At 47.7% G+C, this 143566-nt stretch overlaps 1 protein-coding gene and 1 long non-coding RNA gene across 3 annotated transcripts; both read left to right on the top strand.

Moving 5' to 3' along the window:
• Positions 1-50917: 50917 nt before the first annotated feature.
• Positions 50918-108222, top strand: LOC147663015 (uncharacterized). Its single transcript, XR_015305445.1, has 4 exons — positions 50918-51021; positions 53583-53701; positions 87585-87654; positions 107836-108222. It is a non-coding gene; the product is annotated as an uncharacterized LOC147663015 (long non-coding RNA).
• A 979-nt stretch (positions 108223-109201) lies between these two features.
• On the top strand, positions 109202-111955 carry LOC147663014 (uncharacterized). Of its 2 annotated transcripts, XM_086950732.1 has the most exons (4): positions 109202-109374; positions 109663-109830; positions 109999-110245; positions 110330-111955. In XM_086950732.1, the coding sequence occupies exons 1-4, from the start codon at positions 109244-109246 to the stop codon at positions 111329-111331; spliced, it is 1548 nt and encodes a 515-aa protein (XP_086806858.1). In that variant the 5' UTR covers positions 109202-109243; the 3' UTR covers positions 111332-111955. The 2 variants fall into 2 exon arrangements, with proteins under 2 accessions (XP_086806858.1, XP_086806857.1); XM_086950731.1 differs by lacking the exon at positions 109202-109374 and adding an exon at positions 109511-109578 and having other exon boundaries at positions 109663-111955.
• The last annotated feature ends 31611 nt before the right edge of the window (positions 111956-143566 follow it).

Genomic DNA, 143566 nt, shown 5'->3' with positions numbered 1-143566 from the left:
GAGTCTAGTATAGGTTGGGTTTGTGAGAGAGTGCTTAGTGTTCACTCGCCAGCCGTCTACAGGTCCTGCTGGAGAGAGTTAAGAATAGGTTGGGTTTGTGAGAGAGTGCTTAGTGTTCACTCGCCAGCCGTCTGCAGGTCCTGCTGGAGAGAGTCTAGAATAGGGTGAGTTTGTGAGAGAGTGCTTAGTGTTCACTCACCAGCCGTCTGCAGGTCCTGCTGGAGAGAGTCTAGTATAGGTTGGGTTTGTGAGAGAGTGCTTAGTGTTCACTCGTCAGCCGTCTGCAGGTCCTGCTGGAGAGAGTTAAGAATAGGTTGGGTTTGTGAGAGAGTGCTTAGTGTTCACTCACCAGCCGTCTGCAGGTCCTGCTGGAGAGAGTCTAGTATAGGTTGGGTTTGTGAGAGAGTGCTTAGTGTTCACTCGCCAGCCGTCTACAGGTCCTGCTGGAGAGAGTCTAGAATAGGTTGGATTTGTGAGAGAGTGCTTAGTGTTCACTCGCCAGCCGTCTGCAGGTCCTGCTGGAGAGTCTAGAATAGGTTGGGTTTGTGAGAGAGTGCATAGTGTTCACTCGCCAGCCGTCCGCAGGTCCTGCTGGAGAGAGTCTAGAATAGATTGGGTTTGTGAGAGAGTGCTTAGTGTTCCCTCGCCAGCCGTCTGCAGGTCCTGCTGGAGAGTCTAGAATAGATTGGGTTTGTGAGAGTGTGCTTAGTGTTCCCTCGCCAGCCGTCTGCAGGTCCTGCTGGAGAGAGTGTAGAATAGGTTGGGTTTGTGAGAGAGTGCTTAGTGTTCACTCGTCAGCCGTCTGCAGGTCCTGCTGGAGAGAGTTAAGAATAGGTTGGGTTTGTGAGAGAGTGCTTAGTGTTCCCTCGCCAGCCGTCTGCAGGTCCTGCTGGAGAGAGTTAAGAATAGGTTGGGTTTGTGAGAGAGTGCTTAGTGTTCACTCACCAGCCGTCTGCAGCTCCTGCTGGAGAGAGTCTAGAATTTGTTGGGTTTGTGAGAGAGTGCTTAGGGTTCACTCGCCAGCCGTCTGCAGGTCCTGATGGAGAGAGTCTAGAATAGGTTGGGTTTGTAAGAGAGTGCTTAGTGTACACTCACCAGCCGTCTGCAGGTCCTGCTGGAGAGAGTCTAGAATAGGTTGGGTTTGTGAGAGAGTGCTTAGTGTTCACTCGCCAGCCGTCTGCAGGTCCTGCTGGAGAGAGTTCAGAATAGGTTGGGTTTGTGAGAGTGCTTAGTGTTCACTCGCCATCTGTCTGCAGGTCCTGCTGGAGAGAGTCTAGAATAGGTTGGGTTTGTGAGAGAGTGCTTAGTGTTCACTCGTCAGCCGTCTGCAGGTCCTGCTGGAGAGAGTTAAGAATAGGTTGGGTTTGTGAGAGAGTGCTTAGTGGTCACTCACCAGCCGTCTGCAGGTCCTGCTGGAGAGAGTCTAGAATTTGTTGGGTTTGTGAGAGAGTGCTTAGGGTTCACTCGCCAGCCGTCTGCAGGTCCTGATGGAGAGAGTCTAGAATAGGTTGGGTTTGTGAGAGAGTGCTTAGTGTTCACTCGCCAGCCGTCTGCAGGTCCTGCTGGAGAGAGTTCAGAATAGGTTGGGTTTGTGAGAGTGCTTAGTGTTCACTCGCCATCTGTCTGCAGGTCCTGCTGAAGAGAGTCTAGAATAGGTTGGGTTTGTGAGAGAGTGCGTAGTGTTCACTCGCCAGCCGTCTGCAGGTCCTGCTGGAGAGAGTCTAGAATAGGTTGGGTTTGTGAGAGAGTGCTTAGTGTTCACTCGTGAGCCGTCTGCAGGTCCTGCTGGAGAGAGTTAAGAATAGGTTGGGTTTGTGAGAGAGTGCTTAGTGTTCACTCACCAGCCGTCTGCAGGTCCTGCTGGAGAGAGTCTAGAATAGGTTGGGTTTGTGAAAGAGTGCTTAGTGTTCACTCGTCAGCCTTCTGCAGGTCCTGCTGGAGAGAGTTAAGAATAGGTTGGGTTTGTGAGAGAGTGCTTAGTGTTCACTCGCCAGCCGTCTGCAGGTCCTGCTGGAGAGAGTCTAGAATAGGTTGGGTTTGTGAGAGAGTGGTTAGTGTTCAGTCGCCAGCGGTCTGCAAGTCCAGCTGGAGAAAGTCTAGAATAGGTTGGGTTTGTGAGAGAGTGCTTAGTGTTCACTCGCCAGTCGTCTGCAAGTCCTGCTGGAGAGAGTCTAGGATAGGTTGGGTTTGTGATAGAGTGCTTACTGTTCACTCGCCAGCCGTCTGCAAGTCCTGCTGGAGAGTCTAGAATAGGTTGGGTTTGTGAGAGAGTGCTTAGTGTTCACTCGCCAGCCGTCCGCAGGTCCTGCCGGAGAGAGTCTAGAATAGATTGGGTTTGTGAGAGAGTGCTTAGTGTTCACTCGCCAGCCGTCCGCAGGTCCTGCTGGAGAGAGTCTAAAATAGATTGGGTTTGTGATAGAGTGCTTACTGTTTACTCGCCAGCCGTCTGCAGGTCCTCCTGGAGAATCTAGAATAGGTTGGGTTTGTGAGAGAGTGCTTAGTGTTCACTCGCCAGCCGTCCGCAGGTCCTGCTGGAGAGAGTCTAGAATAGGTTGGGTTTGTGAGAGAGTGCTTAGTGTTCCCTCGCCAGCCGTCTGCAGGTCCTGCTGGAGAGTCTAGAATAGGTTGGGTTTGCGAGAGAGTGCTTAGTGTTCACTCGCCAGCCGTCTGCAGGTCCTGCTGGAGAGAGTCTAGTATAGGTTGGGTTTGTGAGAGAGTGCTTAGTGTTCACTCGCCAGCCGTCTACAGGTCCTGCTGGAGAGAGTTAAGAATAGGTTGGGTTTGTGAGAGAGTGCTTAGTGTTCACTCACCAGCCGTCCGCAGGTCCTGCTGGAGAGAGTCTAGAATAGGCTGGGTTTGTGATAGATTGCTCAGTGTTCACTCGCCAGCCGTCTGCAGGTCCTGCTGGAGAGAGTCTAGAATAGATTGGGTTTGTGAGAGAGTGCTTAGTGTTCAGTCGCCAGCGGTCTGCAAGTCCAGCTGGAGAAAGTCTAGAATAGGTTGGGTTTGTGAGAGAGTGCTTAGTGTTCACTCACCAGCCGTCTGCAGGTCTGGCTGGAGAGAGTCTAAAATAGGTTGGGTTTGTGAGAGAGTGCTTAGTGTTCACTCGCCAGCCGTCCGCAGGTCCTGCTGGAGAGAGTCTAGAATAGATTGGGTTTGTGAGAGAGTGCTTAGTGTTCCCTCGCCAGCCGTCTGCAGGTCCTGCTGGAGAGTCTAGAATAGATTGGGTTTGTGAGAGAGTGCTTAGTGTTCCCTCGCCAGCCGTCTGCAGGTCCTGCTGGAGAGAGTGTAGAATAGGTTGGGTTTGTGAGAGAGTGCTTAGTGTTCACTCGTCAGCCGTCTGCAGGTCCTGCTGGAGAGAGTTAAGAATAGGTTGGGTTTGTGAGAGAGTGCTTAGTGTTCCCTCGCCAGCCGTCTGCAGGTCCTGCTGGAGAGAGTTAAGAATAGGTTGGGTTTGTGAGAGAGTGCTTAGTGTTCACTCACCAGCCGTCTGCAGGTCCTGCTGGAGAGAGTCTAGAATTTGTTGGGTTTGTGAGAGAGTGCTTAGGGTTCACTCCTCAGCCGTCTGCAGGTCCTGCTGGAGAGAGTCTAGAATAGGTTAGGTTTGTGAGAGAGTGCTTAGGGTTCACTCGCCAGCCGTCTGCAGGTCCTGATGGAGAGAGTCTAGAATAGGTTGGGTTTGTGAGAGAGTGCTTAGTGTACACTCACCAGCCGTCTGCAGGTCCTGCTGGAGAGAGTCTAGAATAGGTTGGGTTTGTGAGAGAGTGCTTAGTGTTCACTCGCCAGCCGTCTGCAGGTCCTGCTGGAGAGAGTTCAGAATAGGTTGGGTTTGTGAGAGTGCTTAGTGTTCACTCGCCATCTGTCTGCAGGTCCTGCTGGAGAGAGTCTAGAATAGGTTGGGTTTGTGAGAGAGTGCTTAGTGTTCACTCGTCAGCCGTCTGCAGGTCCTGCTGGAGAGAGTTAAGAATAGGTTGGGTTTGTGAGAGAGTGCTTAGTGTTCACTCACCAGCCGTCTGCAGGTCCTGCTGGAGAGAGTCTAGAATTTGTTGGGTTTGTGAGAGAGTGCTTAGGGTTCACTCGCCAGCCGTCTGCAGGTCCTGATGGAGAGAGTCTAGAATAGGTTGGGTTTGTGAGAGAGTGCTTAGTGTTCACTCGCCAGCCGTCTGCAGGTCCTGCTGGAGAGAGTTCAGAATAGGTTGGGTTTGTGAGAGTGCTTAGTGTTCACTCGCCATCTGTCTGCAGGTCCTGCTGAAGAGAGTCTAGAATAGGTTGGGTTTGTGAGAGAGTGCTTAGTGTTCACTCGCCAGCCGTCTGCAGGTCCTGCTGGAGAGAGTCTAGAATAGGTTTGGTTTGTGAGAGAGTGCTTAGTGTTCACTCGTCAGCCGTCTGCAGGTCCTGCTGGAGAGAGTTAAGAATAGGTTGGGTTTGTGAGAGAGTGCTTAGTGTTCACTCACCAGCCGTCTGCAGGTCCTGCTGGAGAGAGTCTAGAATAGGTTGGGTTTGTGAAAGAGTGCTTAGTGTTCACTCGTCAGCCTTCTGCAGGTCCTGCTGGAGAGAGTTAAGAATAGGTTGGGTTTGTGAGAGAGTGCTTAGTGTTCACTCGCCAGCCGTCTGCAGGTCCTGCTGGAGAGAGTCTAGAATAGGTTGGGTTTGTGAGAGAGTGGTTAGTGTTCAGTCGCCAGCGGTCTGCAAGTCCAGCTGGAGAAAGTCTAGAATAGGTTGGGTTTGTGAGAGAGTGCTTAGTAGTGTTCACTCGCCAGTCGTCTGCAAGTCCTGCTGGAGAGAGTCTAGGATAGGTTGGGTTTGTGATAGAGTGCTTACTGTTCACTCGCCAGCCGTCTGCAAATCCTGCTGGAGAGTCTAGAATAGGTTGGGTTTGTGAGAGAGTGCTTAGTGTTCACTCGCCAGCCGTCCGCAGGTCCTGCCGGAGAGAGTCTAGAATAGATTGGGTTTGTGAGAGAGTGCTTAGTGTTCACTCGCCAGCCGTCCGCAGGTCCTGCTGGAGAGAGTCTAAAATAGATTGGGTTTGTGATAGAGTGCTTACTGTTTACTCGCCAGCCGTCTGCAGGTCCTCCTGGAAAATCTAGAATAGGTTGGGTTTGTGAGAGAGTGCTTAGTGTTCACTCGCCAGCCGTCCGCAGGTCCTGCTGGAGAGAGTCTAGAATAGGTTGGGTTTGTGAGAGAGTGCTTAGTGTTCCCTCGCCAGCCGTCTGCAGGTCCTGCTGGAGAGTCTAGAATAGGTTGGGTTTGCGAGAGAGTGCTTAGTGTTCACTCGCCAGCCGTCTGCAGGTCCTGCTGGAGAGAGTCTAGTATAGGTTGGGTTTGTGAGAGAGTGCTTAGTGTTCACTCGCCAGCCGTCTACAGGTCCTGCTGGAGAGAGTTAAGAATAGGTTGGGTTTGTGAGAGAGTGCTTAGTGTTCACTCACCAGCCGTCCGCAGGTCCTGCTGGAGAGAGTCTAAAATAGGCTGGGTTTGTGATAGATTGCTCAGTGTTCACTCGCCAGCCGTCTGCAGGTCCTGCTGGAGAGAGTCTAGAATAGATTGGGTTTGTGAGAGAGTGCTTAGTGTTCAGTCGCCAGCGGTCTGCAAGTCCAGCTGGAGAAAGTCTAGAATAGGTTGGGTTTGTGAGAGAGTGCTTAGTGTTCACTCACCAGCCGTCTGTAGGTCTGGCTGGAGAGAGTCTAAAATAGGTTGGGTTTGTGAGAGAGTGCTTAGTGTTCACTCGCCAGCCGTCCGCAGGTCCTGCTGGAGAGAGTCTAGAATAGATTGGGTTTGTGAGAGAGTGCTTAGTGTTCCCTCGACAGCTGTCTGCAGGTCCTGCTGGAGAGTCTAGAATAGGTTGGATTTGTGAGAGAGTGCTTAGTGTTCCCTCGACAGCGGTCTGCAGGTCCTGCTGGAGAGTCTAGAATAGGTTGGGTTTGTGAGAGAGTGCTTAGTGTTCCCTCGCCAGCCGTCTGCAGGTCCTGCTGGAGAGTCTAGAATAGGTTGGGTTTGCGAGAGAGTGCTTAGTGTTCACTCGCCAGCCGTCTGCAGGTCCTGCTGGAGAGAGTCTAGTATAGGTTGGGTTTGTGAGTGAGTGCTTAGTGTTCACTCGCCAGCCGTCTACAGGTCCTGCTGGAGAGAGTTAAGAATAGGTTGGGTTTGTGAGAGAGTGCTTAGTGTTCACTCACCAGCCGTCCGCAGGTCCTGCTGGAGAGAGTCTAGAATAGGCTGGGTTTGTGATAGATTGCTCAGTGTTCACTCGCCAGCCGTCTGCAGGTCCTGCTGGAGAGAGTCTAGAATAGATTGGGTTTGTGAGAGAGTGCTTAGTGTTCAGTCGCCAGCGGTCTGCAAGTCCAGCTGGAGAAAGTCTAGAATAGGTTGGGTTTGTGAGAGAGTGCTTAGTGTTCACTCACCAGCCGTCTGTAGGTCTGGCTGGAGAGAGTCTAAAATAGGTTGGGTTTGTGAGAGAGTGCTTAGTGTTCACTCGCCAGCCGTCCGCAGGTCCTGCTGGAGAGAGTCTAGAATAGATTGGGTTTGTGAGAGAGTGCTTAGTGTTCCCTCGCCAGCCGTCTGCAGGTCCTGCTGGAGAGTCTAGAATAGATTGGGTTTGTGAGAGAGTGCTTAGTGTTCCCTCGCCAGCCGTCTGCAGGTCCTGCTGGAGAGAGTGTAGAATAGGTTGGGTTTGTGAGAGAGTGCTTAGTGTTCACTCGTCAGCCGTCTGCAGGTCCTGCTGGAGAGAGTTAAGAATAGGTTGGGTTTGTGAGAGAGTGCTTAGTGTTCCCTCGCCAGCCGTCTGCAGGTCCTGCTGGAGAGAGTTAAGAATAGGTTGGGTTTGTGAGAGAGTGCTTAGTGTTCACTCACCAGTCGTCTGCAGGTCCTGCTGGAGAGAGTCTAGAATTTGTTGGGTTTGTGAGAGAGTGCTTAGGGTTCACTCCTCAGCCGTCTGCAGGTCCTGCTGGAGAGAGTCTAGAATAGGTTAGGTTTGTGAGAGAGTGCTTAGGGTTCACTCGCCAGCCGTCTGCAGGTCCTGATGGAGAGAGTCTAGAATAGGTTGGGTTTGTGAGAGAGTGCTTAGTGTACACTCACCAGCCGTCTGCAGGTCCTGCTGGAGAGAGTCTAGAATAGGTTGGGTTTGTGAGAGAGTGCTTAGTGTTCACTCGCCAGCCGTCTGCAGGTCCTGCTGGAGAGAGTTCAGAATAGGTTGGGTTTGTGAGAGTGCTTAGTGTTCACTCGCCATCTGTCTGCAGGTCCTGCTGGAGAGAGTCTAGAATAGGTTGGGTTTGTGAGAGAGTGCTTAGTGTTCACTCGTCAGCCGTCTGCAGGTCCTGCTGGAGAGAGTTAAGAATAGGTTGGGTTTGTGAGAGAGTGCTTAGTGTTCACTCACCAGCCGTCTGCAGGTCCTGCTGGAGAGAGTCTAGAATTTGTTGGGTTTGTGAGAGAGTGCTTAGGGTTCACTCGCCAGCCGTCTGCAGGTCCTGATGGAGAGAGTCTAGAATAGGTTGGGTTTGTGAGAGAGTGCTTAGTGTTCACTCGCCAGCCGTCTGCAGGTCCTGCTGGAGAGAGTTCAGAATAGGTTGGGTTTGTGAGAGTGCTTAGTGTTCACTCGCCATCTGTCTGCAGGTCCTGCTGAAGAGAGTCTAGAATAGGTTGGGTTTGTGAGAGAGTGCTTAGTGTTCACTCGCCAGCCGTCTGCAGGTCCTGCTGGAGAGAGTCTAGAATAGGTTGGGTTTGTGAGAGAGTGCTTAGTGTTCACTCGTCAGCCGTCTGCAGGTCCTGCTGGAGAGAGTTAAGAATAGGTTGGGTTTGTGAGAGAGTGCTTAGTGTTCACTCACCAGCCGTCTGCAGGTCCTGCTGGAGAGAGTCTAGAATAGGTTGGGTTTGTGAAAGAGTGCTTAGTGTTCACTCGTCAGCCTTCTGCAGGTCCTGCTGGAGAGAGTTAAGAATAGGTTGGGTTTGTGAGAGAGTGCTTAGTGTTCACTCGCCAGCCGTCTGCAGGTCCTGCTGGAGAGAGTCTAGAATAGGTTGGGTTTGTGAGAGAGTGGTTAGTGTTCAGTCGCCAGCGGTCTGCAAGTCCAGCTGGAGAAAGTCTAGAATAGGTTGGGTTTGTGAGAGAGTGCTTAGTGTTCATTCGCCAGTCGTCTGCAAGTCCTGCTGGAGAGAGTCTAGGATAGGTTGGGTTTGTGATAGAGTGCTTACTGTTCACTCGCCAGCCGTCTGCAAGTCCTGCTGGAGAGTCTAGAATAGGTTGGGTTTGTGAGAGAGTGCTTAGTGTTCACTCGCCAGCCGTCCGCAGGTCCTGCCAGAGAGAGTCTAGAATAGATTGGGTTTGTGAGAGAGTGCTTAGTGTTCACTCGCCAGCCGTCCGCAGGTCCTGCTGGAGAGAGTCTAAAATAGATTGGGTTTGTGATAGAGTGCTTACTGTTTACTCGCCAGCCGTCTGCAGGTCCTCCTGGAAAATCTAGAATAGGTTGGGTTTGTGAGAGAGTGCTTAGTGTTCACTCGCCAGCCGTCCGCAGGTCCTGCTGGAGAGAGTCTAGAATAGGTTGGGTTTGTGAGAGAGTGCTTAGTGTTCCCTCGCCAGCCGTCTGCAGGTCCTGCTGGAGAGTCTAGAATAGGTTGGGTTTGCAAGAGAGTGCTTAGTGTTCACTCGCCAGCCGTCTGCAGGTCCTGCTGGAGAGAGTCTAGTATAGGTTGGGTTTGTGAGAGAGTGCTTAGTGTTCACTCGCCAGCCGTCTACAGGTCCTGCTGGAGAGAGTTAAGAATAGGTTGGGTTTGTGAGAGAGTGCTTAGTGTTCACTCACCAGCCGTCCGCAGGTCCTGCTGGAGAGAGTCTAAAATAGGCTGGGTTTGTGATAGATTGCTCAGTGTTCACTCGCCAGCCGTCTGCAGGTCCTGCTGGAGAGAGTCTAGAATAGATTGGGTTTGTGAGAGAGTGCTTAGTGTTCAGTCGCCAGCGGTCTGCAAGTCCAGCTGGAGAAAGTCTAGAATAGGTTGGGTTTGTGAGAGAGTGCTTAGTGTTCACTCACCAGCCGTCTGTAGGTCTGGCTGGAGAGAGTCTAAAATAGGTTGGGTTTGTGAGAGAGTGCTTAGTGTTCACTCGCCAGCCGTCCGCAGGTCCTGCTGGAGAGAGTCTAGAATAGATTGGGTTTGTGAGAGAGTGCTTAGTGTTCCCTCGACAGCGGTCTGCAGGTCCTGCTGGAGAGTCTAGAATAGGTTGGATTTGTGAGAGAGTGCTTAGTGTTCCCTCGACAGCGGTCTGCAGGTCCTGCTGGAGAGTCTAGAATAGGTTGGGTTTGTGAGAGAGTGCTTAGTGTTCCCTCGCCAGCCGTCTGCAGGTCCTGCTGGAGAGTCTAGAATAGGTTGGGTTTGCGAGAGAGTGCTTAGTGTTCACTCGCCAGCCGTCTGCAGGTCCTGCTGGAGAGAGTCTAGTATAGGTTGGGTTTGTGAGTGAGTGCTTAGTGTTCACTCGCCAGCCGTCTACAGGTCCTGCTGGAGAGAGTTAAGAATAGGTTGGGTTTGTGAGAGAGTGCTTAGTGTTCACTCACCAGCCGTCCGCAGGTCCTGCTGGAGAGAGTCTAGAATAGGCTGGGTTTGTGATAGATTGCTCAGTGTTCACTCGCCAGCCGTCTGCAGGTCCTGCTGGAGAGAGTCTAGAATAGATTGGGTTTGTGAGAGAGTGCTTAGTGTTCAGTCGCCAGCGGTCTGCAAGTCCAGCTGGAGAAAGTCTAGAATAGGTTGGGTTTGTGAGAGAGTGCTTAGTGTTCACTCACCAGCCGTCTGTAGGTCTGGCTGGAGAGAGTCTAAAATAGGTTGGGTTTGTGAGAGAGTGCTTAGTGTTCACTCGCCAGCCGTCCGCAGGTCCTGCTGGAGAGAGTCTAGAATAGATTGGGTTTGTGAGAGAGTGCTTAGTGTTCCCTCGCCAGCCGTCTGCAGGTCCTGCTGGAGAGTCTAGAATAGATTGGGTTTGTGAGAGAGTGCTTAGTGTTCCCTCGCCAGCCGTCTGCAGGTCCTGCTGGAGAGAGTGTAGAATAGGTTGGGTTTGTGAGAGAGTGCTTAGTGTTCACTCGTCAGCCGTCTGCAGGTCCTGCTGGAGAGAGTTAAGAATAGGTTGGGTTTGTGAGAGAGTGCTTAGTGTTCCCTCGCCAGCCGTCTGCAGGTCCTGCTGGAGAGAGTTAAGAATAGGTTGGGTTTGTGAGAGAGTGCTTAGTGTTCACTCACCAGCCGTCTGCAGGTCCTGCTGGAGAGAGTCTAGAATTTGTTGGGTTTGTGAGAGAGTGCTTAGGGTTCACTCCTCAGCCGTCTGCAGGTCCTGCTGGAGAGAGTCTAGAATAGGTTAGGTTTGTGAGAGAGTGCTTAGGGTTCACTCGCCAGCCGTCTGCAGGTCCTGATGGAGAGAGTCTAGAATAGGTTGGGTTTGTGAGAGAGTGCTTAGTGTACACTCACCAGCCGTCTGCAGGTCCTGCTGGAGAGAGTCTAGAATAGGTTGGGTTTGTGAGAGAGTGCTTAGTGTTCACTCGCCAGCCGTCTGCAGGTCCTGCTGGAGAGAGTTCAGAATAGGTTGGGTTTGTGAGAGTGCTTAGTGTTCACTCGCCATCTGTCTGCAGGTCCTGCTGGAGAGAGTCTAGAATAGGTTGGGTTTGTGAGAGAGTGCTTAGTGTTCACTCGTCAGCCGTCTGCAGGTCCTGCTGGAGAGAGTTAAGAATAGGTTGGGTTTGTGAGAGAGTGCTTAGTGTTCACTCACCAGCCGTCTGCAGGTCCTGCTGGAGAGAGTCTAGAATTTGTTGGGTTTGTGAGAGAGTGCTTAGGGTTCACTCGCCAGCCGTCTGCAGGTCCTGATGGAGAGAGTCTAGAATAGGTTGGGTTTGTGAGAGAGTGCTTAGTGTTCACTCGCCAGCCGTCTGCAGGTCCTGCTGGAGAGAGTTCAGAATAGGTTGGGTTTGTGAGAGTGCTTAGTGTTCACTCGCCATCTGTCTGCAGGTCCTGCTGAAGAGAGTCTAGAATAGGTTGGGTTTGTGAGAGAGTGCTTAGTGTTCACTCGCCAGCCGTCTGCAGGTCCTGCTGGAGAGAGTCTAGAATAGGTTGGGTTTGTGAGAGAGTGCTTAGTGTTCACTCGTCAGCCGTCTGCAGGTCCTGCTGGAGAGAGTTAAGAATAGGTTGGGTTTGTGAGAGAGTGCTTAGTGTTCACTCACCAGCCGTCTGCAGGTCCTGCTGGAGAGAGTCTAGAATAGGTTGGGTTTGTGAAAGAGTGCTTAGTGTTCACTCGTCAGCCTTCTGCAGGTCCTGCTGGAGAGAGTTAAGAATAGGTTGGGTTTGTGAGAGAGTGCTTAGTGTTCACTCGCCAGCCGTCTGCAGGTCCTGCTGGAGAGAGTCTAGAATAGGTTGGGTTTGTGAGAGAGTGGTTAGTGTTCAGTCGCCAGCGGTCTGCAAGTCCAGCTGGAGAAAGTCTAGAATAGGTTGGGTTTGTGAGAGAGTGCTTAGTGTTCACTCGCCAGTCGTCTGCAAGTCCTGCTGGAGAGAGTCTAGGATAGGTTGGGTTTGTGATAGAGTGCTTACTGTTCACTCGCCAGCCGTCTGCAAGTCCTGCTGGAGAGTCTAGAATAGGTTGGGTTTGTGAGAGAGTGCTTAGTGTTCACTCGCCAGCCGTCCGCAGGTCCTGCCGGAGAGAGTCTAGAATAGATTGGGTTTGTGAGAGAGTGCTTAGTGTTCACTCGCCAGCCGTCCGCAGGTCCTGCTGGAGAGAGTCTAAAATAGATTGGGTTTGTGATAGAGTGCTTACTGTTTACTCGCCAGCCGTCTGCAGGTCCTCCTGGAAAATCTAGAATAGGTTGGGTTTGTGAGAGAGTGCTTAGTGTTCACCCGCCAGCCGTCCGCAGGTCCTGCTGGAGAGAGTCTAGAATAGGTTGGGTTTGTGAGAGAGTGCTTAGTGTTCTCTCGCCAGCCGTCTGCAGGTCCTGCTGGAGAGTCTAGAATAGGTTGGGTTTGCGAGAGAGTGCTTAGTGTTCACTCGCCAGCCGTCTGCAGGTCCTGCTGGAGAGAGTCTAGTATAGGTTGGGTTTGTGAGAGAGTGCTTAGTGTTCACTCGCCAGCCGTCTACAGGTCCTGCTGGAGAGAGTTAAGAATAGGTTGGGTTTGTGAGAGAGTGCTTAGTGTTCACTCACCAGCCGTCCGCAGGTCCTGCTGGAGAGAGTCTAAAATAGGCTGGGTTTGTGATAGATTGCTCAGTGTTCACTCGCCAGCCGTCTGCAGGTCCTGCTGGAGAGAGTCTAGAATAGATTGGGTTTGTGAGAGAGTGCTTAGTGTTCAGTCGCCAGCGGTCTGCAAGTCCAGCTGGAGAAAGTCTAGAATAGGTTGGGTTTGTGAGAGAGTGCTTAGTGTTCACTCACCAGCCGTCTGTAGGTCTGGCTGGAGAGAGTCTAAAATAGGTTGGGTTTGTGAGAGAGTGCTTAGTGTTCACTCGCCAGCCGTCCGCAGGTCCTGCTGGAGAGAGTCTAGAATAGATTGGGTTTGTGAGAGAGTGCTTAGTGTTCCCTCGACAGCGGTCTGCAGGTCCTGCTGGAGAGTCTAGAATAGGTTGGATTTGTGAGAGAGTGCTTAGTGTTCCCTCGACAGCGGTCTGCAGGTCCTGCTGGAGAGTCTAGAATAGGTTGGGTTTGTGAGAGAGTGCTTAGTGTTCCCTCGCCAGCCGTCTGCAGGTCCTGCTGGAGAGTCTAGAATAGGTTGGGTTTGCGAGAGAGTGCTTAGTGTTCACTCGCCAGCCGTCTGCAGGTCCTGCTGGAGAGAGTCTAGTATAGGTTGGGTTTGTGAGTGAGTGCTTAGTGTTCACTCGCCAGCCGTCTACAGGTCCTGCTGGAGAGAGTTAAGAATAGGTTGGGTTTGTGAGAGAGTGCTTAGTGTTCACTCACCAGCCGTCCGCAGGTCCTGCTGGAGAGAGTCTAGAATAGGCTGGGTTTGTGATAGATTGCTCAGTGTTCACTCGCCAGCCGTCTGCAGGTCCTGCTGGAGAGAGTCTAGAATAGATTGGGTTTGTGAGAGAGTGCTTAGTGTTCAGTCGCCAGCGGTCTGCAAGTCCAGCTGGAGAAAGTCTAGAATAGGTTGGGTTTGTGAGAGAGTGCTTAGTGTTCACTCACCAGCCGTCTGTAGGTCTGGCTGGAGAGAGTCTAAAATAGGTTGGGTTTGTGAGAGAGTGCTTAGTGTTCACTCGCCAGCCGTCCGCAGGTCCTGCTGGAGAGAGTCTAGAATAGATTGGGTTTGTGAGAGAGTGCTTAGTGTTCCCTCGCCAGCCGTCTGCAGGTCCTGCTGGAGAGTCTAGAATAGATTGGGTTTGTGAGAGAGTGCTTAGTGTTCCCTCGCCAGCCGTCTGCAGGTCCTGCTGGAGAGAGTGTAGAATAGGTTGGGTTTGTGAGAGAGTGCTTAGTGTTCACTCGTCAGCCGTCTGCAGGTCCTGCTGGAGAGAGTTAAGAATAGGTTGGGTTTGTGAGAGAGTGCTTAGTGTTCCCTCGCCAGCCGTCTGCAGGTCCTGCTGGAGAGAGTTAAGAATAGGTTGGGTTTGTGAGAGAGTGCTTAGTGTTCACTCACCAGCCGTCTGCAGGTCCTGCTGGAGAGAGTCTAGAATTTGTTGGGTTTGTGAGAGAGTGCTTAGGGTTCACTCCTCAGCCGTCTGCAGGTCCTGCTGGAGAGAGTCTAGAATAGGTTAGGTTTGTGAGAGAGTGCTTAGGGTTCACTCGCCAGCCGTCTGCAGGTCCTGATGGAGAGAGTCTAGAATAGGTTGGGTTTGTGAGAGAGTGCTTAGTGTACACTCACCAGCCGTCTGCAGGTCCTGCTGGAGAGAGTCTAGAATAGGTTGGGTTTGTGAGAGAGTGCTTAGTGTTCACTCGCCAGCCGTCTGCAGGTCCTGCTGGAGAGAGTTCAGAATAGGTTGGGTTTGTGAGAGTGCTTAGTGTTCACTCGCCATCTGTCTGCAGGTCCTGCTGGAGAGAGTCTAGAATAGGTTGGGTTTGTGAGAGAGTGCTTAGTGTTCACTCGTCAGCCGTCTGCAGGTCCTGCTGGAGAGAGTTAAGAATAGGTTGGGTTTGTGAGAGAGTGCTTAGTGTTCACTCACCAGCCGTCTGCAGGTCCTGCTGGAGAGAGTCTAGAATTTGTTGGGTTTGTGAGAGAGTGCTTAGGGTTCACTCGCCAGCCGTCTGCAGGTCCTGATGGAGAGAGTCTAGAATAGGTTGGGTTTGTGAGAGAGTGCTTAGTGTTCACTCGCCAGCCGTCTGCAGGTCCTGCTGGAGAGAGTTCAGAATAGGTTGGGTTTGTGAGAGTGCTTAGTGTTCACTCGCCATCTGTCTGCAGGTCCTGCTGAAGAGAGTCTAGAATAGGTTGGGTTTGTGAGAGAGTGCTTAGTGTTCACTCGCCAGCCGTCTGCAGGTCCTGCTGGAGAGAGTCTAGAATAGGTTGGGTTTGTGAGAGAGTGCTTAGTGTTCACTCGTCAGCCGTCTGCAGGTCCTGCTGGAGAGAGTTAAGAATAGGTTGGGTTTGTGAGAGAGTGCTTAGTGTTCACTCACCAGCCGTCTGCAGGTCCTGCTGGAGAGAGTCTAGAATAGGTTGGGTTTGTGAAAGAGTGCTTAGTGTTCACTCGTCAGCCTTCTGCAGGTCCTGCTGGAGAGAGTTAAGAATAGGTTGGGTTTGTGAGAGAGTGCTTAGTGTTCACTCGCCAGCCGTCTGCAGGTCCTGCTGGAGAGAGTCTAGAATAGGTTGGGTTTGTGAGAGAGTGGTTAGTGTTCAGTCGCCAGCGGTCTGCAAGTCCAGCTGGAGAAAGTCTAGAATAGGTTGGGTTTGTGAGAGAGTGCTTAGTGTTCACTCGCCAGTCGTCTGCAAGTCCTGCTGGAGAGAGTCTAGGATAGGTTGGGTTTGTGATAGAGTGCTTACTGTTCACTCGCCAGCCGTCTGCAAGTCCTGCTGGAGAGTCTAGAATAGGTTGGGTTTGTGAGAGAGTGCTTAGTGTTCACTCGCCAGCCGTCCGCAGGTCCTGCCGGAGAGAGTCTAGAATAGATTGGGTTTGTGAGAGAGTGCTTAGTGTTCACTCGCCAGCCGTCCGCAGGTCCTGCTGGAGAGAGTCTAAAATAGATTGGGTTTGTGATAGAGTGCTTACTGTTTACTCGCCAGCCGTCTGCAGGTCCTCCTGGAAAATCTAGAATAGGTTGGGTTTGTGAGAGAGTGCTTAGTGTTCACTCGCCAGCCGTCCGCAGGTCCTGCTGGAGAGAGTCTAGAATAGGTTGGGTTTGTGAGAGAGTGCTTAGTGTTCCCTCGCCAGCCGTCTGCAGGTCCTGCTGGAGAGTCTAGAATAGGTTGGGTTTGCGAGAGAGTGCTTAGTGTTCACTCGCCAGCCGTCTGCAGGTCCTGCTGGAGAGAGTCTAGTATAGGTTGGGTTTGTGAGAGAGTGCTTAGTGTTCACTCGCCAGCCGTCTACAGGTCCTGCTGGAGAGAGTTAAGAATAGGTTGGGTTTGTGAGAGAGTGCTTAGTGTTCACTCACCAGCCGTCCGCAGGTCCTGCTGGAGAGAGTCTAAAATAGGCTGGGTTTGTGATAGATTGCTCAGTGTTCACTCGCCAGCCGTCTGCAGGTCCTGCTGGAGAGAGTCTAGAATAGATTGGGTTTGTGAGAGAGTGCTTAGTGTTCAGTCGCCAGTGGTCTGCAAGTCCAGCTGGAGAAAGTCTAGAATAGGTTGGGTTTGTGAGAGAGTGCTTAGTGTTCACTCACCAGCCGTCTGTAGGTCTGGCTGGAGAGAGTCTAAAATAGGTTGGGTTTGTGAGAGAGTGCTTAGTGTTCACTCGCCAGCCGTCCGCAGGTCCTGCTGGAGAGAGTCTAGAATAGATTGGGTTTGTGAGAGAGTGCTTAGTGTTCCCTCGACAGCGGTCTGCAGGTCCTGCTGGAGAGTCTAGAATAGGTTGGATTTGTGAGAGAGTGCTTAGTGTTCCCTCGACAGCGGTCTGCAGGTCCTGCTGGAGAGAGCTTAGAATAGGTTGGGTTTGTGAGAGAGTGCTTAGTGTTCACTCTCCAGCCGTCTGCAGGTCCTGCTGGAGAGAGTCTAGAATAGGTTGGGTTTGTAAGAGAGTGCTTAGTGTTCACTCGCCAGCCGTCTGCAGGTCCTGCTGGAGAGAGTCTAGAATAGGGTGAGTTTGTCAGAGAGTGCTTAGTGTTCACTCGCCAGCCGTCTGCAAGTCCTGCTGGAGAGAGTCTAGAATAGGTTGGGTTTGTGAGAGAGTGCTTAGTGTTCACTCGTCAGCCGTCTGCAGGTCCTGCTGGAGAGAGTTAAGAATAGGTTGGGTTTGTGAGAGAGTGCTTAGTGTTCACTCACCAGCCGTCCGCAGGTCCTGCTGGAGAGAGTCTAGAATAGGCTGGGTTTGTGAGAGATTAATTAGTGTTCACTCGCCAGCCGTCTGCAGGTCCTGCTGGAGAGAATCTAGAATAGATTGGGTTTGTGAGAGAGTGCTTAGTGTTCAGTCGCCAGCGGTCTGCAAGTCCAGCTGGAGAAAATCTAGAATAGGTTGGGTTTGTGAGATAGTGCTTAGTGTTCACTCACCAGCCGTCTGCAGGTCCTGCTGGAGAGAGTTTAGAATAAGTTGGGTTTGTGAGAGAGTGATTAGTGTTCACTTGCCAGTCGTCTGCAGGTCCTGATGGAGAGAGTTAAGAATAGGTTGGGTTTGTGAGAGAGTGCTCAGTGTTCACTCGCCAGCCGTCTGCAAGTCCTGATGGAGAGAGTTAAGAATAGGTTGGGTTTGTGAGAGAGTGCTTAGTGTTCACTCGCCAGCCGTCTGCAGGTCCTGCTGGAGAGAGTCTAGAATAGGTTGGGTTTGTGAGAGAGTGCTTAGTGTTCACTCGCCAGCCGTCTACAGGTCCTGCTGAGGAAATATAAATTTTATGGTCAAGTTGTGTTCCCTAGCGCGTACCCCACCGTCTCCATGTACCAGCTTAAAGTGCATGTAACTTCCCTCCTGTGCCAGCTATGAAGACGCAATTACATTTGCGTCCAACGTTAACATGTCTTTTTTCAGACCCACCCTGAATGGGTTAAATAGTCCGTTCCTAAGTATGCTATGCCAACGTCTTTTTGTAGTGTACCTTACACGTTTTTCAGCTCTGACAAAGTAGGCCCTGAATTTCTGCCATCGAGCCTTTTTTTCTGGCTTCTGACTCTGAAAGCCTCAGCCCAGGCTGCCTCTGTACCCGTGAACTCTGACTTACTCCCAGCGTGGCCCACCGCGCTTAGCTCAGCCTGCTGCCTGCCAAGACTGACTACAACCTTCGAATTATCTGTTCCGCTCCTCGAAAATACATTCCTGCCTACTAGTTCAAGTAAACACTCCCCAGCTGCAGAGCCAAAGGGCCGGCCTGTCTCCATGCAAGTAATTCATAGCCTCTGTTACCATGCTCCCCTGGAAGGCCCATGCCCCCACGCATCTCATGCAGACACTGAGGCGCTTATACACGCATTCATAGTCAGTATAGAATAGCTTCTGCCCCAGAGACCTTTTCCGTTCAGATAATATGGTTCCCAAACATCAGATATCAGATATGATAGAAGTACGAGTTGATCTGACATGCCAGACTTCTGTCTCTTTCCATCAGTGTAAATGTCAAGCCCCCTGCACCCTCCGGTTTCACGTCAATCACACGTCATGCAGCTGCGCGCGCATCCAAGCTTCCGATTTCTGCTGACATTGCAACATTTCTGTTTAGTACCACCCCTTTGTGACACCTGCCTGTGACGTTTCTAGCACACACCTCTAGTTCACGCCTAGTCCACGCCTTCTGATTACGTACTAGTAACACGTGGATACTGTTATCTTGTCTTCTCTCAGCTGTTACGCCTACTATATTGCTTTCTATGATGTAAATTAAGTATATAAGCTATGTACTGTTAATAAAATATAGCGCTCTATCCCTTCTTCCACCCCTGTGGTGGGAAGAACATGATATCCAGGTCTTGACCATTCCTTTTTAAGGAATAAAACCCCTAAGAACTCTAACACCACGGACTCTGTTTTTTTCTTTCCGATTTGAGTTATTATTGATTAAGTACTTACCTGCATAGAAATTAAGACGGTAAATTATATATTTATAACATTTTGGCGCCCGAATAGGGACCCCTCCCCCACCTCACGCGCCGGTTGGTGCGTTGCAAGCTCTGTCCCCTGCCATCAGTTAGAAGGAAACTACGCGTACCGGCAGGATTTCCTGCATCTCCCTCTGGCCCACGGAGGTGACGAAGACTGCGATCAGTACCCAGACGAGGCGGTGAGGAGTGCGGAGGATCCCGACCAGAGCCTAGCCGAAAGAAGCAAGGTCCGAGGTGTCAAGAGGCCCACCAGTTTTCCGAAGTTTTCCGAAGTTTTCCGAAGTATCCACGTGTCGAGTCCAGTCCAGTCGAGTTTTCCGAGGCCTTCTGTTTCCGTGCTTCCCGGTGAGTACCATTGCTGGGACGTATCTAGACGGGTTTGGGTACACAAGTCCGGTCTGCACTGTTTTTAGACAGTGTATCTGTGCTGTTTAGCAGTACATCAGTGATTTCAAGTTTCTGCACTGTTTTAGCAGTGTATCTGTGCTGTTTAGCAGTACATCCGGTATAGGGGGTAGTCATATATGTCTCAAATGTCTTCTTCATGTGATTAATGTCGTGGTACGAGTGTGACTGTTTTTAATGTGCATTAGTGTGTTCTTGTATAAACTAACTGTATCCAGTATTAAATAGCAAGGATTGAGCATTCAGTACTAAGTAAACAAGATGCCGTTTTTTAACAAGTTAAAGCAGATAGGAACTAGGAAAGGGATGTTAGAGGAAGAAATTCCTATCCCCCCTAGGGACACTCCAGGAAATTTTATGTACCACAAGCATGGCATAGATGCCATATTATATCTAGACTTATGGGCCGAGTATACTAAACATCTAGACGAAAGACACAGATGGCCTGTTACCGGAACATGGGATGCCGAGTGCATCATGAAGGTAGAGGAAGCACTATGGAAAAAGAAAGCCAGACAATCTCAGAAAGACGCCATAGAGTTTTGGCGTAAGGAATCACATAAGCGTGCTGAAAAAGAATTACGTAGAGAAGATAGACTTAGAGAATCAGACAAGGCCCAAGAAAACGAGTTAGTTACCGAGGGGATCCGAGTAAAATCAGAGCAAGTAGACCGCGCCCGAAACAACCTCGTGAACGGTATGTATCTCGCGGCTGAGGGTTCGCCTGAGGCCATTTCAGAAATACCGAAAAATCTGCCGCCGCCATTGGTTCCAACTAAAGTAACTCATAGGACCACTAAAGACATATTCCTGAATTCCTATCTAGAGGATGTAGCACCCGCTTACACCAATCTGCCTGTCCGCGCCCTGCCTAACGACAGGGACGGGGGTGGTAACCCGCCCCAAGATCATATTCCACCAGTACCACAACAGAATCCTCCTGTTCCAACACCTCCACCACTTCCCGTACCTAAAGTTGATCTACCGAAACCACTTCTACCTGATCCTACTAAAAGACAAATTCAAGTTCAGGTACAGACTCCACAGAGAGATAATGTTCAAGCTTCCGCCTCAGGGGGTGCGACCGGGGGTCTTCACACCCCGCCATTAGCACGCAGGTTACAGCTCGGGGACTTGCGGAATCCTTTTACGTTCAAGTCACCCCGCCTTGACATATTCAAAGAAAACCTTTCAGTTTGCAGATATGATCCAGTACCCGGCAAAGACGATATAATGTTGCTGGCATCACTACGGTTAAGATCTGCTACTGATTTCCTGCTGTGCTATGCAGGAATGAAGGAGCGCCTAGATAGAATATATGAGTTTGTTCAGACTGGGAAAGACCCTGACAGTATTAAGGATGCCATGGAGCGTCAGAAAGTTCACGTTCAAGCACAGATACTACGTTTTTTCATAAATTGCCTAATAAGAGAACGAGACAGGCCTGGGACAGATCAGAGTGAATTAGATGCACTAAACAAGTGGGGTCAAAATATATCTGAAGGAAAACACGACAAGGGGACTTGCATAGCCAGTATGTACAAGAAAATTAGAAAAGCAGTGATAGAAATGCACAAAAAAGAGAAAGAAAAGGCTTCCTCCGAGGAGGAAGAAGAACTCGAAGAACCAGAAAAGACTACAGATACTATAGTGTATGTAGGTAAGGGAACTTACCTTAGGAAAGGTATCCGTCCGGAAAGCAAGAGAGTTTTCCTCTCTGCCTTAACAAACCCGAATTCTTCTGAACATCAGTTCCAGGAAACTGATAAAAGACTCCGAGAGAGAATGGGGTACCATGTACTAAATTCTATGGATGAACAAGAACTAGCCCGGTCAGCCATATTATGGACTGAAAATCCGGATATATATAATGATGACATCGTAGCGCAGACATTTCTGAACCTCTCCCCAGACGAGCAGAAATTAGCAGGTGTATACATGATTCAGCACCTCCTCACGAAGTACAGAAACCAACATTCTGATCCAGGTCCCTTACCCGAAACATTAGAAGCACTACTCATGGATAGATGGAGAGGTCTCAGTACCAAGTTAATACAAATAATTCTAGAACAACGACATAGATATAACACTTTTATAAACTCTGAATATGTTCCCGCTCCACACCCAGAAAGAAAAATGTATCATATGGAACGCCTGAGTGGCATTGAAAGTCAGAACCCCTTACGAGAAGTACACCCAGTTATGGGTGAGGATCATACCTTGAAACGTGTGTATGTTCACACGCCACTGACTAAGTTAGAACTGTTAGAAATGAAGAAACTAGTCCCGTGTCATGATAAAGACCCTGCAGGTTTTCATAGAGAACTTAAAGACATGTTACTGATGGGGGATTACACATATGAAGATATCATGAAAATGTTAAAGGTACTGCTGCCCACGGGCATCTACGAGAAATTAAAGGAAAAAGAATGGGAGGTTGGAGAGAAAAAGATTGCATGGGCAGAAATAGAAGATGAAGAGAACAAACGTGTCCCAGGGCTAGGCCTTGGGGAGAAAACTAAAGCATTGCCAGGTTTGATAGTACAGGTTCTGCCTAGATTACTGACAACTAGAAAGGAAGACTGGGATGCAATCTCAGCATGTAAACAGAAACCCGACGAAGATACTAGTGACTTTTATTCAAGATTCGAGAAATGTTTTATTATAAATAGTGGTCTTAAACCAAGTAGTGAGTCGTACCCGCATCTTTTTGTATCCAAGTTAGTTGAGAATTCCCTGTTAGCAGTTAAAAACCGTGTTTACAAGGTCGAGAGTACATGGCAAGCAAATACACCATCACAGATGTTACAAATGTTACAATACCATCAGAACAGAATTAGAGAAGAACAGGATCAGGAACAAAAACGTATGAAAGACACGAAAATGAAAATGTTAGTAGCCCAGTCGGTCCATACCGACGGAAACAGAAAGGGTACGACCCAGACAGGTCACGCCGCAGCTCCCGTTAAAGGGACATGCAACTATTGCAAGCAGCCGGGTCACTACGTACATGAATGTCCAGTCCTGAAACATAACATATCAACAGGAAAAACTAAAGAGAGACCGCATCCACCAAGACAAGATCAGGTCCAGCAACAGACCTCACAGAATGTACAGCCCATGCAGAACACACAGCATACACATGCTCCATCCCATACAGCACAGACAGTAGCGGTACCGCAGCCACAGCCCATTGCCGCGACCCAACAAGTTTCTCAGCAGATGTACCAGTATGCCCAAGGTACTTACCCCGATTACCAGCGATACGCATGAAACAGCCTAGAGAGGGAGATGGGTTTGCCTCTTATTGAAATTCCTGTAGATCAAGAAGGTCCTTATGTACACAGTCAAGTATTGGGAAAAGACAGAAAGTTTTTAATTGACACAGGGGCAAGCCACACCACTATAAGCCATGACGAAGTCCCAGGGGCACCCCTCTCAGGCTCACAGAATGTTTCCCTTGGTTTTTCAGGACAGCCCATTGTAAATGAAGTATCAGAACCAGTCCCCCTGGCTGTGGGTCCATTATCACGAGTTACAGACTTGTTACTTACGAAATCATGCCCAGAAAATCTGTTAGGAATTAAAACGTTGAAGGCTCTAGGAGCCATAATTTGCTGTTCCCCGGAGGGAGTTAGACTCTTTCTGCGGGATTTCAAGGGTCATTATGTGTTGCGAGAATTCGATGTCAGATTGAAAAAGGTACCAGATCACTTGTGGGCAAAAGGCCCAACTGATGTAGGTTGTATGCATATCACACCATACCGTGTTACACTCAAGACAGGAGTTGTTCTACCACGAATCAGACAATACAAGTTACCACCCGATGCTGTAGTGGCTTTACTGGAAATCATTGAAGAGCTCATTGTCCAAGGAGTGGTCGTAGAGACCGACTCCAATATCTGTAATTCACCCATCATTCCAATTCTTAAACGTACTGATCCCAATGCACCGCCAGTATATCGGTTGGTGATTGATCTGCGAGAGCTGAATAAATGCATTGTTCCACAGTACCCTGTGGTCCCCGATATCTCTTCCCTATTGACTGCTATTGATTCAGAAGCAACGTTCTTTACTGTAATTGACCTCAAGAACGCTTTCTTCAGTGTACCTATTGATCCAGAGAGCCAATATCTCTTCGGATTCAGTTTAAATGGACGAAGTTTCAAATTTTCCCGCGCACCTCAAGGATTCACAGAAAGCCCCAGCATCTATAGTCAAGCACTGAAAAGACAACTAGATTGTATTCAAATGCCAGTTAACACCGCTTTACTGCAATACGTCGATGATCTGCTGATCACCGCACGAAGTGAGCCCGAATGTGAACAAGCATCACTGACAGTTTTACATTTCCTGGCAGACAAGGGACACAAGGTGTCTCCTTCGAAGCTACAATTATGTGTTCAGCAAGTTGTGTACTTGGGTCACTTGCTGTCCAAAGTGGGGAGACAGCTCACTCCCGATCGTATTCAGTTAATTGTAAATATGCCACAACCCCAGACACAAAAGGAAGTGCGGGCCTTTATAGGCCTCACCTCGTACTGCAGACAATGGATTCCTCAATATGCATTTCTAGCTAAACCACTCATCCAGCTAACGACACAGGAGGCAGCGACTTCGACTGTCCTCCCTTGGACTCAGGAACACACACAAGCCTTTGAGGAATTAAAGAAAGCATTATGTCAAGCACCAGTTTTAGCGACACCATGTTACAGCAAACCGTTTACACTTTTTGTTACAGAACGTGATGGCACAGCATTGTCTGTCCTCACTCAAGACCAAGCCGGTTCACATAAGCCTTGCGCTTATTTTTCAAGTACATTGGATTCAGTAGCCCAGGCACTCCCTGCGTGCTTAAAGTCAGTAGCAGCAACAGCACTAGCGATCAGACAGAGCGATTCAATTGTTTTAGGCCATCAGTTGACAGTACAAGTTCCACATTCTGTAGAGGTTCTTTTACACAGAACCCAGACTCAGCACTTGACCATAGCACGACTGACAGGTTACGAATTAACGCTATTCCAGCCACACATAGAAATCAGGCGCTGCAGCATTCTGAACCCAGCAACACTGTTACCTTCAATTAGGACAGATCCAGCCCCGCATGATTGTATAGAAATCATTAATGCAGTAACAAAGCCCCGACGAGACTTAACAGATGTTCCACTGACAAATCCAGACCTGACACTTTATGTGGATGGTTCATGTATGCGAACAAATACAGGAGAATTAGTGGCCGCATATGCAGTGACCACTGAAACCGAAGTAAAAGAAACACATCGTATTGACACACTGTCCGCTCAAGCGGCAGAGCTTATTGCTCTGACCCGAGCCTGTATTCTAGCCAAGAACAGAAATGTCAACATATACACTGATTCCCGTTATGCGTTCGGAGTTGTACACGACTTCGGCATGTTATGGCAAGAACGAGGTTTTCTGACCTCTCATGGTGCCAAGATCCAACACGGTCCCCTCATTCAAGCACTGTTAGAAGCAATACATCTGCCTTCAGGAATATCCGTCATGAAGTGTAAAGCACATACTAAAGTTACAGATTCTGTTTCCCAGGGTAACGACCTGGCAGACCAGACAGCAAAACATACAGCACTGACTCACACTCAGACAACCGATGTGACAAAGACAATAGGACCGACAAATTGTATGACAGTCAGGGATCCCACACTAGATGTAATCGATATTCAGACACATGCTACCCCAGATGAAATAAAGAAATGGATTGAACTAGGAGGGATCCAGACAGATCAAGGTTGGATGACGAAGGGAAAATCTACATGGTTTCTCCCTGATTCTATGGTTCAAGTCATGATCAATACAGCACATAGTCCAGCACATCTAGGAGAGAAAGCGATGTTAGACAGTTTACAAAATCTTTGGAGCAATAAACACTTACGAGCAGCAGCAAAACAGAAAGTGCGTACTTGCATGATCTGTTGTCAGTTCAATCCAGGTAAAAGCGTCCCTGTAGAGCAAGGTGGATTTCATCCTCCCGATCACCCTTTTGAAGTCCTCCAGATGGATTATATCCAGATGGACCGTTGTCGAGGATTCAAATATGTCCTTGTAATTGTTTGTGCACTGTCCCGTTGGACCGAAGCATACCCAGTCCCAGATTACACTGCTCCGACCACTGCCAGGCAGTTGGTTCGTGAATTCTTCCCACGGTACGGCATGCCTCGTATCGTGTACTCAGATAACGGTCAGCCATTCTCATCCGAATTAATGAAGCAGGTTTCCTTGCTGCTAGGATATCAATGGAAATTCCATTGTGTCCGACATCCCGAAGCCGCAGGCCTTGTAGAGAGGCATAATCAGACACTAAAGACACGCCTTGCTAAAATATGTCAAGAGAAAGGGGTCGACTGGATAGTCGCCCTGCCAGTGGCACTGTTCTATATGAGAATGGTCGCCCATTCGAGATCAGGACTATCCCCGTACGAAGTGGTCTTTGGTAGACCACCGAATATGTGGGGGACGCCCATTCCTAAGAAAATTACTGATGTTGATTGAAATATGTTGACAGATTACCTTGCCTCCTTGATGTCTGCACTCCAATCATGTCGTTCACAGGTTGCCGCAGCATTCCCTGACAACACTGATGTAAAGCCGCATGATGTCCGTCCAGGCGACCTGATTCTAATAAGGAACTTTGACAGGAAAAGTCCGCTGGAGCCCCGCTGGAAAGAGCCGAAGACCGTTCTACTTACTACGAGGACAGCGGTGAAAGTGGAGGGCCGAAAGGGGTGGATCCACACGAGCCATGTTAAACTATGTAATGAACTGAAATCCGACCCAGGCTCGTCCACCCCTTCCAAAGACTGTATCGAGCCCAGTGACTTTAAAGTTTCCAAACGAGAGAAAACTACACAAGAAGAATACAGATCAAAGCTCCGATCTAGCAAGTCAGACAGTTTAATTGTTTAAGTCCTCCCCTAGGTGAATCGGTTAAATAGTTTCTGACATGTATCCCCTAGATCGAGATAGAGAGAGAGAGAGACAATTCAAGAAACGTACATACTGCAAATCACTGCGTAGTCACTGTATAATGACATTGTTAATAATGTTTTTTCTAAGTCTTCTGATCATTGTTGCCAGTATACTCCTTCCTATCTATTGGCCTATTTTCAAGCGTGAACAATCTGCTTACAATGTTTCTGCCGAACATACTTTCAGCGAGTTACCTCCACATGAACTCTCTTACAGACTTGCGCTGCGCAACAACACTTTCATTAGTATGTTACATCATTCCCATCAGACTAATAATGCTACAAATTGCTGGATATGTGGCCGACTCCCTCCCTACCAGAATTACAAGGGAGCTCTGCCCCTCTTTCCGTATCCGTTCACTCACAACGGCTCCTGTGGGGCATGGTTTAAAATAATTAATTCCTTGGATCCTGATATTGCTGTCTTCGATGGGGGCTGGGTTTGGGGAAACTTGAACTTGGTCCTGCTCGACGTCTGTTCCCCTGATAAGGAGGGACTCCCCATTAGAATAGGAACTGATCTAGAAAATGAAGTATATGGATTAAGCAATTACACAATTAACCTTATGATTCTTACTGTTGAATCCGAAGCTGCACCAGTTCTGCCCGCTATGTCAGTATTACCCGTCACTGGTGAATTATGTGTCAGGAAGAAAGGTTCAGTACACTTAGGTCATAGTAAATGTACTACTGTGGTCGAATTCAGTGATCATGGTAAATCGTCCTTTAAAGCTGTCCGTCATTCCTATTTTGTTTGTGGTCATACCGCATACATACGTTTACCTCTAGATTGGGATGGTACCTGTTATATTGCATTCCTTCTGCCACCTGTTTTTCTAGCTCCTCCTGATTATCACAGAAATACAAATCTAGTAAAGAATAGACTCAGAAGAGATATCCCACTTGTCGACTACACAGAAACGGCATGGGAACAGTACACCGATTTTAATAAAGGATTCTTTTTCTTTTTAGGCCCTGTCCAAAATAGTAAACTGATACGCAGATTAACTAGAACACTTGAAGCAGTAGTGAATGAAACTGCCTCCGCCCTAGGTAACTTAACAGAAGAGCAGTCCGCCATGCGGGTTGTTGTTCTTCAGAATCGTCTTGTTATTGACGTCATCTTGGCAGATAGAGGTGGAGCCTGTAAGGTCATCGGGTCAAGTTGCTGTGTTTTCATTCCAGAAAACGCGCCATCTGTATACAAAGCTATTACACGTCTTCATAAAATTGCTAATCTGATACATCAGAATCCAGGCACCTGGACTTGGTCCGGTTGGTTCTGGACAACGTTAACCGCTTGGGGATGGAAGATCCTATCCTTCCTAGGCATTGGCCTAGTCCTAGTATTCAGTTGCTGCCTGTGCTTGCAGTGTGGGCCAGCGATTTGTGGACTGTGTGCCACTTCATGCATTGAACATTCCAGTTTCCTTTCAAGACGTGAAAGAAAGAAAGAAGAGCAAATGATGTTACAAGAACAGACTGATCGATTCATGAGGATCGATATATCATGAAGGGTCCGTAGGGAACAAGGAGGGAATGAGGAAATATAAATTTTATGGTCAAGTTGTGTTCCCTAGCGCGTACCCCACCGTCTCCATGTACCAGCTTAAAGTGCATGTAACTTCCCTCCTGTGCCAGCTATGAAGACGCAATTACATTTGCGTCCAACGTTAACATGTCTTTTTTCAGACCCACCCTGAATGGGTTAAATAGTCCGTTCCTAAGTATGCTATGCCAACGTCTTTTTGTAGTGTACCTTACACGTTTTTCAGCTCTGACAAAGTAGGCCCTGAATTTCTGCCATCGAGCCTTTTTTTCTGGCTTCTGACTCTGAAAGCCTCAGCCCAGGCTGCCTCTGTACCCGTGAACTCTGACTTACTCCCAGCGTGGCCCACCGCGCTTAGCTCAGCCTGCTGCCTGCCAAGACTGACTACAACCTTCGAATTATCTGTTCCGCTCCTCGAAAATACATTCCTGCCTACTAGTTCAAGTAAACACTCCCCAGCTGCAGAGCCAAAGGGCCGGCCTGTCTCCATGCAAGTAATTCATAGCCTCTGTTACCATGCTCCCCTGGAAGGCCCATGCCCCCACGCATCTCATGCAGACACTGAGGCGCTTATACACGCATTCATAGTCAGTATAGAATAGCTTCTGCCCCAGAGACCTTTTCCGTTCAGATAATATGGTTCCCAAACATCAGATATCAGATATGATAGAAGTACGAGTTGATCTGACATGCCAGACTTCTGTCTCTTTCCATCAGTGTAAATGTCAAGCCCCCTGCACCCTCCGGTTTCACGTCAATCACACGTCATGCAGCTGCGCGCGCATCCAAGCTTCCGATTTCTGCTGACATTGCAACATTTCTGTTTAGTACCACCCCTTTGTGACACCTGCCTGTGACGTTTCTAGCACACACCTCTAGTTCACGCCAAGTCCACGCCTTCTGATTACGTACTAGTAACACGTGGATACTGTTATCTTGTCTTCTCTCAGCTGTTACGCCTACTATATTGCTTTCTATGATGTAAATTAAGTATATAAGCTATGTACTGTTAATAAAATATAGCGCTCTATCCCTTCTTCCACCCCTGTGGTGGGAAGAACATGATATCCAGGTCTTGACCATTCCTTTTTAAGGAATAAAACCCCTAAGAACTCTAACACCACGGACTCTGTTTTTTTCTTTCCGATTTGAGTTATTATTGATTAAGTACTTACCTGCATAGAAATTAAGACGGTAAATTATATATTTACAACACTGCTGGAGAGAGTTAAGAATAGGTTGGGTTTGTGAGAGAGTGCTTAGTGTTCACTCACCAGCCGTCCGCAGGTCCTGCTGGAGAGAGTCTAGAATAGGCTGGGTTTGTGAGAGATTGCTCAGTGTTCACTCGCCAGCCGTCTGCAGGTCCTGCTGGAGAGAGTCTAGAATAGATTGGGTTTGTGAGAGAGTGCTTAGTGTTCAGTCGCCAGCGGTCTGCAAGTCCAGCTGGAGAAAGTCTAGAATAGGTTGGGTTTGTGAGAGAGTGCTTAGTGTTCACTCACCAGCCGTCTGTAGGTCCGGCTGGAGAGAGTCTAGAATAGGTTGGGTTTGTGAGAGAGTGCTTAGTGTTCACTCGTCAGCCGTTCGCAGGTCCTGCTGGAGAGAGTCTAGAATAGATTGGGTTTGTGAGAGAGTGCTTAGTGTTCCCTCGACAGCCGTCTGCAGGTCCTGCTGGAGAGTCTAGAATAGGTTGGATTTGTGAGAGAGTGCTTAGTGTTCACTTGCCAGCCGTCCGCAGGTCCTGCTGGAGAGAGTCTAGAATAGGTTGGGTTTGTGAGAGAGTGCTTAGTGTTCCCTCGACAGCGGTCTGCAGGTCCTGCTGGAGAGAGCTTAGAATAGGTTGGGTTTGTGAGAGAGTGCTTAGTGTTCACTCGCCAGCCGTCCGCAGGTCCTGCTGGAGAGTGTCTAGAATAGGTTGGGTTTGTGAGAGAGTGCTTAGTGTTCACTCGCCAGCCGTCTGCAGGTCCTGCTGGAGAGAGTCTAGAATAGGGTGAGTTTGTGAGAGAGTGCTTAGTGTTCACTCGCCAGCCGTCTGCAAGTCCTGCTGGAGAGAGTCTAGAATAGGTTGGGTTTGTAAGAGAGTGCTTAGTGTTCACTCGTCAGCCGTCTGCAGGACCCGCTGGAGAGAGTTAAGAATAGGTTGGGTTTGTGAGAGAGTGCTTAGTGTTCACTCACCAGCCGTCCGCAGGTCCTGCTGGAGAGAGTCTAGAATAGGCTGGGTTTGTGAGAGATTGCTTAGTGTTCACTCGCCAGCCGTCTGCAGGTCCTGCTGGAGAGAGTCTAGAATAGATTGGGTTTGTGAGAGAGTGCTTAGTGTTCAGTCGCCAGCGGTCTGCAAGTCCAGCTGGAGAAAATCTAGAATAGGTTGGGTTTGTGCGATAGTGCTTAGTGTTCACTCACCAGCCGTCTGCAGGTCCTGCTGGAGAGAGTTTAGAATAAGTTGGGTTTGTGAGAGAGTGATTAGTGTTCACTCGCCAGCCGTCTGCAAGTCCTGATGGAGAGAGTTAAGAATAGGTTGGGTTTGTGAGAGAGTGCTCAGTGTTCACTCGCCAGCCGTCTGCAAGTCCTGATGGAGAGAGTTCAGAATAGGTTGGGTTTGTGAGAGAGTGCTTTCTGTTCACTCGCCAGCCGTCTGCAGGTCCTGCTGGAGAGAGTTTGGAATAGGTTGGGTTTGTGAGAGAGTGCTCAGTGTTCACTCGCCAGCCGTCTGCAAGTCCTGATGGAGAGAGTTCAGAATAGGTTGGGTTTGTGAGAGAGTGCTTAGTGTTCACTCGCCAGCCGTCTGCAGGTCCTGCTGGAGAGAGTCTAGAATAGGTTGGGTTTGTGAGAGAGTGCGTAGTGTTCTCTCACCAGCCGTCTGCAGGTCCTGCTGGAGAGAGTCTAGTATAGGTTGGGTTTGTGAGAGAGTGCTCAGTGTTCACTCGCCAGCCGTCTGCAAGTCCTGATGGAGAGAGTTCAGAATAGGTTGGGTTTGTGAGAGAGTGCTTAGTGTTCACTCGCCAGCCGTCTGCAGGTCCTACTGGAGAGAGTTCAGAATAGGTTGGGTTTGTGAGAGTGCTTAGTGTTCACTCACCAGCCATCTGCAGGTCCTGCTGGAGAGAGTTCAGAATAGGTTGGGTTTGTGAGAGAGTGCTTAGTGTTCACTCGCCAGCGGTCTGCAGGTCCTACTGGAGAGAGTTCAGAATAGGTTGGGTTTGTGAGAGTGCTTAGTGTTCACTCACCAGCCGTCTGCAGGTCCTGCTGGGTAGAGTTAAGAATAGGTTGGATTTGTGACAGAGTGCTTAGTGTTCACTCGCCAACCGTCTGCGGGTCCTGCTGGAGAGCGTTTGGAATAGGTTGAGTTTGTGAGAGAGTGCTTAGTGTTCACTCGCCAGCCGTCTGCAGGTCCTGCTGGAGAGAGTTTAGAATAGTTTGGGTTTGTGAGAGAGTGCTTAGTGTTCACTCGCCAGCCGTCTGCAGGTCCTGCTGGAGAGAGTCTAGAATAGGTTGGGTTTGTGAGAGAGTGCTAAGTGTTCCCTCGCCAGCCGTCTGCAGGTCCTGCTGGAGAGAGTTAAGAATAGGTTGGGTTTGTGAAAGAGTGCTTAGTGTTCCCTCGCCAGCCGTCTGCAGGTCCTGCTGGAGAGAGTTAAGAATAGGTTGGGTTTGTGAAAGAGTGCTTAGTGTTCACTCGCCAGCCGTCCGCAGGTCCTGCTGGAGAGAGTCTAGAATAGATTGGGTTTGTGAGAGAGTGCTTAGTGTTCAGTCGCCAGCGGTCTGCAAGTCCAGCTGGAGAAAATCTAGAATAGGTTGGGTTTGTGAGAGAGTGCTAAGTGTTCCCTCGCCAACCGTCTGCAGGTCCTGCTGGAGAGAGTTAAGAATAGGTTGGATTTGTGAGAGAGTGCTTAGTGTTCCCTCGCGAGCCGTCTGCAGGTCCTGCTGTAGAGTCTAGAATAGGTTGGGTTTGTGAGAGAGTGCTTAGTGTTCAGTCGCCAGCGGTCTGCAGGTCCCGCTGGAGAGAGTTAAGAATAGGTTGTGTTTGTGAGAGAGTGCTTAGTGTTCACTCACCAGCCGTCTGCGGATCCTGCTGGCGAGAGTTAAGAATAGGTTGGGTTTGTGAGAGAGTGCTTAGTGTTCACTCACCAGCCGTCTGCAGGTCCTGCTGGAGAGAGTCTAGAATAGGTTGGGTTTGTGAGATAGTGCTTAGTGTTCACTCGCCAGCCGTCTGCAGGTCCTACTGGAGAGAGTTCAGAATAGGTTGGGTTTGTGAGAGAGTGCTTAGTGTTCACTCGCCAGCCGTCTGCAGGTCCTGATGGAGAGAGTTCAGAATAGGTTGTGTTTGTGAGAGTGCTTAGTGTTCACTCGCCATCTGTCTGCAGGTCCTGCTGGAGAGGGTCTAGAATAGGTTGGGTTTGTGAGAGAGTGCTTAGCGTTCACTCGCCAGCCGTCTGCAGGTCTTGCTGGAGAGAGTTCAGAATAGGTTGGGTTTGTGAGAGTGCTTAGTGTTCACTCGCCATCTGTCTGCAGGTCCTGCTGGAGAGGGTCTAGAATAGGTTGGGTTTGTGAGAGAGTGCTTAGCGTTCACTCGCAAGCCGTCTGCAGGTCCTGCTGGAGAGAGTCTAGAATAGGTTAGGTTTGTGAGAGAGTGCTTAGTGTTCACTCGTCAGCCGTCTGCAGGTCCTGCTGGAGAGAGTCTAGAATAGGTTAGGTTTGTGAGAGAGTGCTTAGTGTGCACTCGCCAGCCGTCTGCAGGTCCTGCTGGAGAGAGTCTAGAATAGATTGGGTTTGTGAGAGAGTGCTTAGCGTTCACTCGCAAGCCGTCTGCAGGTCCTGCTGGAGAGAGTCTAGAATAGGTTAGGTTTGTGAGAGAGTGCTTAGTGTGCACTCGCCAGCCGTCTGCAGGTCCTGCTGGAAAGAGTTTAGAATAGGTTGGGTTTGTGAGAGAGTGCTTAGTGTTCACTCGCCAGCCGTCTGCAGGTCCTGCTGGAGAGAGTCTAGAATAGGTTAGGTTTGTGAGAGAGTGCTTAGTGTTCAGTCGCCAGCCGTCTGCAGGTCCTGATTGAGAGAGTCTAGAATAGGTTGGGTTTGTGAGAGAGTGCTTAGTGTTCACTCGCCAGCCGTCTGCAGGTCCTGCTAGAGAGAGTCTAGAATAGGTTGGGTTTGTGTGAGAGTGCTTAGTGTTCACTCGCCAGCCGTCTGCAGGTCCTGCTGGAGAGAGTCTAGAATAGGGTGAGTTTGTGAGAGAGTGCTTAGTGTTCACACTTGCCAGCCGTCGGCAGGTCCTGCTGGAGAGAGTCTAGAATAGGTTGGGTTTGTGAGAGAGTGCTTAGTGTTCACTCGCCAGCCGTATTAATGAATGAATGAATTAATTGGACATTTGTAAGAGCGCAACTTAACCCGGAGGCATCAAGGCGCATCAGATGGAAAAACAACTGAGTGGTCAGAGGCATCTGAGAGAAGCAGAACTTAAAGGTAGGATTCAGCAAATAGCCAGGTTTTAATATTTTTCTGGAAGAGGGCAAGAGATGGCTGGGTTTTAAGGTCAGCTGGAAGCATGTTCCACAGTTTGGGGGCGAGGGAGAAAAAAGCCCTCCCTCTCCATCTGGCCTTGGCGATCCGGGGGGTCGCTAGAAGATTTTTGTGAGCAGATCTCAGGGCTCTGCCCGGGGTATAGAGGGACACGAGAGACCCAATGTCCTCAGCACCCAAGCCCTGTAGGGCCCGGTAGGTCAGAACCAGGACCTTAAAATTGATCCTGGCCTGAACAAGTAGACAGTGGAGATTTTTTCTGATTCCTGTAACAGAAACACGTCTTGGGGCATTCACCACAAACCTGGCTGCAGCGTTCTGGATAGTCTGTAGGCGGTGGATGAGCTTTTTGCAAATACCAAGATAGAGGGCATTGCAATAATCCAGGCGGGGTGAAATGAGGGCAATAACCACCTGTTTCCGGGCATCGGGGGAGAGGTAGTGTACTAACTTCCTGAGGATCCTCAAAACCCCACAACAAGTTGACACAGTTTTGTTAACTTGTTTATCAAATGCCAGTGGGGTATCGAAGGTGACCCCAAGTTTCTGGCAACTAGGGACGGCAGGGGGCAGGTTCCAAGGAAGGGTGGCCACCAATCAGCCGACCAGAGATCTTGTTTGCCACCAAAGATGAGGATCTCGTTTTTTTCCCAATTTAGCTTAAGGAAGTTCGAGGACATCCAGCCTGCCACGGCTTCCATGCAATTCTTAAAATTGAGGGCCGTGGACTCCACAGAATGGGATAGGGAGACCATTATCTGGGTGTCGTCAGCGTACGATAGGACTTCCAATCCGTAAGATCTAACAAGCCTTGCAAGTGGAGCCACATATATGTTGAACAACGTAGGGCTCAAAGATGAGCCCTACGGGACCCCACAATGCAAAGGCTTAGCAGAGGAAAGGAAGTCACCCAGTTTGACTTTTTGGGAACGTTGGTTAAGGAAGGATGTCAGAAGACTAAGGACTGGTCCTTCCACTCCCATCTCACCAAGCCGCCTAGACAAGATGGTTGGGGACAGGGTGTCAAAGGCGGCTGTAAGGTCGAGCAGGATCAGTATGGTAGAATGACCTCTGTCGACCTTAGCGCGGATGTTGTTGACTACCACTGTGAGGGCTGACTCGGTGCTGTGCGCCTTTCGGAAGCCATACTGTGAAGAGTCAAGCAGGCTAGCTTTGTCCAGAAAGGCGCTAAGATGGTGATTGAGGTGGGCCTAAAGCATCTTGGATGGGGCGGGGAGAAGGGATATGGGACGAAAACCTTTAAGAGTACCAGGGTCTAAAGTTGGCTTTTTCAATAAGGGCTTTATGATAGCCAGCTTCCAAGATGCAGGGAAGACACCATTAGAAATTGCCAGATTCATAGCCTCAAGGTAAGGGGGGAGAAGGACTTCTCTGCAGTCTTTCTAAATTTTGAGAGGGCAGGGGTCCAGGGGGGAGCCAGATTTAAGTTTATTTAGAAGAGCATTTAAGCCTTCATGGGAGGGGGGGGGGGAATTGGACAGGCGTCCTGGAGCTGCTGGAGGCAAAGCGGGGTGGGGCATGGGGTCCAAGGGTGGAACAAGAGCTTGGGTGGAATTAAGGGCTTCTAAAGCAGAGTGAATATCCACGATTTTGTTATGAAAAAACGTGGAGATCTGGTCACAGAGTTCTTGTGTCGGGACAGTGGGATCGGGAGACGGAGCGAGAGAAAGAGAGTCCACAATTTTAAAAAGATCTCTAGGGGAGCTGAAGGAGGTGGTCAGGTTGGTGAAATAGGATTGTTTGGCCGCTAAAATTGCGGCCTTATAACCTATGATAAGATTTTTCAGTTTCAGTTTCATAAACTTTTATTCGATTATCAGTTGTATAATCATAAAAAGTACATACAGATAGAAAAAGCTTTTTAACACATGAATGAGTTTAAAATAAGTCTAGCTATAAAGGAACATACCAAGAATAAAATTTGCAGTTCTGCGTGCTTCCGGTTAAATTAGAACATTTTGACGTATTGTTAAGACTGCTTTAAGAAAAGTCACTATAAGTTTAGCTTCATGTGGCGTGTTCAGGGACTGCAAAAAGAGAAAAGCAGAATGGCATTGTCTATGGCCACTAGATCGGAGGAATGGAATAATCCAGGTTTCTCGTGGAAGTTTGTAAAATTTGCAAAATAAAACAACGTGGATCGTTGACTGTTCGGAAATTCCATCGCATGGACACTTCATCAGGTTGCGGGACCAATTTTGGATTTCCGGAAATGAAACTAAACGGAAAAAGATGTTAAAACGAAGTCTTGTTAATAAAAATTTTTCGTAGTTTGATAAGAAATACGTCAAATATGCTTGGATGCCTTTGCCGGATTGTTGAGCACAGATTTTTTCGTTTAGTGGTTTTGAGATCTCAGCTTGGTTCCGTAACTCCCTCAAGTGACTCAGACACATTGATTTTAACTGTTTCCTGGAAATATCTTCTACCGAAGCAGGATCTTCGAAGTAAGACTCATGGCCCAGGTCTTTGAAGAAGTTCCATATGTAGGTTAGCCAAGGAATTTTTCGCCAGTTTGTCAAGGCTAAACAGTCGGTAATAAGGGATCGAGTTAAATGACATTCAGGGTTGGTCCATATTCGATGCCACAGTAAAATTGGCTGGCAGTGAATAGTGTCAACAATATATTCCATACCAAGCTCACGATGAGAGGCTAGTATCGGGGAACTTTGAGGGAGAGCTAAAATGTATTTTTAAAATATTTTTATGTTTGGTCTTTTCCTCAGGCTCAAGGTGAGCTCTCCAGAGTCTTTCCTGTCTCCTACATTCCTGCCTACGTAATCTGAGGGAGAACCAAGGGGCCGAAAGGCGTTTCCTGGCGCAGTAGTGGGGTTTCACAGGGTCTAAAGTATTGACAGCTTCTGAGATGGTATTAATCAGCTCCAGAGCGACAGCATCTGTATCGGGTTTGGAGGAGGAGATGAAGTTAGAGATAAAGGGGCTGAGTGCTACATTATTGAGGCCTCTATAGTTCCTTTTGAGAGTCCAGACACTATTTTCCTTTGGAGGCGGATCCCGTAGTCCAGGATCAAACTCAAAGGGAACTGCCTTATGATCAGACCACGAGAGGGAGATGGGAGGGCCTACTTCCAATCTGGAGTCATTGGTAAAGACCCTGAGAGAGCGCAATTTGAATAAAAAGTATGTATGTACCATATTCACAAGCACATAACGCAAATGTAGAATCTATAACGTGAAGTTAACACTTGTAGCGTAAAATTAGCCGATGTAACCAATGTAATAGGAAATGTATCTGTACCTATTCTATAAAGTGTATTAGAATTAGAAAGGCCCGTATACATAGTGGGCTAATATAGAAATGTATAGTAATGCTTAAGAACAGCAGAATGTGCAAAACTGAATATACGTGTGTAATCATTAGACGGAGAAAGAAGACGAAACGTAAAGCGAAGAAATGTGCAGAGTATGTATAGCACTATGTAACGAACGAGAATAATGTTGTATTCTATGTAAGATGTATTCGCGTATAATCATTGCTTTGCTAAATTCGATTATATATAAATGTGTGTTAAAGGTTATACTGTGTAGAAGGCTTTTTGTAGGAATGTTAGAAAGGTTTGGTCATGTGTGATTTTAACCTAACTGACCAAGAGTTCGCAGGAGTGTAGTCCTCTGTATGTAATTTAGTCTGCTCACAGGAATCGTGGATAGCCTTGATCTGAATGTGCGAGACAAGAGTCAAAGGTCTTGCTAGATTTAAGGTGACAATGCTGGACGAAGTTTATGGCCTAAGTGAGATAAGAGACGCTTGGAATTTGAGTCTTGTTTAGAAATGACCGTTCACAGGACCAAATGAGGTTAAGAACATAGTCGTAAAGAATAAAGGTCTGTTGAGGTGATAGACTTTGCTCCGAAAGTGTCAATTGGAATGTCAATGAAGTCACCAGCAAGAAGACGAAGATGGTGCCTACGAAGCAAGGTCAACTTAACGGACGACGCGAAGAGATGAAGCTATGGAAAGAGCTAGAAATGACCTCATGTGAATGTGTACGTGGTGGGCGTCAAGGGGCGTTCCACCCATACTGTGATTGTGTATTTAGGGACAGCACCCTGGGGAGGAGAAGTTATGCGCAGATGGCCTGAGAGAAGTTAGGAGCGCAGAGAGAAAGAGCAGAGCGCAAGAGAGCAGTAGGCCGAGGACCCTTAGAGAGCGGATGGGTAGGCAGAGAGGGTACTGCTTCTCGACACAAGTTACCTTTAGAGGCTAAGAGAGTTTGAACTTCTTTGGAAGTCAAACTGCTGACACCTTTTTTAGGTAAGGAACTTGCGAAGTAGGGATGTCACCTAGTACAGAGTAGGGACAGAATTAACTTGTTTATTCTTTTTGTAGATGACGCAACGGAACCACTTTGCGTCTATGCTTTTTAATCTGCTGATATTGGAATTGACTTTAATTGTATTCTTTTGTAGACTGAGGTGCTTTAGGGAATTTATGTTCCTTTTAGTTCCTGTATACTTGTTGAATCTTATCCTGAGAGGATTGTATATGCACTTAATTCTGATTTTATATTAAACTTTTAAAACTTCATCAGTCGTAAGTGGTTCTTCAGAGTTGCGTCAGTTTATGGGGTTTATTTAACCCATGCGGGGTTTGTCTTTTACTCAATGACAGAAAATAATCGATCCAAATAGATGAATGAGATAGGTATCTAAGTGATCAGAAAAGGTATCAAAATCTCATTCCCCGCAGTTGGTAGCAGAGAAAGATGGTTTTCTTCTTGAGGAAGACAACCTAGGTCAGGTCTAGATTACCCCAAGGTCCCTAGTCATCGACGACCAGAAGAAGAATCCCTGCCGAAGACGGTGCTGACGGTGCGAGAGAAAAGCAGCAGAATCGGTCGAGAGTGAGTATAAGGGTCATGCGTTGCCAGATTGCGGTGTTTTGTGTTGTACCTATGTTGTAATGTCAAGCGGAGTTGAATGCCTGTAGTGTGATTGAGGGAAGGTTGTGAGCGCGCGCAACCGGATAAAATCTTAAGTTCAAGGAGAGCTTAAGTGGTTCGGGTGTATCGAACACCCAGAGTAATTGTCTACCATTGAAAGGGGGTCATGAGGTACCATTGATCGCCCGAAGGACCGATGATAGGGGGAGTGACAGAGTGAGTGTATGAGTAACGGACGCTGGTCGGACGTTTACTGTGTGTAAGTAACCTATCAGTTAAGGCGAGCATCTGACCGTGAGAGGAAAGACGTCTCGTCAGTTGAGGTGACAATTACAATTAGACTGTGGCCTTACAGTCAGATAAAAGTGATCGCTTGGACGGAAGTAGTCATTTTTCGGCGTATGAATGAAAACGCATGCAAGACCGTGAGACGAGTTGAGAAAGGAGGGGAACTGCTGCAGAGGGGACGAGTGACGTCAGCGTAGAGCCGCGCTGAGATTGGTCGGTCAGCGTAGAGTCACGCTGGGATAGGTCGGTCAGCGTAGAGCCGCGCTGAGATTGGTCGGTCAGTGTAGAACCGCGCTGGGATAGGCTGATCAGCGAGAGCCGCGTAGGGATTGGTTGTTTGTCATCAGGAAGTAAAAAAGGAAGAGAATAAAGGAAAATCGTAGATTTTGAAAATGAAGTGTTTTAAACGTTTAAGGGCAATCTTTTAGAGAGATAGAGGAAACTTGTATGCAGGAGAAGAAGCTCCACCAGAAGGCACACCAGCTTACCATATGGCAGTGAATGTAGGCTTACACTCAATATTATGGATCTCTGAGTGGAATAAGCTAACAGAAGGGAATAAGGAATTGACGTTTCCGAGATACGGGACGTTTAAGCTAGAAGTATTGAACCAACTGAAAGCAGTAATGCTTGCAACGAGACCTCTACCGAGGCCAACACAGTTCGAAGCCCTTAGTGCATGGTTTAGAACGGCACACGAAAAGAGCTTGAATAGGCGCCAAGAAAGAGTGAGACGATCGGTAAAAGCAGTGCAGGATGCTAAATGGGACGATGAAGCTAAAAAGTGGAGGGTGCAAAAGATAGAAGCAGACAAACTGTTCACAATGCTAGAGACTACGGGAGAAAAGAAACCTCTAGAAGAAGATGAGGATAGCGAGCCAGATGAGGATCTGATAGATAGGCTATTGTTAGATAGACCACCTCCGTGCAACAGAGAAGCCGAAAGTCCCGAACTACAGCAAGGGGACGGAGCTAGATGGGGGGAATATAAACCGCTCCCAGTAATAGAGTGGGATTCTAAGAAAGGTGAGGAAGTACCTCAATCTAGTCCCGTACAGAGAGTAGTAGGAAGATTCGTGGTCCAGAATGTGCCAGAAACGCAGCATGCAAGGTCGTATCAATTGCCAGATGCTCTACAAGTACCTGTTACCATAGGTCCTATAGTGTCAATCTACAACCCAGAGGGAGTCCAGCAGGAGGAACAGGCACGATGGGACAGGGAAAGGGCAGAGATGGAGAGTAGGAATAATACGATCAATTCCCAAAGGCAGTTGCTAGGACCAAAGAGTCGGAGTACCCCATTGGATTCGGCAACGGGTCCCTGGATAGAACAGAGGGAGAGAGGACAGATGGATTTGAGGGGACCGAAACCGAAAACCTTTAAAGAATTAAGGGAGTATTTGAAAGAATGGGATGCTGCCGAAGAGACTCAGAATAAAAAGTTAGAAACAGAAGCAGAATGGAGAGATCAGGATAACAGGATCCTCTCTCACTGCGGAGCTGGCGAAAGCAGCCCAGAGTGGGAGAGAGGGAGTCAAGGAAGCAAGGGAGATACTTGCCATACCACTAGTGGCAGTAGACAAATGTGCGACGACAGGAGTACAGGGTGCGGGGGAGTGCCTCGCCTCATTCTTAGTGAGGGCGAACGAAAGACGCAGGAGTACCGAGATAGCTTCAGGTGCACTCACCATCCCCCGGGAGAAAATGTGCGACATTGGAGTCACGAGAATATAGAGAGTCGCGAAAGGTCTCGCCATACATCCAGTGATCACGGACGGGATCGCGGGAACATGGAGGACCGTGAAGGACCTTTCCATTTATTAAGTGACACCAGACAGCAAGGAGGTTGCAGTGATGTAGAACAGAACGAAAGATCCTATCTCGCATCTAGAGAGACCGAGCCGAAAAGACAGAATGTAGTAATGGGGAATAGATCAATGTTCCACCATACCCCAAGGGAGGATGGAAAAGCTTGGGATCTAGAGAGGTGGGAACAAAGAGAAACAAGAAGGACGCCTCATAACTCACCTGCACCGAGACGTAGGGCTCGTAGTGGGGGTGAGAGGGATGTAAGCGAACCACCTAGGACTGAGGTACTGAGAGCCGAGATAAAAGCAAAACGGCTCGATGTAATGAGTTTGAAGTCAGACTTGGATGAAATAATAGACGGCACAGTGGCAATGGAAAGGATAGAGCTGTATGAACCGGATGAAATACTGTTTATGTCTAAGGATGTTACTCGGAGAGCGAGGTCAGCTCATGAAAATTTATCTAATTTGGCAAATAGGTATATGATAGACCTATCACGAACTAAAGCTTTACAGGGTAACCATAGGCTAACTTGCACGGATCAGGATCTGGATGAGCGTAGAACGATCGCGCTGAAAGTACACATAAGGGAACTGATTCAGAGTATTAGATTGTGGAGGAATTTGGATAAATGGGAGGAAAGATGGTCTAAGAGGGGATCCGTCAGAAGGAGTACACTTGCGAGGTCCCAAGATGGAGAGCTAATGCGAATGGAAGCTTTCCCTTTGCGAGCATGTGCCCTGGAGTAGGGGAGATTTAGCGGCTTTAACCAATTCCTTTCCAAAGCTCAGAGAGAACCCCGTTGAGTGGTACAAGCAGGTAGAGAGGTTCGTGAAGATCTCTAAGGTACTGTGGATCGATTTGAACACTCTGTTTGATATCGTAGTACCCGGAGATTTGTGGACGGCATGCAAACTTAGTATTGAATGGCCCGCTTGTGAGCCCCCGAGGGATGCTCAGACAAACGGTCCATCAGAGAGAGTAATGGAAAAGTACGAAAGAGTAATTGCATGGTTAAAAGAGAAAGTGCCAGTGCAAGACATAGACTGGGTTAAGATAGATCGAACAACTCAGGAGCCTAAAGAGACCGTTCATGAGTTCTATGAGAGATTGCTGAAAGCATTCAAACAGTACAGTGGGTTGGATGTAATGGACCCCAAGGACATAGGACAGTTTGTGTCGAAGTTTGTCCTAGGATTGAGGCCAGACATAAGCCTGATGATTCAACAGCATTTGATTTGTTGGCAGAACAAACCTTTAGATGAGATTCTGAGGTATGCAAGATACTGTAGCGACGAAATAGATTCAAAAGCAAAGAAACTTAAGGAAAAGCTGATGTTGGTGCAGATGCAATCAGCTGGAAAGGGTGGACAGCGGCAACAGGGAACAGGAACCCCAGGAAAGAAACAGAATAATCAAAGCAGAGATGAGGAAGAAAGACCGAGACCGAGGGTAGATATCGCGACACTGAAAAAGACAACGAGGTGCCATCAGTGTAACGAGGTAGGACACTGGAGACGCGTGTGTCCTTATAATGTCGAGACGGGGGAATTAGAACAGGAGGAGGATGAGGTTCAAACCAGCATGGTTAAGGGAGCAGTAGTCCCGAAGGGAAAGTTTATCAAAGGGGGGACTCAGACTCCTCGAGCCCCGTTCCCTCAACCGCCTCGCATTACAAATGGAGGGAAAGCCTATAGACAAATGCCATTGTTCGTAGGAGGAGAAGAATGCTACTACGTTGATCCTCTTACAGGGCAACGAGTGAATAGGGAAGAAGACTGTACTCTAGGAGCAGCCCTGGAAGTAGACCAGAGAGGACCATACGTAGAAGCTGAGGTGGCTGGATGTCCTACGACCTTTTTGGTAGATACGGGGGCAACTCGATCCACTTTGAGATCGGCGGTAGTCCCAGGTTTGCCAATGTCGGGAGAGACGATTCAGGTGGTAGGAGTCGCAAACAGGAGAATGACGAATCCTCTGACTGAACCAGTGTCAGTGAAGATAGGGAATTACAGTGATGAACATCAGTTTGTGATCTGTGATTCTAGCCCTGTGTGTCTGTTAGGAAGAGATCTGTTGTGTAAACTAAATTGCACCATATATTGCACGCCTGAAGGAGTAGAAGTGCAGACTAACGATGATGATGCCGATTTTAAGGTTGTAAACTCGCAGGAATGCGTGGAACTATATCCTACCCTAACGGTGGAGGAGCTTCCACAGGACTTGAAGGAGACAGTGTCAGCTGAAGTGTGGGATTTTACTGGAGAAGAAATAGGACTGATTAAAGGGGTAGAACCGGTAAAGATCATGGTAAAACCCAATGCTGAATATCCAAGAACACCACAATATAAGTTGACACCGGAGACAATTGCAGGAATAAAGCCTGTGATCGAATCCATGATTAAACAGGGAATACTGAAGGAGATCGTGGGAAGTCCATGTAACTCCCCGATTATGGGTTTGCAGAAGCCTAGTGGGAAATACAGAATAGTGCAGGACCTTCGAAAGATTAATAATATCGTTGTCTCATGTTGTCCAGTGGTACCGAATCCATCAGTGATATTGTTTCAGATACCGTTCCAAGCTGAATGGTTCACAGTGATAGACTTGTGCCAGGCTTTCTTTTCGATTCCTTTAGATGAGGAGAGCCAGTATCTTTTCGCTTTTAAGCTGGAAAAACGCGTTTTAACATGGTGTCGTATCCCCCAGGGGTATACAGAAAGCCCATCGATTTTTAACCAGCTGCTGAAGAAAAATCTTGAAAGTCTAGTACTGCCCAAGAACTCGGTTCTAGTCCAGTACATAGACGACCTCCTATTGGCGTCAGAAACTGAGGAAGCTTGCAAGGTAGACACCATCACCTTGTTAAATCACTTGGCCGAGAACGGACACAAGGTGTCTCCAAGTAAATTGCAGTATTGTCTGACTGAAGTGCAATACTTGGGCCATAGGATTGAAAAGGGAAAACGGAAGGTGTCTCCAGACAGAATAGAGGCGATCATGAAAATGAACGCGCCTAAAACACAAAGAGAAGCCAGGATGTTTCTAGGCATGGTCGGTTATTGTCGGCAGTGGATAGCCAACTTTTCACTGAAGGCAAAACCTTTACTACAACTGACGCACAAAGGAGTAAGTGATCCGGTACCATGGGACAAAGATTGTTTGATGGCATTTTTGCAGCTGAGGGAGGACTTGTGTCGCGCCCCGGCTTTGGGAATGCCTGATTACGAAAAGCCATTCTTGCTTTACTGCTGCGAAAGAGAAGGTTGCGCTTTAGCAGTTTTGGCCCAGATACACGGCAATGCGCGTAGGCCAGTTGCTTACTTTTCGGCTACATTAGACCCAGTAGCCGCAGCGTTGCCCGGGTGTCTCAAATCCGTAGCTGCAACGGGTGTCAGCATTGAAAGATGTGAAAGTGTGGTAATGGGACATCAGTTAGTGGTGTACGTACCGCATTCTGTGGAATTGTTAATGACCAGGACTAAGACTCAGCATTTGACAAATAGTAGGCTCACACGCTACGAGCAAGTCATTTTGGCTGCCGAGAATGTGACCCTAAAAAGATGCTCTGTCTTGAATCCTGCTACTTTGATGCCACTTCCAAATGAGATTGATGATGAAATTTGTACAGATCATGACTGCCTTGATGTGACTGAACTATGCACCAAACCGAGACCTGAAATCGTAGATGAGCCATTGACTGACCCAGATGAAATATTCTTTGTTGATGGTTCATGCGTAAGAGACGATATCGGTCAGCTGAGAGCAGCATATGCAGTTTGTACAATTACCAGAGTTGTGGAAGCCGCTTGCCTGGAAGGAGTACATTCCGCTCAGGTAGCTGAAATTATTGCTTTGACCCGTGCCTGCTTAGCAGGTAACAAAATTCGAGTCACCATATACACCGATAGCCAGTATGGTTTCGGGGTAGTTCACGACTATGGGCAGTTATGGTCTCAAAGAGGTTACATGACCTCCTCGGGTTCTCCTATTAGGAATGGAGAATTCGTGAGATTATTGTTAGAGGCATTACAAGGTCCGACAGCCATAGCGGTTGTCAAATGCGCCGCGCACACGAAGAATGTAGACTTTGTGTCGCAAGGCAACCGTTATGCCGATGAGGTAGCACGTTACTGTGCAGAACAAGGTTATTCTCACACCAATGTAGAAGTGGGGGGAATACAGGAAAGAACTGAATTGACTATGTTGTTAGACACTGTAGATACGTGGGACGAGTTAAAATGTGTTCAGGAAAATGCACCAGATGATGAGAAAAAGAGCTGGGAAACAGGTGGATGTACTAAAAGTGAAATGAATTTTTGGATTTCTGCAGATGGGAGAGCAGTTTTACCAAACGAACTTGTTAGTCCAATGGCAAGGAAATTGCATGGATCAGCACACATAGGTAGAGATGCTATGGTGAGAGTATTCAGACAAACGTGGTTTAATCTGAAATTTAGAGTAGCGGCAGAAGCAGTATGTCAGCGTTGTGCGATCTGTCAGCAACTAAACGTAGGAAAGAGAACACCAGTTACTTTGAGTCACATAGGGAGGTCTGGGGGGCCTTTCAATAGAATGCAGCTGGATTTTATTGAAATGCCCAAGTGCAATCGACTCAGATATGTCTTAGTGATTGTCTGTATATTTTCTAGATGGGTTGAAGCTTACCCGACACGTAGGTGCGATACACTTACAGTAGCAAAATTGTTACTTAGAGAGTTGATACCGAGGTTCGGGGTGCCATCCTCTTTGGAATCGGACAGAGGAACTCATTTCAACAGCGAAGTAGTGAAGATGCTATGTTCAGCCTTGAGTATCGATCAGAAGCTCCATTGCAGTTATCGACCAGAAGCTTCAGGGATCGTAGAGCAAATTAACAGTACGATAAAATCCAGACTTGCCAAAGTTTGTTCATCAACATCTCTGAGTTGGCCTGATGCACTTCCATTGGTTCTTATGAGCATACGTAGCACACCAGATAGAAGAACAGGTCTCTCTCCACACGAGGTGCTAATGGGAAGAGCTATGAGATTGCCATCGGTTCCGACTGCAGCGTTGTTGAACATCACAGACGATTTGATCTTGGACTACTGCAAGGGACTATCTGATGCCATTCATTCTGTGTCCCTCCAGGTCCAGGCTGCAGAGGTTCCATCAGCACAAGACTTGTGCCATGACCTGTGTCCGGAGGACTGGGTCCTGGTGAAGAAGCACGTCAGGAAGAACTGTCTAGACGTGCGCTGGCGAGGACCGTTCCAAGTCATACTAGTTACGAACACTGCAGTAAAGTGTGGAGGCTTGCCCAACTGGATACACGCCTCACACACCCGAAGAGTGCCAACACCTCTGGAAGAAACAGCTCCTCTCTCGGATGAGAATCCAGCAGAAAGTGGAGAAGCCATAGAGGGGGAAAGCCAAGCTGTAGAGGTGATCGAAGAGGCTGAGCCTGTGTCGGAACAGGCCGACGACGGTCAGGACACCAGTGAGACCGAAGTCGTCTCAGAAGAGGAAAGTAGCTGGGAGTTCGAATCAGATACCGAACAAGCTGTGAGTGATCGAGAGACAAGTCCAAGAACAAGGAGCAGGAGGACAAGGAGTGACGAAGCTAGTTGGCCGGAGAGAAGGAGAAGGCCAAGCTTAAAGGCAAATCAAGAGAGAACCCTTGTCCCGATCTCTGAAGAGTCGGATCAAGAAGAAGAAACTACGGATTCAGGCTCTGAGAGTCCGAGAAGATCAAGAAGGGTACGTGTGCCCTGCAGAAGGTACGCCACCCCAGAGTGGACTTATCTAGCAGATGTCTTGGGGACAGAAATCTGGGAGAGTGAAAGAAGTGAAAGTGATCAATCTCGATCCATTTGTGGCAGTGGAGATATGGATGTTGACGCCTGGACTCGAGACTGAGGGGTTACTGACTTTCACACTTCCCATACCCCCTTACCTGAGTCGGATCAAAGATCTAGTACTGAATAGATTAGAGTTTCCGACTTTTGGTCATCAAATACCAGAACAAGAAGAAAAAGTCATTCGTTTAGAACTATTGGAACATGTTATTAGAGCTGCAGGTGCGAGAATCATTGTAGATGCATAAAGACTTTTGTGTTTAAGCTATAAAGAAGAAGATAACCTAGCGCCGAGTGGAAAGAAGAATAAAATTAGGGATTACATTTAGAGGACGGAGAAGGGTTAGGGTTGTCTGATGCTGAAGAGAAAAAGACATTGTTGTGAAAAGAGACTTTTTGTTGATTAAGAGCACTTTACAGACTGAGAAAGCAAACAAAGCAAGACAAAGACTCGAAAGAAACTTTTCTTCGAAAAAGAAAGAGCTACGCTGTTTTGATAACATGGAGAATGGCAACCCAAACCGAAGAGCTAAATGCATAATAGGTACACTAATAGCGGTAGTAATTTTTCTTATTATTACAGTAGTTACCACATCGTACATGGTAGGACATGCAAGTGAAAAAGAAACAACAGATGTAAAGCCTGTAACGACTTTGAAACCTGCTCTTGTTGGGAAGAAGGAGGAGAGCAATGTCATCCGTGAAAAGACGTTACTGGCAAATGAAGCTCGTAGGTTGCACGTAGACGAGTTACAGGGAAATTTTAGGTCAAATGCATATGCAAAGTTATTGTACGAGTATATTGATGCCATGGAGGCCAAGGATTGTTATGTATGCATGCAATTGCCGGCTTCCGTAGACGAAGGCATCAGATATCACCATCTCCCACTGACATATGGGATAACCTGTAGTTTATTGCTCAGTATATTTTATGGTAGAGAAGGGTTTGAGTACTACTTTTCAAATTATGATTCGGTACTGCCTGAAGTCCCGAATTATAAACAAATGAATAAGTGGGACTATTACAAAAAGGAAGATAGATTAACAAAGTTCTTTCTTCCTTGGGATACATTAGATACTTCATATGCACGCAGAAATAATCTGACTTGCAAAGTGTCAGAGGTAGAGAAAAAGTTCATAAGACAAGTAGATGACCGATACAGAAGGCAGAAGATTCTAAAAATGTCAGGACAGTGGAAAACTGATTGGACCGAAGAAGAAAAAGCACACAAGAAGAAGGGTAGCAATGGTCCAATAGCTTTGGATAGAACGCAGAAAGGAAAGTTATGTTTAACTCGAAGCAAGACGTATTATGAGAGTGTATTTGTAGGTGAAGTTAATTGCGAACATGCTTTTCGATTAGAGTACTATACGAAAGATTTTATGAAAGGGATGCAAGCGATTCCTAATGTATATTTTGTATGTGGAAGAAATGCCTATGTAAAACTGCCTGACAATTGGTATGGTTCGTGTTACTTGGCAATTGTCTTCCCCAAAATATATCATGCAAAGGATTTAGCGAACATAGAAGGAAAGGCTTCGACAAGAGTGAAAAGGGAAATAGGAGATGCTGAAGTAGTTGGAGACATTTTTGGAACAATGTTTCCTATGTTAGGTTTAATACTTAACGATGTTAAGATCAGGAGACTAGCTACAGTTGTAGATAGATTATCTGCAAGCACTGCAAGGTCATTGATGCTAGTAGAAGGAGAGATGCAGTCGATTAGAGCAATGGTTCTTCAGAACCGTCTTGCTTTAGATGTACTACTAGCAAAAGAGGGCGGAGTTTGCAAGGCTTTGAAGGTCCAAGAATGTTGTACTTACATTCCAGATAATTCAAAACCACTTGAGAAAGTCATACGGAACATTACACAGATACACCAAGAAATCGAAGATTTATCAAAAACAAATGTTTGGGAGAAAGTAGGTCATGGAGTAGGAAAGGTTGGAAGTTGGTTTGCCAACCTTGGTAAAAGCATTGTGTGGTACATATTAAAACCTGTATTAATAATATTAATTTGCATAATTACATTGTTAGGGTTAGTGAAATTGTATAAATGGTATAGGTCGAACCGGTTACAAAGATCCATGAGAGAGCAAGAAAGGAGATTAGACAAAAGTTTAAGAGCTCTCGAAACGATAAAAAGAGGGAATCTTGTAACTAGTTCTGTGTAAGGTGTTGTTCAATTTGCATTTAGTGATGACTCCTAGAGGTCATCAAAGGGGGGAACTGAGAGAGCGCAATTTGAATAAAAAGTATGTATGTACCATATTCACAAGCACATAACGCAAACGTAGAATCTATAACGTGAAGTTAACACTTGTAGCGTAAAATTAGCCGATGTAACCAATGTAATAGGAAATGTATCTGTACCTATTCTATAAAGTGTATTAGAAGTAGAAAGGCCCGTATACATAGTGGGCTAATATAGAAATGTATAGTAATGCTTAAGAACAGCAGAATGTGCAAAACTGAATATACGTGTGTAATCATTAGACGGAGAAAGAAGACGAAACGTAAAGCGAAGAAATGTGCAGAGTATGTATAGCACTATGTAACGAACGAGAATAATGTTGTATTCTATGTAAGATGTATTCGCGTATAATCATTGCTTTGCTAAATTCGATTATATATAAATGTGTGTTAAAGGTTATACTGTGTAGAAGGCTTTTTGTAGGAATGTTAGAAAGGTTTGGTCATGTGTGATTTTAACCTAACTGACCAAGAGTTCGCAGGAGTGTAGTCCGCTGTATGTAATTTAGTGGGCTCACAGGAATCGTGGATAGCCTTGATCTGAATGTGCGAGACAAGAGTCAAAGGTCTTGCTAGATTTAAGGTGACAATGCTGGACGAAGTTTATGGCCTAAGTGAGATAAGAGACGCTTGGAATTTGAGTCTTGTTTAGAAATGACCGTTCACAGGACCAAATGAGGTTAAGAACATAGTCGTAAAGAATAAAGGTCTGTTGAGGTGATAGATTTTGCTCCGAAAGTGTCAATTGGAATGTCAATGAAGTCACCAGCAAGAAGACGAAGATGGTGCCTACGAAGCAAGGTCAACTTAACGGACGACGCGAAGAGATGAAGCTATGGAAAGAGCTAGAAATGACCTCATGTGAATGTGTACGTGGTGGGCGTCAAGGGGCGTTCCACCCATACTGTGATTGTGTATTTAGGGACAGCACCCTGGGGAGGAGAAGTTATGCGCAGATGGCCTGAGAGAAGTTAGGAGCGCAGAGAGAAAGAGCAGAGCGCAAGAGAGCAGTAGGCCGAGGACCCTTAGAGAGCGGATGGGTAGGCAGAGAGGGTACTGCTTCTCGACACAAGTTACCTTTAGAGGCTAAGAGAGTTTGAACTTCTTTGGAAGTCAAACTGCTGACACCTTTTTTAGGTAAGGAACTTGCGAAGTAGGGATGTCACCTAGTACAGAGTAGGGACAGAATTAACTTGTTTATTCTTTTTGTAGATGACGCAACGGAACCACTTTGTGTCTATGCTTTTTAATCTGCTGATATTGGAATTGACTTTAATTGTATTCTTTTGTAGACTGAGGTGCTTTAGGGAATTTATGTTCCTTTTAGTTCCTGTATGCTTGTTGAATCTTATCCTGAGAGGATTGTATATGCACTTAATTCTGATTTTATATTAAACTTTTAAAACTTCATCAGTCGTAAGTGGTTCTTCAGAGTTGCGTCAGTTTATGGGGTTTATTTAACCTATGCGGGGTTTGTCTTTTACTCAATGACAGAAAATAATCGATCCAAATAGATGAATGAGATAGGTATCTAAGTGATCAGAAAAGGTATCAAAATCTCATTCCCCGCAACCCCGTCTAAAGTATGACCTGCAGAGTGGGTGGGGCATTTTACCTTTTGTAGAAGGCCACAGGAGGCCAGGGAATCCAAAAGCGAACCGGTGTCAGATGAGTTGGAGTTTTCCAGATGGAAATTAAAGTCCCCAAGGATAGTAAAATTGGGCACATCAATGAAGGGTTCAAGGATTTCCAAGAGGCTGGTGGTGAAGGCTGACCTGGGGGTCTGTAAATTAGAACGCCCGTGAAGGACACAGTGGGAGAGGGGTTGAGTGTAAAATGGGCAGCCTGGAAGGAGTTTTGGAGGGAGGGGAGGCATTCAATGCAGCAACGAGATGAAGTTTTATGCAGGATGCCAATACCCCCACCTTTCCGGCCAACTCTGTCCAGTCTTACGAGGGCGTAGCCATCGGGAATGGCATCAACCAGGTCAGGACCAGCAGAGTCTGAGCCCCATGTTTCTGTGACAAAAACGCACAAGGGCTTTCTGTCAGAAACGAAGTCATTAAAAGCAATATTATTTTTCACCAGGGAGCGGGCATTGATAAGAAAGCCCGTCTCCTTGGATTGGAGAGAGGGGATATGCGTCTCAGTGGTCGGGGGTATAAGAGGAGAAATATGTTGCTGATCTTTCCTAAACACAGACAGTTACATCCTTTAAACAGTTCCTCCGGCCGGTGTTTATAGTGACATGTTAACCTCGGTGGTTGGAGTACTTTCATGGTGCTGATGGAGTATGCGCTATATAGGATGGGAGAACTACTGACATCAGCAGCTTGACTGGCACCTGGCGCCTCCTTGGCGCTGACGGGCGCAGACGGGCTCTGGCACAACTCCGGCACGCAACCGGCACGTCCGCTGCGCGGAGTCATGACGTCCTCTTTTAAAGTAAACTAGAGCACGTCACAGCGCCAATTCTCTCCCAATATGGCCGCTAAATTCACAACGCTCTGCCGAGAGCGATCATCCTGTTAGTCGGCTGAGGCGTGGGTCGGGCAATAAGAGTCTGTGTTTTAGAATATCGCGGTTGAAATGAAGCATCATTCTTTTCTGCACCAATAATAACACTCTCTGTGCAGCTGAGATTGAGATTTGTATAATTGTACAGAGCGCACATTTGCATAAGTGATTCACACTAACTGGCCCGTCTATATTTCTTGACACACGGGCCTCTAAAACTTCCTTTTTGTCTGCTGCACAGTGTTGATCCATGAGTGAGGTCTTGTTAAGCTAAGCAAGTGTCTCTCAGCCCCATCAAACTTCCCTCTCTTGTGTCTTCTTTGCCGCAATTAGTTTAAAAATGTAGTTATTTTAGAAAGAGGTTGTAGGTTAGTGACCTTTCATTTCAGTAGTGTCCCATTATTTTCAAAATATGTTTATAGCTTCTCATTGTTTAAAATATAGAAATTTCTGATATTTATTTCTTCCAATGCACTTCATTCGATGATTTTTCAGGAGGCAGTGTCTGTCCTCAGCGCATGCGCAGGTGGTCATCCAGCAGACCCTCGGTAACCCCCGCTCGGGTGCTGCGCAGTGGAACGTAGTATCCGTTCTCCGCGCATGCGCAGTTGTTGATCGATAGGCAATCTTCAACCGTGTCTGTCCTCAGCGCATGCGCAGTTAATGCGAAGCCTCTAACCCGCGCTGATAGGTTGTTTGGCACAGGCGCCATTGACAGGTCCCTGGGTGTCCAGGTGGGTCTGGGACAAGGTGTCTCAGTTTCTAGTTCCTCAGGGGCCCCATGGCGGGTGTTTGAAGAGTGGATACTGTTAAACGGAATTTCAAAGCCCCTGGATCCTTTTTCGAGGTATAGTTGAGTGCATTCGGTCTTCTCATTTTTTCTTCTCAATGTAACAACATGTTTACAATAGGAACTGATTCTAGTGTTATTTCTTACAGCTCGATGTTTCCACAAAGCAAATGGTGCAAGCACATTAGTTGTGAAGTGTTCACAGCTCTGGGGCCTATTTCCTTTAAGTGCTTAACTCTACAAGATGCTTACACTGCAGAGTTATCAACATTATTTAGATTCTAATGGAAGAACTGTGAAAAGTAGTGCATTCTACCTGGTCTTTTCTCACTGATGCATTGCCCCAACCCCGAGAAAGATGTGTTTTCACACCCTTGGATTTATAAGCGCTGGACATGTGTATTGACCTGCCATTTGCACATTTGAGTCTAGATGACCAACCTGTGGCCTGCTGAGTTATGTGCCACCCTCTTTGTTTTATCAAAAATATATGTATTGCTTTAGCACGAAAATGCAAAAGGTGCACATGGAAAAGAGTTTGTTTTAAAAAGGTCGATATTGCTCATGGTAAATTGAAACTAGCATTTGCAATGCAATAGGTCTCGCATTTACCAGAGTTTTGTAAATGCAACACCTATTGCATTGCAAATGCCTGTTTGTAAAAACGCCCATGCAGCGCAGTAACTTTAATGTTGGCCGGGCCCCTTTTCTTAGACGAGCCGTGTCTAAAGAAAGGGGTGGGTCGGCATTAAAGTGAAAGAGCAGTATGGGGCGCTCTTATAAAACAATCATTTGCAATGCAATAGGTCTCGCATTTACACAAGTTTCAGCTATTGACATTACAAATAACAATGCCTTTTATTTTTCATTCGTTTTTAAAACATAAATAAAAGGCATTGTCATTTACAATACAAATAGCTTAAACTCGTGTAATTGCGAGACCTGTTGCATTACAAATGCTTGTACATAGATTGCTAAACAGAAACAGGCTGTCTTTTACTCAATGCAAACATGGAATGGGACACGGATGTATTGATACAAAAACAGTCACACACATCAACACAGCTCCCATTTAACGTCACAGCTACACCTGCCAACATTTGAAATAGCGGTATTTCATTTATTTCTTTTACCAATCAAGTGGCATAACATATGCAAAATGAAGCCGCATCTACTGTAGTTAAATGAAGTAAGCCATCCCTTTCCTCGGGGCAGGAAAACAATGCAGCAGAAGAGAAATGCGCACATGCTGCTGCTGTTAACCTGCTGCTCGCAGGTGTCTCCACTCCAGATACAAGCTTCCTAGGACCGGTTTCTGGCATTTCAGCCGTCTTCAGCCAGGCTTGCTCGAATCCAGTGGCAAAGTGAGCAAGGGACTCCCGCCCAAGCATACCCTGCCAACTTATGGCGAACAAAGCGGTACAAAAGGGGGTGGTGATGGACCGCTTTGTTCAGCTGAAATGCCAGAAACTGGTCCTAGGAAGCTTGTTTCCAGTCCAGGGAAGGCATGGCTTGGCAGTTCGGGCTGGACTGTTCACATGAGGCACAGGGTCAGACTGATTTGCATATGGCCATGTCTGAACTGGGGTGGCAGAGTGGGCTAAAGAACAGTGATGGATTAAATCCAGATCAGTTGACTGGGTGTGAGTGTTTGATTGGTTCAGATGCTCCGTCTATCACCACCCCCTTTTGTACCCATTTGAAACCCGGCCTTTTTTGCCTTTATTACCCCACTCCCTTCATGGTGACACCACTCTTTCCTCATGTGCTTCCAGGGTGAGCAATATTCCTCGCCCCGGCCAGCACATGCGCAGGAGGTCTCTGACCTGCTGTGCCCTCATCATCGTCCATTCCTTGACGAAAAAAACAAAACAGTCAGAGTCAGACTGACTGAATTTAATTTGTGACACACGGGGCAGTGAGCAGTTCATTGATTTGACGCTGCTGCATTGCGTGCGTGTGGTACGTGTCTCTCTTGTATTCCTCCCCGTCCCGACTCCCAAGGCTAGTGGGGCAATGCCCCATTCGCCCCTATGTACCAACCGCCACTGCTTATACCACGTGCAATTCATCCTCTCCAAAGCCAAGCCTCAAGAATTCCTGAGTGTGAAGGGTGGCTGATCCTGATTGGGTGCTTGATAGTTTTCCAGAAACTCATGTTCTTGATTGTTCATGTTTGTCAGTAGTTAATTAAACATGCCCAGGGGGTTTATCTCTTCAGTTGACAGAAGCTACAATAAAAGTTTCTTTGTCATTGCAAAAAAATATGAATGGCGAACGAGCCTCTGTCTGTCAAAGAATGGAAGGGCTGGGGAACTGTCATTCATCTCACTGCTAAGCAGAGCCATGTCATGCTTCATCCTCCGTCAGGCCTCTGATTTTGACCAACATCGCTTAGAACACTGGGACTTTAGAGCCCATCCTTTTAATGAGAAAAACAAAACTACAAGTCCAATAAGCAATAGTGGTGGAAGGTGTCACGCATGACCTGGGACAACTTCCGATTCAGCACATCCAGTTCCATTTTTTAAGTATTTGACACAATATTGAATGTATAACCTTTGTTTTTTATGGTCATGAGTCACCGGGATACTAAAAACGTGTCTTTTATTTTCAAGGTCAATTAAGTAATGGTCATCAGCTTGGAAGCTCAGTTAATTCTTCAGTATTTGTCATTGATCTCCATGTGTGGCTGGTTTGTGTCTGCCTCCTGCATCGTTCCCGATAACTCACACAGGTAAGGACCTTGTAGCAGCAACATGATACCCCCATGCTCGTCTGTAAGAAGTGCGCTCCGAGGCAGGTATCCGATCATTTTTGTGAAACAAGCAAGCACCAATATCTGCTATGTACATTTGTTAAAATAAAACACAATCAAGTCAATTCAAAATATACTTTATTCGGCATAACCGAATACCATAAAAGTACAGTGTTAAAAAACAATATCTCATACATTTTAAAAAACATACTAAAAACCTGTTTAACAACAATACATAAAATATAAATGATTCGGCACAGGGATCATCTTATAGAAATGACAAGGAGGTACCCAGTTAAAAATGTTTCATCCATAGTATAGTGCAAATCAGAGCAAATATTGAACGCACAGGACCATTATTCCTCCCCTCTACTGGTTCTGAGTTTCATCGCTAATCTTAGAAAATGTACTACACAGAAAAGTTTTTAAAGGTTCTACTGACAATTTCAGAAACAGTAGGACCACCTTAACTTGTTTGAACTTGGCCTTCCTTAAAATACCTTTTAAAAATAGTTGCCTAGGGTGAGCGTAAAATGGGCATAGTAGGACCAAATGGAGCGTATCCTGTGGAGACCGTTGGTGGCAGCCACAGGAGCCCTTACTCTCCAAATGCTGTGTGTACCCTGCTGGAACCGCCAAAGTATGGTGTAACAAATCTAGCCTGAAACGGGTCATGAGAAATCTGTCTTGAGGATTGTAAATAAGACACAAATAAGGTTCCACGCCCAGGCACGACTTTGTTAACTGATGAGTTCTTACTGATGGCTTAGTCAGCTCTCTTGCTTCCCTATTTGACTTGGCTCTGTTTAAAAATTCGGACTTAATACGGCCCTTATCCTTAGATAGCAATTTGGTTGGGTGGGTAAAATATTCAACACTACCCATGGCTAACAGGTTTTCCTTGATGTGTCTAATCCAAGGAATATTGTAACCTCGTGCCCGTGCAATGCAGTCTGATATTATTTGTTGACTTAACGCCGCCTCTGGGTTTGTCTATACCTTAATCCAGCATGCTAGGGGCTTCCATTGCAGCCTATCGCACAGATGGGTTATACCCAGTTCCTCGTGAACCATGTAGGAGGAAATGCTTTGTGGGACTTTCAGTACCCGCCTCCAATATTTGTTTCCTTCTATTTGTAACTTAAGCGGGTCTATAAAGCCCCAGACCTCACTCCCATATAAAACTTTGGCACAGCTTACAGAACTGTAGAGGTTCAGGATTCGTTCCGGAGCCCATCGGCCTAGCCTCTTTGCAAAATTCATAGTTGCCCCTGTTGAGTTAATTAGTTTATTGCATTGCTCCTCCACAAGGGCTTTAAAACTAAGGCGACTGCGAACACGATCCCCAGATATGAAAATGACTTGACCTTTTCCAGTCCCTGTGTGCCTATTGTATACTTAGTTTTGCTGGATGGTCCTTCCCTACCTCCATAACATATGATTTGGTGAGGTTCGGTGACAAATCTAAGCTATCCATAAAATGGACAAAGCCATCTATGAGGCGCTGCAGTCCACGCGCAGTGCAGGCCAAGAGTACCGCTTCATCTGCATACAGTAACACCGGTATCCCTCTCCTACCCATCTGCGGGCAGTCCACCCCTAGAGCTACCAGCGCCTGGGTCAAACCATTTATATATGAAGTAAAGAGGAAGGGGGCCAAAATACATCCCTGCCTCACTCCCCTTAAGCATGGGACGTGGTCTGTGACTTTTCCCTCCTTATCATATCTGACCTGGGCAGAAGTATTCTGATGCAGTGTCCGTAAAATATTTACCAGACCAGGGTCAACTCCCAAGGCCCCCAATAGTCCCCACAATTTCTTCCGATTTACCCGATCAAATGCCGCGGTGAGGTCCATGAAAGCCATGTACACCGTCCCCTCACTGGCTACGGTGTACTTGGCTGCCAGGAGATATAAATTAAGGCATTGAAATGTGGGGGAGTGGCCGTACCCAAGCCCATACTGGGTATCCGTAATGATCTTATGTTCCTCCGCCCAATCGATCAATCGGTTAAGAATGGCCCTACCTAGCACTTTCACTGTAACATCAATTAATGAAATAGGCCTATAGCATTGAGGGCTATTTCTGACCCCTTTTTTAAATATGGGGACTATTGTGGCCGTAGACCAGGATATTGGCATCATTGTTTGCACTGCGGTATTTATTACTCTGGTGAGTACGGGCACCCAGAGTTCTTTCTGGCTTAAGAGGAGATCTGGTGGAATCCCATCAGGTCCTGGCGCCTTATTACGGGTTAGCCCCTCAATCCCCTCCTTTATTTCTCCCAAGGAAAAGGTAATCTGGGGTGGGTTCACACTTTCCAGTTCTCAATGTTAACATGGTTATACAGACCCTTGTAATGCTCAAGCCAGGTTTCTAGGAGGATGTGGCAGGAGGCCAGCTTGGGTTTATTTGAATCATCAAAGCATGGTTCATTAACAACTCTCCAAAAAGCAGTCGAGTCCTTTGTCTCGGCCGCTTCTCTCAAGTTTTCCCATGCCTGGTTCTGCAATACGGTTTTGCGGCATCTTAGTGTTTTATTGTACCTAGCCCTGCAGCTTGATACCTTCCCTCTGTCCCTAGGTACGCATTTCAGAGCCGATTTCAGATCCCTCAAGGCGAGGGTGCAGTCATGATCGAACCACCTTGGTGCACTGTGTTCCTTGTTGACCTTCCTGCCCCTAAGTAAGCCATCTATTTGTTTGGCTGCTCCCTCAGATGCCTTGATCAGGTCTGCACCCCCAACCTCCAAGTCCAAACACTTCCAAACGTTGGACTCGGCCTGTGTCAGTAAGATTCTGTAAAATGCCTCACTGTCTGTGTTGACCCACCTTAGTCTCCTACCTTGGTCAGTGGCTTTAATCAAACCTGCGGCCCCCCATGTTGTGATAGAAGTACCGCATTTGGATCTATGATGCACAGGAGAAGCGGGTTATGGTCGCTGAAAATGCTAGCCTCTATCTCAAACTTTGTAACCTGACACTTTAACATGGGTGTAACAAAAATAAAATCAATTATAGTGCCCTTCGCCCTGCCTTTGAAAGTAGGGGTGACCGTGCTATTGCCCTCCCCACCAATCAAATCCATGGTATATGTTAGGGCATGCCTGCCCAGGATCTTATTCAGCGCTCCTCCTTCCCTTGTGTGATTCAGGTGCCACCCCTCTCAATCGGGCAAGCCGACCGGTTCCCCTCATTCATTCTTAGGAAGGAGCATGGGTGACAATTGAACGCCCCTGCTAATAGTAGCTGGGAGCACAGTGCCCCTTGCTCCTCCATGCCTGCCAGCCGAGCCCCTAATTCATTAAGGCTTTGGAGAGTTTGTCCTGGAGTAATGGCATTATAGAAATTTACAACAGTTAAATTAAAACGCTTATTACGATATGTGAGTCCCAGTGTTCAGTCCGAGGCCCATCTAAGTTCACTCCACCTTCCTGAGATTCTGAGATCGACATAAATAGTCAGACACCCCTTTGCCCTCCCTGGCGCTGACTTACGTGCTGGGACGAAAATCATTTTGTAGCCTTCTATTGCCTGGGTGTTACTATGTACTCCCATGTTTCTTGTAGGAGGATTATTTGATGTTTCTTAATATACGTTAGCCATTTGCGATTTTTGATTTTTGAGGCTAAGCCCGTTACATTCCAGGATATGATCTTAATCTCTCCCACTATTTGACTGCCTGCCGTGACAGTTGTAGGGTTAGTGGGCATTACAGGAACTTCACCCAAATTCCCTGCATCTTTCTCCACATTTCTCCCACCGGGCTCTATACCTCTCACATTGGCATTGGAATCATCTGACTGTGTGCGCCCTGGACCTTCATTGTCTCCTATTATGGGTGACCCCTCCCCCTCGCGCTATTCTCGTCTTTCAACCCCCTCACCTGTCAATCTATTTCATTTAGGGCTGAAGCACAGTGGAGAGGTGCAAATCTGTTAATGAGTGAAACTAGCTGCCCCCTCCCATCTGATGCAATCCTATTCCTCCTATGGTCACCTTGCATATTCCTATGGGCCATATCCCTATAGAAAAAAGCCAAGGGGAGCAGTCTGATACTGGACCCTCCATCCCCTTGGTATTGACCGCTGGATTGACTATGGAGGAGCTCATTGACTAACTCTGGATATCTGAAATTCAAAATCTCACAATCACCCGCAAAGCTCTTTCTGCTACTTCCGATCCAAGCCACCCTCCTTGCCATCAGAATATGTCTGTGTTGTGTGATATTGAAACCTGTGTTTTTGACTAGCGAATGTGCTGTCTTGTTAATTAGAGTGCGCTGGGATTCCTCCCTCTCATCCCCGTTAGTAGGAACCCCTACAGGGGCCACTGTGTAAGGGCTTGAGGCTGGGGGGAGATCCAATGTCGGTAAACCTCTAGTGCTCTGCACGGCGTCGGCTATTGTTAACTCCTCTTCACTGACTATTGCCCTTCTTCCCTCTGAGCCCCTCTGGGCTGTGTCAGGACAAACCGTATTAGGTGGCCCCATTCTTTTTATGCTTAGGGTAGTCCCACTCGTTTTACCCGCCAAGGCACCCTTGTTGGTGCCCTCACTGTCTTTGCCCAACCGCCCGCCTTCACGGTGCCCCCCTCCCTGACACTCATAACTAGTTGTGGACTTTGAGTATGATGTGGCTTCTGCTCCCCCCATCTCCGGTCCCCTAATTCTACCTGGCACACTATTCCCCTAATCACATAGTCGAGATAGTTTTTCCTCAATAACCTTAATTCTCTTTAGCACCGGTCCCAAATGGGTGGAATAAAGGACCTCTAAGTTTGACCTTAATAGATCTTCCATTCCTTGTCCGCTCCCCATCTTCCCACAGTTTGAACATTGCGTGCTACAAATGGGTCCCACGGCAGGGTTCACTCTGCTGATCTTTACGGCACCCTTCTGTTTTGATTTTGGCTTTGAAACAATCGGCCCCCTCCCCCCGATCGTGTGCCCCTGGTCCTTGTGTCAGCTAGAGGTGATACCAGCTGCGTAGTACATGTGTCTTTTATTGCACCTTTTGATCTTGTGATCACTTCTCCGCCCCCCATTACTATGGTTCCCATACCTGAGTTGGCCCTAGACGCTACCAACTCTGATGGCCCTTGTTCTGGCCTGTCAAACACTGGAGTGGACGCGCTGGAATTCTTCTCCACCTCTTCGATACTAATGTGAGACCGGTCAGGGTCAGAATCCGTTATAAATGGGTCATCAGGGTACATAAGTGAGCCACCCTCCTGTGTCATATGGGGAACATGAACCATAGCACTAGTGATGCTGCCACTATCTTGCTTTGATTGACCTTGGAGGATACTTTTACTTGGTGTTTTAGACCTTGCTATGGGGCCCATTGATGATCGCTTATGTTCTAGCAGTGTATCTAGCGACAATCTTTTTTCTGTGAGCTGAATTTCGTGGACTAACAGTGATTCTGCTCTTTGAAGAAATGCATCAAGGGACCCTTTTCCCCGCCCCCTACCCCAGGAATCACCTTCCTCTTACTCATACTGAGTGGTGTTCGATACTCCCACCGGTTACAGCGCAGATGTGCTATAGAACTATGGTCAGGTCCTACGTTACATACAGTACGAAAGGCACTAAAAATGAAATAGAGTCCACAAAGCACAAGGCGCTGCCTCCCTAACTGCTAAAACTGATGTAATCAGCTATTACTTCCACTCATTCACTGGAGGACGTGTCCACTATGTGTATCCTCCCGTATTGATTTTTTTTTGATCTCCCAGGGGTTGGAGTTTTCGCAACAATTTTTTTTTTTAATGCATTCTCAGATCACGCAATGCTCACATTGGAAATCCATCTGGGGGAAGGATTGAGACTCCCAAAACGGTGGGCTTTCAATAAGCAGTACTTAAATGATGAAGACTGGGTAAAGTCCATGGAGTTAGAGATTAGACAATTTCTGAATCAGAACACTATGTCTGCTTCACCACATAAAGTTTGGGATTCACTTAAAGCATTTGTACGGGGGCTATTAATAGGCAAAGATGCAGCCATGTCCAAGAAAGCTATGCTGGAAAAGTTACAGCATGAAGATAAGATCCATGCCCTAAACAAGATATTTTTGAAAGATCCAACTGTTTCTAATAAAAAACGTCTTGATCAGGCCAAACGTGAGCTCTGCTCTGCTTATAACATCCAAAGTGAGATCTTTTTTCAACGCTTTCAACAGAAGGTTTATGAGGAAAGTAGTATCACTGGTAGGCTATTGGCGTGGCAGGCCAAAGAGCAGGCCGCAGCAAATCAAATTAAAGCATTAAAATGCCCCCTGACAGCAGCTCCACCAGAAGACCCAGGGATAATAGGGGACATTATGATGGCCCACTGCGACTCTATCTATGGTAAATCACAAAGGGTTGATGGCCAACTGCTTGCTAAATTCCTTCAAGAAAATCCATCCTCAACCCTGTCTGAAATAGATAACCAATCTATGGTGAGCCCTTTCTCTTTGTCAGAACTGGAGGAAGTCGTAAAAAGTTTGGCGAATGGCAAGGCCTGTGGTCCAGATGGACTACCTGCAGAATTTTTTAAGGTCTTTTTTGGAGCACTTTCAGATTTTTTTCTATTCCTGATTAATTCTGTATTAGAAGGAGGGCCAGTTCTGGAATCTTTTGGGCAGTGGAACATTGTAAGTTTCCCAAAGAAAGGTTAGGATAAGATGTATCCTAGCTCTTATCGTCCGATCACGCTGCTGAACTCGGACTACAAAATCGTTACAAAACTTTTATCTTGTAGGTTCAATACATTTGCAGCACAGTTGATCCACCCTGACCAGAACGGGTTTCCAGCTGGTAGACAATTGTCTACTAACACTCACTTTCTCGCAGAAGCCCTGGATTACTTTGAGGGTCAGAAGATTCCGTCTCTCATCTTATTATTAGATGCAGAAAAGGCCTTTGACCTTGTGGTCTGGGAGACATTTTTTTTAATTTTACACTCTTTTAATATCCCAAGGTCATTGATACTTTTAATTCAGACCCTATATGAGAACGCGATGGCCAATATAATCATTAATTCGGAAGTGGTAGGATCTATTAAAATTAAGCGAGGCACGAGGCAAGGTTGCCCTTTATCACCGGTGCTATTCGCGTTCTTTATTTAACCCTTAGCAACAACTATTCATAACTGTGTCGATATTTGTCCTCCAATTACAGCAATGCCCAAAATAAAGCTGTTTGCTGATGACATCATGCTCTTAATTAAGCCCACAGTTGAGGTGCAATCCAAGGTCTTCAAGTTGTTTGAGGACTTTAAAGCTTTAGGGGGATACCGCATTAATAAGGGCAAGACGGAAGTTATTCAGTGTGGGAGTGACGCTATAAATCTACACCTTGATATTCGGGGCTCTGTTAACTCGAATCCAAAGAGATATTTGGGAATATTTTTCTCAAATCTAATAGATGATCTATATAAATTAAACTTTGATCCCCCTAATAAAGAAAGTTAAAGGGCTGTTCTACCGATGGAATTTACTTCCTTTGTCTATTATGGGACGAGTGGCTCTGGTTAAGATATCTGTTTTACCGCTATTTAATTTTTTGTTTGCCTCAATTCCGTGCACTTTATCAAATTTCTTCTTTTCTCAGGTTGAGTCAATGTTTACATCCTTTATATGGGCAAAGAAAGTCCCACGCCTTGCACTTAGCACTTTATATGAAGACTTGGATCAGGGTGGTTTAGCACTTCCCAATCTTAAAAGCTACTATGATGCGTATTTTGCACAATATTTATCGAGGTTTAAGCCCGCACCACAAACACATTGTTTTACCAACTTTTTTATCAATCTTATGTGTCAGAACACCCAAATTCATTCTCCCCTGTTAATGTTCAGATCTCCAAAGCTGGTCCGCTACAAGAGCTTGCAGTGGCTTTTTAAAAGAAGGCAGGCATTCTTTAAAAATATTCCATATCTGCAATCAACTCTGCTTCCTTGTTAGAAGAAATTCTCCCCTTCATAGGTGTTAGACAACCTAGATATCTGGCTGTAAAATGGGCGGAAGCAGGGTTTGTTAAAATCTCTGACTTTATACGGGATGGTAACTGGGTGTCTATGGTAGATATGCGCCAATCATTGACCAATGATTTTATCTTAATGAATTCCTATGGCGTTTTATTTAAATATCTTGCCTAACTAGCGCTATTTCCTTTTTGGCTCAGAATCGGTTGGTGGAGGATCTTTTAGTTTAGGTATCAGACAAGAAGCCTGTTGCCTGGAAGAAATATTTGACCTCGGTAAGGGGGGTGGATGTTGAATCTAAAGCTTTAAGGAAATGGTCAGAACAGGAAAACTGTGAAATCTCCCTCTATATTGTGACCACTATTAACAGGTTGAAGTTCAGCTCCTTAAGAGGGGCAAATTGGCGCAGGATGCTATTTTTTAGTAAATGGCTGCTTTATCGAACCCCAGCAGCCCAGGCCAAAATGTACCCCAATCAGTCTTCCCAATGTTTCCGATGTTTGAACTTTCCTGCTGCCAATTGGTCACATATTATGCTCCGCAGTCCAAAGATTAATGTGTACTGGGTAGAGGTATTTGTGTATCTCGAAAAAGAATGCAATTTACAGTTGGAAGTAAATGACAGGTTAATTCTTTTTGGCTTTGACCCGTGTGGAAAAAGGTAGGGCCGATGACCTTTTTCAGGGTTGCCCGGCGTTAACCGCCTCTATTACCACTCAAGTTACCAAACAAAGAGGCAGGCGCTGGAGACTGGAAGGCAGGAAACAGAAGTTTTATTCCGACGGAGCAGAACACATCAAATCAGACAACAGGGTATCTTCTCGAGGTGCTCTAACCGCATCTCTGAGGCGTGGCCTCTTATACACAGGTTTATGATCTTTATTACAGTTTATTGCATGTGGCACATTCTTGCAAATGCTTTGAAGTATGAAAGGACATCCTCGGAATCCCCGCTTCAGGCCCGTTCCCACACACATTTACAGTTGAAGTCCCCACCCCGGTCACAACAAGTGATAATGGTCGCGCAGCTGGACATTCCGCCGATTCACAGAATGTATGTGGTTGATCGGATCTCATGGGGTGGGGGCTTTGATCAACTCGTGGATCCTTTGATGGGAGAAGCTTCCTACTGTATGGGGGGGGCAACAAACAGTATCCGCAGGGCCAGGTGGTGGCCTGGGAACGAGTTAGACAAACGGGCACAGAGGAAAGAGGGGGGGGGGTTTATCAAAGGACCCGGGATCATGAAAGGAATGGAGGGAGGTGTTGAGCCGGGAACAGGATGGGGTTCCGAGGCAGAGTTGTGCTGAAGAGGGGTTTATGGCCCAAGGCATGTGAGAGCGGGGGCTGTCAGCGCGCGGGGGATGCTTGCGAGGTCAAGAGAGAGAGAGAGAGACGCGCTGGCTGTCGGCGATCATTCAGAGAGGCCATGGTATTTAAAATGGCTGCCGCTTACGCGCACGAATGGGCTCGAAAAGGGGGGCAAGATGGCGCCGATAATGTTGACACTGCAGTCTAGGTTTTAACAGTCCTCCCTTTTCAACATATCTAGCCAGCTTGTCTACTCCAGGTCTATCTGCATTAAATTCCTAACCTCAACATCATACAGTGCTCCCATGCGTTCCTTTCCAAAGTCCACAGTCTTAGGGCAGATACAATTCGCACATAATGAACACAGAGGCGGCAGGCATTGAATTCCTAAACAGAACCCACATATTACCACCACAGGAATCAGGATAATGGTAAACAGTCTCCAGCCCCAGTTCTTAACAGTACTCCAGAACCATCCACCAAGCGACCATTCTTCCTGCTCCTGGTGAACTTCTGAGGAGAGTCTGTGGAGATGTTCGATCGCCTTGTACACTGAGGGTGAATTGTCCGGTATATATGTACAGCAGCTGGACCCAATAATGCGGCATGCTCCGCCACGATCCGCTAGAACCACATCTAGAACAAGGCGGTTCTGGAGAGCCACCAGGCGGACCGCTTGAAGCTCGGCTGTGTTGTTTACAAGGATACCAGCTGTGATGTTCATTGTTGTCTCGACTGCCTGAGTCAGATGTCGGATGGCACGGCTGTTTGCCATCGGGCCCCAGAGTGGAACAAGTCCCTTCATTGCATCGAGGAACTGTGCTCTTGTAGAGTCGGCTTGTTCAATGTCCTTGGCTCGTTTTTGTCTATGGTGATTCGCTGGAGCCACATAGGTCGGAGGAAGGACGAAGGAGATAAAACAAGTGCCCCCCCAGCCTTTGGGGAGCCAGGTGTAAGCTTTTGTGCCGCAAACGAAGTACATGTTTGGAGAGGATACAAAGGAAGGTGGATCAGTAGAGTCCAAAGTTCTGGTGAAGCGGCAAGCACTGCGGCCCACCAGCTGTGTCCCAAGCCCTTCTATGCACATAAGGCCTGTGACGTTGATGACCGATAGGGCCACAGTCAGGGTGGCGGCTGTTCGCTTCCGAAGGTAGGAGAAGGTGGGTCTGGTCGGATTGTTGAACACCTGCATTTCAATTCGTTCTTTGGCAGGGATGTCCATGTGGATAGAGTCGTTGGAGGTCTGCGGGCAGAAATGTGTCTTCGTTTTGTTTCGCCAGACCTCATGAAAGAAATGCGTCATGGTTTTGCTGGAGGTGGCATTGTCTCTATAGTTCTCTTGCAGGAGGATCAGCCAAGCAAGGCAGGAGCCGTGAATTGAGAAGGGTGAAGGGATGAAGGGTATCGAATGTCCAGTGGCGTGGGGTAGCAACCCACAGATCCAGCAGTTGGTGGCATTGGTGGCAAGATTGTGCTGGTGCAGCAGCTGCACAAAGGAGTTGTTCCAAAACTCCTTTCGCCTTTCTCTGAGTTGGGGAGAGAGGGAGATCAAATAATGCTCCTTCATGGTGGTAGGCTGTGCAGTGGTCAGGAATGTCTCATGAGCGGGTGCGTTTTCTTCCACAATCCAGAGTGTGGTCATGAGGAGAAGGCCGAAGAGGATCGTGATAAAAAGTGCAATTGTCTTTGAACTGTGGATTCTGTCTGTCTTTGGGTTCCTGTAGCAAATTTTCGGATGTCCGGTTGCTTCCATCACCTTCTTATCGGGCGCTTCCATCATCTTCTTATCGGGCGCTTCCATCATCTTCAAGGGAGCTCGGTAGCGGGCAGAACCAAAAACCTCGTCTGGCTTTCTCTCCTGACAGCCTTTGTAGTGTTAGGCCACCGATCTGAGAATTATGACTTAGTCAATGGTCTGCTTAGCCGAAACTCTCTCCTTTCGTCGCAGGTTATACCCTTCTTTGGATGGCACAGTGGGGTCAGGAATCTTTGCAAGTTCAAGTGTCTCTGTGTCTGGGTAGCAATTCAACGATGGTCGGTCTTTGTTTAGGAGCTCTTCCTGGGTGGTCACGTCTTCGGTTGTCGTCAGAGTCGGGGGAATCCGCTTGCAATGGTGCACATGCACCCAGGTCCGCTTTCCTTCCACTCGAAGAGCTGTTAGGGTAGTGAGTAGGACTTGCCAGGGGCCCGTCCACCGGGGTTCCAGACTCTTGGCGCGCTGGAAGTTCTTTATCAGGATGAAATCCCCGGGTTGCAGGTTGTGTCCGGGACCCCTGGAAGCGTCAGGGATGGCATGCAGCACCTGTTGGTGAATGACAGACAGAGTTTCAGTCAATTTATACAAGTAATCAGACATTAGGACGTCCAGGACATCATGAATGGAAGTTGGTTTTGGTGCAGACCAGATGCTCATGGGTCGGCCGAAAACGACCTCGTAAGGCGTCAAGTGGTGTTTGGTGGGGGTGGAGCGCATCGATAGCAATGCCAGTGGGAGAGCGTCTGGCCATTTTAGTCCTGTGGTAGCCACTATCTTGGCTAGTTTTAGTTTTAGTGTGGCATTGTGTCGCTCAACAAGTCCAGCAGACCGGGTGGTGGAAGACTGCGTGGAACTTCTGTTTCACACCCAGCCCTTTTAAGATGAGCTGGATAACTTCGGCTACGAAGTGGGGGCCATTGTCGCTCCATAAAATTCGACAAAGGCCGTAGCGAGGGAAAAATTCTTTTAATAGAACTTTTGCAGTGGCCATAGCAGTGTTATCACGGGTTGGGTATGCTTCCACCCATTTGCTGAATGCGCACACCACAACAAGTACGTATTTCAGGCCTTGGCATCTGTCTAGTTGGATGTAGTCCATCTGCAGGACTTCAAACGGGTGATTGGGAACCCAAACCCCTCCCCGGGGTACCACAGTTCCTTTCCCGGGGTTATGTTGCAAGCATATCAAGCATTGTTGGACCAGACGTTTGGCGGAGTCTGTGATTTTGTCGTTTTGCCAAACTCTGGAGACAAGTTCAATCATGGGGGCTGATCCTATATGAGCAGGGGAGTGTGCCATAGTCAGTATGGGAATCAGGTATGAGTCAGGTAGCAACCATTTGTTCGTGTCTTTTGTCCGCCAGCAGCCTTCATCGTCTTTCAGTCCCACCCGTGCCCATTCAGTCAATTCGTGTTGTGTGCTAGCCATTTGAATGTCCCTAATAGTGTCCCTAGGGTCGGTCCATTTCTCTGCTTGGGACCTGGTTACGTACATGCGTGTCGTCGTCCTATTTTCAGCTGTGGTTCGAGCAGTGATATCGGCTAATGCATTTCCCTGTCCAATAACGTCTGTCACTTTCTTGTGTGCCTGGCATTTGATGACCGCAAATCTTTTGGGGAGAAGGACAGCTTTGATCAGGGCGGAGACCAGATCTCCATGTAAAATGGGGGTGCCGTGGGAGGTCAAGAATCCCCTTTCCTTCCAAAGGAGCCCAAAATGGTGAACCACCCCAAAGGCATACTGGCTGTCGGTGTAAATGTTCGCTGTGGTTTCTGCTGCTAGGATGCATGCTCGTGTCAGGGCAATCAGTTCCGCTGCCTGTGCAGATCGTTGTGTGATGCGGGCTGTCTCTACTACAGTTCGGGCCGTGGTGACTGCATAGGCAGCTGAAGTGGTGCCATCGGGGAGTTTGATGCAGGAGCCGTCCACCCACAGCTCTCCGTCAGGGTCAGGAAAAGCCGTGTCTCTGAGGTCAACCCTTTTTCTAGTCTGTTCGTCCGTGAGGGTCACACAGTCATGTAAAGGGGCACATTGGGATCGTTCTCTGGTAGGGGCAACAAAGTTGCCGGATTCAGCGTGGTGCATCTTTTCAGGGTGATGTGGGGTGCGAGCAGAGTCAGTTTGTATCCAGTCAGTCGTGCACTCGTAAGGTGTTGTGTCTTAGTTTGGTTCAGGAGGGTGTCAACTGCATGGGGTACTAATACCGTGAGAGAATTCGAGAGCACGATCCCCTCACTCTGTCGGATAGAGATAGCAGCGGCAGCTAAAGCTCGAAGGCAGGCAGGCAAGGCTCTGGCTACGGGGTCAAGAGTGGCAGAGAAGTAAGCGCATGGTCGTTGCTTTGGGCCAATGGACTGGGCCAAGACAGATAAAGCACACCCCTCCCTTTCGTGAGTGTAGAGGGAGAAGGGCTTTGTGTAATCGGGGGTACCTAGGAAAGGCGCTGACCAAAGGGCATCCCGTAGCTCTATGAAGGAGGATTGGCATTCAGGGGTCCAAGGGAGGGGGAAGGGGACATCTTTAGCTAGCAGAGAAAGCAGCGGTTTCACAATGAGGCTGAAGTTTGGTAACCACTGCCGACAGAAGGAGGTGAGGCCTAGTAGGGAGCGGACCTGTTTCTGAGTCTTAGGGACAGGGGTTTCAAGAATGGTTTGGATCCGGTCGGGGGTAAGTTTCCTTCCGTCTTTGGACAGAAGGTGGCCTAAGTAAGTGACCTGGGGTTGGCAGAATTGCAACTTCTTTTTGGAGACTCACTAAAAATGAAATAGAGTCCACAAAGCACAAGGCGCTGCCTCCCTAACTGCTAAAACTGATGTAATCAGCTATTACTTCCACTCATTCACTGGAGGACGTGTCCACTATGTGTATCCTCCCGTATTGATTTTTTTTTGATCTCCCAGGGGTTGGAGTTTTCGCAACAATTTTTTTTTTTAATGCATTCTCAGATCACGCAATGCTCACATTGGAAATCCATCTGGGGGAAGGATTGAGACTCCCAAAACGGTGGGCTTTCAATAAGCAGTACTTAAATGATGAAGACTGGGTAAAGTCCATGGAGTTAGAGATTAGACAATTTCTGAATCAGAACACTATGTCTGCTTCACCACATAAAGTTTGGGATTCACTTAAAGCATTTGTACGGGGGCTATTAATAGGCAAAGATGCAGCCATGTCCAAGAAAGCTATGCTGGAAAAGTTACAGCATGAAGATAAGATCCATGCCCTAAACAAGATATTTTTGAAAGATCCAACTGTTTCTAATAAAAAACGTCTTGATCAGGCCAAACGTGAGCTCTGCTCTGCTTATAACATCCAAAGTGAGATCTTTTTTCAACGCTTTCAACAGAAGGTTTATGAGGAAAGTAGTATCACTGGTAGGCTATTGGCGTGGCAGGCCAAAGAGCAGGCCGCAGCAAATCAAATTAAAGCATTAAAATGCCCCCTGACAGCAGCTCCACCAGAAGACCCAGGGATAATAGGGGACATTATGATGGCCCACTGCGACTCTATCTATGGTAAATCACAAAGGGTTGATGGCCAACTGCTTGCTAAATTCCTTCAAGAAAATCCATCCTCAACCCTGTCTGAAATAGATAACCAATCTATGGTGAGCCCTTTCTCTTTGTCAGAACTGGAGGAAGTCGTAAAAAGTTTGGCGAATGGCAAGGCCTGTGGTCCAGATGGACTACCTGCAGAATTTTTTAAGGTCTTTTTTGGAGCACTTTCAGATTTTTTTCTATTCCTGATTAATTCTGTATTAGAAGGAGGGCCAGTTCTGGAATCTTTTGGGCAGTGGAACATTGTAAGTTTCCCAAAGAAAGGTTAGGATAAGATGTATCCTAGCTCTTATCGTCCGATCACGCTGCTGAACTCGGACTACAAAATCGTTACAAAACTTTATCTTGTAGGTTCAATACATTTGCAGCACAGTTGATCCACCCTGACCAGAACGGGTTTCCAGCTGGTAGACAATTGTCTACTAACACTCACTTTCTCGCAGAAGCCCTGGATTACTTTGAGGGTCAGAAGATTCCGTCTCTCATCTTATTATTAGATGCAGAAAAGGCCTTTGACCTTGTGGTCTGGGAGACATTTTTTTTAATTTTACACTCTTTTAATATCCCAAGGTCATTGATACTTTTAATTCAGACCCTATATGAGAACGCGATGGCCAATATAATCATTAATTCGGAAGTGGTAGGATCTATTAAAATTAAGCGAGGCACGAGGCAAGGTTGCCCTTTATCACCGGTGCTATTCGCGTTCTTTATTTAACCCTTAGCAACAACTATTCATAACTGTGTCGATATTTGTCCTCCAATTACAGCAATGCCCAAAATAAAGCTGTTTGCTGATGACATCATGCTCTTAATTAAGCCCACAGTTGAGGTGCAATCCAAGGTCTTCAAGTTGTTTGAGGACTTTGAAGCTTTAGGGGGATACCGCATTAATAAGGGCAAGACGGAAGTTATTCAGTGTGGGAGTGACGCTATAAATCTACACCTTGATATTCGGGGCTCTGTTAACTCGAATCCAAAGAGATATTTGGGAATATTTTTCTCAAATCTAATAGATGATCTATATAAATTAAACTTTGATCCCCCTAATAAAGAAAGTTAAAGGGCTGTTCTACCGATGGAATTTACTTCCTTTGTCTATTATGGGACGAGTGGCTCTGGTTAAGATATCTGTTTTACCGCTATTTAATTTTTTGTTTGCCTCAATTCCGTGCACTTTATCAAATTTCTTCTTTTCTCAGGTTGAGTCAATGTTTACATCCTTTATATGGGCAAAGAAAGTCCCACGCCTTGCACTTAGCACTTTATATGAAGACTTGGATCAGGGTGGTTTAGCACTTCCCAATCTTAAAAGCTACTATGATGCGTATTTTGCACAATATTTATCGAGGTTTAAGCCCGCACCACAAACACATTGTTTTACCAACTTTTTTATCAATCTTATGTGTCAGAACACCCAAATTCATTCTCCCCTGTTAATGTTCAGATCTCCAAAGCTGGTCCGCTACAAGAGCTTGCAGTGGCTTTTTAAAAGAAGGCAGGCATTCTTTAAAAATATTCCATATCTGCAATCAACTCTGCTTCCTTGTTAGAAGAAATTCTCCCCTTCATAGGTGTTAGACAACCTAGATATCTGGCTGTAAAATGGGCGGAAGCAGGGTTTGTTAAAATCTCTGACTTTATACGGGATGGTAACTGGGTGTCTATGGTAGATATGCGCCAATCATTGACCAATGATTTTATCTTAATGAATTCCTATGGCGTTTTATTTAAATATCTTGCCTAACTAGCGCTATTTCCTTTTTGGCTCAGAATCGGTTGGTGGAGGATCTTTTAGTTTAGGTATCAGACAAGAAGCCTGTTGCCTGGAAGAAATATTTGACCTCGGTAAGGGGGGTGGATGTTGAATCTAAAGCTTTAAGGAAATGGTCAGAACAGGAAAACTGTGAAATCTCCCTCTATATTGTGACCACTATTAACAGGTTGAAGTTCAGCTCCTTAAGAGGGGCAAATTGGCGCAGGATGCTATTTTTTAGTAAATGGCTGCTTTATCGAACCCCAGCAGCCCAGGCCAAAATGTACCCCAATCAGTCTTCCCAATGTTTCCGATGTTTGAACTTTCCTGCTGCCAATTGGTCACATATTATGCTCCGCAGTCCAAAGATTAATGTGTACTGGGTAGAGGTATTTGTGTATCTCGAAAAAGAATGCAATTTACAGTTGGAAGTAAATGACAGGTTAATTCTTTTTGGCTTTGACCCGTGTGGAAAAAGGTAGGGCCGATGACCTTTTTCAGGGTTGCCCGGCGTTAACCGCCTCTATTACCACTCAAGTTACCAAACAAAGAGGCAGGCGCTGGAGACTGGAAGGCAGGAAACAGAAGTTTTATTCCGACGGAGCAGAACACATCAAATCAGACAACAGGGTATCTTCTCGAGGTGCTCTAACCGCATCTCTGAGGCGTGGCCTCTTATACACAGGTTTATGATCTTTATTACAGTTTATTGCATGTGGCACATTCTTGCAAATGCTTTGAAGTATGAAAGGACATCCTCGGAATCCCCGCTTCAGGCCCGTTCCCACACACATTTACAGTTGAAGTCCCCACCCCGGTCACAACAAGTGATAATGGTCGCGCAGCTGGACATTCCGCCGATTCACAGAATGTATGTGGTTGATCGGATCTCATGGGGTGGGGGCTTTGATCAACTCGTGGATCCTTTGATGGGAGAAGCTTCCTACTGTATGGGGGGGGGGGCAACAAACAGTATCCGCAGGGCCAGGTGGTGGCCTGGGAACGAGTAAGACAAACGGGCACAGAGGAAAGAGGGGGGGGGGTTTATCAAAGGACCCGGGATCATGAAAGGAATGGAGGGAGGTGTTGAGCCGGGAACAGGATGGGGTTCCGAGGCAGAGTTGTGCTGAAGAGGGGTTTATGGCCCAAGGCATGTGAGAGCGGGGGCTGTCAGCGCGCGGGGGATGCTTGCGAGGTCAAGAGAGAGAGAGAGAGACGCGCTGGCTGTCGGCGATCATTCAGAGAGGCCATGGTATTTAAAATGGCTGCCGCTTACGCGCACGAATGGGCTCGAAAAGGGGGGCAAGATGGCGCCGATAATGTTGACACTGCAGTCTAGGTTTTAACAGTCCTCCCTTTTCAACATATCTAGCCAGCTTGTCTACTCCAGGTCTATCTGCATTAAATTCCTAACCTCAACATCATACAGTGCTCCCATGCGTTCCTTTCCAAAGTCCACAGTCTTAGGGCAGATACAATTCGCACATAATGAACACAGAGGCGGCAGGCATTGAATTCCTAAACAGAACCCACATATTACCACCACAGGAATCAGGATAATGGTAAACAGTCTCCAGCCCCAGTTCTTAACAGTACTCCAGAACCATCCACCAAGCGACCATTCTTCCTGCTCCTGGTGAACTTCTGAGGAGAGTCTGTGGAGATGTTCGATCGCCTTGTACACTGAGGGTGAATTGTCCGGTATATATGTACAGCAGCTGGACCCAATAATGCGGCATGCTCCGCCACGATCCGCTAGAACCACATCTAGAACAAGGCGGTTCTGGAGAGCCACCAGGCGGACCGCTTGAAGCTCGGCTGTGTTGTTTACAAGGATACCAGCTGTGATGTTCATTGTTGTCTCGACTGCCTGAGTCAGATGTCGGATGGCACGGCTGTTTGCCATCGGGCCCCAGAGTGGAACAAGTCCCTTCATTGCATCGAGGAACTGTGCTCTTGTAGAGTCGGCTTGTTCAATGTCCTTGGCTCGTTTTTGTCTATGGTGATTCGCTGGAGCCACATAGGTCGGAGGAAGGACGAAGGAGATAAAACAAGTGCCCCCCCAGCCTTTGGGGAGCCAGGTGTAAGCTTTTGTGCCGCAAACGAAGTACATGTTTGGAGAGGATACAAAGGAAGGTGGATCAGTAGAGTCCAAAGTTCTGGTGAAGCGGCAAGCACTGCGGCCCACCAGCTGTGTCCCAAGCCCTTCTATGCACATAAGGCCTGTGACGTTGATGACCGATAGGGCCACAGTCAGGGTGGCGGCTGTTCGCTTCCGAAGGTAGGAGAAGGTGGGTCTGGTCGGATTGTTGAACACCTGCATTTCAATTCGTTCTTTGGCAGGGATGTCCATGTGGATAGAGTCGTTGGAGGTCTGCGGGCAGAAATGTGTCTTCGTTTTGTTTCGCCAGACCTCATGAAAGAAATGCGTCATGGTTTTGCTGGAGGTGGCATTGTCTCTATAGTTCTCTTGCAGGAGGATCAGCCAAGCAAGGCAGGAGCCGTGAATTGAGAAGGGTGAAGGGATGAAGGGTATCGAATGTCCAGTGGCGTGGGGTAGCAACCCACAGATCCAGCAGTTGGTGGCATTGGTGGCAAGATTGTGCTGGTGCAGCAGCTGCACAAAGGAGTTGTTCCAAAACTCCTTTCGCCTTTCTCTGAGTTGGGGAGAGAGGGAGATCAAATAATGCTCCTTCATGGTGGTAGGCTGTGCAGTGGTCAGGAATGTCTCATGAGCGGGTGCGTTTTCTTCCACAATCCAGAGTGTGGTCATGAGGAGAAGGCCGAAGAGGATCGTGATAAAAAGTGCAATTGTCTTTGAACTGTGGATTCTGTCTGTCTTTGGGTTCCTGTAGCAAATTTTCGGATGTCCGGTTGCTTCCATCACCTTCTTATCGGGCGCTTCCATCATCTTCTTATCGGGCGCTTCCATCATCTTCAAGGGAGCTCGGTAGCGGGCAGAACCAAAAACCTCGTCTGGCTTTCTCTCCTGACAGCCTTTGTAGTGTTAGGCCACCGATCTGAGAATTATGACTTAGTCAATGGTCTGCTTAGCCGAAACTCTCTCCTTTCGTCGCAGGTTATACCCTTCTTTGGATGGCACAGTGGGGTCAGGAATCTTTGCAAGTTCAAGTGTCTCTGTGTCTGGGTAGCAATTCAACGATGGTCGGTCTTTGTTTAGGAGCTCTTCCTGGGTGGTCACGTCTTCGGTTGTCGTCAGAGTCGGGGGAATCCGCTTGCAATGGTGCACATGCACCCAGGTCCGCTTTCCTTCCACTCGAAGAGCTGTTAGGGTAGTGAGTAGGACTTGCCAGGGGCCCGTCCACCGGGGTTCCAGACTCTTGGCGCGCTGGAAGTTCTTTATCAGGATGAAATCCCCGGGTTGCAGGTTGTGTCCGGGACCCCTGGAAGCGTCAGGGATGGCATGCAGCACCTGTTGGTGAATGACAGACAGAGTTTCAGTCAATTTATACAAGTAATCAGACATTAGGACGTCCAGGACATCATGAATGGAAGTTGGTTTTGGTGCAGACCAGATGCTCATGGGTCGGCCGAAAACGACCTCGTAAGGCGTCAAGTGGTGTTTGGTGGGGGTGGAGCGCATCGATAGCAATGCCAGTGGGAGAGCGTCTGGCCATTTTAGTCCTGTGGTAGCCACTATCTTGGCTAGTTTTAGTTTTAGTGTGGCATTGTGTCGCTCAACAAGTCCAGCAGACCGGGTGGTGGAAGACTGCGTGGAACTTCTGTTTCACACCCAGCCCTTTTAAGATGAGCTGGATAACTTCGGCTACGAAGTGGGGGCCATTGTCGCTCCATAAAATTCGACAAAGGCCGTAGCGAGGGAAAAATTCTTTTAATAGAACTTTTGCAGTGGCCATAGCAGTGTTATCACGGGTTGGGTATGCTTCCACCCATTTGCTGAATGCGCACACCACAACAAGTACGTATTTCAGGCCTTGGCATCTGTCTAGTTGGATGTAGTCCATCTGCAGGACTTCAAACGGGTGATTGGGAACCCAAACCCCTCCCCGGGGTACCACAGTTCCTTTCCCGGGGTTATGTTGCAAGCATATCAAGCATTGTTGGACCAGACGTTTGGCGGAGTCTGTGATTTTGTCGTTTTGCCAAACTCTGGAGACAAGTTCAATCATGGGGGCTGATCCTATATGAGCAGGGGAGTGTGCCATAGTCAGTATGGGAATCAGGTATGAGTCAGGTAGCAACCATTTGTTCGTGTCTTTTGTCCGCCAGCAGCCTTCATCGTCTTTCAGTCCCACCCGTGCCCATTCAGTCAATTCGTGTTGTGTGCTAGCCATTTGAATGTCCCTAATAGTGTCCCTAGGGTCGGTCCATTTCTCTGCTTGGGACCTGGTTACGTACATGCGTGTCGTCGTCCTATTTTCAGCTGTGGTTCGAGCAGTGATATCGGCTAATGCATTTCCCTGTCCAATAACGTCTGTCACTTTCTTGTGTGCCTGGCATTTGATGACCGCAAATCTTTTGGGGAGAAGGACAGCTTTGATCAGGGCGGAGACCAGATCTCCATGTAAAATGGGGGTGCCGTGGGAGGTCAAGAATCCCCTTTCCTTCCAAAGGAGCCCAAAATGGTGAACCACCCCAAAGGCATACTGGCTGTCGGTGTAAATGTTCGCTGTGGTTTCTGCTGCTAGGATGCATGCTCGTGTCAGGGCAATCAGTTCCGCTGCCTGTGCAGATCGTTGTGTGATGCGGGCTGTCTCTACTACAGTTCGGGCCGTGGTGACTGCATAGGCAGCTGAAGTGGTGCCATCGGGGAGTTTGATGCAGGAGCCGTCCACCCACAGCTCTCCGTCAGGGTCAGGAAAAGCCGTGTCTCTGAGGTCAACCCTTTTTCTAGTCTGTTCGTCCGTGAGGGTCACACAGTCATGTAAAGGGGCACATTGGGATCGTTCTCTGGTAGGGGCAACAAAGTTGCCGGATTCAGCGTGGTGCATCTTTTCAGGGTGATGTGGGGTGCGAGCAGAGTCAGTTTGTATCCAGTCAGTCGTGCACTCGTAAGGTGTTGTGTCTTAGTTTGGTTCAGGAGGGTGTCAACTGCATGGGGTACTAATACCGTGAGAGAATTCGAGAGCACGATCCCCTCACTCTGTCGGATAGAGATAGCAGCGGCAGCTAAAGCTCGAAGGCAGGCAGGCAAGGCTCTGGCTACGGGGTCAAGAGTGGCAGAGAAGTAAGCGCATGGTCGTTGCTTTGGGCCAATGGACTGGGCCAAGACAGATAAAGCACACCCCTCCCTTTCGTGAGTGTAGAGGGAGAAGGGCTTTGTGTAATCGGGGGTACCTAGGACAGGCGCTGACCAAAGGGCATCCCGTAGCTCTATGAAGGAGGATTGGCATTCAGGGGTCCAAGGGAGGGGGAAGGGGACATCTTTAGCTAGCAGAGAAAGCAGCGGTTTCACAATGAGGCTGAAGTTTGGTAACCACTGCCGACAGAAGGAGGTGAGGCCTAGTAGGGAGCGGACCTGTTTCTGAGTCTTAGGGACAGGGGTTTCAAGAATGGTTTGGATCCGGTCGGGGGTAAGTTTCCTTCCGTCTTTGGACAGAAGGTGGCCTAAGTAAGTGACCTGGGGTTGGCAGAATTGCAACTTCTTTTTGGAGACCTTGTGGCCATTTTCCGCAAGGAAGTGCAGGAGTTGAATGGTGGCTGTGACTGCTAGTGGAGTGGTGTCGGCTGCCAAAAGGATGTCATCGACGTATTGTATCAATACCACTCCATCGGGTAACTGGACCTCATCTAGTTGTCTCTTGAGGGCCTGACTGTAGATGCTGGGGCTTTCTGTGTAGCCTTGGGGTGCTCGACAGAATCTATATGAGCGGGCTTTTAGGGTGAAGCCGAAGAGATATCGGCTGTCTGGGTGGATGGGGATAGAGAAAAATGCGTTTTTGAGGTCAATGACAGTGAAGGTGGTGGCAGTAGAAGGAATCAAAGTCAGGATAGTGGTGATGTCTGAGACCACGGGGTACTGGGGTACAACTACATTGTTGATCTCTCGGAGGTCGATGATGAAGCGGTATGCTTTCTCATCTCCCTCTCCTTGTTTCTTGATGATGGGCAAGATAGGGCTGTTGCAAACGTTGCTAACCACTTCCTCTACCACTCCTGTGTCTATCAGTGACTGAATAATCTTTACCAATGCCTTCTCGCCCTCGGGCGATATCCGATATTGTGGAAGTTTTGGGAGTATTGCGTCCGGTCGAACAGTGATGTGCACTGGGTCAATCATCATGCGTCCTACGTCCGAATCTGTCTTGGCCCACAGATACGGAGGCAGAGTGTCAAGTAGGGACGAGTCAGTGTCAGTGATAGAAAACATGCGTCGGAAAGGGCAATGTCTAAGCAGAATGGGGTTGTCGTACAGGAAGACTCGAACTCCGTCTTGGGAACATCTAATAGTCGCTCGGAAATGCTTCAGTAAGTCAAGTCCCATAATGGCGTCAGGAGTATTGGCGGAAAGCTAAAACGTTGTATCAGTTGTATTGTTCTCTAAGTCAAAGGGGATCGGAGTGGACAAAGGGTTAGTGGAGGGCGTTCCATCGAAACCTATCGATGTCACAAGTGAGCCAGAGAAGGGTGCCCTTGGAATCAGTCGTTTAGATAATGCACTACGTGTCGCGCCAGTGTCTACCAGAAATGGAGACTTTGTACCCAGGACCTTAGCGGTGACATAAGGGCCTTGCTGGTCAACATAGAGCTCAACTGGATCCCTCCCTTGCCCTTGGCAGTCCTATGCGAAGTCGTGGGTGTATCGTCGCAGTCAGACTGCTGGTACTGATTCTGTTTGGGTCGGTCAAATGTATTTGGTCTGTTTGATTTATCGTTAGTCGTGTCATTTGCGGGCCCCCGTTGCTGTCCTCTATTTCTGGGTCTACCCGCTACGTCCTTGGGGTCCCTATTTCTGTTCATCTCTAACAGAACCGGGCACTGCGATTTCCAATGGCCGAATCCTTTGCAGAAGGCACACTGGTCCTCGCTAATGTCTGTACGTCCAATGTGGGGTGTTGAGGTGCGGTCTTTAGGAGGTGCGTTCCTAGGGACATTTGTCTGGTAGTTTCCTTTGTATTGTTCTCGTCCTATAGTTACCCCTTGCAAGTGCGCAATCATCACCCTCTCTTTTAAGTCTTTCTTCTTTTTCTCTGATGCTCTATCGTTTTCATTTTTCTGGTGCTCGTAATATTGGGCCATCTGAAGGATAGCCGCAGGTTTAGAGGCCGCCCAACTACTTTCACTGGCCTGCAGTTTCTGAGAGACCTCCGGCGACAAACCCTTAACATAATTCTGGACAAACAGATGGTGTCTGGTTGCAGTGGTCATGTCGTGGCTGCTGTAATCGGAGAACACCGTTTCAAACCGGGAGAAGTAGTCCGATACCTCTTCCTGGGGTTTCTGACGACAAGCCGTTACTATCGACCAGTCCACTTTCTTTTCTGGGATCAGGGTTTTCAATTTCTGCACAATCCTGTCTGGGAGGTCTAAAATGGATTTCAAAGGCTTCTGTCCAGGTTCTCGTTGCCTATCTATGCCATCGAGTTGTGACCAGGTATGTCCGAACAGCTCAAGGTGGTCGACTTTCCGGATTTGCTTCCACACATCAGCTGGCAGACATAACCCGAAAAACAAGTCGATGTCAGCCAGGGTCATAATCGTTGAACCTAGGGCTGTACCTAGTTCAGTGTAGAAGGCAGTGGGTTTTTTCGCAAATCGGGCAGAGATTTCCGGAACGTCAGAATATCTTTCCGATCCCATGGCTGGTAGACCCAGTTGTACACTACCCTCCCTCTTGCATCTTGGTGGTTGACGTCATCGTGTGTTCCTAGACCTCGTGGAGGAACCCAGTAGGGGGCAGCCTCTCTTATTGGCATCATGGTGCTAGCTCGCTCAGTTCGTGATTCGGTTGCTACGGGTGTCGTGGGTTTAGCTTCCGATTCCTGTTCAGTGAGGTGGCGGAAAACCTCAAGCGTACACGTAAGGAGGTCCGTCACATCACACTCGCCCTCATCCCCGATATCGACCTTCCTATACAGAGTCGTTAGGCTCTCGGGACCTTTGTCTCGATATCGGTCCTCATACGCATTGAGGGCATGATAACACAGTCGTACGGCAAAATGTCGTCTGTGGCTCCCTGCATATGAGTTGTACATATCCGTGATGTGCTCTTCACTTTCCTTTCTTTCTACCAGTGTCCTCACTTTCTTGTCAATCCCTGCTCGCTCATCCTTGCTTAATCTGTTCGTTCTTGCGGAATCAGCCTTTCGGGTCTCTAGGTCATCTAACACTGTCGCTTGTGCTGTATCTAGTACAAGGGGTTCGGCCGACGCGGAGGCCATAGGGACCGAAGCTCTGGTACCACTCTCGTCTGCGCTTGGAGATAGCGGGAGCTGTGCTAAGGTTTGGGAAGGGGCATATGGAGGGGGCATGTAGATGATCGGAGGACCTAACAAGAGATCATCATTGGCTCGCTGTTTTGAGGGTAATTCGGGGTAGAGCGTAGAGGGCGTTCTAACCGGACACTGGCTTGATGCCTCTACCTCTAGTTTCTGTTTGGCTTCTTCTCTTTCCTTAATCTCTTCTTCTAATTTCTTGGCAGCTAGGTGGGCTGCCTTTCGCAGCTCTTTTCCCAACCTACTTTCATTTCTCTTTTTACGCTGTTCGGTTTCTTTGCGCCACATGCCGAGACTATCAAGCATAGTGGGTGTTGTCTTGTGCTTCCCAAGGGCTGTTTCTAACGCGCTTATTTTATCCTCGTCGAAGGATCCTATCAGTGGCCACTGACATTTCTGGTCCTTCTTCGTATATTTATGCCACAGCTTGCTATAAGCTATAGCGATCAATCCATGCTTCATGAACATGTCCTTATTAGGGGTGCCTTCCAGTGGAGCCGGATGGTTCATCTCTAATAAGCGGTCCGGGCTAAACAGGCTACCAATCAGTGGGGAGAAGATAGGCATGACGGATTACAACGGGGACAAAGGTCTGCACTACATATCTTATCACTGCGTGCAAAGACTAGACAGAATATTTCTATTCTTCGTTGTTTGCAGGCGGTGAATACCTCAAAAGAACCAATATCGAACAGTCAATGTTCGGTCAATCAAACAATCAATGGGGAGAATAAGTAGGCACGACGGGTTACAACGGGGACAAAAGTCTGCGTTACCTACCCTTTCACTACCTGCAAAGAGAGAACCTGTTCTTCCCTGTTTGCAGACAGAGAATCTCCAGAAAACAATCCGCGAACAACAGTTCGGGCCAAACAATCAATTAGTGGGGGAGGAAGATAGGCACGACGGATTACAACGGGGACAAAAGTCTGCGTTACCTATCCTTCACTGCTTGCAAAGAGAGAGCCTGTTGTTTCTCCGTTTGCAGACAGTGAATCTCCAAACGAACCAACAAAAGAGTAATACTAGTATTATCCAAATCAAAAAATCATTTCGCAATTTGTCGCGTTTACACGACCTTACCCGGACTGCATGGACAGTTTCTTGTCTTCCGAATCCAGCGCCCGATCGTCCTCTATTCTTCGTGATCTTCGCGGCACTCCTGATGGTTCCCAGTCAGGACCGTAGATCACTCGAGAGAGGTCTGTTCGGAACCAGTGAAGTTCGGATGATCGGCTGTCAGACGAGGGTCTATCGGACAGGAGCTCTCCCGATCGTTGCAGTCGTTCACTCTGTCGTCGGGACCTCTCCTACTGGATCCACGAGTCGCTGATGGGCCCCACGTTTGGGACGCCAATTGTGGAAAAAGGTAGGGCCGATGACCTTTTTCAGGGTTGCCCGGCGTTAACCGCCTCTATTACCACTCAAGTTTCCAAACAAAGAGGCAGGCGCTGGAGACTGGAAGGCAGGAAACAGAAGTTTTGTTCCGACGGAGCAGAACACATCAAATCAGACAACAGGGTATCTTCTCGAGGTGCTCTAACCGCATCTCTGAGGCGTGGCCTCTTATACACAGGTTTATGATCTTTATTACAGTTTATTGCATGTGGCACATTCTTGCAAATGCTTTGAAGTATTAAAGGACATCCTCGGAATCCCCGATTCAGGCCCGTTCCCACACACATTTACAGTTGAAGTCCCCACCCCGGTCACAACAGGTGATGATGGTCGCGCAGCTGGACATTCCGCCGATTCACAGAATGTATGTGGTTGATCGGATCTCATGGGGTGGGGGCTTTGATCAACTCGTGGATCCTTTGATGGGAGAAGCTTCCTACTGTATGGGGGGGCAACAAACAGTATCCGCAGGGCCAGGTGGTGGCCTGGGAACGAGTAAGACAAACGGGCACAGAGGAAAGGTGGGGGGTTTTATCAAAGGACCCGGGATCATGAAAGGAATGGAGGGAGGTGTTCAGCCGGGAACAGGATGGGGTTCCGAGGCAGAGTTGTGCTGAAGAGGGGTTTATGGCCCAAGGCATGTGAGAGCGGGGGCTGTCAGCGCGCGGGGATGCTTGCGAGGTCAAGAGAGAGAGAGAGAGAGAGAGAGAGACGCGCTGGCTGTCGGCGATGGGCAGAGAGGCCATGGTATTTAAAATGGCTGCCGCTTACGCGCACGAATGGGCTCGAAAAGGGGGGCAAGATGGCGCCGATAATGTTGACACTGCAGTCTAGGTTTTAACACCCGGATATCCATTTTGCAGATTGAGTGACTAGATTTCTCTACATAGCTATGGCGATTGCAAGATCACTGGACTTTCAAAATTGGCGCTCTGACTTAATTCCGTCAGCCTTGGAATGGGAGCAAAAGATCAGAAGGGTAAAGAAAAGTGAATATACCTTTGCAGCAAGAAATGGGGGACTTAATAGATTTAATAAAACATGGGGTTCGAGATTTGATTAAAACAGAGGGTGAGGATGTAGTGGCCAGTTTGTTTGGTGGCGGGTGGGAATGAGATTTAAGACCTCGTCAATTGTCTATTTATCTTTTTATTGTGTGAATGTTTACAGGGGGCTTTTTCTACTGGATTTTTGTACTTTTATACCTGATCAACTCTCTTTTATGAAATGTATAACAAGTTCGTGACCTGGGATAGCTACTTATGGTGATTCCTTTGGTTCAAATAGATTTGTTTTTGCTGTTCAGCTTTTTGCTATGATATAATGTTGGTTTATGCAAATGTTTATGTTGACAAACCTTGGCTTCAATAAAATAAAATTTTAAAAAAGAGTGTATCCGGTGGTTCACTTACTGCCACTCTGGGTCTAGCGTCCGTCCCTATGGGAGGTGTCCTGTTTTCAGACTCAAGGGGGGTGGCCCTGCTCGGCCTCCTCCGGCCTTTGACAGACAAGGACGGGCCTGCCCTTGGCCCGGGCTTAGCCCACGCTCGTCCCGCGCAGCGGGAGCCCCAACGCTAATTTATCCTTGTTGGCCCGATGGGAATGTCGCGAGAGCACGCTGCCTCCTGGGAACTGGAGTCCCGGCAGTCCCGCGCTCCGCGATGTAGATGGGGCAAAGTCCGTCAAAGAAGGCAGCCACTAACAACAAGCAGGTCCCTGGACAGCATAGAGCAGCAAAGGGCAGGTGGACATGGCCGGTAGGTCAGAAGGGCAATCAAATCACAGTATACTGTTCCAGAGGTTCAGTCCCAGAGACATTATCTGTAACTGAACCCAGACACCCTTGGAAGCATGTGCTTTCAAGACAAGTTGCATTCACTCACCTGAAGGTGACATGCTTCATCATTGGGCTATACTCCTCACCAGGCCGGCGCTACAATGCCTGGCGAGCCCCACAAGAGGACACTTTGTCGGAGATCTTTCATTAAGTACTCGGGATGAGCATAGTAGGACAGAGGATGCTGTGTCGTAAGATGTGAGATTGGTGAAAGTCTGAATATAAGATCAACTATCGGCCAGTTGCCGCAATATAGTTAATGTGATCATCCTGGTCCATGTTGAGATTAAAAACAGTGGCAGAGAAAATGAGGCACTAATGGCCCCTATCACTGTGTGAAAGTGTCGCTCACCTATGGACCTGCTGGTAAGCTGGGGTCTATACTTCAGGTCAACTTTGTTCATGCCCTGTGTAGTCATGAAGCAATCTGTTGGCATTTCATCAGGACCAAATATGGGAAAATGGGTAAATGTGACCTAATCTTCTCCACAGCATGAGGAGCTCTGTAACTCAAAGCCCTGCACCGTGCATAGGTGATAAGGCGCCTAGTACCATCTTACTACCACAGGTGAGCGCTGTCTAACAGAGTGCACTACATATGGTAACCCTCCTAAAATTCAGGACATTTTGACTTATCCAATAGTGAGGACGCCGCATCAGAGGGCAACTGGTTTGAAAAGCACATGCTTCCTAGGGCGTTCAGTTAGAGATAATGTCTGTGGGACTGAACCTCCAGAACAGTATACTGTGAGTTGATTTATATGAAGAATGTGTATACTGGACTGTCATTTTCCTCGTCATCACTTGTGATATGTAAAATAAAACACAGCACACCCGGAGGCCAACAAATCAATCATACATTTAACGCAACAAAAAAAATATTTTTTTCTTTTTTTTAAAAGTTTTCAAAAACCTTTATTGAGGAACAAAATCATGGCAGACACAATACACCGAGCAATTCCGCAGCTCACATCATCAAGATACAATTCAAGTCAGTCATTTAGTAACAGGCAGATTACATTGAATACATTTAATGCAAAAGTAGCAAAAGGCCAAGCAAACTAACAAGTGACAATTGTCTTTGCAATGGACGAGAGCATCCACCCTAAAGCAATTTGAGTATATAATGCTAATGCTACACAATGTATTTTTACACACTTTTCTCCTAATACAAGTCAATGAAACATGAACACATGATAGAAACAGTTACTGAAACAACACTAATGAGTAGGAGGCAGGCAGGATCTTCTCTCGAGAGGAATGTGAGGAGTCCGCGAGGTGCAGATAAAAAATACACAGACAAGCTGCAGAACTCACTGTTTCTGGAAATAACACTTCTGTTTGTCAATATTCAATTTACTACAAGATGCAGGAAAGTGTGCAGATGGACATCACTAAATAAAATGGTTCTGGGCCCTAATAGAATCCGTTGGAAGAGGAGTTGAAGGGTAGTGGGGTAGTAGAGGGGTAGTAGAGGAGTAATAAAGGGGTAGAGGGGTAGAAAAAAGGGAAGAGGTGTAGAGAGTTAGAAGAGGGGTAGAGGGGTAGTAGAGGGATAGAGCGGTTGTAGAGGGGTAGAAGAGGTGTAGAGGTGTAGAAGAGGGGTAGAGGTATAGAAGAGGGGTAGAAGAGAGGTAGAGGGGCAGAATAGAGGTAGTGTAGAGGTAGAGGGGTAGAAGAGAGGTAGAGGCGTAGAAGAGAGATAGGGGGTAGAAGAGAGGTAGAGTAGAGGTTGAGGGGTAGAAGAGAGGTAGTGTGGTAGAAGAGAGGTAGTGGGGTAGAAGAGGGGTAGAAGAGAAGTAGAGGGATAAAAGAGAAGTAGAGGGGTAAAGAGGGGTAGGGGTAGAGGAGGGGTAGAGGAGTTATAGAGGGGTAGAAGAGGGATGGTAGAGAGGTAGAAGGGTAGTAGAGGGGTAGAAGGTTAGAAGAGGGGTAGTAGAAGGGAAGAGGGGTGGTATAGGGGTAGAAAAGAGGTAGAGTGGTGGAAGAGTAGAAGAGATGTTGAGGGATAGAAGAGAGCTAGATGGATAGAAGAAAGGTAGAGGGGTAGAAGAGAGGTAGAGAGATAGAAGAGAGGTAGGGTGGTAGAATAGAGGTAGAGTGGTAGAAGAGGTAGAGGGGTAGAAGAGAGGTAGAGGGGCACCAGAGGGGTAGTAGGTTACAGGGGTAGTATGTTTGAGGGGTAGTAGAGGGGTAGAGATGTAGAGGTGTAGGGGGTAGAAGAGGGGTAGAGAGGTAGAAGAGAGGTAAGAGGAGTAGTAGAGAGGTAGAGGTGTAGAAGAGAGGTAGAGGGATAGAAGAGAGGTAGAGGGGTAGAAGAGAGGTAATGTGGTAGAAGAGAGTTAGTGGGGTAGAAGAGGGGTAGAAGAGAAGTAGAGGGGTAAAAGAGAAGTAGAGGGGTAAAAGAGGGGTAGTAGAGTGGTAGAAGAGGGGTACAGGGGTAGAAGAGTGGTACAGGGGTAGAAAAGGGGTAGAGTGGTAAAAGAGAGGCAGTTGAGGGGTAGGCGAGCAGTGGTAGAGGGGATGAGGTATAGTAGAGGGGTATAAGAGGGGTAGAGGGATAGAAGAGGGGTAGTAGAGGGTAGAGGGGTAGAAGAGAGGTAGAGGGGTATCAGAGGGGTAGTAGAGGGTTGTAGAGCAGTAGTAGAGGGTTGTAGAGCAGTAGTAGAGGGGCTGAAGGGTAGTAGAGGGGTAATGGGGGGTAGTAGAGGGGTAGTATTGGGGTAGAGGGGTAGTAAAGGGGTAGTAGAGCGGTAGAGTGGTAGAGTGGTAGGAGAGCGGTGGTAGAGGGGTTGAGGTATAGTAGAGGGGTATAAGAGGGGTAGAGGGGTAGAAGAAGGATAGAGGGGTAGAAGAGAGGTAGAGGGGTAGAAGAGAGGTAGAGTAGAGGTTGAGGGGTAGAAGAGAGGTAGTGTAGAGGTAGAAGAGGGGTAGTAGAGGGGTAGGGGAGGGGTAGAAGAGTAGAAAAGAGGTAGGGTTATTAGAGGGTTAGAGGGGTAGAAAAGGGGTAGAGGGGTAGAAGAGGGGTAGAGCTGTAGAAGATGGGTAGAGAAGTCAAAGGGGGTAGAAGAGGGGTAGAAGGGTAGTAGAGGGGTAGAAAGGGTAGCAGTGTAGAGGGGTATAAGAGGGATAGAGGTGTAGAGGGGTAGACGGGTAGAAGAGAGGTCGATGGATAGAAGAGAGGTAGAGTAGAGGTAGAGGGGTAGAAGAGAGGTAGAGGGGTAGATGGGTAGAAGGATAGAAGAGAGGTAGAGGGATAGAAGAGAGGTAGAGTAGAGGTAGAGGGGTAGAAGAGAGGTAGAGTTAATGTAGAGGGGTAGAAGAGAGATGGAGGGGTAGAAGAGAGGTAGAGTAGAGGTAGAGGGGTAGAAGAGAGGTAGAGGGGTAATAGAGGTTTAGTAGGTTAGAGGGGTAGTAGGGTAGAGGGGTAGTAGAGGGGTACAAGTGGTGTAGAGGGGTAGAAGAGGGATATTAGAGGGGTAGTGGAGGTGTAGAGGGGTAGAAGAGGGTTAGAGGGGTAGAAGAGGGTTAGAGGGATAGAAGAGAGGTAGAGTAGAGGTAGAAGGGTAGAGGAGAGGTAGAGGAGTAGAGGAGAGGTAGAGGGCTAGAAGAGAGGTAGAGTGATAGAAGAGTAGAAGAGGGGTAGAGGGGTAGAGGAGAGGTAGAGGGATAGAAGAGAGGTAAGGAATAGAAGAGAGGTAGAGGTATATAAGAGAGGTAGAGGGGTAGAAGAGAGGTAGAGTAGAGGTAGAGGGGTAGAAGAGGGGTAGAGGAGAGGTAGCGGGATAGAAGAGAGGTAGAGGAATGAAGAGAGGTAGAGCGGTAGAGGAGAGGTAGAGGGGTAGAAGAATGGTAGAGTAGAGGTAGAGAGGTAGAGTAGAGGTAGAGGGGTAGAAGAGAGGTAGGGATGTATAGGCAAATGAAAAGGAAGCTCTCAACTTCAGGAATGTGAAATAAAGCTCTTGTATTTTGAAAGCTGATGACCCATGAGGAGAGAGGAAAGCCAGAAAGCTCCTCTGCTCGTGAGCACGTAACCGCAAGCTCTAGGCCACAGTGGTAGAATTTTCTGAAGCCCACTTACTTAAAGTCTCGCCAGTGCAGGGCATGCACTGGCTCAGGTGAGACCTAAAAAGGTCGCTTTCTGACCGAAGCACTACCTTTTTGCCAATTTTGGGGTAATTCCGTTCAGTAGTTTCGGCTGTAGCCTTGCACAAATTTTCCTATGGGAAATTGATTTTTTTACTCTTCTTTTTTGATTTTCTCAAAAACTACTAAACGGATTTACACCATTTTAAAAAAGGTCGCATTCTAAACCAAGCTCTACCTTTTTTTCCAAATTTCAGGTAATTCCGTTCAGCAGTTCGGGCTGTAGCTTGTCACAAAATTTCCTATGGAAATTAACATGGAGAAAACGCTTTTGCTTACGCTTTTCCGCCTCTCCTGCTAATTCCATTTATAGTTCGGAAGCTCAGACAAATGTCCCTCACTGATCTTAATAGCCCCCACATGTTCTCGTCAACCTTGGTACTCTCATCCTTAGAACTCTCCGTGGTTTCACATCAAAAGCTACATATCACATCTTGTCTCCTCACTCCGAGCCATGGAGAAATCAGACATCCAATTCCCAGAGAACTCAACCTAGCGATTTGGCTCCTGAAGTCATAGAGTTTGGTTATTTACAACTATAACCAGACTGTATGAATATTCTCAAGGAAGCTAGAAAGCCGACTACTAGAGCATGTTATGCAGCAAATGGAAACGTTGTGTTGCCTTTTGTAACAACAACATCATCAATCATCTTGATGCGTTTGTGCAGAACATCATTTGTTATCTGTTGCATTTACAGCAATGTGGATTCACTTACACATCCATTTGTTTACACCTGGGAGTCGTAGCTGCAAACTTGCAAAATAGACAACACCTATCTCTCTTCAGAGTACCAGTGATTAAAGTCTTCATGGAAGGATTAAAAAGGGTTATACCACCAAGTATTCCCCCTGCTCCAGAGTGGAACTTAAACATAGACCTTACAAGACTAATGGGCCCGCCTTTTGAACCAATGCACCAATGTCCGTTACAACTCCTGTCATGGAAAGTTGCTTTCCCCATAACGATAACCTCACTAAGGAGAGTTGAGGAACTTCAGGCATTAACTATACAAGAGCCTTTCTTTCAACTTCACAAAGATTGAGTGGTTCTACGTACCAATCCTAAATTTCTCCTTAAAGTAGTTTCTGCTTAGGGGTAATTCATGTGCAATATCAAATTAAAATAACATATCATTAGCATTTTCATTATTAATTTAACCATCGTAATTCTTGTATAGAATGTATGTGCTGCTATGATAAGAGAGCAAAAGACACACAATTGATGGATGGAATGCAGAACAAATCAAAACATTCACCCCCAGTCAAGAGATCTGGGTTAAATCCATCATTATTTTGCTCACCATGCCACCCCAGTTTAGACCTGGCCATATGCAAATCAGTCTTGACCCTGTGCCTCATGGGTTCTGCCGGGGAGGAAGGAGGTGATAAAAGTAATTAGCAGTATAGGCACATTGAACAGAATAAATAGTTCCACCATCTTTCTAAAACAATGTACATATGCAAGCATATAAAAACTGTATATAGCATTTTCCTACTATGCTTTCCCTTGTGTGTGTGTCTGTGTGTGTCTGTTGGTCTCTGTGTTTCTGTCTCCCATTCCCTGTAGGGAAAGTATGTAGCTCCCCGTTGTAGAAGAGTGGGTCAAGAAGGAGCACACTGCATTGAATAATTTCTTGGTTTGCACTTTTTATTAGTATTACAGGAAATCACAATGATTGATTGTCTCTGTTATATTCTTCTTTCCGACAGGGTCTTCCTCTTCAGTCCCTTAGGTGAGCATCGGCCGCCGTCGTCCCTCGGACAGAAGGAAAAGACTCAGGTAAGTGTTTTTGCTTTATGGTTTAGTCAAGGGAGGATGTGAGGGATAAATAATAGCTATGCATAAATATGAAGGGAGGGGGTAGAGGTTGGAGCAACCAAAAGAAAAAGAGTAGCCGATGATTTCTGCTCTTCTCTTTGTTTCCGTCTCACTTATTTCCTTTTCCCTGGGTTCCTTTCACCCCTCAGCCTCCCCTCCCATCCCTCTCTTACTCAGCCCCTTTCCAAAAACCCCGTAGACGCCCACGCACCTGGAAGAGTCATGACCCTCCGGTGCCATGGCGTGGTGACTCTGCGTCCTTCAGTGAGGTCTGGTCTTCTGGTTCGGCTTTCCCTCCTCCGCCAGGTTCGTGTGTTCTGCTCACCGACAAGCTGTGACCTCCCCTGGGCTCCGGTTCTCTCTCTCGTAAGGCTGTTAGTCCTTCTCTGTCTTTCCGGTCTTCCCCCACTGGTTTATCCGCCTCGCGTTCCCATTCCACGTGTATCTGGACCAACTACTGACCAACCTGCCGCGCTCTCCGCCCCCGCCTTCTTCAAGTGTGTATCCTCTGATGTCCGTCCTCATCTCCGGCTTAAAGGAGCCGCCTGCCGATTCCCCTCTCTCCACTTCTTGATGACAGCAAAGCGGACATCTGGTAAAAGGGGACTGTGAATATAGGAGGGGAGAAATATATGAAGGGATGGCATGGCACTCCTTAACCTCTATCCCATCGTCTACCACAGTGGCTACCTGACGCACCCCACCCCCAGACACACCCAAAAATAGCTTATCCTAAAAACCCACCTCCCAAAAACAAGATACCAAACAAAAGGAGAATCTTATGAGCTTCAGGTGATGTCCCTAGTGTCTGATTACTGGTGTTTGTTTAGGTTGACAGGAGTCCAGAGGTTACATAGCAAACCTTGTCTATGCATGCTGTGTATTTTTCATTCATTATTGTAGTATTTATGAAATCCACTCACCGCGTGCCAGAAGGGAGATGTATTTGGCTACAGTTGTTTATATAGCGCCAGACTAGATCAGGTCTGTGTCTCCTGCTCCACAGCTTGTACCCGTAAAAGTGCATCAATGTCTCCTTCCCTTGGAAGCAAATCCACTTGTATTCCAGTTGAAGCATATTTATTCTCATAGAATCAGTTTCAAAATCCACTGTTCCGCAAGTAAATTCAAATTCAGTCTGCCCAATTCATTTTGGGGGATTCTCCCTTCACGAGGGTATGCATGTGAGGAATCTATGTTGTATGTTGTGTGCGGAAAATAGTGACATAAGAATTAACTTGCAATGCAATCTAATCCTACATATACATTAATGAATAGTTTGCTACATGTCCTGGTAGAGCCTAACCGTATGTCTGCGTTTGTGTTAAACGAGGGTCTCCACCTTTTCGATAGTGAGAGCTACTTCAGATCGAAGAGAATCATCCTGATCGACTGCCTTTATCACGTGGCTTAGCTAAAGGTAGATAAATGCCAAGCAACTTAATTGCTGCCCTAGAGCGCCCAGTCCTGCTGCAGTGAGCACATAGCATTTGTAGCACTGGGTTAGGAAAGGTTTACCTGTAGGCCCCCTAAGCCTTTGTAGCACTGTTAGGTTTACCTGCGGGACCCCAAGCATTTATAGTACTGGTAGGAACGGTGTATCTGTGGGGTCCCCAGGGACGCGTTATGTTCATTTTATTCTTATTAACGAATCACATATGAGAGGTGAGTGTTTCACTGAGGGTTGTGTTCTCTTTGTCATGCAATACATGGGATGGCATTGTTCTCTCTAAGTGCGTGAGAAGACAGAAGACTTCTATTATCTGGTGAGTTGTCCTCCTATTCATTGGCTCCTGTCCAGATCCGGGCCCTGCTTTAACAATTCAAGATTAATGTTCAGTAGTGGCAGTCACAGTATAAGGACTGTGAGCAAGACCTGCTGTAGAGTTTCCGCTGTCCTAGGAAATATGTCTCAATGTAGGAAAGGGTCTGTTTTGGACATGGTTAGCCTTCACTTTTTATCTGGAAAATGATATAGTATTTACTGGAAGTGAACAGGGTCCCTGCCAACCAGGTCCCCTGAGCCCGATCTCCTTCCCTTAAGTGTACCAGTCGTTTCCACGGTTGTCACCCCATTAGCTCACATATAAGTCCCTTGTAAAAGATACCTCTGGTACTAAGGGCCTTGTTGTTAAAGAGGGTCTCTAAAGGCTGCAGCACAAATTACGCCACGCTAAGGGACCCCTCACCAAGCACATACATACATACACACATACATTCATACTGCCACTGCAGCTGTGTGTCTTGGTGCAGACAAAACTGAAGAGACGACATGGCACACATCCCTGTATGCGATGCCTACAGGGACTGTCTGAGAGATAGGTAAGACGCCCCTCTAGCAGGCCTTATAGTGCATGCTGCTTTAGGGATATCTCCTGTGAGGGCGTATCTGCATGAGCAGATATGCCCCTGCAATATCTTTGTCGATTCATGGATATTGCAAGTGACCAGGCAAGCTCTATAGTAAGCACATTGGCTGGACACTTGTCATTACGAGTTCCACAGCTCCATGAAGGTTTCACTGAAATATGGGATATTTGATACCAAACATCTCAGCATAATAAACCTATGCCGATTGCAGTGTCCGATTTATTAAAAATTCCACACAGAGGGCCCCTAGAGGGGTCCCCTAAGATCTACCAATCCTTAGTGTGATCATCAACTGACCGGAGCCAGCCTGCTACCACCAGAGTGTGTTCTGTCCTCATGGGGAGAGTGCCTGTGCACTCTGAGGTCGAGAACAATGCCTTTCCTGGGTGGAGGTATTCACACCTCCCCCTGGTCAGGCAGAGCCATCTGTGGCAGGGATTTTCAAAGGACTTGCCGCCTTTGTAATGTGACCCCAGCCTCTCCTGTTAGAGGGAGCAAGCGATCTTCCTGTCCTCACCCCCTTTTTGGCGCAAGGACAGGTGGGAAACCTTAGATATAATAGGCCAAGATTTCCAGAGATCAGTGGACTTGTTCTCAAAGCAACCCTCTTCAAAGTAAAGACTCCGTGACCTGAAGAACTGCGCAGCCTGCCCCCCGGTTTTACCTCTGCACCCGATGCCACCAGCCCGAGTTCAAGGGGCCCACCAGTTCAGCAAGGTTCCCCTGCTCTCAAGAGCCCAACTCCACCATGAGCTGACCTCTCCTGGACTCCTAGAAGTTGCCTGCAGCTTCTGCAAGAAGTCCCCTCAACCGCGACGTGCACTGGTTAGCCATTTCTGACACCAAAAGACACCCCTTCACCCGTCCATCCTGGGCCTTGCTGAAGAGGACAAAAGGTGTTCCTACGTCCCTGAGCATCATAACTTACCTCAATGGCTGTTGGTTTCCTTCGATCGGCCTCCTGGCTGGAGCCTGCAGCCCTTTTCAGATTTGGCCTGCCTCCATTGCTTTTCATTCGGAATCTGATGCTAAGTTGGCACCCTGCATCCAGCCGCCCCTGTGCCGCTAGTTCTGTAGTGTTGGTGCTGCCTTGGCCCCTCCTCAGTGTTAGCCTCAGCCCGGAGACTGGTCCTCCAAGCTACAGCTTCTTACCTGCATTTTATAAACAGAAACAATGGTTCATGTGGGAAGATATATCTAGATGTGATACTAATATGCGTAATCACAATGCAGGTAAGGGTTACGTCGTTATCCAAAGGAGAAAAACCATATACAACTCAATATTTGGTAATACCAATAGTTATTTATATACATCTAAATAAACATTTTTCAGACAACAGTGCAATGTGTGCCCTGGTTCGGTCCCCTTGAGTACAGCTGTTTCAAAAATCAAACTCTTGCTGTAGTTAGGAAACCATATTTACAAAAAGGGGTGGTGAGGGACAGAGTCTCTGAATTAAACAGAATACTCTCACCCAGTCAAGAGATCAGGGCTAGATCCAACACCGTTTTTTAGCTCACTGCACCATCCCAGTTTCAGAACCTGGCTGTATGCAAATTAGTCTGTTCCTGTCCCAGTGCATGATGGGAACAGGGCAAACCAAACTACAAAAGCCAATTCTTACACTGGGAAGGAAACAAGCTACCGGGGACCGGTTTCTGGCATTTCAGCCGTCTTCGGCCCGGCTTGCTTGAATCCTGATGGTGCAATGAGCAAGGGACTCACATCTGAGTATACCCTTCCACGCTTAGGGTGGACAAAAATATTTACAAAAAGGGGTGGTGAGGGACAGAGTCTCTGAATTAAACAGAATACTCTCACCCAGTCAAGAGATCAGGGCTAGATCCAACACCGTTTTTTAGCTCACTGCACCATCCCAGTTTCAGAACCTGGCTGTATGCAAATTAGTCTGTTCCTGTCCCAGTGCATGATGGGAACAGGGCAAACCAAACTACAAAAGCCAATTCTTACACTGGGAAGGAAACAAGCTACCGGGGACCGGTTTCTGGCATTTCAGCCGTCTTCGGCCCGGCTTGCTTGAATCCTGATGGTGCAATGAGCAAGGGACTCACATCTGAGTATACCCTTCCACGCTTAGGGTGGACAAAAATATTTACAAAAAGGGGGTGGTGAGGGACAGAGTCTCTGAATTAAACAGAATACTCTCACCCAGTCAAGAGATCAGGGCTAGATCCAACACCGTTTTTTAGCTCACTGCACCATCCCAGTTTCAGAACCTGGCTGTATGCAAATTAGTCTGTTCCTGTCCCAGTGCATGATGGGAACAGGGCAAACCAAACTACAAAAGCCAATTCTTACACTGGGAAGGAAACAAGCTACCGGGGACCAGTATTAGGGATTTTTCATCTCCAAAATGGTTCCCAACTTTGTAAAGACAATGAGTGCTAGAAGTAGTCACTCAGAAGAGCTGATACAGGTGGAGGAAATCGACCTCACACCTTATGTCTTTAAATATAAAATAGCTCAGAGGCTTGGGTAAAACCTATAGCCTCAGGACTGGGTCAAACCCTACCAAAGCAAAGCTCCAGGATCTTTTGGAAGAATATGACAAAGAGCATCAGAGGATGACTCTGATCTTACAGATCTTACAGATCAAAATACTGACCGTAAGAGTGACCGTGTGACACCCCAAGACAAAGAAGCCTCTTCAGATGAAGAGCTTGCTCTGCTAAGACTAGCCAGGAGGGCAGCTCTAGAAGCCCAACTCCTAGCTACAGAAGAGAGAGAAAGGAGTTTGGCCGAGGACCCATCTTTGGTGGCATCGCAATCATAAATAAGGAGAAAGTAGATTCCTTTGACCCTAAAACCCCAAAGGGATTATTTATGTGATGATATCACCAAGTAGTTCATTGCTTTTGAGCGGGCTTGTCGTAGCAGGCAGGTCCACAGGAAGCCGTGGAGTGCTATCCTGTGGGAAATGTTCTCAGAAAAGTGCAGGGATAGACTCCTGACACACAGTGAGAAAGAGGCTGAATCCTATGACCTCATGAAGGGTACCCTAAGTGAGGGCGTTGGATTCAGTACGGAGTATAGAACCAGTTTCAGGGAGGCTCGAAAAACCCATAGCCAGGCCTGGGTAGATTTTGTAGACTATTCACTGAAATCAATAGGAGGTTGGTTAGTAGGTAAGAATGTGCATGCCTTTGAAGGGCTTTATCATTTGATAATGAAGTAGCATATTTTAAGTAATTGTTACCAAGGGAAGCTACATCAATTCCTGGTGGACCTTGGTCCACTTTCTCCTCAAGAGTTGGGGAAGAAGGCAGACCACTGGGTCAAAACAAGGGTGACCAAGACTCCTGCTGGTGGGGAGACCAAAAGAAAGAGGTCAGAAAGCGACCCTAGGGAAATGGGGTAACCCGAAAAAGAAAGATTCTACTTCAGGCCCCCAAAAACCTGTTCAAGAGAGTGGGTCCAGAGACTCTTGACAGCCAAAGGGTGGGTTCCAGGGTAAGAACTGGGATCCTAAGATGGGCTTGGTGCCATGGCTGTAGGTCACTTGGACACTTTCCTTGAGACTCTGGATGTAAAAACAAGAAATATACCCCTGGTCCACCTGCAGTACCTGCAGCTGCCAATCTCCAGATGGGATCTCAGGAGAGCAATGGCCAGGCCAAGGAGCTTACTGAGGCGACTCGAGTAGGGATGTGGCCTTAGCCACCTTAGCTGCCTGGCCCACTAACATGCACATGGGGTTAGGGTGGAGGCCTTGAGAGACACTGGTGCCAGCATCACCATGGTGACTGAGCAGATAGTTTCCTTAGAACAGCATCTGCCTGGAAGGACCTTTCCAGTCATCAATGCTGAAAATGTGACCAAAACCCATCCCGCAGGCGAGGGTGACTTTTGATTTAGGAGGAGTTGCTGGCAACAAAGAGGTAGCAGTGTCTTCATCCATACTAGTTGATTGTTTTCTTGGCAATGATTTGGAACCCTTAGCCTGGGCTGAGGCAGAACTGAGGGTCCATGCAGAAATGCTTGGAACCTCACATTGGGTGTGTGTGTGAAAACCATAGCACAGAGCAGAGCCCGGGTGTAAAAGAGGTGCTGAAGTCTGGAATAATGCCCCAGTCCTCCAAGAGAAAAGGCAGGAAAACTGGAGAACCAGCTTCTAGTCAGACACCAGACCGTTCTCCTCTTGAGGAAGAAGGGTCAGCCCCAGAGACAACTGAGCCTCAGGAGCTGAAGTTTTACCAGGATGAGCTTTTGGCCCTGGGGCGACCCTCTAAGGAAGATCTGTGCCAGGGACAGAAAACCTGTCCCACTCTTGAAAACCTGTGACTGCAAGCTGCAGCACAGGAAGGAGGTGATGGCAGTGGTGCCCACGGGGCGTATTGGGAGGAGGAAATCCTTTACACTGAGGCCAAAGACCCCAAACCTTGTGCCACTAGGAGAGTGGTAGGGCCTCTGGCGTTTGGGGGAGTTCCTGCGCCTCCATTTGTGCATTATAAGCAGCCACATATACAACTTATTCTGTCCAGACTCTTTGAGATTATCAAAGAACGGACTGTTCTTCTCTGCTTTCCATGACAGAACTTCGGGTCAGAGTTGTATATGACGTATTGTTTGGCGTCTGTGCATCCACATCTTCTTTAAGATCAGTGAAAGCAACCACGAAGCATATCTGGATGAGAGTCTTGAAGGTAAGTAACTCTCAGAAGCTCCTGTTAAGCTATCTTCCCTTCAGTGGGGCAAACTTGTTTGTATCTTTCATAGAGGACCTGGTTGTGAGTGGCTGGCAAAGATTTCCAATTCCAAGTCCTTCCATCTGGCCTTCGCTCCGCACCCGAATGTTCACTAAAGTCTTGCCCCCGGTGGCAGCATATCTTGGTCAAGCTGATGTCCAAATATTTCGCTACCTCGACGACTGCCTTATAAAGGCCTAGTCGTTCACAGTCACAAGCAGACACACTCAATCATGCCTGTCTCTGTGTCTTTCCATCACTCTGGAGAAGTCTCAGTTTACCCCCTCTCAAGTGAGGACCTTCTTGGGGGCCATCATAGACACACAGCAAACAAGGGCTTTTGTCTCAAACGAAAGACAACAGCGGATTTCCAAACTGGCAACTCTCCTGCGCACATAAAAGTATGTTTTTGTTCGACAGTTCAAATCGCTTCTGGGGATGCTGTCTTCCGGTATTCCCCTAATTCCCAACTGTCGCCTCAAAATAGGACCCCGACTGGAGAACTCGACAACCAATTGCAACAAGTCTCAGGGTCCTTCGACAATGTCATCAACATCACGTCTCAGATATGAAGAGCATTGCTATGGTGGACTCGCATACCAAACATCTCTGCAGTTCGTTTGTAGTGGACACTCCAAGTTTCATCCTCACGACAGATGCCTCCCTCGAATGGTGGGAAAGTCATCTTCAAGCCCTCACAGTCAAGGGGAAATGGGACACCCACCTATGAACTTGGCACATAAACCTTTTGGAGTTACTGGCAATATTTCCGTCTCTGAAGTCCTTTTGCACCCTCATTCAAGGAGCTTCAGTGTTGATCCCAATGGACAACACAACAACCTGACCCCAGGCCACCCCCCACGCCGCTCGGCTCCTCCGCTGTGACAGAGTTTCTGCCCCCGGCGCCGCAGGTTCGCCCCTGACCTCGGTGTCCCCCTGCTGCTACCTTCTCCTTTCTGCTGCTGCCCTCACTTGTGAATTGTGCTTTTTTTTCAGGACTTCTGCATTTTTCTGTATTTTTCGTAGTTGCTGTTGTATCCCTGTCCTCTGTGTGTGCCCCCCCGCTTCCTGCCGCAGCTCCCCCGCGGCCCGCCCCTTTTCTTTTGTACCCCCTGCCCATTGGCCGCCCCGCTCCCGCCTCCCAGCTGCTCCTCCCTCCCACTTCGTCTCATATGGAGGCCTCAAGGTGGCCGCGCGCAGAAGGCACGCCAAAGGCAAGCCCGTCTGCGCCTGGACCACGCCCAGCGCCAGGACCCCTGGCCCTCAACGATGCCTGCCCACCCGACTGACTTACGCCGCCGCCACCATCCACACATTCAACGCCGGCCGGAACCCCGCCTGCTACCGAGCCATCCCGAAACGCACCCAAGGACCCTTCACCTGCCAAGCCTGCAAATTCACCTGCCTCCAAACTTGCACCGCACCCGCCAAGTCAGCTACCAGCAACAATCACCTCAAGTGCATCCTGCTCAACACCCGCTCCGTCCACAGGCACACAGTCGAACTCTGGAACTCTGGAACCTCCTGGACACATCACCAGACGTCACCTTCCTCACAGAAACCTGGATGAACGCCTTCTCAGGCCCCGACATCGCCATAGCCATCCCGGATGGCTACAAAATCACCCGGAGGGACCGCGTCAACCAAACCAGAGGAGGCATCGCCATCGTCCACAGAAACACCATCCAAATCACGACCAACTCCGACGACACCCTCACTGCCGCCGAGCACCTTCACTTCCAGATACACACAGACCCCAAGACCACCCTCAGGGGCACTCTCATCTACAGACCCCCGGGACCACGCAAACAATTCAGCGAAGCCATCGCAGACTTCGTCAGCCCGCACGCCCTAACCTCCTCAGACTACATCCTCCTAGGGAACCTCAACTTCCACCTGGAGAACAACAATGACAGCAACACCGCCGCCCTGCTGGCCAACCTCGGACTCAAGCAACTGGTGAACACCCCCACCCACTACGCCGGCCACACGCTTGACCCCATCTTCTCCTCCAGCAAGCACATCTCCTTCAGCCACTCCACCGGACTACACTGGACAGATCACAGCTGCGTCCACTTCAACTTCAGGAGAACCACGACCCACCACCACCCGCAATAGGTTCCTCGCAGAAGCTGGCGCAAGATCACCACCGACCAGCTCACCACCTCCCTCAGCCAGAACTCTCCCACCAACACGACGGACCCCAACGAAGCAGCCCGCACCCTCGCACAGTGGCTTACCAACTGCGCCGATGAACTCGCACTATTGAAGAACCCTCCCAGCAGACCCGGCAGCAAGAAAGCCTCGTGGTTTACCAACGACCTCAAAAACTCCAAGAAAACCTCCCGCAACCTCGAGAAAGCCTGGCGCCACAACCAGACAACAGAAAACATGACAGCCCTCAAGTACACCACCCGCAAACACCACCAGCTGATCCGCACCACCAAAAGGACAACATTCAAAGAACGACTGGACAACAACACCCACAACAGCAAGGAACTCTTCAGAATCGTTAAAGAGCTCTCCAACCCCAGCACCTGCAACAACAACATTAAACCATCGCAAGACCTCTGCGACTCACTCGCCTCGTTCTTTCACCGCAAGATCGCCGACATACACAACAGCTTCGGCGCACAGACCACGCACCCTACCACCGAACCATCTCCCCCGCCACCAGCACCCTATGCACATGGACCTCGGTTAAACCGAAGATACCACCCGAACGATTAACACCATCCACTCCGGCTCCACAACCGACCCCTGGCCACACCACATCTTCAACAAAGCGGACTCCATCTTCGCACCCCAACTCCGGGACATCATCAACAGCTCCTTCGCATCCGCCACCTTCCCGGAGAGCTGGAAACATGCCGAGCTCAGCGCCCTCCTGAAGAAACCCACCGCGGACCCCACGGACCTCAAGAACTTTCGCCCCATCTTGCTCCTCCCGTTTCCGGCCAAAGTCATCGAGAAGATCGTCAACAAACAACTCTCCGCCTTCCTCGAGACAAACGGATCCCTCGACCTCTCGCAGTCCGGTTTCCGAGCAAACCACAGCACCGAGACCGCCCTCATCGCAGCTACCGACAACATCAGGTCCTTGCTCGACAATGGGGAAACAGCTGCCCTCATCCTCCTGGACCTCTCAGCAGCCTTCGACACTGTGTGCCACCGCACCCTAATACAGCACCTCAGCAACACCGGAATCCAAGGAAAAGCCTTGGAGTGGATCATCTCGTTCATCGCCGGAAGAACCCAGAGAGTCCGCCTCCCCCCGTTCCGATCCGCGTCCACCGAAGTCATCTGCGGCATACCGCAAGGATCCTCGCTCAGCCCCACCCTCTTCAACGTCTACATGAGCCCCCTCGCAGCCATCGCACACCAACACAACCTAAACATCATCTACGCTGACGACACCCAGCTGATCCTCTCACTCACCAACGACCCCGCCACCGCCAGAGCCAGCCTCCAGGAAGGAATGAAAGACGTCGCGGAATGGATGAAGCTCAGCCGTCTGAAACTGAACTCAGACAAGACGGAAGTCCTCATCCTGGGACCATCCCCCTCTGCCTGGGACGATTCCTGGTGGCCCCCTGCCCTGGCACCGCCCCCACGCCAAAGGACCATGCACGCAACCTGGGCTTCTTCTTGGACTCCTCCCTCAAGATGACCAAGCAAGTCAACGCCGTCTCGTCATCCTGTTGCAACACCTTGCACATGCTTCGAAAAATCTTCCGGTGGATCCCCACCGAAACCAGGAAGACGGTCACCCAGGCCCTCGTCACCAGCCGACTGGACTACGGGAACACCCTCTATGCTGGAACCACAGCCAAACTCCAGAAAAGACTCCAGCGCATACAGAACGCCTCTGCACGACTCATCCTGGACATCCCCCATCACAGCCACATCTCTCCACATCTGAAAGACCTGCACTGGCTCCCCGTCAACAAGAGGATCACGTTTAGACTCCTCACCCATGCACACAAGGCTCTCCACGACATGGGCCCCAAATACCTCAACAGCCGCCTCACATTCTACACACCCACCCGCCAGCTCCGATCCGCCAGCCTCGCCCTCGCCACCATCTCATGCATTCGCAAAGCCCCCGCCGGAGGAAGATCCTTCTCCAACCTGACGTCCAAGACATGGAACTCCCTCCCCACCCACCTACGGCTGACCCAGGACCATCTCTCCTTCAGGAAACAACTCAAGACCTGGCTCTTCGAGCGGTAGCGACTCCCCCACCCCCTCCTCCCAGCGCCTGAGACCCTTACGGGTGAGTAGCACGCTTTACAAATCTGTTGATTGATTGATTGAACAAGAATGCATTATGTGACCAAACAAGGGGGCACGAGATACACTTTGCTATCCCTACAAGCTCAGCAAATTTGGGTTTGGGCGATTCAACATCAGATCACAGCAGTCCATGTTCTGAGGGTGTCCAACCTTCTAGCGGACTCCCTGAGCAGGTCGGTCTCGTCAAACCACTAGTGGGAACTTCATCAGCCGACGCTGGACCGCATCTTTCAGCTTTGGGGACACCCCAATCTGGATTTATTCGTGACCAACCTGAACCGCAAATGCCCATTCTATGCAAGTTGGCTTCCCAACTCAGAATCGTGCAGAAATGCGTTTTTGATGAACTGGTCAAAAATATATGCTCACGCTTTTCCACTGATTCCTCTAGTCGCAATGGTACTTTGGAAAATGCAGAAAGAACCCTGCGGCATTCTTCTCATAGCCCCCAGATGGCCTCGCCAGTTCTGGTTTACGGAGCTCCTCCTTCTGTCGGAGTGCAATCCAATTTGGCTGCGCCCAATTTCGAATCTTCTTACTATGAACCATGGCCTGATCTGCCATCCGAATCCTACTGGTGCCTGAGCACTATGAGTTTGCTAAATTGATTATTCCTCCGGACTGCAGGGAGGTCCTCACTAACGCTAGAGCACCCTCCACTATCAAAACCTACAAACTCAAGTGGAAACGGTTCTAACTTTGGTGTGAAGCTTCAAATTTTTCAGTTTAACTCTGAGAAGACAGAGATTCTACACTGTGCAGTAGATAGAATCCCTCCTAAACTTACGCTTGAGTTTTGGCCAACATCCCCTGCTACTCCATTGGCTCCCAGTAGCGTGGTACATAACCTGGGAGTCATGGTTGACAACAAATTGACATTAGAAAACTGTCAACAAAACAGCTGGAAGTGGTTTTACTCTGATCAGAGCATTTCGGAAAATCCTTCCGATGTTCTCTTACAGAACAGAGCGATGATAGTCCGGAGCACCATCCTCAGTAAGCTGGACTATTGTGATGCCCTGTTACAAGAATCCCCGCAATATCTGATTGAGAGATTGCAGAGAGTACAGACCATGGTGGCCAAAATGGTACTAGTGCAACCACGCCACTCCTCCGCCTCCCGGGCACTCTCAGATTTACACTGGCTGCCAGTCTTGCAGAGGATACGATTTAAGGCACTATGTATAGTATTTAAGGCTCCACATGGTCAAGGGCCCAAATCTCTGTAGGAGAAACTGACATGGTATGTCCCTTCATGAGCACTGCGCTCCTCATTGGCTAATCTGGTGAGGGTGCCTAGATTTAGGAAAGTCAAATCAGGAGGTAGGGCCTTCAGTGCGTCAGAGACCTGCCTTTGGAATACTCTTCCATTTGATACAAGACAAATGGACAAAATCCTGCAGTTTAGAAAAAGGTTAAAAACCTGGCTCTACCCTCGGGTATGCTCCTTGGCATCCTGCTAACTTCTTCCAGGCGGGGGACACTGTCTCTCGGCCCTAAGCTAGTCGCCTGTATCACAGCGCCAGGTTACCCGTAGGGTGTCAGTTGCTAACTTAAATAAATAAATAAATAAATGTTCACCCTGTTCACTCTACGCCAGAGCAGCTTCTGTCTTTTTTCGTACATTTAGCAAAATCCGGCCACTCTCACTCTACCCTGAAGGTTTTTCTGGATGCAGTTCCAGATTCCAGCGCGATGGCTCCAATTCTCTTTATTCTTCAAGAATTATTCAACAATTTTTCAAAGGCTTATTTCAGATGTTCCCTCCAATTCGACGCCCGCCTCATCCTTGGCATCTGAACATTGTGTTGGCACAACTCATGAAGTCCCCATTTGAGCCCATTCGTAGGGCTGATCTTAAATTCATCTCCTGGAAGACATCGCTGCTTTTAGCTCTTACTTCGAGTCAGCGAGATACAAGCTTTTACTATCAAACCACCTTTTCTTCAATTCACCAAAGACGCTGTGGTGCTCCGCACTAATCCGGCCTTAATTCCTAAAGTTCCATCTGATTTCCACCTGAATGAGCCTGTCATCTTTAAGACTTTTTTCCCTAATACACAGTTGCCAGCAGGAAAGACTTTACATTCTCTAGATGTTAAGAGATGTTTGACATTTTATTTGCAAAGAACAACCAGTATCCGTAAAACTGATCAGCTCTTCATAGCCCACGGCAGGATGCGTAAAGAACCTCCAGTTGCAAAACAGACTATTGCACGTTGGATATCTAGAGCAATTTCCTTTTGCAATCAGCAAGCAGGCAAGACACTTCAAGCAACGATTAAAGCGCCCTCTACCAGAGCAGTCTCCTCTTCTACTTCTCTCTTTGCTGGTGTGCCTCTTCATCAGATTTGCAGAGCTGCGACCAAGCACTACTGTCTGGAAGCTGCCAACAATGCTGACACAGCTGTTGGGCAAGCGGTGCTACGTAATCTTTTTAAGTAAGGTGAGCCTCTGTTTCTTACCTTCTCCTGCACACATTGTATACATGTATATATTTCTGCTTTTTGCAGATGTGCCCTTGTTTACTGCTATACTGTAATATACGTATATGTATTCTCTCGTACTCTGTTTACAATGTACCTATGGCTTACTATGCACAGTTCTCGAATTACTCCTATCTACTCTGATTCAAGCATGTGAATCTATGAAAGATACCCCAATACTGGAGAAGAACATAAGTTACTTACCTGTAAACTGTGCTTCTCCAGTATTGATATCTTTCATAGATTCACAAGTGACTCACCCACCTCCCCTCAGAGGCTCCCCTCTTCTCCTTGGCTCTTATGCCACACTTGTGCTAAAAAAATTGGAGAGTCTGAGCCTCTGAGGTGAAGGTTCCAGAGGGTGCTGTCGCCTGATTGGCTGGAGTTTGGACCATATCTAATGACTTTGACATGACTGTCGCCCTCACTCTGTCTGTCGCCCTCCCTCTGTCTGTCTGTCGCATCACCACAGCATCACTCAGGGGCACCACAACATCACTATGCGCTACCACAGCATCACTGAACGCGACAGCATCACTCAGCGCCACCAAAACATCCTTCAGCACCACCACAGCAGCAATCTGTGCAACAATTCAACAACTAGTTCAAATATGTTCTCTCAATGTTTCAAGCTTTATTACAAATGTCACAAAAAGATGTTAATATTTCACTTCTGTTCTTGGATTTTCGTCACAATACAATACACTGAACATAATCTTCACAAAAGTTATTTACAAACGTTTAAGCAATTGCCATTATAAATTACAATAACTTTTACTCAAGTATTAATTATTTAAAAAAATTAAAAGCCATTGTTATTTGTAACATCAATAATCTAAGTCACGTAAATACAACACATATTGCATTACAAATGCTATAGGTGTCACATTTGCGAAAGTTAAAACTATTGGCATTGTAAATGACAAAGCTATTAATTTCGCTATTTTCAAAACCAACACATAAATAAAAAATGTGTCATTTACAATAACAATAGCTCAAACTTTCCTAATGCAAGACCTATTGCATTGCAAATGCTTGTTATAATTACAAGGGTGTGACAACACCACATAACACCGCATAAGCAACAAGTGCAGATTAAACCACAGGGTTAAAAAAAAGAACCACACACACCGTAAGCTTAAACCTGTACTAAACACACACGCTGCAATAACAGGTACATCATAGAAAGACTGATGGACATAATGAAGCGGACCTAGAGATACATGCGTAGCAGTTTAGGACACCCCCCGCGCCGCACGGCCACCAGCTGCTGCGTGTGCCCCCCGACTGCCTGCCTCTGTGCTCCGGCTGCCGCCGCGTGACCACGCCTCCTGCCTCGAGGTGCGTGGTCTCTGCTCGCTTTCCTGCCTTGCGCCACTGTTTATGTTGAACTGTGTTTCTGAATTGTACTTGTTGTAAATTGTATATTGTATCTTTTCCCCCCTTTTTGCCTGCTTGCCTGTTTTCCTTGTTCGCCCCGTCTCATCCTCCCCGCTCCCCGCTTCCCGCCACCGCCGCTAAACCCCGCCCCTTTCTTCATTCTGTACCCTCCCCGCTCCCGCTTCCCAGCTGCTCCGCCCCCCATCGCACTTCCCCATATATGGCGACCGTGCGAACGCGCAGCGGTCACGCGCAGCGGGCGCGCCGATTGTGCACCGAAGGCACGCCAAAGGTAAGCCCGTCTGCGCCCGTCCGCGCCTGGACCGCGCCCAGTGCCAGGACCCCTGGCCCACGAAGAACCCTGCCCACCCGCCTGACGTACACCGCCGACACCCTCATCGCACTCAACACCGGCCGAATCCTAGGATGCTACCGAGCCACTCCGAAGCACACCCACGGACCCTTCAGCTGTCACGCCTGCAAGTTCACCTGCATCCGGACCTGCCCTACACCAGCACCCGCCAAGCCGAACACCAGCAGCAACCACCTCAAGTGCATCCTGCTCAACACCCGCTCCGTCCACAGACACGCCATCGAACTCTGGAACCTCCTCGACACCACAGCCACTGACGTTGCCTTCCTCACGGAGACCTGGATGAACGCCTCTTCTGCGCCCGACATCGCCATCGCCATCCCAGAGGGATACAAGATCACCCGGAGGGACCGCTCCGCCAACCAGATGGGAGGAGGCATCGCCATCATCCACAGGAACACCATCCGCATCACGACCGACACCGACGACACCCTGACAACCGCCGAACACCTGCACTTCCAGATCCACACCGACCCGAAGACCACCCTCAGAGGCACCCTGATCTACCGACCCCCGGGACCACGCACACAATTCAGCGAGGACATCGCCTACTTCATCAGCCAGCATGCCCTCCCCTCCACTGACTACATCCTCCTGGGGGACCTCAACTTCCACCTGGAGAACAGCAGCGACCGCAACACCATCACCCTGCTCGACAACCTCGCCAACCTCGGACTCAAGCAGCTGGTGTCCACCCCCACCCACCTCGCCGGACACACACTCGACGCCGTCTTCTCATCCAGCAAAGACATCACCTTCAGCCACGCCACAGGACTCCACTGGACGGACCACAGCTGCGTCCACATCACCTTCAAAAGAACGACGTCCCACCACCACCAGCAACAGGTTGCCCGAAGAAGCTGGAACAAGATCACAGCCGACCAGCTCGCCGCTTCCCTGAGCCAGCACCCTCCTGCCAGCTCAGCGAACCCCAGCCAGGCCGCCGACAACCTCACGAAGTGGATCAGCAACTGCGCGGACGAACTCGCCCCACTGGGGACCCCGCCCAGCAGACCCGGCAGCAAGAAGGCCCCATGGTTCACCGACGAACTCAAGAGCTCCAAGACGAACTGCCGAGCCCTCGAGAAAGCCTGGAGAAGGGAACCAACACCGGACAACATGACCACTCTCAAGCTTGCCACCCGGAAGCACCACCAACTGATCCGCGCCGCCAAGAAAACTGCATTCAAGGAATGGCTGGACAACAACGCACACAACTGCAAGGAACTCTTCAACATCGTGAAAGAGCTCTCCAACCCCAACGCCGGAAACAACGACATCACCCCATCGCAAGACCTCTGCAACTCCCTCGCCTCCTACTTCCACAACAAGATCGCGGACATACACAACAGCTTCAGCATTCAACCGACGCACGCCACGACCACAGCAACACCGCCCACCACCACCCTCCGCGCCTGGACTCCGATCAGCACCGAAGACACCGTCCGCATGATGAACTCCGTCCACTCCGGATCTCCGACCGACCCCTGCCCTCACCACGTCTTCAACAAGGCCGACGCTGTCATCGCACCCCACCTGCGGGACATTATCAACACCTCCTTCAACACCGCCACCTTCCCTGAGAGCTGGAAGCACGCCGAACTCAGCGCTCTACTCAAGAAACCTACAGCGGACCCCACCGAACTCAAGAACTACCGCCCCATCTCGCTCCTCCCGTTTCCAGCCAAAGTCATCGAGAAGACCGTCAACAAGCAGCTGGCCGCCTTCCTCGAGACAAATGGATCCCTCGACCCCTCACAGTCTGGCTTCCGAGCCAACCACAGGACCGAGACCGCCCTCATCGCCGCCACCGACGACATCCGGGCCCTGATGGACAACGGAGAAACAGCGGCCCTCATCCTCCTAGATCTCTCCGCGGCATTCGACACTGTCTGCCACCGCACCCTAGTGCAGCGCCTCAGCAATGTCGGAATCCAGGAGAAGGCACTGGAATGGATCGTCTCCTTCCTCGACGGAAGAACACAGAGAGTCCGCCTACCACCGTACAAGTCAGAGGCCACCGAAGTCATCTGCGGCATCCCTCAAGGATCCTCGCTGAGCCCCACCCTCTTCAACGTCTAGATGAGCCCCCTCGCGGCCATCGCACGCCAACACAACCTCAACATAATCTCCTACGCCGACGACACCCAGCTGATCCTCTCCCTGACCAACGACCCCGCCGCCGCCAGAGCCAACCTGCACGAAGGGATGAAAGATGTAGCCGAGTGGATGACGACCAGCCGCCTGAAACTGAACTCAGACAAGACGGAGGTCCTCATCCTGGGCCCCTCGCCCTCCGCCTGGGACGACTCCTGGTGGCCCCCCGCCCTGGGCACCGCACCCAAACCGACGGACCACGCACGCAACTTGGGCTTCATCCTGGACTCTTCCCTCTCCATGACCAGACAAGTCAACGCCGTCTCCTCGTCGTGCTTCAACATCCTGCGCATGCTACGGAAGATCTTCTGGTGGATCCCCACGGAGACCAGGAAGACAGTCACCCAGGCCCTCGTCACCAGCCGACTGGACTACGGCAACGCCCTCTACGCCGGAACCACCGCCATGCTCCAGAAAAGACTCCAGCGGATCCAGAACGCCTCAGCCAGACTCATCCTCGACATCCCACGAAACAGCCACATCTCTGGACACCTGAGAGACCTGCATTGGCTCCCCGTCAACAAAAGAATCACCTTCCGTCTCCTCACCCACGCACACAAAGCCCTACACGATCAAGGCCCAAGCTACCTCAACAACCGAATCAACTTCTACGCTCCCAAACGCCACCTCCGATCAGCCAGCCACGCCCTCGCCGCCATCCCCCGCATCGGAAGAGCGACAACAAGAGGAAGGTCCTTCTCCCACCTGGCCGCCAAGACCTGGAACTCCCTCCCGACTGACCTGCGCTTGACCCAAGACCACCTCTCCTTCAGGAAGAAGCTCAAGACCTGGCTGTTCGAGCAGTAGCGGCACCCCCCCCCCCCCCAAGCACCTTGAGACCCTACGGGTAAGTAGTGCGCTCTATAAATGTCATTGATTGATTGATTGAAGATAAAGCTCTTGATTTAGAGTTTGGTGAACAGGGTACTCCTTCACAAGCGTGGTGTAATGTAATGTATACTTGTAAAGCGCACTGTTGCCGAGCGGTTTCCTGGCGCTGTATACCGCTGGGGAACCCGTCCTGGCTTTCCCTGAGGGATGGTCCCTCCTGGGTATCCCCAAGGTGAAGCCAGGCATCCCCGGCGTTGATGGGGCCGTTGTGGAGATGAGGCAAGCTAATGCCCAGAGTTGCCGAGTGAGACCCCTGGTTAGAGTAGGCACCGAAGCGAGAATTATCGAGTCTGTTGACCCTGGTCCACGACCCTGCCGCGTTGGTAATTCAACCCTGGTCCCGGGCCGTCCTCTGCTTCCGGGTCTGCCGCCTCTAACCAGTGAGCCACATTACTACAACACATATTGTAGATCAACTTCCTATAGATGGTTGAGATTGCTTTTTCGGTCAGGGGATTAGTTAGCAGCTGGTCCTCCAGTGGGGATGCATCAGGCAACTCCCCCCCACCCCCCCTTCCCAGATGTTACCTTGCAGAGCGTGACCCACCTGCAAATGTCAGACCCGTTTTTAGTCGCCTAATTCATACCAACCGGACCATCGAGTTGCACCTCCACCAGCGAATGGTCTGAGATTCGTCTGCCTGTCAAACCACATGCCATTCACTATTTCATAGTGTTTTTCTGCTTTTATTTACCACTTGTTTTATGCATGTGGTTGGTTGGGGGGGGAGATGGGCGAAGCAGGGGAGGGAAGGGGAAAGATATTTCTAACAGAGGGAAGAATTGTGTGTTTCCCCCAGTTAGTAAAAAAACAGCATAAGTCTTGGCTGCTTCTGCTGCACCCAGAGTCTTGTGGGTCTTTTCAGTCTAATTTTTCTGTCTGGAAAAAAATGTTGTCCTGTTTTTCTGCACAAAAGCCTAACAACTGATAATCAGGTGGAATAAAATGAACAAATGAAAGTACTCCTTAATTTCATTGCCCTTGATTCATACTCTGGACCATAGTTGAGGGATAGGTCTAGGCATAGTCCTCGCAACACACAATAGATTTGCGTGCGGCTGAGGCCAGAGCTCAAAAGTCAGGTTACCAGATACAAGTAGGTGGTAACTCAGGGCAGGGCGAAATGCCTGTTGTCCGTGGAGGGGAAATTCCCATCCTAGAAATATACATTAAAATTAATTAATAGTATTCTATTTTAAATATCTTTTTGGTGCCAGTCCATATGACTTTAATGTCTGCTTTTGGGATTCCATGTTACAAGTCCATAGGGTACATGTATCCTTTCTGAGCTTAATAAAATGTTGGAAATTCTACAAATCCTCACTCCTAGATCCAAGTACTCTCAGGCTACCATTCTACACTCTGCTCTGTCTGAAGAACGGCTCAACACTTTCAAAATTCTGCAATTCTGCATTGATATGGCTTGTAAATTATTTTTGGGGATATTTACATGTATTAACTATTTAATTTTAATACTATAGGTGATTGCAATTACGGACGAAGAAAGCAAGATTTAGCACCAGCCAACTGAATGTTAGTGCCATAAGAAGGATTATTTTGAAAAACCGAAGGACATCCAGCATTCTAAGTTTAAACAATTTCCAAAATCTAGGTGTGGCGAGGAAGTGGGAGCTGAGGAAAGTACTATACCTGTAAGTGAAGTCTCTAATTTTGCATTTCGTTAACCCAGAGCAAAGGCATATCTGTCCACACAGCATCAGAAATAGTGCCAGAAAGACCAATCACAACATCCTCATCTGAAATATTATCAGAAAGACAAATTGTCTCAGCATGACAGAATAACGTTCATCTAAAGGACGCATGATCTAAAGCATCATGTAATTCCAGAGAGGAAGCACACACTGCATAAAAGAAAGATATAACAAAAGGTTTCTTCTGCAAACCATCAAAGAAAAGACACTGATATAAGACTCCGAAGCTGACACGCTAACAACCAAAAGATTGGAAAATCACCTTTGTTCAACAACCGTTTTTAACCAGTTATGCAAGTTTGAGACTATCTGCCTCGGGATAGAACACCTCGACCCACTCTGCTCACTCTGGCGAAAACCTTAAAAATTCACCACTTTATTGTGTTGTTCATGACCATCTCAGATTGTTTCCTTTTTTATTGTGTACTGTTCTGTAATTCTATGTAAATCGCCTCAACCTTATCTGTTGTGCAGGAATGATATGTAAAACTGTTAAATATCAAAATGGATTAAATGAGCACCGTTGCGCTATAGCTAATGTAAATAAATCCTCGTCTTCAGAACTACAATCTTTAACCTTACACCAAACACAGAACGGGTAAAAGGAACTGATGTTCTGTGACTGATGAGCCACAATATTACTGTGCATGTTCTAATGTTCTCAGTTACTGCCATTGCGCCAGTGCAAAAAGGTACTTCTCAGTTTAATCATTAAATATCAGACTAACTCCTTATCACTGCGTTGCTAAGAACCTATACAAATAGATTTGAGAAAAACTTCAGTCACAAAATAAGTTGCTGCCGGAGAGGCTATAACCAAAAGACTATTATCTGCTACAAACATTTCGACAGGTGTTACAGGGCTGCATCCAGACATATTTTGCTCAATGCAAGTGTTAAGAAGATTACACACAATATCTTTTAGAGATAAATGCTGAACATTATCTAAACAAGCCCGACTCTAAAATCGGGTTCACTCTTACCGTGGCATATAAGCAAGAGAAAACTAAATGTAGAGATATTAACTCTAGGAATACACCTTTTAAAAACACGGGCTGTTAGAACAATTTCAGTGTTCAAACTGCCTCAATCAAAGCAAAATAACCCAAGTTGGGGAAAAAGTTACCTGAGCCAAAAAAGATTAAGCCATAAATCTCATCTCACTGAATTTGAGAGAATGCACACTGGGAAAATCCTCTCTCAGTGCTCTGAATGCCAAAAAAGTTTCAGCAGTAAATCTTATCTCACTGAGCATATGAGAATCCACACTGGGGAAAAACCTTATCAGTGCTCTGAATGCCAGAAAAGGTTTAGCTTAAAAGCGAGTCTGTATCGACATGTGAGATTCAGCCATAAATCACATCTCACTGAATTTGAGAGAATGCACCCTGGGAAAAACCTCTCTCAGTGCTCTGAATGCCAAAAAAGTTTCAGAGATAAATCTTATCTCACTGAGCATATGAGAATCCACACTGGGGAAAAACCTTATCAGTGCTCTGAATGCCAGAAAAGGTTTTGTAACAAACAAAGTCTTTCTCAACATGTATTAACCCACACTGGGGAAAAACCTTATCAGTGCTCTGAATGCCAGAAAAGGTTTTGTAACAAACAAAGTCTTTCTCGACATGTATTAACCCACTCTGTAGAAAAACCTTACCAGTGCTCTGAATGCCAGAAATGTTTCAGTTTAAAAAGTAGGCTCACACATCACATACGAATCCACACTGGGGAAAACCCTTATCAGTGCTCTGAATGCCAGAAAAGGTTTAGTTTCAAACCGCAACTTTATCGACATGCATTAACCCACTCTGTGGAAAACCCTTATCAGTGCTCTGAATGCCAAAAAAGTTTCAGCAGTAATTCTTATCTCACTGAACATATAAGAATCCACACTGGGGACAAACCTTATCAGTGCTCTGAATGCCAGGAAAGGTTTTATAACAAAAAAAGTCTTTCTCGACATGTAATAACCCACTCTGGCAAAAAACCTTACCAGTGCTCTAAATGCCAGAAAAGGTTTAGTTTCAAAGATAGTCTAAATCGACATCTATTAACCCACTCTGTGGAAAAACCTTACCAGTGCTCTGAATGCCAGAAATATTTCAGTGAAAAAAGAGACCTTACAGTACATACAAGGACCCACACTGGGGAAAAACCTTATCAGTGCTCTGAATGCCAGAAAAGGTTTTGTAAAAAACAAAGTCTTTCTCAACATGTATTAACCCACACTGGGGAAAAACTTTACCAGTGCTCTGAATGCCACAAATGTTTCAGTACAAAAAACAATCTCATTCATCATATAAGAACCCACACTGGGGAAAAACCTTATCATTGCACGGATTGCCAGAAATGTTTCATTAGCCAAACCCAGCTCACTCTGCATAGAAGAACCCACACTGGAGAGAAACCTTATCAGTGCCCGGAATGCCAGAAATGTTTCATTGACAAAAACAGTCTCACTCATCATATAAGAACCCACACTGGGGAGAAACCTTTTCAGTGCTCTGAATGCCAGAAATGTTTCCGTGTAAAATTCAGACTCACTGAACATACAAGAATCCACACTGGGGAAAAACCATATCAGTGCTCTGAATGCCAGAAAAGGTTTTGTAAAAAACAAAGTCTTTCTCAACATGTATTAACCCACACTGGGGAAAAACCTTATCAGTGCTCTGAATGCCAGAAAGGTTTCAGTTTAAAAAGTAGTCTCATAAAGCACATAAGAATCCACACTGGGGAAAAACCTTATCAGTGCTCTGAATGCCAGAAATGTTTCAAAAACAAACTCGGTCTCACCCAGCATATACAGACCCACACTGGGGAAAAACCTTATCAGTGCCCTGAAAGCCAGGAAAGGTTTTGTAACCAACAAAGTCTTGCTCAACATGCAATGACCCATTCTGTGGAACATCCTTATCAGTGCTCTGAATGCCAGAAATGTTTCAGTGTAAAAAATAGTCTCACACAGCACATAAGAATCCACACTGGGGAAAAACCTTATCAGTGCATTGAATGCCAGAAATGTTTCAGTGAAAAAAGAATACTCACTCGGCATACAAGAATACACACTGGGGAAAAACCTTATCAGTGCATTGAATGCCACAAATGTTTCAGTGAAAAAATCAATCTCACTCACCATATAAGAACCCACACTGGTGAAAAACCTTATCAGTGCTCCGAATGCCAAAAATGTTTCAGCCGTAAATCTGATCTCACTGCACATGTGAGAATCCACAATGGGGGAAAAACATTATCAGCGCTCTAAATGTCAGAAAAGATTCAGAGGTAGTGATGGTTACATGCACCATAAGAAAACACACCATCAAAAATACTTCAGTGCTCCAAGTGCCAGAAAAGCGTCAATTTTAAATGCAATCTCACTGTACATGAGCAGACGCACACAGGGAAAAAATATTACCAATGCTGTGAATGCTAGAAATTCCTATTTTTTGATAGGCACAGCCTCACTAACCATAATCAACTCCATACTGATGAAAACCTTATGAGTGCTCTGAATGCCAGAAAAGCTACAGAGAAAAACGCTATCTCACCATGAGAAACTCCACACTAGAGAAAATCCTTATGCCATAAAAGCTTGAATCTGAAAGACAGAGTTATGCTTCATGAGAGATCCCACTCTGGGGAAAAACCTTATGTGTGCTCGAAATGCAAGCAAAGTTTTGGTCACAAATTACTTCTCACTTGACATGAGTAAACTCACAAGGGAGAAAAAAGCCTTATGTGTGTTGGGAATGTCAGATAAGGTTTATTCACGAATACAATGTCATTTCACATGAGAGAATTCACACTTGACTAAAGCCTTATACAGGAGGGGAAAGCCAGAAACGTTATACTCAGAAAGGAGATCTCACTTAACATGAGAAATGCACCCACATCAGGTGAAAAGTAAGGCGTATCTTGAGTTGCAGAAAAGCTTCTAATAGCCTGACTTTACATGAGAGAGCACATATTGTAGTTGCAATAGGATTCAGCAAGAAATTCTTGCTGGATAACTTAGGCTGGCCGCATGCAACCTCCAAAGAAATTTCAGGCCTTGAAAATGTTTTAATTGCAACAAAATGCACAATTTGAGTATCTGAAAGTTACAAAACTCTCAAGGTCTTTACTTGACACAGAGAAGTGTTCGTACTTGCAAACATCAACTAATTAACAAAAAATTCACAATATTAATGTCTTTAATTTTCTCCACCCAAAAGGTTTCTGCTCACACTTGTTTCTTAACATATGACTGAAATCTAAATTTTCATGATAAGATTAGGCCTAGGCGGTGTTCCGCAATGAAGAACTCCGCAAAGTGTCAAAAAAACTCAACCGCTCAACGCAGAGTTCTGCGAGCAGCGGAGTGCGTTAGGGTCAATTTGAAGCGCTTTTTCGGTGAGTAGCACGCTACTCCAGGATCCAAAAATGATTAGTGGTGAATTAGTGTAGGGAAATATAAAATGTTTTTGAGAGCTGGACTTGTTGGTCTGTTAGTTGGGTTGAAGAAGAGAGTGGAGGGATGTAAGAGGGAAGGTTTTGCATTTATAGAGCGCTTGCTACCCCTGATGAAGTGTTGAAGCGCTTTTCAGCGAGTAGCATGCTACTCCAGAACCCAAAAAGATGAATAGATAGATCAATTATTGTGGGTAGGTTGTTTTATTATATAAATACAACTGTACGAAAATTCATAAAATTCTGTTGTAAAGTTGTATCCAAGAGGCAAGTATAGTCTCTGATAATAATGTATACAAAGTTGGCTTGCCATCAAGACTGATGCCCCGTAATGTTGATGCAAAGTCAGTTGTGCTGGAGTATCCTAGACTCTTGTTGAATTGTAACATCCACCTTGTAGGTACTGCTATTTGTATCAGGTCCACGTTCTAGGCAGACACAAACGCCGAAATTGTGCACTATTTACATTAAGCATAATGTAGGTGAACAGATTACAGTAACCACTGTACAAGCTGTAGTAGGTGCTTAGAAGTAGAGTGACATAGAGGGCAAAAAACACTCCACTAACTCTGTCACTCGCTTAGTACAGACGAACGCCAAAGGTCCTCGTACATGATGAAGCATCAGAGTGCACCCTCTTTCTGCGTCCCATGGGCATTTTGGCTTTTGTTCTACAGAAGAGGCTGCAGGCACTTCCATAGCCCTTTATGTAGTGTGGATCACGTTGGAGAGATTCTCAGCGGGCATGCTTTCCGTTGTATTGGGCATGGCCACATTCAAATGTGGGAAAACCTTTTGTCTTGCGACTGCACTGTATTATTGACATGGGCAAAAGGGCAAACAAGCAGTTAAGAGGCGCACTGATTGTATACCCCCCACCTGACAGGATGGTGACAGACCCCAACCACCTGCAGGGGAAACGGGCTAGCTCGTTTAATAGCTCCCAGACACTTTACTTTGTAAGCAGACTGTTGGTTTACAACTGTACCTACGTTGGGGCACCACATGCTTTTTCCAGCATAATCTGGTGTACTCCCCCTGTGTGGGATGATAGCACCCACTAAAGACTGCATCGTTGTGTAGTCTGGGATAGTGCACCTTCCATGTAATTCTGAACTGGGCCTTTAAATACGGTATTATTTTGTGTTTTAATTCAGGTATACAAAGAATGTGGTACTACTTGTATACTAGGGTAGGACAAGGAAGATTGAATTTCTACGGTGGCAGCAATGTTTTTGTCAAAGCGCTTTATGCCCTCAACACCCTCCCGTACCCTGAACATAATGGGATTACGTAGATTACACCTCTACGTGCCTAATGCTGCCATTTGCATTTCAAGACAGTGATTAATAAGGCTTTATCAAGTTCAAAGCCATTAGGCTTTCCCGACCTGTCTGATACTTGCATATGGAAAATATGGGTCATTTGGAACCTAAAGATAGATAAACATATTCATAGGTCACAATTTAAGTCTGCATCTAAAATAAAACTGTAAATTAGGAGAGGTGAGAAGTGAAAAGTTAAAAGGCAGCCGTTAATCGAGCTGCATTTGTACATAGGCCTTCCTATATTATGAGATCTATTCCTGCTTCAGTCTTTAATTGCAATGAATACTTTAATACCCAGGCATGAAGTCATCATCAAGCTGTTTAAATAATCCACCTGTCTCCCACCTCTTCCCCAATGCATCCTTAACCAGTGGCCTAGCCAGTGTGCCCTGGGCCCCAAGACAAGAAAGGAAATGTGACCCCTGCCCTCTGTTTGGACTGTGGAAAACAGCAATAATCATTGTTCTGTGGGCCCCTCAGGCCTCTGTTTGAACTGTGACAAACAACAGTTATCAGGGTTCAGTGGGCCTTTAAGGCATCTGGGAGCTGGTGCCACTGCACCTGCTGCACCAATGGGAAGCTAATACCCTGCCCTTAACAGCTTCTATTCTAGCCCCACTGGAGAACCGAAACAGCCAAGTACTTATCTGGCCATATATGCAGGCATGCAGCCGCCTCTTCCACTGAAGGGATTTAAGTCGCATGAAAGCAGCATGCGGGAAACAACCATTTTCTGAGGTAAAGTCAACCAACACCTCGTCTGTTCCAACCTGAACCATTTAAAACCAGGGACAAAAACAGGTTCATCGTCATCCCTCGCTTATCAGAAGAGTAAAATAGATTCATCTAACATTACAGTTTACCACATAAAAAATGGTGGTTCTGTGTACAAATTAAAACTGGCATGCATATAGAAAGGGGAGCCTTTGGCCAAAATAGCCATTTTCCCTTCTTTGAATTTGAATGAATTATAGATAATCTCCTGTAATGTTCTCTGGGACATAGTTAAACCTGCCTGGCTCTGTAGGAACCACGTTTTTACCCTTCACAGGGCCTACTACTCCCCCTAGAGACTGTCTAACTTTTCAACAGGGGAACCGGTGGCATGTGCCCGGTGTGGTTTAGTGTCAGCCTCAGACGCACACATGTTTTATGAGTGTCCATACTTGACGTCTTATTGGGATTCAATCGGCAACAAACTAACAGCTTCAATAGGATCCACAGTGGCTATAGATCTTCGGCTGGTAATCTTTGGTGTAGTGGATCAAAAGCGATGTCCTGCTAATAACCTTTTGTATTATTTTATCTTGGTGGCCCGTAGAGAAATCTGCAAGCGGTGGAAAGAAGCTTCTCCTCTGTCGTTACATGACTGGTGTTCCTCTTTGTTACAAATATCTAAAATCGATCTCGCCAGGGCCAGGAAACCAGATAAAAGAGCCTTTTGGCATATACTCGATTGGTCCCATTAGTCCGATCTGTTTTTTTTTTTTTTTTTCCCTAGGTCCGATGATTACGAAGCCATGATATACTTTCCCTGCCAAAACATCTCCGCCCTTTTTTTTCGCCGAAATGGTGTTATGGTAATGGTGGTAACTGGCTAATGGTAAAAATCTGAACTACTGGCGTAAGGATTGGCTGGGTGAATGACATAGCTATAGGGTTTTGGCAGATCGGTACACCATGTATACCCTTACCAGTCTTTGACTGAGACAGCCTGTCAACTCCCCAATATGCCATTCCTCCCTGTCCATAGAGATGAGGACAAAAAAAAAACAAAAAAAAAAACATTACAGTTTACCAGATAAAAAATTGTGATTCTGTTTACAAATTAAAACTGGCATGCATATAGAAAGGAAAATAGCCATTTTCCCTACCCATACTTTTAAAGCATCTTATACAAAAAATGCTAACTACATTGTCATCCGGAAATAGTTATTAGTGCCTACTCATAACCAAATGCCACTTAGAATTGTCTTTTACTTCAAGCTTTTAAAAGTAAATTGATATAAAGGCAGTATTGAATTTTTTGACAATGTGTACTCTTACCAAAATTTAGAGCATCATTTTTATGACACACAATAGAAAGAAGGAGTTGTTTATATATACTAAACCTCTAGAAACGTTTGATTAACCAGTTATAAAGTCACGTCTAGCTTAGTTTATAGTCTTCTTTTTTTAATAGAAATAATTTCACATTGTTACTTGATCTGCATGGCTAAACACTTAGCCAGTTTTAACTTTCCCTCTGCTGCCCCCACTACCCTGAGCTCATTATTGTGGTATTTAGTTATACCTTTCTCTATAACAAAATATGCCTGAACTCCTTCCTCTCAGTGAGGGGGTTGTATCACGGTGCAAGGAGATTCCCAACAAGGAAGCATGCCAACTATGGTGGGTGAGGGAAATCTTCCCTTTAAAGGGATATTTCATCTTAGCTAGGTCTTCATTTGCAACAGTAATCCTCATAGACCCAAGGGTTTCTTGTTTGTAATAGAAATACATTTTTACCCCTTCATTGTACGTTCAAGCACAGACCATTGCATGAAATGTTGTGATCTATGTAGGGAAAATACTCTGTGCACTGAGTAAATGTGTTAAAATAACGGAAAGTTGATAATCGCATTTAATAACTTCTCATACCTGGATTTAACTAGAAGTGAAGTCTGTCAATTCTAGCTGATTTTTGATACCACAAGGTATAAGAAATTAGGGGATCTTTATCTGATATATTTATCAGTAAATTATCTGAAATTATTGAACATAAACCTTTGCAATTATTATTTTAAAATGTAAAGGAAGGGGGCGTGGCCAAGATGGCGGGCTGAGCGGTCGCACTTGCCGAGGGCTCCCGGACCCCTGAATTCCTGCATCGCTTGGACCCGCTGATTCCCCCCCGGATCACGCGGCCACTGAGCCTGGTGCTTGCGGTGGAGGTGTGGAGAGCCTGCTGAGCCTGGTTTGCGCCGTCGGGGACGAGATTTTGGCCGGTGTAGCCCAGGTCGGACCCCGCTGTACGACCCGAGTGAGAGCTGGAAGCCGCGAGTCTCCCGACCCTCGGAGCGCGACGGGGCGACCGGCCTCTGAGGTGTGAAGCCCGCTGTGGTGCATGTGCTGTCGGAGTGGGATTCGGCGACGGCTCCGCGTGCGGCTCGGAGCTGTCCAGCAGCGGCTGTGCGGAGCGGAGCGGAGCGGAGGTGCAGAGCGGTGGCGGAGTCGGCGCCACCTCGCTACGCCAGCCCGTGGCTTAACGAGGCCTGCTGGAGGAGGTCGCCTCGGCTGGTTATCTGTGCGGAATTGAGGACCGAGTCTCCCGAGGCTGATCTCTCCCTGAAGCAGCGGACCCCGGTGACTGTTGCATTGTGACTTAGCCCCCTGGCCGGATTTCTGGTTCTCGGATCGGAGAAGGGGAGAGGGTCTCCATCTTGGGCATTGTCCCTACGACACTACTGAGCGGCCATGTGTGGAGTTCGGCCGGGCAGCTCGTTCCTTCTGGTGCTCTTTGCGTGGACCACTCCCGGCTGGCATATAGCTGCTTTCTCTGCTGTTCAGTGAGCCTCAGTGTCCGTTATTGCTCTACAATGTCGAATGCCAGGGGACAGCGGAGAGGCGACCGGACCTTGCCGGAAATGCTGGGACGGGGCGCCCTGCGCAGCGGAGGTGCTCAACCGGCCGCGACCTCCCCGGCACCAACCAGGGGGGCAGAAGGTGGAGAGCCCCCGGTGACGAGGTCCTTTCTCGAGTCCCTGTTTAGCTCCCTGCGGGAAGACTTCCAAGCACTCAAGCATGAAGTGGCCGGGGAGGTCCGCGAAGTGAGAAGAGAGATGGACTCCCTGGGGGATCGGGTGAACACAGTGGAGGAAGCGGGCCACTCCAGGGATGAGGAGATCACCCATCTGCAGCAGGAGGTCCTACGGCTCCGGGAGCAACAGATTGAGCTACAGGCCCACGCCGAGGACCTTGAAAATCGGTCCAGGCGGAACAACATACGGGTCCGCGGAGTGCCGTCTGGTGAGGAGGGTGAAGACGTGACGGCATATCTGGTGGCCCTCTTCCGAGCAATCCTGGGAGAGCCGGAGGACTTTCGGATTCGCATTGACCGGGCACACCGGGTGGGTCGCCCCCGCAGAGCCACGGCGCCCGCTCCGGACATTTTGGCCTTCCTCCCGAACTTTCCTTTGAAGGAGCGGATCCTCCGTGAGGCACGAGGGCAGCAGCCTTTTCGATTCCGGGACCATCCTGTGACACTGTTTCAGGACTTATCCACAGTCACGTTACAGAAGAGGAAATCCTTCAAGATCGCTACGGACTTCCTCCGAGAGCATGAGACGCAGTACTCCTGGGGGCACCCCTTCCGCCTGATCTTCAGGTGGAACGGTGTCTTACATCAACTTCGGTCCCTTCAAGATGTTTGCGCGGTGCTGGGCCTCACTGCAACGGACACGGATACTCCGGCCCCGCGACGGAGGCGCAGCACTCGTAACGGCTGGCAACGAGCTGAGGGGGGGGCCTCTCCCCCGGCGGAGCGCCCGGGCTCGCCTGCAATCCGGGCTGAAATGGCGGCTGCCATCCAGGAGGCCTCCAGAGTGGCGGCGAATGGCGAAGTGGCCTTGACGGCCTGAACTCACTCCGGGGGGAGTCTACTTTAGCTTATTCTTACTGCAGGTGCGGGGTTTAGGGGGGTGGCACGGGAGGAAGGGCGAGTGCTGAAGGTGGTGGCTGGACGTCCACTAGGTTGACTTTCCACGGCCTTGCCCGTTTTGGGCCGGACTGGGACAATGTCTTTTTTGATAAGTTTGAGAAGCGGGGGAAGGGGTCGGGGCGGACGGGCAGCTGTTTTGATTTTGGGACCTAGAGGGGGGGCCAGCAGCGGGGGGTGGTGTGGACTTGCTGGTGTAGGGGCGGGGGGGGGTTTTTGGTCGTGGGGTGTTGGGGTTCGGGGACTGTACTGTGCCAATGGTGGATTCAACGTTGCTCTGTTTTGAGGTCTCGAAGGGTGCCTTCTGTGTTTGCTGACGGGGCTTTGCCTTTTGATATGTGCTCCCTGAACTCTCTCTTTGATGGCTCTTAAGGTGCTTACTCTCAATGTGAAAGGGCTGAATAATCCGGTTAAGCGGCGGGCAGTGTTATCCCTGTTGGAAAACTCACAAGCGGATATCTGCCTGTTGCAGGAGACCCACTTGCTGGCTAAGGACTGCTCGCGGATGCGAACCCCCAAGTTCCCCACACAGCTATTCTCCTCTAGCACTTCCAAGACGGCAGGGGTGGCCATTTTGTTTTCTAGTAGGTTCAGGGGCGAGGTTGTGAGCAAGGTGGCGGAGCAGAAAGGAAGACTCCTGGTATATAGAATCAAGGTGGGGGGCTTAGCACTGACTGTAGGCTCCGTTTATTGCCCCAATGATCATCAGGACCAATTCTTACACAGGGCCTTGGACGACGTTGCATTCACCTCTGATAGGCACATAGTGTTGGGGGGTGATTTGAATCTGGTTTTTGACGCGGCGCTGGATAGGTCTGTGCAGCGGCGCCAACAGTTGGGTGAGCTTTCGGGCTCGATTCGAACTCGGCTTGCGGAGCTGGACCTGCATGACATGTGGCGCTGCCTCCACCCCACCACCCGCGCATACTCTTATTTCTCACACGCCCATAGATCTTATGCGCGCTTAGACCACCTTCTAGTGTCAGGCCCGCTGCTCCTTTTGGCTTCGAATGCAGACATGGGGGTCCTTTCTCTTTCTGACCACGCTCCGGTTGAGGGCGCTTTCACTCTTCCGCCGGTGGCTCGGTCGAGGGGGGTTTGGAGGCTCCGAGATACGCTTTTGCATAGGCGGTCGGTGGTGGATCAGATCAGGGCGGCCATTTTGGCTTTTCAGACCGTGAACGATAATGGGGATACCTCCCGCGCGACACAGTGGGCGGCCCTTAAGGCCGTGCTCCGAGGCGAATTTATCGCGATTTCCGCTGCCGAGAATAGGGACCGGCAACTTAAGAGAGATGAGCTCACCCAGCAGGTGAGGGAGCTGGAGCAGGTTCATCACAGGACAGGGGCCCCCAGGGTGTGGAGGCAGCTGAAGGCGGCGCGGAAGCTCCTGGCAGCCCTAGACACGGATCGGGCGGAGTACGCGGTGCTCCGCCTGAAGCACAAATATTACACAGGGGGCGATCGGTGTGGGCGGCTCCTGGCTAACAAACTCAGGGTGCAGCACCAGCAGCACCGAGTGAAGGAACTGCTGGACCCGGCCGGAGGCAGAGTCACGACCGACGAACACATAGCGGATGTCTTCCGCGGCTTTTATGCGGACCTTTACTCCGGGGAGCCCCCTTCGGCCCAGGCTGAGGGGGACTACCTGGACTCGGTTCCGCTCCCGTCGCTGTCACAGGATCAGGCTCAGTATCTGGAGCGTGACATACGTATCGAGGAGGTGGTCACGGCGATATCCCGGCTCAAACTGGGCAAGGCCCCGGGTCCGGATGGCTTCATCCCGCTGTTTTACAAAACCTTCTGTCAGGAACTGGCACCTCTGCTGACTCGCCTCTTTAACTCCTTCGCAGAACCGGGAGCCATCCCCTCCGAATTTCTCCAGGCCACGGTCTCAGTGATCCCTAAGCCGGGCAAGGACAGGACCGCCTGTGGGTCCTATCGTCCCATCTCGCTGCTGAACACCGATTTGAAGGTGTTCACCAGTATCTTAGCTGCACGCCTGGCGTTGCATCTTCCCGGCATGGTTGACTCGGACCAAGCAGGCTTCGTGCCCGGTAGGCAAACGGTAGATAATACGAAGAGGGTGACACACATTCTCGAGAAGGCTTCTAGGATCCCTGGAGAGAGGATGCTCCTGTCCATAGACGCGGAGAAAGCTTTTGACAGGGTGCACTGGCCCTACCTTGAGAAAGTCCTGAGCAAATTTGGGATAGGGGAGAAGTTTCGTCACCTGATCTTTAACTGCTACCGGTTCCCATCTGCGGTGGTCCGGGTGAACGGCGGCAGCTCTCGACCCTTCCCCATTGAACGGGGCACGAGACAGGGATGCCCGCTCTCCCCTTTGCTCTTTGCTTTGTACATGGAGCCATTTGCCCAGAGGGTTAGGCAGAACCCTGACATTATCGGTGTCCAGATGGGCGGGTTTCGCCACGCGATTAGCCTGTACGCGGACGATGTCATTCTGACGCTGGATGACCCGCGGAGATCGCTACCGGCCTGTGTGGAGGAACTGAACTTATTCGCTGACGTGGCGGGCTTTAAGGTGAACCTGGGTAAGTCGGCCGCCCTGGACATCTCGCTTTCTGCTGCCACTAGAGTGGAACTGCAGAGGCTTTACCCTCTGAGCTGGTCCAAGGACCGGATCCCGTATTTGGGGATCCTGCTGGCGCCCTCCCTCCCGGAGATGGTTAAGGCCAATTACGCAGCTCTAGGCACAAAAATCAAGGAGGAACTGGGCCGGTGGGATAGGGGCACGCTGTCGCTACTGGGTAGGGTGGCCGCAGTGAAGATGACCCTTCTGCCTCAGGTGCTTTACCTCTTCAGAGCATTACCGCTCCACCCTCCTGCGGGGTGGCTCGCGGAGACTCAGACTGCCATTGCGCGATTCGTGTGGCAGGGCCGTAGGCCGAGGATCAAGAGGGGCATCGCTATGCTCTCACCGGAATCCGGAGGGCTGGGGATACCGGATTTACGGAAATATTTTCAGGCCGCTCAGCTCCGATACCTCGTGGAATGGAGCCGGTGGGAATCTGATAAACACTGGTTGTTCCAAGATCAGGCGGTGGCGGGTAGGACGCTGCAGGAAGTACCATTCTTGAGGCGAGCCCATCGGCCCCCCAATCTTTACGCATCTTTGGTGACGCGGGTCCCGCTCCAGACGTGGGACTCGGTGGCTGCCAGATGCGAGTTGACTACCTTCCCCTCTCCCTTCACGCCGCTCATTGGCAACCCGGACTTCGGCCCGGGGCTGGAACAGGGGGCCTATGAGCGCTGGCGGGTGGCCCGCTGCTGCACTCTGTACCACTTGTACTCCCCCGAGGGAGTTGTCTCCTTCCAGGACTTGCAGAGGGATTATGGCCTCCCCGAGACGGAACGCATGCGGTACATGCAGGCGCGCCATTGGGCATTACAACCCCAAGTGCGCGACGCGGCACACAGGGAAATCACGGAGTATGAGCGTTGGTTAATTACTCGCACGTCGGACGCCAAACTGATCTCGGACCTGTATAGAATGCTGCAGCCCCCCTCCTTTCACATTCACAACCCTGGTCGGGAACGATGGGAGCGAGAGCTTGGGCGCGAGCTGAGTCATAAAGAATGGGACCACATCTCCTACCGCGCGCGCCACTCGGCCTACCACACGGGTCTTACAGAGACCTTTACTAAAATCTCGACCTACTGGTACCGCACTCCGGAGAAACTGCACGAGATGGACAGGGCGATACCAGGGACGTGCTGGCGCAACTGTGGCAACACTGGTACACTAACGCACATACTATGGGATTGCCCCCTGCTGGCTCCGTACTGGGAAGAGGTCCTGAGCGAGGTGGACAAATGCTTTGGGATAGAATTGCCTAGGTTCCCGGCCTATGTCCTGTTGGGGTTGCCGAATGGGTTGATGTATCCCCTTAGGTCCAAGAGGGGTAGACAGATCGCAATTGCGCTGGGATCAGCGGTGCAGAATATTCTCATACACTGGCGCACTACAACACTTCCCTCTGTAGTTGGTTGGCTGCACAGATTATGGCATGTTCTTGGAATGGAAAAGATGTCCTTAGTAGCCCTGGGGGATACTGATACCTTTGAGGAATTGTGGGAGCCCTTTCACAGCCTGTTATGTTCCGAGTTTCGAGAGATTACCTGCCCTAGATATCTTCGGTTGTTGAGGCTGACGCCGCCGCCGGACCCGCCTGCCTGAGTGGGTGGGGTTGGTGTAGCATAGTAGAGATTCATGGAGAGTTCACAGTGGCGGAGACTGTAGATGCTGGCACAGTACAGGGGGTGGGTCGGGGTATGGTAGTTGGGGGTTTAGTTTGGTTAGGTAGGTTTTTTGGAGCGGGGTTGCTTCTCCTCCCTTCACCCCCCCCCTTTTTTTTTTTTTTCTTCCCCATTCGTTCTTTCTTTTGTTCCTTCCCTCCTGATTTTTTTTTCCTCTCCTCATCCCTCCCCTCCCTTCCCTTTCCCCCCCCCCCCCCCCCTCCCCTCCCCTCGTTGTCTGTCCGTGCCCACAGGTGCTGAAGCTATGCTCCCGAGTCGGACGGAGCCTCTTACAAAATTGTAACTGTATTGTTGTATTGGCTGTATGATGCGCACTGGTGCGCGGATCTTGTGGGTCACTTGTTTCCTGCCCCTTTGTGTCCTATCCCACCCTGCTTCAATAAAATACTTTAAACCTAAAATGTAAAGGAAGTTCTATATTGGTCTTTTCTAAACTAACCCCAGTGCGTATGACTACAATAACCACCGCTGTCAAATCAATATTGTGCTTGTTTAGTGAGAAAGCTAAATGATCTAGGAGAAACCAGGAACTGGCGTCAGTATTTTTCTTAGGAAGCTTCAAGTTAGAGAATGAAAACACTTTTTAGAATGCCCCAAAAATTGTGATAAAGATATTTCAATATGTTTGACAAAAAGAATAGGTACATTTCATGACAATATTGAAATAACAGAAACACATATTTACACAACATTACAAAAATATTAGAGACTACATTTCAGCAATATAGGAAATACTGAGGTTCATGTACTAATAATCCATTTAGTAAAAAGTGGTTGCTTGTAGAGTCAGCACACTACTGTGTCTGTGATTGCTTTTGAATAATGGAATTTTTTAATGCACCCCATTTTACTTTCAGATTTACAAATGTCCCCTTGGGTTACTACCTCCTGTTACTGTTTTTCAGCCCACATATGGTTTCAAAGCTTAATACATACTTTAAGGATGTATTTAATATTAAGAAGGTAAACTATTAACATTCCCCTTCCAAATTCTGAATTGTTAAATGGGCTTAGTACATTTCTAAAAGGGGTTTAGCATTTGCAAACTCTGTGAAATACCGAACCAGTGGATTTTTTTAATAAAAACCTTGGTACATGAGGCCATTTTTCTCAATTCCCTCCAAATTACGTTTGATAATAATGTTAGTTGAATGATAACCTGTGCATGTACCTATTTAGTGTTAGTGTTGCTTCAGATCAAATAAAAACCATCACACGTAACTCTTACACAATACTTAAAGACAGAATTTCTGACATCCAGCTTTAATGTTTTGTTAAATATATTTGCAAATGTTGTAACTTAAACAAGAAAGCAGTCTCTGGACATAAAATAGGATGTAATCATAATCTTTAGATACATTTTCTGAGTTTCAGGAACAATGTGTGTCTTCTGGGTTTACTCTAAACCACTATAAAAAACATATTCAATCCTTTTAGATTTGATTTGTTTGTACTGGTGTCTATTGCAGACAATAATCTAGATTTAGACCAAGGATCAATTTCACCCATGGCTTTTAAAATCTATTTATCAATGATCTCTATTAGTGTTATTGCAACTAAAACTGTAAAAGAACTGATCTGAGAGATGGACCTTCAAGTATTATGCTCTGTCAATTTATTGAACAATCTATGGAGTTAAAATCTGAATAGATTATATCCACAAGCATTGCCTGAACACTGTATTTTTCATCAATAGATTACTTATCAGCACATTTTCACTCATCTTCTATTTTTCGCGGGGAATTCGTGCTGGGTCTGTTTGAATTCTTTTGAAATATGACATTTAAATGTCCAAAAGTTCAGGAATTCTAGTTTCAAGCCTGGTCAAACCTTAATGAATGCTACACCAAAAGATGCCATTCTGTTCCTACATTTTATTGTGCACCATGATTCAGAAATGGTATGTTTTTGCTTTCGGAGGTAAAATTCTAAACATATTTATTGTTGTTGCCATCCGAAAAATTATCACTAATTAGGAAGATAACAACAAGTGATTCTGTGATGCGTGCTGGAAGTGTTTGATTAGAAGGTGGATTGAATTAAAGTTTAGGTGACAATTTCACAAAAATATCTGGATTTTGTATATATTTAAAACTGTTGATCTCCAAAAAGGCCTAAATCAATAAATTGAATTGAAATTCAAGTTTATCATTTGAATCCTATTGTTGGAAAAGATGAGATTTTGAACCCCATGGGGCGGTTCCTTTCCAGAAAGCATTCAGGTTGTAATCATGAGTCAAATAAGGCTGAGGAGGTTAAAATATTCAAATTGAATTCTATTTCCATATGAAATGTTCATTGTTCAGTATATTTCTCTTAGTACTTTAGTGTGCAGACTTTATTGCTTAAGGAAAATAATTAGTATTTCCTGTTCTTTATGAACGTTTCTATTGTTGAATTTTAAATATTGCCCAAAATTAAGAATTGTGCTCTACATAACTTTGCTGTGTTACAGTATTTTGATTTTTATGTACACATTTTGTCTCTTATGTGCATAGCAACTGATGTTCTGTTTTGCTTTAATAATCAGCTTATGTTTATTAGGTTTTATTATTCAATAAAATGTTTCAAACACAACAAATGGTAGTTGATATGTATTTACAACTGCAGCATTTTTATTGTATGGGAACTTTCAAAGGGGCCAAAAATATGGTTTGAGGGATGACGGAGGACCACATTGGCATCATCAGGGGGAGGTTTGGGCAGGTGATTGGGGGTATATGTAAGGTTGGAAGTAGGGGGAACAAAGCATGTACATTGTGTGGACTGTGACTCCTGGAGTTATTGTGAGGGATACCATGCTACCCTGAAATTGAATCCCCTAGTGATTATTATCAACCTACCGTATTCGGTTTTATAAAAGAAAACGACAAGAGTCATATATAAAATGATAAAACATCTTCCAAGTTACAGATTGACAAATATAATATGTCTAAGTTCATCAAAACACGAGATAAAAATTCATGAATTAGAGTACAGAAGTTAGTCTCAGCTTGACCTGAGTCTAACAGCAACCAGTAAAAAGTTGTAAAAAGATAAGAGCTGGTCTCACCCGCCTAAAACCCGTTTTTTTGAGAATGGGAATAATCAATAACTTTCTAGGGACAGCATAAAAACTACAAAACATTACAAAGTGCATCATGTCCTGAGGAGACTCACTGTTGTAGCCACAGGGCATGAGGCACTGGCCTCTGTGGAAGCTGCAAGGGTGTGCCAAGAGGTAATGGAAGAGGTTGAGCTGAAACCGGGTCACTAGAAAATGATCATGGATGCTTTTAAACCCTAGAAGATAAGGTTCATTGGTTGGTACAGTTTTTGACACGATGTACTTACGCACACTAGGCTAACACAGCTCATTTCCCTCTCTATCACAGCGGCTCATTCTTAAAAAACACTCTTTGACCAGAGAAAGGTCCCTCTTACATATGCGCTCAGGGTTAGCGAATAGTTCCCACCTACCCTGGTAAGGCCAACTCTTATATACTGGAGCCATCGGATGCTTGAGACATGGTCAAGTGAAAGGCATTCCCATAGGACGTCTTTGCGAATTGTATTTTCTTACCTAGCCCAAATATTAAGCCACAAAGCCAGGGGACGGAAAGTCAGTACATCTTAGAGGAAAGGCATCCCCAACTCTTCATGCACAACATAAAATGGGGTGCTTTGTGGGACTGAAAGGCCCATCGCAGGAAAGAGTTTTCAGCACTTTGTACTGCCCCTACCCCAATGTGGCCCAATATCTCACTCCCATAACTAACCTTTGAGATATATTTAGCTTCATATATCTTCAAAAGAGGCCCTATTGGCTTCCCTCCCACTCTACTAGCAAAGTTAAGAACAGCTGCAAAAGCTTTCACTAGATCGCCTTTCTTCCAAGTAAGCAAAGGGCACCAACTCAAGGAATCGTCAAACACTACTCCCAAATAGGAGAAAACATTGGTCTTCGGTATTGATGAAAGTCCGAGTTTAAAAGTGAACTGTTTAGCTTTACGAGAAGTTGTAGGCCCTTAGCTGTCCTCGCCAAGAGGACTGCGTCATCCGCGTATAGAAGGACTGGTAGGCTACGCTTGCCTACCTGGGGACAATCCGCATTTGTGGCCAAAAGGGCCTTGGCTAAGGAATTAATATATAGGTTAAAAAGAATGGGTGCTAAAATGCACCCATGACGCATTCCTCTCTTGATGTCAAGCAGACTGGACACTTTCAGGTCCTATGAATAGCGGACAACCGCGGTTGAATCACGGTGAAGATCCCTCAGAAATAAAATGATGTTACTGTCAATGCCAATGGAGGACATCAACTGCCACTGCTTGGACCTATTAACCCAGTGGAATAATGAGGACAGGTCCATGAAGGCGAGGTATATGGGGCTGGAACGAGCCGCAGTGTATTTGTTCAGAACCATGTACAGGTTTAAACACTGTCCCACAGTGGAACGACCTGGGCGAAAGCCGTTTTGGAAATCGGATAAAAAGTTGTTTTCATCAACCCAGGATACAAGTGTGTTACCACCTTCACCACAGAGTCCAGAAGAGAAATGGGCCTATAACAGTAGGTCCTGCCCCGATCTCCCTTTTTAAATACTGGGACTATAATCAATAAAGCCCAAGAATCTGGGCGCCCAACCTGGACTGCATCATTGCTAACAGCTGTGAGGACAGGCTCCCAGGTTTTACGTGGACGATGTAGAGATCAGGCGGGATCCCATCTGGCGCGGGGGCTTTCTTTTTAGACAGACCTTGTGTGGTGAAAATAAGTTCTGACTTGCCTTCCACCCTTTCCTGCCCCTCAGTTGGCGGGGTTTCCGACTGGAAGATACCCTGGAAATGATGTACCCAATCGTCCTCTGTGATATGGGCATCCAGAAAATTAGCATTATTTCCAGATAGAAATGGGCTTTTAATAATGCCCCAGAACTTTGAGCCTTTACGCATTGTACTAGCCTCCACTAAATCGATCCAGGCCTCTTCCCTCAGGACAGACTTGCGAGTTGCTAGAGCAGCCTTATATGCTCTTCGTAGACCTTTGACCGCCACCCGGTCTCGGGGCTTAACACCCAAGGCCTGTCTCAGGTTCCTGGGAGCTCGCCGAGTCAAACCATCATGGACCTGTTTGCTAACGGCCCCCACCCGGTGCCCGTAGTAACTTCATTATGACAGTAGACATGGATCCAAATGCATCCATGATGTCCGGAGCACTTGCCTCATCGTCGAGACAGGTGGCAAACTCGCTGCAACACTGAGTTAAAAGGGACTCGTAGAGTAGCTCTGGGACAATACACCCCCATTGTATGCTCCTTCCAGCTTCCACCGCTTTAAGGGGGACACCAGCCCCCCACCCACCTTGGTGTCCGAGTGTTCGGGTCCAGCCTGGAGATGGCTGGAGGCTGGAGATGTGCTTGTGGATTTCACCTCTGCTCAACCTCCACCCCAAAGACGGTTCCAAAGGTAGGGACGGATGGGGGCATCCAGAACAGAGCTGGAGAAGCATGTGGTCCTCTTGTATGGGTGAATAGGCAGACCCAGTCAGCCTGGTGAGTCCTGTGCAGTCATCATGGTAAGTCTGGGCCCACTAACATTCCTGATACTCACTGCGGTAAGTGCCTCAGTGTGTGTAGAGTGTGTTTTTTTAATTCCACTGCGTGCTTGTTGGCTTCTAGACGCTATTGGAAGTGTTATCAATCAATCAATCAATCATAGCATTTGTATAGCGCACTACTCACCCGGAGGGTCTTAAGGCGCTTGGGGGAAGGGGTCTGCTATTGCTCGAACAGCCAGGTCTTGAGTTGTCTCCTGAAGGCGAGATGGTCCTGGGTCAGCCGAAGGTGGGTGGGGAGGGAGTTCCATGTCATGGCCGCCAGGTAGGAGAAGGATCTTCCTCCGGCGGTGGCTCTTTGGATGCGTGGTACGGCGGCGAGGGCGAGGCTTGTCGAGCGTAGCTGGCGGGTGGGCGTGTAGAAGGTCAGGCGGTCGTTGAGGTACTTGGGGCCCAGGTCGTGGAGGGACTTGTGTGCGTGGGTGAGGAGTCTGAACGTGATTCTCTTGCTGACGGGGAGCCAGTGCAGGCCCCTCAGGTGGCCGGAGATGTGGCTGCGACGGGGGATGTCCAGGATGAGTCGGGCGGAGGCGTTCTGGATGCGTTGGAGTCTTTTCTGTAGCTTGGCTGTGGTTCCGGCGTAGAGGGTGTTCCCGTAGTCCAGTCGGCTTGTGACGAGTGCCTGGGTGACCGTCTTCCTGGTTTCGGTCGGGATCCATCGGAAGATCTTGCTGAGCATGCGTAGGGTGTTGAAGCATGATGAGGAGACGGCGTTGACTTGTCTGGTCATCGAGAGGGATGAGTACAGGATGAAGCCCAGGTTGTGTGCGTGGTCTGTTGGCTTGGGAGTGATGCCCAGGGCGGGGGGCCACCAGGAGTCGTCCCAGGCGGAGGGCGATGGTCCCAGGATGAGGACTTCTGTCTTGTCTGAGTTCAGTTTCAGGCGGCTGTCCTTCATCGGCGACGTCTTTCATCCCTTCGTGTAGGCTAGTTCTGGCGGTGGCGGGGTCTCTGGTGAGGGAGAGGATCAGTTGGGTGTCGTCGGCGTAGGAGATGATGTTGAGGTTGTGTTGGTGTGCGATGGCTGCAAGGGGTCTCATGTAGACGTTGAAGAGGGTGGGGCTGAGTGATGATCCTTGCGGTACGCCGCAGATGACTTCGGTGGCCTCGGATCGAAACGAGGGAGGCGGACTCTCTGTGTTCTTCCAGCAAGGAACGAGATGATCCATTTCAATGCCTTCTCTTGGACACCTGTGTTGCTGAGGCGTTGGACTAGGGTGCGGTGGCAGACAGTGTCGAACGCTGCGGAGAGGTCCAGGAGGATGAGGACCGCTGTTTCCCCGTTGTCGAGCAGGGTTCTGATGTCGTCGGTGGCTGCGATGAGGGCGGTCTCGGTGCTGTGGTTGGCTCCGAAACCAGACTGCGAGGGATCAAAGGACCCGTTCGTCTCGAGGAAGGCGGCAAGCTGTCTGTTGACGGTCTTCTCTATGACTTCGGCAGGAAAAGGGAGGAGCGAGATAGGGCGAAAGTTCTTGAGGTCGGTGGGGTCCGCTGTTGAATCGACGAATAGATGCCCGGCCGCACCACACATTCTCTGCCTGTGGCGTGCAGCGTCGAGCGCACAGAAGCGTGCCACGGCGACGCAGCATTAGCGAGCTCTCTAGCGCGTCCTGCGGGGGACACGCACCATACAAGTTTTTAAGTGCCACTAATGGCGTTTCCAATAAACCCCAGTGCAAGCTCTGTTGGGTTCAGAATGGATTGAATTCCATAGCATCAAATCTAGTATTCTAATCGATCTTCGATTATTGATTTAAACCGGAGTCATGCCAGGACAGAATCGTGTTACCCATTAAAACATGCATTGACAAAGCCTAGAAGTCTTGCTATTTCATATGTAAAGTGGCAACACTTGCTGCCAGGACCAGCATTTTTTTTTACATTTCTTTTATTCAAATTTCTGCATTACAGCATCATTTGAAACGTAGGATATTCACATTTCAAAGAGTTCCATGAACATTAGCATACATAAATGAACACCTGCCTGTTTTTTCTATTTTGGGGATTTCACCGCTCAGAACAGAGTCTCGGCCGAGTATGTGTAATGGCGGGCCAGGGCCGACTCGCGCTGCAATAGTTATGTAGTCATGGGGTGTCTTCTCCTATTACCGCACGTGGAGAAGCGTGGCTCAGTGGTTAGAGGCGGCAGACCCGGAAGCTGAGATCGGCCGTGGACCAGGGTTCGATTCCCCGCCTCGGCGGGTCTCAGGCTCAAAATTCCACGGAGTTGACAATTCTCGCTCCAGTGCCTACTCGACTCACGTGGTCACACTCTGCGACTCTGGGCAATAGCTTGCTTAATCTCCACTATGGCCCCTCGCGGCGGGATGCCTGGCTTTCACCTTGTGGATACCCGGCCGGGATATCTCACAGGGGAATGCAAGGACGGGTTCCCTAAGCAAGCGCTTTGGGACCCCTGGGTTAAAGTGTGCTATATAAATCGAAACACACATTTACCCTTTAGCCTCAAGTTTCCAGGAGCGTGCGTTGTGTTTGTTTTTGAGCTGTTTTCCCATGGGGGAGGGGAGGAGGAGATTACATGCATTCTGAGTGTATATGTTCCGAGTTTGGTGTTGCCTGGTTCGTCTGATCTAATCGCTGGAGGTGAGGAGCTTCATAGTATCACTAGTCGCCTCCGGATTTGTAAACCGGCATGCATGCAGTGGGTCCTAATATCTCTTGGCCTCGACCTGTGGGCAGTAGTTCTGCATATATCAATGTCTGTTCTTGCCATAGGAGGAGATCTCCGATCCTAACTTCACATTTGGGCGCCCTCCCTCTGTCCCATCTGCATTCTGCACCCCACCCTCCGCTTAGCTAATAAAAGGCTCAGTGCTGTGAATCTTCGGTATGCCAAGGGTATATCTGCTGTGTAGCCCTTGAGTGCAACTACAGGAGTTTGTGTAATATCTGTTGTGATCATGTGCAGAGTGAGAGTGACTGCGACAGAGTGACTGCAGAGTGACAGAGTGACTGCAGATTGACAGAGTGACTGCAGAGTGACAGCGTGACTGCAGAGTGACAGCGTGACTGCAGAGTGACAGCGTGACTGCAGAGTGACAGAGTGTCTGCAGAGTGACAGAGTGTCTGCAGAGTGACAGAGTGTCTGCAGAGTGACAGAGTGTCTGCAGAGTGACAGAGTGTCTGCAGAGTGACAGAGTGTCTGCAGAGTGACAGAGTGTCTGCAGAGTGAGAGTGTCTGCATGAGTGAGAGTGTCTGCATGAGTGAGAGTGTCTGCATGAGTGAGAGTGACTCAGCAGTCTGAGTATTCCAGAGAGAGCAGGGTATGCTTGTGCGCTAACACGGTGCACTGACAAACAGGAGCTAAAACAAAGAACAGGTGAACAGGTGTCTTGGGAGCTTTATGGAGGCAGCCGGCCCTCTGTGAGGGGAGCAGTAAGGAGGGGACGCCCAACCAATGAAGCTCAACTACTCGCAACCTACTGTACGATTACAACACAGGCCAAAGGGCAGAGCTAAGTCTTTTCGCATTATGTAGGGTGAGCAGGGTGTGAGTGTGTAGGGTGAGCAGTGTGTGAGTGTGCAGGGTGAGCAGTGTGAGCAGTTTGTGTGCATGCAGGGTGAGCAGTGTGCGAGCGTGCAGGTTGAGCAGTGTGTGAGCATGCAGGGTGAGCAGTGTGCGAGTATGCAGGGTTAACAGTGTGCGAGTGTGCAGGGTGAACATTGTGTGAGCGTGTAGGGTGAGCAGTGTGTGAGTTTGTAGGGTGAGCAGTGTGTGAGTTTGTAGGGTGAGCAGTGTGTGAGTGTGGAGGGTGAGCAGTGTGTGAGTGTGTAGGGTGAGCAGTGTGTGAGTGTGTAGGGTGAGCAGTGTGTGTGTGTGTGTAGGGTGAGCAGTGTGTGAGTGTGCAGGCTGAACATTGTGTGAGTGTGCAGGCTGAACGTTGTGTGAGTGAGCAGGATGAACAGTGTGAGTGTGCAGGCTGAACAGTGTGAGTGTGCAGGGTGAACAGTGTGTGAGTGTGCAGGGTGAGCAGTGTGAGAGTGTGTAGGGGCAGTGTGTGAGTGTGCAGGGTACGAAAACATGAACTAAGTCCACCACACACACACATAAGACCACACACATAAGACCACACACATACGACCACACACACACCACCACACACACACTCTCACCACCACACTCTCACCACCACACTCTCACCACCACACTCTCACCACCACACTCTCACCACTACACATTCACCACCACACACTCACCACCACACATTCACCACCACACACTTACCACCAGACTCTCACCACCACACACTCACCACCACACACGCAACCACACACACAACCACACACACACACCACCAGCCGTCAGTGCACGCTTTCACCGGGCACAAACACCACCAGCCATCAGTGCACGATTTCACTGGGCGCAAACACCACCAGCCGTCAGTGCAGGCTTCAACCAGGCACACACCACCAGACGTCAGTGCACGCTTTCACCAAACACACACACACCACCAGCCATCAGTGCACACTTTCACCATGCACACACAACACCAGCCGTCAGTGCACGCTTTCACCAGGCACACACACCACCAGCAATCAGTGCACACATAAATTGTTAACGCATCCACAATTAACTATTGTAGCAATCGCAGTATGGTGCACTTTACTTTTAAACATATTCATCTAAAGCGCAGCATGCCACCGTTGCTACAATTCCAATCCAACCTACAAAATTCCACTACACACGATATGCATACACTCCATAACACATGGCTAAAAGACATTGCCAGAGACCTATTGCATTTCCAATGCTTATCTTAGGAAGCTTCAAGTTAGAGAGTGAAAACACTTTTTAGAATGCCCCAAAAATTGTGATAGATATTTCAATATGTTTGACAAAAAGAATAGGTACATTTCATGACAATATTGAAATGGGAAATAACAGGAACAAATATTTACACATTACAAAAATATTAGAGACTACATTTTAGCAATATAGGAAATACTGAAGTTCATGTACTAATAATCCATTTGGTAAAAAGTGGTTGCTTGTAGACTAAGCACACTACTGTGTCTGTGATTGCTTTTAAATAAACGGAGGGATAATGTTTTCCTTTCGTTACTTTTACCAGGTTGTTCAGGCGAGTTGAGAAAGACCAGGGGGAGAGTAGAGTTTACACACACGGATTCACGGTAAGATTTTACTGCGACCGGTTTTGTGGTCGCAATCTACTCAGTTAGGGTAGATATAACTAGCGTCATCTAATTTTTCTCAGGACTTGTATACCAGAGCAGATTATTCAGAGAAACCCTCAGCACAACGAGCGAGTTTATTGGTAAGCCAGCATAACCCTTTCCTAGCACTAATCAACTTCGCATACAGTTAAACTCTCATAGTAAGCAGTTCTGCATATTATCCCCGCAGACTTACTTCTGGATTCGGTAACACCTTCTTGCCAAATTCAAGTACAGATTGAGGCACTAAACAGGTAGTCTTTTCCACATAGGGCGTGTATTGGGACCACTTTTCTCTCGATTATTTTTCTTAATTTTTCGGGCATGCTAACCTCTGGATTCACGAGGGTGTCAACTCTGGTATCACATCATTCATGATGGTAATTGTGCTTAGAATAACCTTCTTACCTCTTTGGGACACAACATTTTTTAGGATTGGTTAATGCTTTCACAGGCTTAACAGCATGCAATTTAGAGAGCACTTCACACTGAGGGAAGTAGTGTTAATTCTATTTTTTCATCCTGTAAATAATGAACATTTAAGGAATACAACTATCTTTTATTTTGTAGTGCCTGAAAACGGACTGAAGTGTTTGACACTGTGAACAATATTTTGTATCTACATTTGAAAATTCCCCTGAAGAAGGGTCGTGCAGACCCGAAATGCATTGGGAAATGTTTAATTTTTACCTTTAACTGTTTGTACTTAACACTTTGTGTTGATTTATGATTTGATCACTCATTGAATTCTTTTGATTCTACGATATTGTTATTTTTTGTACATATTTGAAGCACTGGTATTGAAACAATGCTTACTAAATAAGCCTTTAAACTTCATGAAATTATGTCCAATGAGTTTTTGTATAAATTGATTTGAACCGCACTAATGATATATACATTTTGAAACCTTAGGGACACGTAGCGGGAGCTCCCGGTTCAGACCTAGTTTACACTAGGCCTCCAATTAGCAGTTTAACTCCAGTTGTGGGCTCAACTGACCCACTGGGTAGCTCCCAAAACACATAGTTATTCCCCAACTAAAGGATCAACATTCGAAAAAAGAGGAGTGCAGACTAGACTATTACATTGCAGTTTAACTTCAGCCCCACACTAGACTAGCACCCACATCACGAACGATAATGGCTTCCTTTCAAGAGATAGCAAACTTAACCCTGAACCAAGCAGAGATTAAGGTGTATGGCACAGAGGAAGCAGCCTCCATCTACTCTCTAATTGAACAAGTACGCACATTCAGCACGTCGAAAGGCACAACCACTCAGATGCTTAAACAACTTGAATATATCATGCGCAAGGAAGTTAACCAACGGTTACACGCAACAACTTTAATTGAGTACCACAAGGTGAAAAGAATTCCCAGGGGACTACGGATAGCGCTAAAACCTATGCTCTTCAAATTCAACAAGGCCTTTCTCATCAGATGGCAAGCCATCTTGAACAAATGTTCACTAGATCTCATATTGCTGATCATTGAGGAACTATCACAAATACTCCTTGACCTAAAGGAAGACATTTTCAAATTACAACAGGAATTATCAAAAACCATACCAGATACAGACTGGACAAAGATTCTTGAAGATATCAACAACAGATTGGATGTCCATGCTAAAGAGGTACATGACCGGAAGATTCGCAAATTTCTTAGAGATACGATAGACTATAAATTAGATGAGGTATATACATGGGCGGAGGCCTATGCACATAAAAGATTTTCAAGCAAAACACCCAGGAACACCTCGTCAGAAGAGAGTGTGGCACTAGATGAGGATCTTTCATTACAAAGACCGCCAGCACCCGTTCCCACGACGTTAGCAACACCACAGGCCACAACGCCTGGTACCTCTCAGAACCAACAGTATTTTTTGGCGGAGGGCCAATCAGCAATCCAACCACCGGACCAGTCTTCAGAATCAAGAACAGACGCACCCGTAGGGGACAAGGTAACAAAAAAAACCACGGAAACAGGACGTCCACAAAGACAAGTCACAAAGAAACCAACCTGATTATCAACATATCAAGCAGACAACTAACGATGGAAGAGGAGAAAGTCCTTAACAAGGGCACATCTTTTGTACCAACTTATGTATCTAATGGTTTGGAAACTGAATTAGCCCTCTTCAAATTTTTACGCAAATTGAGACTCAAATGGTTTTTTTCAACCACCATGATGGACGGAACAACAAGGATTCAAGAAAAATTTAAACCTAAAAGTAAATTCATGTCTCCAATCACACACAAAATTTTGGACAACTTCGAAACCCTAGTCAAAAAGGACCTAGAAACCATAAAATATGTAACACCTAAAAAACAGAATCTATCCACCAAACAGAGGAGAATCCTCAATGATCTCAGACAAGACAAAACGATCACATTCCAACCGGCAGACAAGGGAGGAGCGTTGGTGATGATGGACACTACGTTCTATGAAAGAAAAGTTGACGCCCATGTCTTGGATACTGAGACATACATACAATTGGCACAAGATCCCACCGATGAATTCAGTAAAATCCTGGATACTATAATCAAGCAAGCGGAAGACACAGATGTCATTAACAACAACACAGGCAAATACCTAAGGACTAACACACCACAAGTACCACATATGTACATGATACCCAAGGTTCACAAGAGTATCACCGATCCACCATTCAGACCCATCGTGGCAGGATGCGGTTCGATCCATGAACCCGTTGGCCGATTTATTGACGTTCATTTACAACCTTTAGTTCAGTCTTGGGAAACATACCTTAAAGACACGACAGATTGCCTATTGAAACTCAAACAAGTCAATAACCTGATTGGGGAAACCACATTACTTTGCACTATAGATGTCGTGGCACTCTATACGTCAATTGCACACTCAGAGGGCCTGGAGGCCATAGAATGGAGAGTACTACAATCTGAAGTGGATCACTCCTTGGGGATTTTTTTGTTAGAACTTTTACACTTTTCTTTATATCACAGTTACTTTTCTTGGAACTCTAATTACTATTTGCAGAAGACAGGCACATCCATGGGCTTTTCGGGGGCGCCTGCATACGCTAACACTTTCATGGCTCACTTTGAACAGCGATTCATTCTGACGAACACCAGATGGACGAAGAACCTCATTTTGTTCCTACGATTCATTGACGATATTTTGATAATCTGGCGTGGATCCAAGACGGAGCTAGAAGAACTCATAAGGGAACTAAATCAATGCAACCCCAGAATACAATTTACTCACAACATCCAAGAACAAAAAATACAGTTTCTGGACATCGAGATTTCCAAATCACACGATGGCATTACAACTAATATTTACCGCAAACCCACGGATGTAAACAACGCATTGCACTACTCAAGCGCCCATCCCAAAAACTTAAAAGATCACCTACCCACTTCGCAATTCATAAGGATTAAAAGGATATCCTCAGATGCATCTAACAGCAACAACATGATTGAAGAGCAAGTTGACAGATACATTGCGAGAGGTTACCCAACAGAAGTACTTGACACTGCAGTACAAAAGGTTTCCAGGATGGATCGAAATGACTTACTCAGAAAAACGGAGAAATCTGATAATGACCGAATTGTTTTTGTGATGAAACATTCCACACAGTCACAACGGATAAAACAGATTCTGAGGAAGCGATGGGAAATCATCGCCAATGAACCGGACTTTGCCAACTTATTCAAAACATTTCCGATTATAGCACATACAAGAGCAAAAAACATGAGAGAAATACTGAAGGCTCCTGTAAACCATCCTAAAGATAATAATAAGGGAATGAGAAAGTGCTACAATTGCGGCCAATGTAACAATGTTATCACGGGCAAAGAATTCAAGCATCCCCACAGTGGCAAAGCCATACAACTCAAATGGAAAGGGGCGACCATTCGGTCCCCCCGAACGTATGGCGGAGTACCACGATCCCCCCGGGAAGCCATCTTGGGCGGGAGGCGAGTCTCGGCTGGTATGCCCGAAGCGGCGTAGCCGGGGCGCGCCTTTTTCCCGCCCTGGAGTGGGCTGGCCTAGACACTGACGCGGCCGGGCCACGCCCTCGGGGCAGGCCGGGGCGGGTTTACGCCCGCCCTGAAGACGGATAAAAGGAGCAACTCGTCCAGCCATGGATAGTGAGAGCTTTAGCCATTTCTCTGTTTGAGTCTCTAATTTGGAAATAGCTGTCCGTAATTACGGCGGATGATCTGTTCTGTTTCTAAGTGTATATGTATGGCCAGGTAGTTAACCGAGTCAGTATTCCATTCCAGGGGGAATTCCAAGTCCCACTTGTCTGTGCTGGCAGTGAGTGGAAAAATTACAGATTTGTTCCAATTGATTCCCAGTCGGGAATGTCTTCCGAGGCGCAGAATTTCCCGGATAAGGGGATCCAAATTAGTCTGGGGGTTGCGTACATATAAAATCGTGTCATCTGCATACAATGATACTAACAATGGGCCGGTGGTGAACTGTAAACATCTATGAAGGTGTTTCTCTTGGAAGTGCCGTATTAGTGGGTCCATGGCTAAAATGAACAACAGAGGCAACAACGGGCAGCCCTGTCCCGTGCCGCGTGAAAGTGAGAAGGGAGCCGTCAATGTACCATTTAGTTGGAGTCGTGCCAGCGGTTGACTGTATAGCAGGGCAGTCGTGCCAATGAAACCAAACAGCATCCCCATGCGCTTCATGTTGGATAAAATAAAAGGCCATTCAAGGGAGTCAAATGCCTTTTCTGTATCAAATAGGATTGCCGCAGCAGGGATTACCGGGTTAATTCTATGCAGAATGTTAAATAATGTGCGTAGATTGAAGGCTGTCGAGCGATGGGGTATGAAACCAGACTGGGCTGGGGAAATGATAGATTCTATTAAGAGAGACAGGCGACATGCCAGAGCCTTTGCATTATTTTGTAGTCTAGGTTTAAGAGTGATAAAGGTCGATAGGAACCACATATCAGAGGGTCCTTGCCAGGTTTGGGGAGAAGAATGATGACTGCCTCACACAGGGTGGGAGGTATTATCTGCCTCTCCAGGGATTCTGCATATACTTTAAGGAGATGGGGAATCAATAAATCTTCATAGGCCTTATAAAAATCCGCAGTGAAACCGTCGAGCCTCGGGACCGAGGAACTCTTCAGGACAGAGATGCCTCATCAATGCTCTCCTCAGAGATAGGCTCAGCGAGAAAGTCCTGCATAAACTTCTCGAGATAAACTAAAGCGACCTCAGACAAATAACTCTTCTGCTGCACCCTGTCTTGACCCAATCTAGTGGTGTATAATGTTTTAAAATAGGACATAAATTCCCCCTGGATATCCAGTGGGTCAGTGACCTGTTGTCCCGACGAAGTTCTCAACTCGGGGATGTATGCAGGGCTCGACAAATCCGAAAAATTGTACTAGTCCTGCAGGTCTAGTACCATGGAAAATCCCCTCGACCTGACTGCAACCCACTTGACCTCCGTCTCTGAAAACGGAGCAAAAGTGACAAGATAACAAGATTTAAAGGCATCTTTATTGCTCATTCCCCTTTAGGAGCAATAAAAGTGCCTTTAAATCATGTTATCTTGTCACTTTTGCTCCGTTTTCAAAGACAGAGCACAAAAGTTAGTTTGACTTCCTACTCGCCAGAAAGGGCGAGTAGGACCTAAAAATAGCTCGTCCTGATCCATTCTCCCTCGCAAATGCGAGCGGGCGAGTGGATTTGTCGAGCCCTGGTATGCCTTACAATAGGGAGGTCTAATCATCTGTGCTAGGACTCGTCCCGGCCGCTCACCTTCGCCGTATTTCCTGGCATTGTAGTATTTCCCCATAAAGAGGATCTCCCTCTCAGCTGTATCTTTGAATTCTGTGAGCAGGGACAAACGTTGCTTGTCTATTTCGGGACCTGTTGCCATTGCGTTGTTCAGAGTCTAACAGCCCTAGGTCCTTTTCCAGGCGGGCTAACGTACTGCACAAATCCCGCACTACACCTGCATTTTTGGATATATACACGCCCCTCATGTATGCTTTAAAACCCTCCCATAACATTGCCACGGTGTCTACAGAACCAGTGTTAATGACGAAGTAGTCCTCTATCGCTTCTCGTAATTCCTGTCTAAAAACGTCATCATCTAATGCGTGGCTGGGGAATCGCCACTGCCGTTCAAAATCCTTGGGTCGCGGGACCTTCAATGTTAATAATACAGAGGAGTGATCCGAATATGTGTGAGGAAGCGTCCGGATCACCTGACACCAACTGATAAGTTCTGGGGATGCCAGCCAATAGTCGAGTCTCGTCCATGTGGTATGACTGCCAGTGTAGTGAGTATGGTCAGTGCTATGTGGGTTTTGCGTACAACCTATGTCAATTAAGGAGAAGCCCTCTATCGCTTCTCGTATGTGCGTCCAGCGTCGGTCGCCCTGGCAGCGGCGCCACACTCCAGTGTATTTCCGCCTGGCCTCCTGTACCATGATTGTAAAGTCTGGGTATAGGGACAGCTTGGAGCCCTGCCATGCCGTTTCGCCCCGTTCTCGTGCCAGGCGCAGGGCCGTGTCTCGATCCCTAAAGTTAATGACACGGGCAGTGATGGTCTGGGCGGGCATCCAGGATTGGGCCTTGGACCTAGTGATCTATGAGCGCGTCCTATCACAAAGCCCATAGTGAAGACTTCTCTACAAAACAAGTCTATCAGGATTGTTTCTACCAAGGTGTCCATGCGACCAGCGGCTGTCGATTCCGGAACACCCAAAATGTGCACGTTATTTTGGCGACTGCGCGCCTCTAAGTCCTCTTTCTTGATCGCGATGTCTTTGAGGTAACGTTCCATTTGGCCGAGCCTTTTCAAGGATTGAGCCGTTCCATCTCCTAGATCTGATGTATGCGATTCCACCACGTCGAGTTTTCTGTCGTGAACTTGGATCTTCGATCCCAGATCCGCCATGTGCTTATCTAGGGCATCAAAGTGCACATCTAAGGCTCTGAACCCCGCTCTCATCTCTTGTAGCAGGGAACCTAATTGGTTGCTATCACCCTCTGGTGTTGTGTCTTTCTGGCCACCTTTCTCCATGTTGTCAGGGGCTTCTTGGGCTACTTCAGTGACCTTTTCGAAGGGGAGTAGGCGCTGTTTGGGGTCTTTGCGGCCCATACCGCAATTCCACCCGCCAAGTATTAATTAAGCCCAATGCCAGAGTCTTCAGGTTATGGCCGCAGAGCAGATGCAAGTAGCTGGCGAAGAGAGATTAGGCAAGCAGAACTGATCAGCAAGGAATGGGCATCCAACCCGTGTTTGTATTTTCGTGACAACAGGGAAGGTTTTGGGTATTTCACTATTGTCTCCCACAATGGAGCTTGTGGCGCAGCAGTGGACCTGGCACAGTACTTCCACAGAGCAGGTTGTTTGAAGACAAGGCAATGTGCAGTCGGCAGTTAATGTTTCAAGTTTGCTGCAGCATAAATTGGTGGCTGGGGCAGAGACACTGCTGAGGTTTGTATTCCATTTTTCGCTCCCGGAGCAGCGCAGCCACGCCAGGAAGGGTTACAACAATGGAGCCCTATGGGGAAAAGGGGGAGAACAGCGCAGGCCACGGCCGAGCAAGTGCATATGTGGGGAGGAGATCCCCAAGGGCGCTTTGGAAATGCTGTACCAGGTGTCGACGGGGGAACGATCACAGGCACCATCCCTGTGTGCCCCCGCAATCAGCGCAGACACAAGAGTGCCGCGCTCGGACCACCGGAGGTCAAACGAACCTCCCGCCAGTACCGAGCGCCGCTTTGCCCAGAATGTGGCCGCTCAACGCTCCGGCCCATGGCCCGGTGACTCACAGCACCCCAGCTGCTGGCTCAGTCCCTCCACCGCCGCACCCGAAGTCTCCTCAAATCGGCGATGCCGCCATCTTGGAAGTCGTCCTTCCGCCTGTAGTCGCCGATTTCTGCTGTTCCGGTGGTTTTCTCGCAGCACCGCAGTGAGACTTTTAACCAGGATCCCTTCTGCTGCATTTAGGCATCTTTTCCCTGCCCGGTAGCCACGCCGGCTAGCGGGAAATCACGTTGTTGCAACGACTGCTGCCAGAGCTTCAAATATATATGACTCTATCTGCCCTCATATGAACCATATATTAGATAAGACCCTTTCTACTCTGCGACCCGGAAGGGCCTCTCTGAAACCTGATATGCAGAGAATAGATATAAGAAAACAAAGCAAGAGAGAAGATGGGGATATAAAAAAGAGTGAATGTTGTAGAAAAACAGAACGAGAAACAGCAAAGGAGAAACAAAGGTTATGAAGTGTGTGTGTGATTAGGGTGACCAGGTGCCCTGGATTTACTAGGACAACCCCGGTTTTTCAAATTTCAAGAAATTTTTCTTGTGTCCCTATTTTTATAGGGGGCTAACTGAAAGAGGCACATTTTTATGTATTACATTGGAGGACTGGCTAGTTTCTGTTATCAGAAAGCAATTTAATTAGCAGGTATGAAACAGTGTTTAAAATGGCCTTTTATTTATTTTCTTGGCATTTCGATGTTGATAGGCACTGTCTTCCCATACCCCTCAGTTAACGTAAAATAGTCGTTCTTCTTTAAGATTTTTTTAAATAATTATATACAGTTTTTATGTTGTTTTCAAAATCTGGTAGTCTTATGTGTGACCAAAATAGCAAAAGAGATAGAAAGATAGACTAAGAGAATGTGAAATCGAAGTAAGAAATAGCATGAGAGAATGAAATAGGGTAAGAACCAGAGCAAAAGAGAAACAAATTAACATGAAAGTGACTGCAAAATCAAGGGAATTATAGAATAGAGTGAAAAAGTCAAAGGTTAGCATTTAGAATTTGTGAGATGATGGATATCAGCCAGAGATTGTCAGATATGATGTCCCCCTTATACAGAGTGCGTAAAGATGCACACTCTGCAAGGAGGGTGGAGAGTGAGAAATATGAGAATGGAGAGCAAATGGAAACCCAAAGGTATCAGAGAACAGAGTGAAAAAGAGGAAAGAAAGAGGGTGATGTAGACAATGGTTGAGAAGAAGAGCAAATAAGGCAAAAATAAAGAGATAAAAGGAGACAAAGATGAGGATGACAGAAGAACAGAGGGATAAAAAGAGCAGCAGAGCTAGCAGAAGAGAACAAGATCAAGAGAGCGAAAATACAAAAGACAGTGAGACATAAAAAGTAAAAGCAAGAAATGAAAGAGTGAGAAAAACAAGATTGAAAGAAAAAAAGGCTGCTGAAAAAGAGGAAGAGAGTTAAAAGAAAACTGAGATAATACGGGAAAAAGAAAGTGAGAAGCTAGAAAGAGAAAGTAAGAGATAAAGTAAGATCATGAAGGACCACTAGAGTGAGGGAATGAGAGGCTGAAAAGGATAGAAGAGGGACCACATTCGTGAGAGACATGTAAGGAGAGAAATAAAGTTGACTGAGAAGAAAGGCTGCAGAGAAGGAATTTGTGATGTTAAAGGTTTTTATCTCATAAATTGACGTACTTTTCATAAATTCTATAACAAGGCGCAGGTAGCAATGTCTTTTGCACAGGGATTTGCTAATAAAAATCAAAACAATTACACCACTTGTAGGTGGTGAGAATAAAGAAAAATCAGCAATATTGATCAATTAAAAAAAATTCAGGATAAACAGTTTTGAAGTTAACTCACAATAGAATGGTACATCGACTTTCAGTACCAACTAGTTCTCACAAGGAAATACTGTCTGTACACTGCTGTTTTAGGGAAAAAGTATGCCACAGAGTAATCGCAGGCACATCTGTGAAGTATAAATAGTCCAGTAATCATGATCTATACAAGACTTTGATTGCCAACGTGCTGCACTCCAAAGAGTAGGCAGTCGAAGCAGTTACAAATGGAGGCTGCATAGATTGAGAGAGAGAGAATTTACTAACTAGCCTATGGCTTAACTGGAAGATCCTATTATAAATTGATATCTTTGAGCATAGAGGTAAGGGCTGAGGAGCACACTGG

This window comes from Lissotriton vulgaris, unplaced genomic scaffold (genome assembly GCF_964263255.1).
Source record: "Lissotriton vulgaris unplaced genomic scaffold, aLisVul1.2 SCAFFOLD_3158, whole genome shotgun sequence".
In the NCBI taxonomy this organism is placed as follows: Eukaryota; Metazoa; Chordata; class Amphibia; order Caudata; family Salamandridae; genus Lissotriton; species Lissotriton vulgaris.
This window is presented reverse-complemented; position numbering and strand designations above follow the sequence as displayed.

Excerpts from the sequence above, each read along its gene's own strand:
- LOC147663014 (XM_086950731.1), top strand. The coding sequence starts at position 109,526 with ATGAGAATCCACACTGGGGAAAAACCTTATCAGTGCTCTGAATGCCAG. Across the intron at positions 109,579-109,662 it reads TGCTCTGAATGCCAGAAAAG|GTTTTGTAACAAACAAAGTC; the intron begins GTTTTGTAACAA and ends ATGCCAGAAAAG.